Source organism: Thamnophis sirtalis, unplaced genomic scaffold, assembly GCF_051295495.1.
Source record: "Thamnophis sirtalis isolate CommonGarterSnake01/CBP01778 unplaced genomic scaffold, rThaSir2_p1.2 scaffold_4, whole genome shotgun sequence".
Classification (NCBI taxonomy): domain Eukaryota; kingdom Metazoa; phylum Chordata; class Lepidosauria; order Squamata; family Natricidae; genus Thamnophis; species Thamnophis sirtalis.
The window spans coordinates 99,526,106-99,648,001 of record NW_028261384.1 but is presented as its reverse complement, the minus strand read 5'-3'; the positions used below and the strand labels follow the sequence as shown (position 1 = coordinate 99,648,001).

At 40.8% G+C, this 121,896-nt stretch overlaps 3 protein-coding genes across 5 annotated transcripts; 2 read left to right on the top strand and 1 right to left on the bottom strand.

Moving 5' to 3' along the window:
* Positions 1–446: 446 nt before the first annotated feature.
* MRPL45 (mitochondrial ribosomal protein L45) lies at positions 447–14,994 on the top strand. 2 transcript variants are annotated; one of them, XM_087713565.1, is made up of 8 exons: positions 447–507; positions 2,112–2,304; positions 4,379–4,496; positions 8,390–8,488; positions 9,511–9,559; positions 10,908–11,057; positions 11,154–11,327; positions 13,701–14,994. In XM_087713565.1, exons 1-8 carry the CDS (start codon positions 475–477, stop codon positions 13,743–13,745), a joined length of 861 nt encoding a protein of 286 aa, XP_087569691.1. In that variant the 5' UTR covers positions 447–474; the 3' UTR covers positions 13,746–14,994. The 2 variants fall into 2 exon arrangements, with proteins under 2 accessions (XP_087569691.1, XP_087569692.1); XM_087713566.1 differs by having other exon boundaries at positions 462–501.
* Positions 14,995–24,991: 9,997 nt separating this feature from the next.
* GPR179 (G protein-coupled receptor 179) lies at positions 24,992–72,526 on the bottom strand. The gene is made up of 11 exons (XM_087713564.1): positions 71,478–72,526; positions 63,576–63,684; positions 56,667–56,790; positions 49,481–49,692; positions 49,246–49,314; positions 47,711–47,820; positions 46,801–47,039; positions 45,722–45,860; positions 42,060–42,165; positions 38,381–38,527; positions 24,992–30,210 (listed from the first exon to the last, which is right to left on the bottom strand). The coding sequence occupies exons 1-11, from the start codon at positions 72,353–72,355 to the stop codon at positions 25,759–25,761; spliced, it is 6,585 nt and encodes a 2,194-aa protein (XP_087569690.1). The 5' UTR covers positions 72,356–72,526; the 3' UTR covers positions 24,992–25,758.
* A 9,364-nt stretch (positions 72,527–81,890) lies between these two features.
* On the top strand, positions 81,891–104,963 carry SOCS7 (suppressor of cytokine signaling 7). 2 transcript variants are annotated; one of them, XM_087713563.1, is made up of 10 exons: positions 81,891–83,095; positions 87,402–87,466; positions 91,197–91,301; positions 93,624–93,728; positions 93,891–94,021; positions 94,646–94,814; positions 95,275–95,403; positions 98,326–98,461; positions 99,546–99,702; positions 100,614–104,963. In XM_087713563.1, the coding sequence occupies exons 1-9, from the start codon at positions 81,999–82,001 to the stop codon at positions 99,664–99,666; spliced, it is 2,058 nt and encodes a 685-aa protein (XP_087569689.1). In that variant the 5' UTR covers positions 81,891–81,998; the 3' UTR covers positions 99,667–99,702; positions 100,614–104,963. The 2 variants fall into 2 exon arrangements, with proteins under 2 accessions (XP_087569689.1, XP_013913335.2); XM_014057860.2 differs by having other exon boundaries at positions 99,546–104,963.
* Positions 104,964–121,896: the final 16,933 nt, after the last annotated feature.

Below are 121,896 nucleotides of genomic sequence, written 5' to 3'. Positions count from 1 at the left end.
AAAGGACTGAGTATATTGATTCGGTAATCAAGTACCATTAGGCACCGCAAATGCTAAATACAATCTCCACATAAGCAACAATAACATTTTATACAACACTAACTCGTTGTATACACCTTTGTGCAAAAGCATTCAAGCAGAATGACAGCGTTGTTTATTTAGGAAAAGTTACAAAGTGCTTAAAACAAATCTATTATCCATGTCATATTTATATATGTATTATATTTATATTTATGCGGTGTTTTGCTTGCTCGTGCAGGTCTGAGATTAGGAGACAATTTATGCCCTCGTCTTTGCAACGTTAACTGCGCCAAATCATTCTTGTTCAATGACGGAGCATCAGTTAAACGCCAGAGCGCTGCAGACCATCAGATTATCCTAACTGGAATGTTCCACGACAGACTCCGCCCCTTTTGTATTTCGTCACTTTCGAGATTCCTCCTCCATCCCGTCGTGCAAAGCGGCGCTCGCAATATGGCGGCTTCCATGCGACTAAATATAGTTAAGGTGCACTTATGTCCTTACTTTGAATTGGGAGGGGAATTTCGCTAGTAGTGAATTTTAATAGCGGGTCTTTTTCGGACAAATGGAAATGTATCTTTTTCATAATTATTAGAGCGCCTCTTTTTATGTCTGTATTTGTCTTTTTCATTTTACTGTGAGCGCTTTCTAGTATAGTATTGTACAAAATAAATACGACGAAATTGGTTGATTTCTGAGGTCAACAGTAGCCGCTTTATGTTTTATCACTTTCTGATGTCTACTTTTAATTATATAGGTAGAAGCTAATATGTAAGAAGTGAAGCTTTTCATCAATAGCTCCTCTTTCTTTGTAAATGGATAAAACGATCCATTTGTCATTTACGAAAATAGGGGAAATTGAATCATAATATAGGTGTGGTTTTTGACGTTAGTATTTACATTTTTTTTCTAATTTGAAGAGTTGGAGACTAATTGTACAGGAATTTAACTTTTATTGTGTTGGGGGGGGTTACACGAAGGGAGGTTCAGCCAATCTCATTGTACACATGTTGTACTCTGGCAATAAAGGTTTGAATTGAATTGAATTTGAAGTTTTGAAAAAACAATAGTCTGCATATCCAGAGCACTACAAAATGTTAAGTAGTTTTACTTCAATCATTGAAATAAGCCGTTGAATTAATTCTGAGGAAAGGAAAGGAAAATATGATAAAAATATTTATATGGCTGCCATCTCACAAATACTACTCTCATAAAAAATAGTTGACAAAGGTTATAACATAAGCACAATATAAAAATTAGTTTCAAAACTAGCTAAAACATAAAGTTGCTGCTGTAGACATCATATACTGGTAATGTGGGCTCAGTTATCCTGACAGCCAGCCAGAACTTAACATGCTTGCAAAATTTATACTGGGTGAGCACTGCATATGTGTATGTGCAAGAGGAAAAGTGATAGAACATGTAATTTGAATGGAAAATCTCCTAAATTTAAACCCATATCCAGAATTGTGGCTGTTTTGGTCAGTGTAGTGAACTCTAAGCTAATTTCAATAGTTGAGTCATGGAGAAAATCTATGTTGTCACTAAGAGTTGACATCAACTTGATAGCAAATAATCAGTCATTACTTGGGTTTATTCAACATTTTGGTACAGACTATCCAAACTTTTAGACACAGATATGATTTGTTTTAGCAAAGGATACCTATAGATCCAACCAGTTTTTTAGTACTAGTCATATTTTCTTAGCAATCTCTGAAGGCCATTATATGGCAATCTTCTGTTCTTATATACTTTATATTTTGGTTTGAAAGGGATTTTGTATGTCTAGATTGCCTTTTTCATTTTGAAAAGACGGTATGTATGCATTTGATTGTTTTGAAAAAGAAATATCATTTGCAGAAGGTATTTCCTGTTTCCAATTCAAACAAAACATATTTTTTTATTTGAAATACAGGTAAGAAGAACATGTTTTTCCTCTGTAGATTTGAATTTATATGTATGTTTAACATGCCTCCAAATGTGGCTCATATTGCTACAGTAGTTATTTGGATTGGGAAGATGAGAAGTAGATAAATGGCGGTAATTAAAAATTATTTGTATAATATATCTGCTTTTTTTTTAATTGAAAGGGGGTATCATGTTTGCTGAATGTTGCCCGTTGTGCCCCATCTTCTCTTGTGATCCCAGTAAGGACCAAGAAACGACTTAAATTTCCCTCTAGGATCTATGATTCTTTGGAACAACAGCAAAAATACTTAAAAGCTAAAGAAATGGCGATGCCTGAAGATAAGCTATCACAGTATATCACTATTACCTGCACAAGTAAGTAGTTTAGATAATTTATTTGGTAGAAAGAATTGGAGTAGGATTAATCTCTATGAATCCCAAAGTGAAATAGATATCAGTTGGTTGCTTCTCATTTTTTCCAGTCCTGGATATCTTTAAATCCTTTCTCATTGTATATAAAAAATTTATTGTAGGTAACGAATCACATAGCTATTATTTAACTACAGCAACAAGTGATGATATGTAGCAAGTTCTGAGCCATTGTCATTCTCCCTGTAATAGCATGTGATTGGAAATGAGCTGTAGCTATTCAGAAGGGATTGTTCTACCTATTAAAAAAATCCTGATCAGAAGACATAAAGATAGCTATAAAAATACAGAAATAACATTTCTTATCAAAACTGAGGTAATAAATCATAAAGTGGGGGGGAGTATGCTGTCTTGAGAGATTCTCAGTCATCCAGGTCATAGTTGTCTCAAAAGAGTTTTTTTCTTCAAAAGGCAACTGGACAAATTTTTCCTTGAGGAAGAAGAAAATGGTTCACTTCTCATCCAAGAAGCTTCATCAGTTTTGATAGCAGGAGGATGGAAGGATAGGTGCTGACAGTTGAAACTGGATGGTGGGGGAATGGAAGGATAGGTGCTGATAGGATGGTGGGGAGGGATGGAAGGACTGTTATTTCTTTTCAGCCATTTGGTTGTTAGTACTCTCTGAGAGCTGTTGAGGCTAGCATCCCTATTCCTTACCTGGGATCCCTGCTGCTTCCCACTACCTATGCATCTTGGGGTTATGATGGCAATCAGCACTGTTGGGATTGTCATTGCTAAATGATGTAGTCACATGACATTTTACTAAGATTGCATCATTTAGTGACAGTAGTCCCAGTCTCAAATGCTGTCATAACCAAAGGACTACCTATACATATTAATTAGAAGAGAGAGGGTGGAAACATGTAGCACTTTACATGTTTTCTATGAAGGAACCTATGGAGTGATCTTTGCTCCCTAACAAACACTGACTGAAACCAGGCCCGCATCTCTAGCTTACAAGGATACCATGGTCACCAAAATCAAAAGCCACTGAGAGGTCAAGGAGTGCAAGAATAGATGCATTACTCCATGACAGATCATCTGCAAGCACGATAAAGGCTCTTGCAGTACTAAATCTTGGCCCAAAACTTGACTGAAGTGAGTCTTCATAATCTATTTCCTCTAGAGTTCTCATTAACTGTAGACTGGCCACTATCTCTGACCAACCAATTAGTTATTGAATATGGGGTCCCTGCAGAATTAATGAACCTAACACCTTACTAACTTTCAGAAGGGTCCTTGAAGCTTTTAATTATTGATTCAAATTCTTATTATTACTGGTTGCATTTTGTACATGTTATTCTTACTGCTTTTAAAAATCTTCTTTGAAAATTTGTTTTTATTGGAAACTATCAAGAGACTTTAGTGGCCGGTGGAAAAATTAAAACAAAATAATAGATAGTCTTACTTTTTGGCACCATCTTTCTTCTTTCTGTCATTCTGCACAAATACATTTATTCATGAGTTGCGGTGGTGCAGTGGTTAGAGTGCAGTACTTTTTATATTGTAACCACTGTCCACATTGTCAGTAGAAAGTTTTTCCACAATAGTAATCCCGCGTTTCTCCGAAAATAAGACAGGTCTTATTTTCTTTTGATCCCCGAAATAAGCACTTGGCATTATTTTCGGGGAGGGCTTATTTTTGAGGTGCAGGAGGTAACGAGCATGGCTGCTGCTGTGTTGCAATATTTTGGGGGGAGGGCTTATTTTAGTGCATGCCCTTGAAAGCCCAATTGGGCTTATTATCTGGGAAGATCTTATTTTCAGGGAAACAGGGTAGGTAATTGAAGCTGTAAGTCAAGGCCATTCAGCAATACACATTTTTTATAGCAGTAGGATGTTAACAAGATCAAATTCTATGGAAGAAATTTTAAATTCACTAACATGGGGATGGGAGGTGGAAAGTCCAAGCAATAATATTTTACCTCAATTTTTTTAACATTAATGTTTTACATTTGATTGCGGAGCATGTTTTAAAAACAATTGTTTATTATATTTTTTTCTTATTTTGGCAACCCAGGGGGGATCTTTGAACCTTACGTTCCTCCAGAAGGAGATGCCCGTATGTCAATGTTATCTAAGGAAGGTCTGTTGCAAAGGACAGAGAAATTGAGGAATACTGCAAAATCTTACACATCGTATGTATCATTCTGTCTATGGCATCCAGTCTAGCTGTTGCATCTTTTCATTTAATGCTAGTGTACAATTTCCTTTTAGCAACTGCAGTTTGTACCATGGTCTTGATCGTCTTATCTTCCAACCATTTCGGTGGATCTTATAGGATGATTTACTTTCTGTTGTATTTCCTAAAAACCCAGGCAGTAAATATTAACTTACAAGAGTACATTATTACACTGTAATTCTTTTTGGAATATGGTGATCTGAAAAAGCAATTGAAGACTGAATATAAAATCTTATTTACAGAAAATGAGTTTAAATGCTTCTGTCTTTGTAGTTTTATTTCTGCTGTTTTCCCAGCATCTGGTAAAATATTTTCCCAGCGTCTGGTATATTTTTAATGCCGTGTTTCCCCCAAAATAAGGCCCATCCTAAGGCCCAACAAGCCCTAGCCTGATTTTTTGGGGGGGTTGGCCTTTTGGGAAGTCCTACCCTGAAAATAAGCCTGGGGGATGGGCATGGCCAGCATGAGAGATGGCAAGTGCATGGGGGCCGACAGTGTCCAGCAGTCGGTGCGGCCCACTGATCCCTTGCCACAGCACAAATACTGATAAGGCCAAGCATAGAGGCAGAGGCGGGAGGACGAAGACAAGCGATCCAGATGTGCTCAACAGTTGCCTGATTCAAAGGAGGCTTGCGTGGTGGCATCGGCAGCAGGTAGAGACAGAGGTATAGGGGATAGGGGAGGCAGGTGATCCTGATGCCCCTGCACGAGTGCTGTTCGTTGCAGCTGCAGGCAACCCAAGAGACAGTGGGATGGAGTGGGCAGCACGTTGGGATCACCTCTGCCTCCACCTGGCTCTGCTGCGCACTTTTCACCCAGAGAGAGACAAAGCTTCATCTGCTTGCAAAGAGGATGCTTTGAAACGGAGCCCACATTACCTCCTTTGCAAGCAGACGAATCTTTGAGTCTCCATCATTTCTCCATCCGGATGGAAAGTATTTGGTCGCCTATGGGGTGCTTGAGAATAGAGCAAATCGTTCCGGTGAAGAACTCCTGCGAGGCCAGCAGCAGCAAGGGCAGCCGCTTGGTGGCCAGCAAGGCACCCCCTGCAGTCAAGAAGTGTCCTGGCACCAGCTGGGCCAGCAGGCAGGGAGGGTAGAGACCAGGGCATGCCAAGAGCTTGGCCTGTTGCAGCCACGGGCAAACAGAAAGTGGAAAGGAGAGGACGGGGGTCAGTGGTAGCTGCACTCCAACTCGCATCGGCCCTCACATTCACTACCACCTGTACAAAAAAAAAATCACAAAAAATAACCCCTAGTGCTTATTTCCAAGCCCCCCTCCCCCAAAAATAAGACTGGGTCTATTTTCGGGGAAACACAGTATGACATTATTGGGTTCAAACATCAAGATTGGTTAGTTCTCCATGAAGTGACTTAATCACTCTGCAAATTTTTGAAGCTGATGACAGTTTTACACTTTTTCCTGTGAGTATACTCTTGAAAGTTCTTTCATGAATTCATGGTTTCTTTTTTCAGGCTTTGATTTAAACAAAACGGTTTTGTATTTAATAGTGTTTTCCTAAGAATTGTGCAATTTTTTTATTTGCTAATTACTGTATGTTTTGGAGTATAAGACGCACCTTTTTTCCTCAAAAAAGGCTGAAAATCTGGGTGCGCCTTATACATCTTATACAGCATTTTTTTGCCTCCCGAAGTCCCGCCTCTTCACCAAAATGGCTGTGCATACCCTAATGGAGGCTTTCAGACAGCTCCTAGGGGCTGGGGAGGGCAGCAATGAGCAAACAATGGGCCAATGTTTACCCCCCCCTCCAGCAGCACTCTATAAGCTTCCATAAGGCTATGCATGCAATTTTTTTGATGAAAAATGGGCTGTTTTTGCGGAAAATGGGCCGTTTTTGCTCTTCTCCCCCCCAACCCCAGAAGCACTTTGCAAGCCCTCCAAAGGCTATTCATGCCTTTTATTTGAAAGAAAACAGCTTGTTTTTGCAAAAAATGGGCCATTTTGGGAAGGTTTGCAGAGTGCAAAAACTTTTTTTTTTCCCCGAAACCTTTTTAGTTACAGCAATTGATGAGAATTACATTGATCAAGTACTGTGCCAGCAGAAACAAATCTTAGGTACTGCAGGTTGTCAGCGATTTCCTTATCCAGCACATGGATAAATACACCTGGAAACATCTACCTACCTACCTACTCTCTCTCTCTCCCTACCTACCTACTGTATTTCTCTCTATCCCTCTACCTACTTACCTACCTACCTACTCTCCCTCTATCTATCTTTCTATCTATCTATCTATCTATCTATCTATCTATCTATCTACCTACCTACCTACCTACCTACCTACCTATTCTCTCTGTCCCTACCTACCTACTGTATTTTTCTCTCTATCCCTCTATCTACCTACTCTCTCTCTCCCTATCTACCTACTGTATTTCTCTCTCTCTATCCCTCTACCTACCTACCTGCCTACCTACCTACCTATCTACCCTCTCTCCCTTCTTCCCTACCTATTGTATTTCTCTCTCTCTCTATCCCTCTATCTACCTACCTACCAATTCTCTCTCTCCCTACCTTTCTAAAGTATTTCTCTCACGACCTACCTACCTACCTACCTACCTACCTACCTACCTACCTAACTAACTAACTAACTAACTACTCTCTCTCTACCTACTTAGCTACTGTTTTTCTCTCTATCCCTTTATCTACCTACCTACCTACCTACCTACCTACTCTCTCTCTCCCTACCTACCTACTGCATTTCTCTCTCTCTACCTACCTACCTATTCTCTCTCCCTACCTTCCTACTGTATTTCTCTCTCCCCCCCTACCTACCTACTATATTTATCTCTCTCCCCCTCCATCTACCTACCTACCTACCTACCTACCTACCTACCACCTATCTACTCTTTCCCTCTCCCTACCTTCCTACTGTATTTCTCTCTCTCTCTCCCTCTATCTACCTACCTACTCTCTCCCTCCCTCCCTACTGTATTTCTCTCTCTCTCTCTATCCCTCTATCTACCTACCTACTCTCTCTCTCCCTACCTATCTACTGTATTTCTCTCTCTCTCTCTCCACCTACCTACCATTTCTCTCTCTCTCCCTACCTTCCTATTGTATTTCTCTCTCTCATGACCTACCTATCTACTCTCTCTTTCTACCTACCTACCTACCCACCCACCCATCTACCTACCTACCTACTGTATTTATCTCTCTCTGTCTGTCTGTCTACCTACCTACCTACCTACCTACCTACCTACCTACTCTCTCTCTCTTTCCCTACCTATCTACTGTATTTCCCTCTCTATCCCTCTACCTACTTTAAAAAAAAATTGCCTCTTCAAAACCTTGGTGCATTTTATACTCCGAAAAATACAGTAATCTGTTTCCAAATAGAGATATGACTTAGGTAACTTTGGAAATTTAGAATGGAATTGTTTCACTTCAGCTGTATCCTCCAATGCCCAAATACTTGGGATTAACTGTCCTTTAGTTTGCTGCATTAATCTACAGCCAGGATGAGTCCAGCATACTGAACTATAAAAATATATGAATAGCCAACAGCATTTTAGCCTAGATAAGTATGTGGTCCTATAATAAAAGAGATACTGTTGTCTTATTAATAGTAGGCTTGATTGATAACTTCAGAAATTAGTGTTTGGGTTTTTTTCTCATAATTCCCCATCAAGATGTCGACGAGGTATGATTTCATTGGCCATTATTCTTCCATAGATTGATCAGTGTAAAAATTATGATCAATATGAATATGATTGCAGGAACAGTGTTCTCCTGTTTTGCTGATCAGTCCTGTGTCTGATGAGCTTCATCTTATGGATACTTTTTTTCTTAAACTGGTTGTTTACTTTCTCCTTCCACTTTTTTCTTGACAGAATCCGAAAAATAAGGTCGAGTGATCCTGACTTCCGCATCAAAACCTTTGCAGAGAAAGCCCAAGGAATCTATATTGAGGCACACAATAATCTGGCCAAGTAAGACTTCTAGGGATGTGTTTGAGTTGTAGGCACCAGTTTACTCTCTCTTCCCACAAATTGTGCATTAGTTTGATAATAGTTAACATCTATTAGTTCATTTACCTTACTTAGAGGAACTTCAAAAATTATCTCTGGGGATTTTTTTTTAATGTAAAAAGAATTGGCTTGTTGCTTTGTGATGGATAGATTGATAGAAACTGGTTCAAATGCCTGGAATTACCATATGTTTTGGAGTATAAAACGCACCGGAGTATAAGATGTACCATGATTTTGAAGAGGCAAATTAAAAAAAAAAGTTTTTGCACTCTGCAGACCTCCCAAAAATGGCCCTTTTTTTGCAACATTGGTCGTTTTTTTCTTCAAAAATGAGCATGAATAGCCTTTAGGAGGCTTGTAGAGTGCTCCTGGGGGGTGGGAGTCCCCCAAAATGAGCAAAAAACAGTTTTTTGTCAAAAAAGGGCATGCATATCCTTTAGGAGGCTTATAGAGTTCTCCTGGGGAGGCAAAATTGACTAAAAAAGGCCACTTTTTCACTCATTTTTGCCCTCTCCAGCCCCCAGGAGCACTCTGGAAGCCTCCTAAAGGCTAAACACAGCCATTTTGGTGAAGGGGGTGGGGTTTCGGGAGACCAAAAATGCTGTATTCAGTGTATAAGACGCACCCAGTTTTTCAGCCTCTTTTGAAGTGTATTTGTGCATTCTGACACTCTTTTATCAGCTGTTTTGAAATTGTCTATTGTATCTTCCTTTTCCTATACAGTACTTTTGTCTTGATTCACAGAGGGTTTTTTTTTCTTTCCAGCCTTGCATAGTACAGCGTAACTTGAATTTTGTTAACAGTGGTCTTCCTTCAGGATTATTCCTGAATAATAATAGGATTATTCTCTCTACATATTAGAAGTTGTCAAGCATTGTATGTGCATGATGTCCATGCTGATGTGTTTCAAACTGAATAGTATCTTAATTGAGTTGATACTTACAAGCAACATGATCGTGTATTATTTTTCTAAATTCCTACAGTTTTAATGAGGAGAAACTCCACACTCTAGTGACTGAACACTGTTACCCGGTAAGAATCTGTGATGATATCAGCAAGTGATTGCTTAAAAGACTTTTAAGAAGATCTGTCATGACGCTTTTCTGTAGTAGATACTTGCTCTACTGCCCTGTGATATTCCTGTGTTGTTAGTCTGCCACACTAGGCAGAGTTAACCATCATTGGTGGACTCCTTCATTTCAAGCCCCTGATGTGCTTTGCTAGTTTGACATCCTTGTATGCACTTAAAATTAAAGTATGGAGCAAACCTATTTTTTATATTTAAAAAAAAATCTAAAAGGGAATAGGAAGTAATGCACAGTGTTAACATCTGCATGGGCTCTAAAACTCATTACAAGGTTTGGGGAAAACTGCCTAAGGGCTCAGCTTGGCTTATAACAGCCTGACCCCAGAAGGTTGCCTTTAAGTCTCTTTTTTGTTCTGTTTCTAATGTCTGCAGGTATAGTTTAGACTTCATCTTTGGAAACATTATATCAAATTATTGGTTTCACTGATAATGCTGTATGTAAAAAGTTCTGAATGTGAATAAATTAGCCCCATGATGGCAAACCTTTGGCACGCGTGCCAGAGGTGGCCTGCAGAGCCCTCTCTGTGGGTATGTGTGCCGTCGTCAGCTGCTCTTCTGGGTTCCGGTGCTCCGGCATGCACATGCACACATTCCAGTTTTAGCACTTGATACCGAAAAGTTAACCATTACTAAACTGGTCTATTTTGTCTAAACCAGCGGTCCACAACCTTTGCAGCTTGCCAGCTTGACTGGGGAGGGGGAGAGCAGAACCGGGCAGTGTGAGCAGTGGCTCAGTGCATATGCACTCATAGCTCAATTAGTGAGTTGGGCTGCGCATGAGAGTTGATCTGTGTGTGCGAGTTGAGCTAAGCGCATGTGCACCCTGACCTGCTGCTCATGTGGCCCAGTTGTAAATAGGCCATGGACCAGTAATGGGCTGGGGCCGGGGGTTGGGAACCCCTGTTCTAAACAGTACTATGAGTTTCAGTTGCTCACAGCATGACTTTGTATTTTACACCCATTTCTTTTTTCTCACATGGTCTTGTTTATTTGCCCCATTTTTTTCTTCAATTGTTTTTGTGCCTTTCTACTTTCTTTCAGGAGTGGAAAAATATTTTATACCAAATCATTAAATCTTGACCCCAATATTTTGCAGTTTAAAATTTCTGAGTTATTAAAAGATAGGGATTTGGGTGTTCTTTTTGTTTTGGTCACTTCCATTTTTATTCTCTTAATATTTTCCTTAACAAAATTCTTGTAGCTGCTCATAAGTATTTTTAATCCTCGTGCATTAGTATGCTTAATCTGCTTAATTTGAACATGCTGAAATTTTAGACATGTTGTATTTGCTAGGAAATGGTACAAGGAAATGAACATAAGACCATTCGATGGAGATTTCTGGAATCATTGGAGCCCCCTAGAGTGGTCCAGGTGCGATGCCCAACTCTGCTGAACGAGGATCTTTTGTATGGGCAAGTAACAGTTCGAATTCACCTTCGACAGGTATGTAATTCCAATCACTGCTGCTCTGGAGGTATCAGAATGTGTTTTGCATATCACTGCTTAATGTCACAGGGTTGGTTTATTCTTTTTTGACAGATTTTAGCTATCTATGATCAGTTTGGGAGGCTTATGTATGGAAGTGAACAGATACCAAAGGATATTCTGGAATATGCTGTGTTTGAAAAACATTTGCTACACAAAACTGGCCAGTGGAGATTACATGACAAGATTGTTCCATCCTGGGCGCCTCCAAAAGATCCTCTAATCAAGGTATGTGTTTAGGTTATGATATGGCATTTATTTCTAAAGGTATCTTAATTTTTTTGATGCATAAATCAGAGCAATGTTACAGTTTTGGCATCTATCTTTTATCTAATAAAGAATAAAGTATCTTGATTCATATTCTTCTTCTTGTGCCATATCCATCATCTGACGTTGACAATCATGTTAGTGACTCTATTTTTATTAACAGCCACAGAAAAAAGTGCTGCTGAGGTTTGTCCAAACCTGTTCCTTGGATTTTGAAGCCATTATGTTCTGTATGGACCTCATTTGCCTTCAGTCTTTCCCTGGAGGATTAAGTGAAATATGATGTATTTTTCCGGGTGTCGCATCACATGTCCAAAATATTCTAACTTTCGCTTTTTGATTCATATATCCTACTAAATCATAATGTGATTTGTTTGGTTTTATCGTATGAAATGAGCTATTGTCAATTAATTATCCATGGTTTATTGAATAATCAGCAAGTGGCTCAGTTTAAAAACAAGTATGTTCTAAACTCAACACCTACATGCATTATTATAAGCCCATTACAGGACTTCTGTCAATTTCATGCTTTCTTGGGACATAGGATTATAGATCCTCACATTCTCATCTAGCATAATCAGTGGACATTGGCAGGAGCATGAGGAGTGGTAGTTTGGAGGAAACTATTATAGAGTCAGAGGTGTGTGCTTGAGTTCCCACTGTAGCCCTGTCCTGTGCTCATATAATCCTTACATAAGTCATAATCTTAAAACCTTAGTTTCCTGTTTAAATAATGTCAAAAGTAATTCATACAATCTTGACTGAAGAAGCACAGTCATTGGGAATGAACTATTTTATAAATGATAGGATCAGCTTGGATTGCACATCATCATTCAAATTCAAAACCAAACAAATTGCATTATAGCGTGTTTCCCCGAAAATAAGATCTGGTCTTATATGGTTTTTTTATGGTTTTATGGTTTTATTTGTATTTGTAGGCCGCCCTTTTCCCTGAGGGGACTCAGGGCGGCTCACAGAAAACCAAGGGAGGGGGGAATACGACATTGAGATTACAACACATAATAAAATAGCAAACAACATGCATACTACATTCGGGCGGGGTAACAGTCCTTATCTTATATATATTTGGTTGCCAAATTAAACACCAGGGTTTATTTTCATGGAGATCTTGTTTATTTTGTGACTGCAACGGAGCAGGAGGTGAGATGGTGGTGTGAGGCGAGATGGTGGGGGTGGAGGACAAAGTGGTTCACTGGTGCCACAGCCACTAAGTGAGGCGGTAAGGGTGGTGATGAACGAAATGAGGCATTTTGAAACGAGAAGTCCCAATAGTATTCTTGGCTGCCTGGCTCACAGAGCCATGATGCTGGCAGAGTGTGGCGGCAACTAGAGCATCTCACCCGCCGGGGGCTAGCAGGGTGTCTCCTGTTCCATTACCAATTGCATGGGGGATTACTTTGTCAACTGCTTTCCAACTTCGCTGCCCTGAGTCCCTCCCGGAGAAGGGCAGCATACAAATAAAATAAATCTAAATCTAAATCAACTCCTGCCCAGCTCTCCTCATTTCACCAAAGCATCCTTTCACTAACCTCCTTTCGACTTCCGTTCTCCACCGTGTGGCAAGGCAACAAAAGAAGACTGGGACTACCAGTGAAAAAAAAGATCAATCAGACCTTCCAACTTTGTGAAATCTTTTTTTTCCCCCTCAAGAAGTTGGAAGGTCTGATTGATCTTTTTGTTTTTGTTTTGTCCCACAAACGTCGTCAGTATCAGGGTTCTTCAGGCCGGGCAGCCAAGGATACTATTGGGGCATCATCCTCTATCCCCCCACCGCTTCACTTTGTCCTCCATCTCCCCACCACCTTGCTTAGTGGCCATAGCACTAGTGTATCTCTCAGCCTCCTGCTCTGTTGCAGCAGCGAGCAAGGAAAAGAAGCTTCCTCCTCCACCCACCCACACCACCTCATTTCATCATGCTCTACCATCTTGCTTAGTGGCTGTGGCAACTCCCTTGCCTCGTGTTGGCAGCAACCAGACAGAATGGCTGCACAAGCTCCTAAGTAGGGCTTACATTAGGAGTAGGGCTTATATTTGGTCCAGGTGTGAAAATCAGGCTAGGGCTTGCTTTCGAGTTAGGTTGTATTTTCAGAGAAACATGGTATCAATCCAACCAATGTGTTCCAACATTCCCACTTTTTTCCAGAGTTTTGAGGTCTAGTCCTTCTATGTTTTCTTAAGTCGTTTTTTTAAAATAAACAGTTGCTTATGCAATGGGAAGTCAGTGCATTTCCTTTATATTTCATAGTTAATGAACTTTTGACAATTGGGGCATTGATTTTGTGTTTTCTTTTTCCCCAACCTTACACTTTCCAGACTGTTATGATCCCAGGACCAACCGTGACACCTTCGGAAGCTTAAGGAAGAATCATCATAAATCATATTTAATGTGACAAATAATAAGACCAAAAAAACAAAACAGGAAGACAGAATTGGATATGTTGGGCGAGCTTCTTATGTGTTATGCCTCTGGTTAAATTATGAGGTATATATCAAGCTGTATAATCCCTATATTATTCCATTTTTCAGTCTTCCTTGCTAGAATAATTGATGTGTACTTTGCGATATTGGTTGTATATTGTTACTTTTTGATTAATAAAGTAATAGATTTTAAGATACAAAACCTAATCAACTTTTATTTTACAATCCACTGAAATCCACAGGGTCAGGAGCTTTCTCTGATTTCATAGATGTAAGGGTAGTGACAGTTTCTTGAATTAAAAAAAATATGGTACTTATGTAGCTAGTAATCTCACATTCTATATTTTTAAATCATCTATATCCTTTGTAGATGATTTAGAAATTATGGTTTGGAATAAAGTTTTTAAAAGTTTTAAATAGGTTTGAAGATTGCATACTCAGTCCTGTATAAACTGTGGTAGGCAAAAAGTCTTTTTTGCAAATAACATTTATTAAATTTGTGTTTAGCAGGTACCAAAATTCTGTATCACTCAGCAGCTTGATGGGAGACATACAGAATTCAATTCTTAAAAGTGAAAATAAAAAAGAAATAAAGCTCAATCTAATAATTGCTTCTTTTTATAAGAAGAATGTGCAGTAATTTACCATATTTTTCGGAAATAAGATGCACCCCCCCCCAAAAAAAAGAGGTTGAAAATTTGGGTGCATCTTATACATTGAATGTAGCCCCACCCACCCACCCACCGACCCTCACCTTTTGGCTTCTGTCTCCCAGCAATTTACCTCCTTGCAGCAAACAGAGAAAATTTGCTGAGGCGGCAAAAGGCAATCCCTGCATCCTGAAACAGCTGAAATTGAAAGTGAAACAGGCTGTTTGCTGCAAGGAGGGAAATTGCTGGGATGCAGAGGCAGATTTCCCCCCCTTCTAATCAGGCTAAACTGAAACTTGCTGCTTGCTGCAAGGAGGTAAGTCAATGAATAAATGTCTGTATAATGTTCAAATTATTAGACTTATTTTTTAAAGACTGCCTCATTATTGTTCTAGATAACTTAACAAAATGAAGAAGCTTTTTAAAAATAAATGCTTGTTTTGAAGAGCCCCAGTGCTATTGTATCTGTTTTTAAATATCAGAGAATAACATATATTTCCAGAAAGTCACATCAATTTTAACAGCATCTGTACAAGTATAGTCTGAAATGTAACACCATAAACAGGGTATATTGTCTGTGCTCTTTGCTGCAAGTAGGCAAATTGCTGGGAGTCAGAGGCAGATTTTCCTCCCCCCCCCCCTTTCCTCTCCAAAATCTAGGTGCGTCTTATACTTCGGGGCATCTTAGACTCTGAAAAATATGGTAATCTCAAGAGAATGCTTTGGCAGTGTCTTGCCTTTAGTGTGAAACCAAAGATTGGCATAACAGACACTAATAGAAGAACCCACCATCTCCAATTACAGTTACATAATTAAAAAAAACAATAGTGTAATTCCTTATTGGAAATTAACATTCTTATTCAAGAATAAGGGGGAAAATATGGTGCTTTTTACTAGAATCTTATGGGAATCTGCAGAGCAGAGTGAACTTGTTATTTTCTTCCCAGTTGTACTTGAAACTTGGGGGCAGTAAATGAAAGGAAGGGACTACAGGTAGTCCTTGTTTAATAACTGCCTCGTACAATAATCACTTGCAGTTGTAATGTTGATGAAAAAGTAACTTTGTGACTAAATTTCGCATTTATAACCTTTGCACATTTGTAAAGCAAAAGAAAGCTGAAGTAAGAGTCTTCAGAGTCATGTTTTTGCAATGGTTGTTAAGTGAATCACTGCAGCTGTTAAGTGAATTTGGCTTCTCCCTTTTTGCTTGCCAGAAGTCAACTGAGAAGGTCACAAATGATGCTCACAAGATTCTAGTATCCTGCGACTATCGTAAATACATGCTGGCTGCCCAGCATCCAGATTTTAGTAAGTGATTTCCACTTCACTTAACAATGGAGTACAGTATTTTTTGGAGTATAAGACGTATCGGAGTATAAGATGCACCAAGATTTTGAAGAGGCAAATTAAGAAAAAGGTTTTTGTACTCTGTAGACCACTCAAAACTGGCCCATTTTTCGCAAAAACAGACCCATCCCCCCCTCCCAAAAAGGGCATGAATAGCCTTTATGAAGTTTGTAGAGTGTTCCTGGAGGGTGCCCCCCAAACGACCAAAAAACAGCCACTTTTTGTCAAAAAAAAGGGCAAGCATAGCTTTTAGGAGGTTTATAGAGTGCTCCTAGGGGCTGGAGGGGTGGAACTGAGCAAAAAACAGCCCGTTTTTCACTCATTTCTGCCCTCCCCAGCCCTCAGGAGCACTGTAAAAGCCTCCTAAAGGCAAGCACGGCCATTTTGGTGAAGGGGGCGGGGTTTCGGGAGGCAAAAAATACTGTTTTCAGTGTGTGCAGGTGTGTGTGTGTAACTCCAAGTCAATCACACTATCCACTTAGGTAGCAACACTAATCAATTTCACATGCTATTGTGAACATAGAATAGACAAAAGGTGGAAAGCATAGGCAGTTAGCAAGACATCCCCAATAAAGGAGTGGATCTGCAGGTGCTGACCACAGATCACTTCTCAGTTCCTTTGCTTTCTGGCTGATGGTTTGTTCACTTTTGAATGCTGGCGGTGCTTTCACTCTAGTGGTAGCATGAGACAGAGTCTATAACCCACACAAGTGGCTCAGGTAGTGCAGCTCATCCAGGATGGCACATCAATGCGAGCTGTGACAAGAAGGTTTGCTGTGTCTGTCAGCATAGTGTCCAGAGCATGGAGGCGCTACCAGGAGACAGGCCAGTACATCAGGAGACGAGGAAGCCATAGGAGGGCAATAGCTCAGTATCAGGACCGTTACCTCCGCCTTTGTGCAAGGAGGGACAGGAGAAGCACTGCCAGAGCCCTGCAATATGACCTCCAGCGGGCCACAAATGTGCATGTGGCTACTCAAACGGGAAGAAACAGACTCTATGAGAGTGGTATGAGGACCTGACGTCCACAGGTGGGGTTTGTGCTTACAGCCCAACACTGTGCAGGATGTTTGGCATTTGCCAGAGAACACCAAGATTGGCAAATTCGCCACTGGTGCCCTGTGCTCTTCACAGATGAAAGCAGATTCACACTGAGCATATGTGACAGACGTGACAGGGTCTGGAGACGCCGCGGAGAACGTTCTGCTGCTTGCAACATCCTCCAGCATGATCGGTTTGGCAGTGGGTCAGTAATGGTGTGGGGTGGCATTTCTTTAGGGGGTTGCACAGCCGTCCATGTGGCCTGACTGCCATTAGGTACCGAGATGAGATCCTCAGACCCCTTGTGAGACCATATGCTGCTGCAGTTGGCCCTGGGTTTCTCCTAATGCAAGACAATGCTAGGCCTCATGTGGTTGGAGTGTGTCAGCAGTTCCTGCAAGACGAAGGCATTGATGCTATGGATTGGCCCACCCGTTCCCCAAACCTGAATCCAATTGAGCACATCTGGGACATCATGTCTCGCTCTATCCACCAATACCATGTTGCACTACAGAATGTCCAGGAGTTGGGGGATGCTTTAGTCCAGGTGTGGGAGGAGATCCCTCAGGACACCATCTCCCACCTCATCAGGAGCATGCCCAGGCGTTGTAGGGAGGTCATACAGGCATGTGGAGGCCACTCACACACTACTGAACCTCATTTTGACTTGTTTTAAGGACATTACATCAAAGTTGGATCGGCCTGTAGTGTTTTTTTCCACTTTAATTTTGAGTGTAACTTTATATATATATATATATATATATATATATATATATATATATATATATATATATATATATATATATATATATATATATATATATATATATATATATATATATATATATATATATATATATATATACATATACATACACACACACACACATACACATACACATACATACATACATACACACACACACACACACACACACACACACACACACACACACACACACACACACATATATATATATATATATATATATATATATATATATATATATATATAAACTTGATTGAAATCACAGTAGGCAGCATATAGTGCAAACTATTCAGATACAAACAAAAGAGGAAAGAATGTTCTGAGAGGATGATTTGTGATTATTTAAGCCCATAGGCCCCATTTCATGATCATGCCAACAACATGCTTCCCAAAGAAGTATATCAGATATGTTCAAAACATAATCTGAGGGCTACAGTTGTTTTCCCAGAAAAAAATGGAAGTAAAAAACCGAGATATACAAGAGGAGGATCCAATGTCCCGAAGAGACGACGTGCAATCTTAATGCTCTGAGATCACCGCCAGTACTTTTGCCGCTGGGTGGTCCAAACGGACCTAAACCGTCCTGCAGAGAATGGGAAGAATATGTCCTTCTGATCTCAGGAACATCGCAAAGTCCCTGATCGATTCAGGAGAAGTTATTCTAGCTGGCGACAAAAGCACAGCCCCATGGCTGATGAAGTTGGGGCGGCTCCGAAACGGCAGGATACAGAAAGAGAAAGTGTTTTCAGCTGGTGAAGAATTTTTACCGTTTTAAAAGAGACTGCCTATAAAAAACTTAAAGTTAATTTAAATTTGAGAACAGAAGAAATAAGCGGCAGAATTAAGCTTTGAATGGTTTTGGACAGTGGGTTATCTTACTTTTTAAATGCTACTTTCATGGATGGAATTTATGCAAGATTTTAAAATGAATGGATTAAGTTGTCTTTTATCCATTTTTATTATTATTATTTGCAACCTATGGACTAAAATTCTCCTTCATTACTGTGTGTGTTTTTCCCTTTTTCTTCTCTATTTCATTCAAGAATTTTACTTTTTTTAAACTTGGAATAAAAAAGATACAAAAGGCAACAAAGAAAATTGTAACAACAGAGGGAAAGACAACACTGCTACTCGGAGGCTGGAGGTTTGTGTATTGGAAACAAAACACTTTTACTTTCCTTACTGATTATTCTGGCTTGGCACTTCAAGGTGCTCACTGTTTTGTCTATAGCGAGTGATAAGAAAAGCATACAGATGTTCCTTTGAAGTAAGACCTGATTTTGAATTTATGTTTAATCTTGTAAAAATCTTCCAAGCCAGAGCAGCAGTGTGTGTCAACTGGAGATAATGACACAATCTCAACAGCAGAAAGAAACTTTAAGTTTGCAAAAGATATTGTTAGAAATTCAGAAACTATCAAACACATTTGAGAGGACAGAGAAGAAGTTGGAAAATCTAGAGCATCTAACAGTAAAATATGATGAAGTTGGAGATGTTTATCAAGTGGAAAAAGTAGAGGTTAGAGTCCTAAAAATCAAAGAGAAAAATAACCACAAAGAAATTAAATCCGCTGATATCTATGGTGATTGATTTATGTCTGGAAATGGAAAGAGTGGAATACAGAAAGAGGAATTAAATGGAGGGGAATTCTATCCTAGATGGCAAGATACAGAAGAAGAAAAAATAAAAGAATTTATAGATTTAAAAAGAGAAATTTTATTAGCAACTTCATTGAAAACACCACTGACAATTAAAGATAAGCTGATCAAGGAAACAGAAGAAGGGCATCGAAATTACATGAGAGACTTAAGCAATGAGTTGCAAATAGGAGTCCATACAAATTTGATTAAGGAGCTGATTAGAGGACTGATACCATAAATGGCAGAAGACATGAGATTGTTTTGCTACTGGAAAAATACAGGTTGATAGATGAAAGTGTATAATCTAAAACTAGTTAAACAGTGAAATTTAGTGACAATAGATATAGTTAAATAAATAATTGATAATGATACTGTATACATATGTATTGCTATGATAAGTAATATTTGGATATGAATATTGAATGGTACCTATGAAAGGAAGATTAGGAATTTTTTTGTTATATATAAAAGTTAATAAAAAAAGAACTAAGTTAAATTTAGTTAAGTTTTGATTATTAGGGGGAAAATGTTATGATAAAAGATACAGTCAAACAAAGGAGGGATAATGATAAGCATATATAAATGCATGGGTACAACATAAGGAAATTGGATGTAAACTAAACAGTGATTTGGAAAGAAGGATTAGAAATTTTTGTTACTAAATATTATGGATGTTTAGGATGTTAATATGAATTATGGTTGATGACTGTGGAAGAGATGCACGAAAGTCTTTGGTAACCAACTGATAGACTTTCTACAGTATGTAAAGAAGGAGGATTCTTTGTGTTGTGTCTGTTTTAAAAATAAAAAATAAAAAATATACATAAAAAACGAGATATACTTTCTCTTAATATATATCATTACTGTATTTACATTGCTACAGAGGGAGATAACTTTCTTTGATATTTAATATAGTACAGGGACAATATAGTCCTCACATTTGACATACTAGATTAGTAGCACTTCCTAAAAGTACATCAGACAACTCAGAGGAAGCGAGGGTTCAAAAGGGAAATTTGGAATCTCAGATTTATTATAAAGCAGCCAATGCCATGTGTGTTGCCTGTTTGTGGAGGAAGTCTCTGAGCAATGAAACAACATCTCAAAAGCAGTTTCCTCCAATCCTTTAACTCAGTGAGGGTTCTTAATCGTGGATCTGGGTCTGTAACGTTGATAAGGCTGGTCTTCATAGCTTCCTAATCTTTCCTTTATGAATAGTATCCATTGTTTCTTTGGGTTCACATCTTCTAATCAAGAGGAACTTAAGAAGTTAATTCAGAAAATAAAACATATCAATTGAAGTACACTCTTAACTCTTTCATGAATCTGCAACCTTTGGCATCCCTCCTTGTGCTCTACTGTTGAAAGATAGTCCTCTCTGGGCCAATATTTATCACATAAATATAATAGAAATAAGGGCGATATCTTTGAATTGCTTCATAGCTTAGCTTTAAGAACATCTATATAATCTTATTGTTGGACTGCACAATATGACATTGCATGTATCAAAAGGTATACAGGACATTTTTGAAAAACAAATGGCTTTCCCTAGCCTTATTTATTTTAGTGTTAGCTGAACTCTACTTAATTATTGTTTCAATTTACTACTATTTATATTTTTCCCCTCCTTCGGGGAACAGTTATTAGTCTATTTCTTTAGATTATAATGAAGAACTATGTTTTAAAATATTTTATAATGTATATTTCCTGCCTTTAACAAGTTTCTGTTACTATTGTTGCTTTAGTTTGTGCCTTCCAAAAATATCAGATTTCTGAATGCTGCTTGCAACAATGTCAAAGAAAATATTGTGTAATGTATATTTTCTGCCCTTAGCATGAGGGGAGGGGGAAATTGCTTTTGTTTTTCAAAAGTACCAATTTCCAATATTGTTTGCAACAATGCCAAATAAACATTCTCAAGAGTATGCCATCTTGTGGTTGAAAAGCACAGGTGACCAAGTCATTGATTGGATGACATCATTAAAAAGCTTTATAAAAAAATAATGTTTAGGCAGGAGATATCAACTTAAACAAATTTTTCAGAAGGTAGAAATATCAGTGTCTTTAAGCAAATTGCTCACATGAGATCTGGGACAATACAGTATGCATAGGATTTATACACAAGATTTATAATACATTTAAGGCTACTGTAATTTACACCCTGGATTTAATGAATAAATCATAGTTTATTTTAGGATAGGAAACCACAATTTGAAACAATTTCTGATTTGCCTATTACAGGGAGGCCTTAATTTATGACCACAATAGGTACTGGAAAATTTGTCATTAAGCAGTATGATTAAGAAAGATATCACATGACCAAACCCAATTTTCCAACCTTTTTTGCTGTATTGTCAAGCATCACATGACTGTGACTTCTGACTTTCCCAGCCAACTTCCCTATTGACTTTGCTTGTCAGAAGTCAGTTAGAAAGATCACGAATGGCAACCACACGACTATGGGACACTGTGACTTGTCTGTTGTAAATGTGCAACATTTGCAAAATGCCCAAATAACAATCACCTGACCATGAGGATGCCGAAGCAATGGCAAGTGCATGGACCAGTCATAAGTCACTTTTTTCCATGTTGCAATTTTGAATGGTTGCTCAACATATGGTAACAATAGCACTTAAACTTATATACCGCTTCACAGTGCTTTTACAGCCTTCTCTAAGCGATTTACAGAGTCAGCCGATTGCCCCCAACAATTTGGGTCCTCATTTTACCCACTCCAGTAGGATGGAAGGCTGAGTCAACCTTGAGCCTGATAAGATTTGAACTGCCAAATTGCCAGCAGCTGGCAGTCAGCAGAAGTAGCCTGCAGTACTGCATTCTAATCACTGCATCACTGCAGTGGTGATAAGTTGAGGAGTGCCAGTATAAATATATCTTACGGTGTATTCCTAATTGGTTTCATCCCATCCAAGTCTCTAATAAAATCTACAGAGACATAAGGCAAGGATAGCTTTTAAAAAAGAAATTAAAACAAACCAATATCTCCTTTACTATACCTCATTCCTTAGATTTTTAGTTTCTGGCTTTTTCAATAAGATATTTATATATGAATATAGTTGAGAAAGAGCTTTGATAGACAAATTGGGAAACCAAATAAGAATGAGATAATCTAGGGATGGTTTATTGCAGAAAAGAGGTTAGTGGGATTAGCAATGGTAGGGATGTTTGAAACTCATTCAATAAATTATATTAAATCATTTCTCAAATATTAATCATACCAATAATAGATTATTAAAAGCTGTATAATACTTCCAATAGTTCAAAAAGCCTTTCTAGTTGTATAGAAGTTATATGATTTTTATAATAATTCTATAAAACACATTTCTCTTTCCCATGTTATAGCTGGAAAAACTGATGGTTAAAGATGGTTCATGAATTCCCTAGCCATGAAACAATTTAATGTGACAGGACAGGTAGAACCCAAAATATTTGCATGTGTTACATGGCTCTTATTAAAGTCTATAAGTCAGGATGGTGTTATGCAGAGGGACTAGGCCTGTCACTCAGGGGTTCTGTTAAATATTAAGGAATATACACAGAGTTGTAATTTGTTTAACCACAAACTATTACATAAACAGCAATAAATTGAGTTTGCTGATCATATTAAGCCAGCAGCTAAGCTCTTCAAATCACAATGGCTGGATTTGCAGGAAACAAATGACATTTTCCTATGCAAATGCCACAGAAAAAAATAGCTCATGATATAATCCTTATAAAAATGCAACAATTATTATTTATTTATTATTTGTAATACACAGCTGTAGTGAAGCACCGAGTATATTCTGAGTTCATGTAGATAGCATCAATTAAGGCATAGCAGCCTCCCTGTAGTTGGTGACATAGCAATTATACTGTTTTCAGTCTTTGACTTCTTAATTTGAAAGTTACATATTTGAGTTCCTGAAAGTTGTGGTTTGTTTAACCGGTAGACCAGTTTTTTTTCAACGTTAGCAACTTTAAAATGTATGAACTTCAACTACCAGAATTCCACAACCAGCACATCTTAAAGTTTCCAAGGTTGAAAAGCATTGCTATACAGATCAATGTTTCTCAACCTCAGCAACTTGAAATCTACTATAATAGTTATGAGAATAACCTTGAGACACAGGAAGAAGAGCTGGAGTCTAGATAACGATCTGATAAAAAATGAGTCTAAACCAGAAATGTAGTTATAAAAGATTTCAGCTTCCTGGTCTGGACTACCATGCAGGGCTGACACCACCTTTTAAATTGCTGATACTGTGAAGCAGTTGTGTAGACATATACATATACTTGGATCAATGACCTGATTTCAGAATAGGGTAGCTTTCTAAGCAATATTCAGCATGAACTGAATTAGCATGATAAAATATGCTCCTGGATATTTTTTCAGTCCTCAGAATTTCATAGCAGGCATGCCAACCTGGAAAGCATTTTCTCCAGAAGTAAAAATAATAATAGCCTCTATTTGAGCTTGACATCTACTGTCCACCATGCAAGATTTTTGGAAACATTACGAAAATAGTTTCTCAGAATAAAGGTTTTTGTGTGGTTTTTTTTCCATTTTCAATGTTTAGCCCCGGGGCTTCTTCCTGGCCTCCCATGCAAATACTATACAAATGAAACTCTGCTTGGCCCATCAGGTAAGGACCACAGCATGCTTGAAATTGAGATTTCAGCCAACAACAAAAACTCCAGGCTGCTTGAGTTTTCTTTAATTTCTTATATAAATAAACTGGAAGCTTACAGGCTTCAAAGTACCAGCCTCTTCCTTTTTTAAAAAGAAAGTTTACAAGAAAGCGAAATTTTAAATTTTGTTAAAGAGAATGTCTTTCAGTCCCACATAACATCCATATTTTTGAAAAATAATTTGGTTAGTTGCAATGCAGTAGGCATACTCATTTAGCAATGGCAAATAAACTGGAGAGCAATGATAGTTTGTATCACCAGTTCCCCTCCCTCCCCCTCTTCAGCCCTTTTTTCCCATTTCGTTACTGTAACTTCCTGCAATAACAGATACTTTAGGAACAGGCAGCCATCCCCTGGAAGTTTTTTTGCGAATGCGTAGATATCATGTCAATATTCCAGTGTATCTACTGCCTCAATAATGTTGATTTTACTTAAAGTGGAAAACTTGTGGTACATGGGCCATGTTACAATTTATTCTAAATTCGTTAACTTTGCTGTAGGTTTCTTGACTGATTTAAGGTGCTGGTTTTATCTTTTACAGCTTTAACATCTTAGAGGAATAGACTGAATGGGGCTGAGAGATCTGCAATGGAAGCTCTGTTCTCTGTCGTAATATTGAACAAGGTTAAGCATTTCCTAATCGCTATCACTTTTTTTCAGTGATAGTTCCTTGCCGGAGGTGGGCTGCTTGGGGTTCGCAGGGGTTCAGGAGAACCTCTAACTAAGATTCTGTACAGTTCAGAGTACCCCTAAATCCTTCTCCTGGCTGGCCCCGCCCACTTCCCACACTGCCTCTCCAAGGAGTCCCCACATGGCCTGTTTTGGACGTAGGTAAGTGCAGGATTTGCGCGGAGGCTCAGGGAGGGCGAAAAATGGTCCTACCGGAAGTTCAGGAAGGCCAGAAACGGGCCCATTTCTGGCCTCCAGAGCCTGGGAGACTGTTTCTGCCCTCTGGAAGGCTCAAAGAAAACCTCCAGAGTCCGGGTGGGGCAACCCCCCCTCGGGTTGGTGCAGGTAGCCAACTGGGTCACGCCTATCATGGCCACACCTACCTAGCAACTGGGCAGAGAACCCCTTGGTAAAAATTTGGAAGCCCACCCCTGATCCATGCCTTTGGAACTTCCTTCCTATGCAGTTTCCAGATATGACATCATCATTCTTTTTAAAACTCCCTCTTTGTAATTGTATTTCTATATTTTATTAAACTTGTAAACTACCCTGTAAAGCCAGCATATCTTAGAAGGTTAGTGAAAAGTCTTTTAAGTTAATAAGGAACCAATAGGTAATATTTTGTAACAACAAAATAATAATTCTCCTTAATTATGATTATTGCCATTATCCAGTGATGTATGTCATAACTACTGCTATATGCAAACCTCCTTGCCAAATGATCCCCAATTCAACCTTGTTTAAAGCCTATTCTCAGTGGATGCTTTTCACTGTGAATAGAATTGTTACTCAGGTGGTATGGTTTACAAATATTTGATGTGGGTGGTTTGCAGTGGCTGAAAAAATACACAAAGGGATCCGTGTATTACATGTTTGTATTCCAAAACAAAATGCAAGTTTTCACAGATAACTTTCACTACTCTGCAACTAAAGGTGGAATTAGACAACTTTTTGGGGTAAAAACAGTCCTGTCTTACCACAGCTTCATCATCCAAAGTATGCAGTATTATTCCCCTTAACAATATATAGTGAGCATTATTACCGCAACTAGTAGATGTCTTTTTTTTTAAATCTAAAAGGTGGGTTTATTTTAAACCATTTTGCATCCAAGAAAGAGCTTTTTTCAAAGCATCGATCTTACTTTTGCCCGTTCAATTGTAATCCCAAGGACAGATACTTGATATGATTTTGCTAGGATCTTCTGCTTCCTGAGCCTCTGGTTTCTCCTCTGTTTTGCTTTGGGCTACCACAATAGGCACAGAACTGACTTCTTCTGTCTCTCCTAAGCAGGCTTCCGAGCCTTTTTCATTTTTTGCAGAGTAAGTTTTGGTCAGTGTAGAATCTTTCTCTGCTTCCGAAGAGAAGGTGTTGTCTATGAAAATGTCCTCTCTGCTTCCTGATGAAAGGATCTTGTTTGTACCTTCAGACTGTGCCCTTGGAAGACTGTGGCTCAAAGACATGTGCCCAGCCATGTGCGCGCTTTGGGTTATTTCCCCAGTGTTTGCTGGTACCTCTGTTTCTGCTTCCCATGGACAAATCTCTCTCTTACTGAATGACTCTGACTGTTTGGCTTCTTGAAGGGAGGTCTCCATATTTTCTGAACCAACAAATGTCTTTGAAGAAATGCTGGCTACCTCGATGCCTGCAGCATTTAAATCAGACTGTAGAGAATTGCTACTTTCTTCCAGAGTTTCCTGTGTTTCAACAGAGCTTCTTGAATCTGTTTTCACATTCTCTTTGGAAGCTTTCCTTGAGGTCTCCTTCTCCAGTGGAGCTTCAGTAACTTCCCAGGGACATATTTCAGCTTTCATAGTAGCTCCAGCCACCTGCATTTCCCCAAATTCTGTTTTTAGGCTTTTAGTATTGTCAGGTTTGATGGACAGGTCTAAGCTTTTACTGTTGGGTGTTAATGAGAGTGTGTCAATATTTTTCTGGGAAGAAATTGTAGCTTGCTGACTATGTGACTTGAATACTTTAGCTGACATATCTATCCAGGCTTTCTTTAAGCTTGGGCTTGTCAGCATATTGCATTTTGAAACTCCACTGATATCCTGTGTTACTATTGTATTACTGCTAGATGTAGGCTCTGTTTCCATGAGATCAGTCTTGCCACTGGATTCCTCATCCCCAACTTCCCAAGGACATATCTCTGCTCTTTCAGCATTCTCTGATTTCGTTGAACCATCTTTGGCCAATGTTGGGCTTTGGCTGCTTCTTTGTGCCATGCTCTCCCAAGGACAAATAGATTCTTGTGGGCTGCTTACTTCCTCTTGTCTCTTTATCTGCCTTATTAAAGGTTTTGTATCTGTTTTATAATTGAAAATCTGGTCTGACTCCTTTCTAAAGGTACTTTCATCTGGTGGTCCTTCAATCTTAGCATCTGTCTGATGCTCCTGGAAATCCCACGGACAAATCTCTGCCTTCACACCCTCAACACTTCCAGTATTTTTAGAACTAACTTGCAATAGATGTGGATTTTGACTGCTTTTTGTAGTTGGTTCTTCAGTGATCATACTTCCTGAGGGAAAAATAGATCCTTGATTACTTCTTGATATCTTAATTTTTTTAAATGCTGCTTCTCTCCAAGCTTTATTGGAGCTTTGACTTTTAAGTGCATTGCCTTCCTTCTCTTTGCAAAGCATAGCTGAGACTTGCTTTTTTGTTTTAAATGAGCGCATGGCTTCAGTCCATGGAGATATCTTCACCTCTTCTGAGGTTTCCCATGGGCAAACATCTACCTTTACACTTTTAATACTATCAGATTTCTTTAAGCCACTATCGTATGGAGGCAGACTTTGGTCACCAGATCTTGGTGAAAGTTGCTGAAGCTCTCTGCTGTCCCATGGACAGACATCTTCCTGTAAATTGCTCAGATTTGCAGTTGTTTTGGACAAACTCACTGGAGAAGTACTTTTGCAGCCCTCATCTGCTTTGGAAGCATTTTCTTTGGTCATTTCCCAAGGACAGACTTCTGCCTTTAAGTTTTCTGTGCTATCAAAGTTCTTTAAAGGGATTTTGGAAGGTATACTGGGATCAACACTCTCCCATGGGCAGACAGCTTCCTGGAGACTGCTTACCTTTTCTAACATTTTATAAGGACTTGTTTCTTTCTGTAAAATAATCTTAGGACTATCCACACTTTCCCAAGGACATATTTCTGCCAATATGTTTTCTGCACTGCCAGATCTGGGGGAGCTTAGGCCTTTAACATTTGACTCAGATGACAATTGACCAGCATTCAAGATTTCACAAAGATTACTTGTCTCTTGTGAGCTATGTGCCTTTTCTGGAGACTTAGATCCAATGGCTACAGTCTTCTTGGTTGCTCTTTCTGTATCCTGATTGGAAGGCGCCAACATTTCCCAGGGACAGATTTCTGCTTTATTAGCAGTTTCAGTGCCTTCAGCTTCCCAGGGGCAAACTGTTGTCTTTCGGTTTTCCAGGCTTTCTGAACTCCCTGAGGTGAGTTTGGAAAGACTGAGGGTCCTGGATGTAGACTTGATCAATACATCTTCCCCAACTATGTTCTCCCATGGACAAATAGATTCCCTATTCTGATTGTTCTCTTTCACAAATGCTTCTTCTCCAGTTCCTTTTTTCTCATCTCTGGAAACCTCAGTTACATTCCCTTTAAGCCTGCTTTCTGATGTTGAGGGATCATTGTTTTCCCAGGGACTTACTTCAATTTTTAGTTTTGGTTCACTGATTTCCCAGGGACAAATTTCAGCCTTCTTGTCTGTTTTTGAAACCAATGACGACAGGTCGGAAGTTTTATTCTCTCCGTTTTGATCGTCTAGTCCCTCTCTGGGACACATGGATCCCCATTGGTTCTTGGTCTTTTCCAATCTGTCCGGGGAGATCTCCTTAGCACCTTTGGAAACTGTGGCTGGTAGATTACACACTCTATCCTCAATATCTTCCTTCATCTCCCAAGGGCATAACTCAAGGTTTCTATTTAAATTATTTTTATGTGAGCTAGGAGAAGCTTCTTCTTCCTCATCCCAAGGGCAGATAGTGGCTTGTTTGCTGATTTGCTTTGCCCTGCTATATTCAGGACTCCTAGAGGGTACTACTTGTCTTGATGATCTTTCAGCAGGGATTAAAGCTGTTTCTGCCAACTTGGGCTTTCCACTGATGTCTTTCTCATTTTTGGCTTCGCTGCTCTCACTGTTCTTTCTGGAACTTATGCTTCCCTTTAACTTTGAATGGTTGAATGCTTTAATGGCTATACCTAAGCTTTTTATGGAGCTTTTGGGAATGAGGGTTTGTGATTGTTTCTCAGGAGAGCTGTTTTGATTACCTGAATCGCTCACCTCTAGGTCTTTTTTGCTTGGAATGGGCATTTCCATAACCTCCCAAGGGCAAACGTCGGCAGCAAAGGAGGCTAGCCTGGCTAATTCCACTCGAGAAGAAGATGGCACCTTATCTTCTCCTTGCATAGTCTTTTCCATGTCAGGTTTTAATGAAGAACCCTCTTCTGTTTCTGTTAGATATGTGTTTACTAACACTGGAATATTTGGGGGTCCTTGTTCAGGAGGCTGAGAAGGATGTTCCTTCTGATTGTAAGCATCCCACCGAGCTACACATCTTTCAATGTTGTGAATCAAACTTTGTTGCCTGATGGGTGGTTCAGGTGGTACCTTCTTAATGGTGTGGGGTCTTCTCTCAGGCAAATCAGGAATGTTGATACTGATGCTCCTGATGGGAGCGGGTATTACGTCCTTCCTATCTCTGCTTTCTAGTGGTCGTGATGGGTCTGTCTCAGCTTCCCATGGACATATAATGCTTTTGCCTTCCGGAAAATGTCTCTCAATTCCTTTTGCTGTATCCTCTCTCTGCAGCTGTTTCACCTCAATTTCTGAGACTACATTACTGAATTCAGTGTGCCTGGACTTCTCACTTTCTGGCATGGTGTCTTCCATTACTGCACTTATGTCTTTCTCTTGAGCAGGTTTATAGGTATTTTCTAAATTAGCTGTTCTAGTTAACAGTGAGGTGTTTTCTTTTTCACTGCTGGCAACACTAAGGGATTTCTGCAGAGTGTAATACTTGGGATACAGAGATTTCTTATCTGCCAACAAATCATGAGCACTGGCTGATTTGTATACCAGAGTGGCTGAAAAAACAGACTCATTGTCAGATTTCTCTGAGGCTTTCTTGGATAGCTTTTTCCTCATATGTGAATCCAACAAAGGAGTTTCTTTGCAACTATCATCTCTAGTTAGTTCACTGTTTGCCTTAACATCCCTCGGTTGGTCATAGGTACTATGAGATTTCTTCAGTGAAATCCCACCTTGTGCTTGGAAGACCACTTTGTGCTTGGGAGATAAGCCCTCCTTCAATTTCATGCTCAGGTTTCTGGAATCCGAGCATCTTTGCTTATAGGAACCAGAATGACTTTGTCTTCTTCCACTGACAGACCCAATTTTTTCCTTTTTGCTACACTGGCGGGACATAGATTCAGGAAACTCGGTGATACGTCTCATCAAAGTGTGGCCTAAGCCCCTCTTTGAACTTCTCTTCTTCTGAAGGTGAGGGTTGTTGGCCGTCATCTTCTTGGTCTTGTGAAATTGTAGCTGGGTATAAAGCTTTTTCAATTCATCCTACATATTATGTGGAAGGGGAGGAGAAAATACAGTAAAGGGCAGGGGAGCAAGATAGAAGAAAAATAAACAGCTTTTCAGTCAAAAGCATAATAATAATGCATTATGTCCACTGGATGAAATTTCATTTCATTCATTTTTTACTTTCATTTATTAAAATTTATAGGCCGCCCTTTTCCCTGAGGGGACTCAGGGCGGCTTACAATCACAAGGGAAGGGGATGCAGTATCAAAAGACAAAACAAAATGTGAACAAAGAAAAAATAATAAAACACAACTTTCATTCAGCAATCAACACTCGGGCGGGTAACTTGAAATGGCAACCGGAGTGGGTTTACTAAAGTATTTTCTTTTTTAATGGCTTTATCTGTACTCTTAAGATGGCTCTTTATTCCAGGATTAAGCGAAATACTCCTGCCATGAATCCATCTTTCTCCTGTGTGCTGCTTGGGGAATCTAAGCGTGGGTTAACTTTGTCCATTAGCCTTGAGACTGAGTTATGCAAATTGCTGGCCACGCCTCCTCTGACTGGACTGGTTCAGTTTTTTTAACTCAGTCCAGCCTAAAGAGACACAAAATTATTCTCTCTGGGTTACTAGACAAGTTCATCATTATTATTATTCAGCTTGAATTCCCTTCACCAGCTTGAGCTCCTTTCATGGAGCGGTAAATATCTCTACAAATAGGTTTGTTTTCTCTTCGTTTAAAGTGGCAATTGGATTTTAGCGTTCCCGGAGCCTTCGGGGCCAGGAAACCTCTTTATTGGAGGTGAGGGCATGCCATTGTTCATTGTGGGAAGGTTGGTTTGCCGCCTTCGTTTTGTCTTGTCGCAGCTGGGGATTGGTTCGCCACCCATGCTGCCCGCTCTAGCCACTGTCTGTTGCCCCCCTCCTTCCCCCGAGGTTGCCTGGTGATGCGCGGAGCCCGGATGCCCCCATCGCCCTATGGCTGGGCTCCCTGATTACCTCGACCTCGAGAGCCTCTGGAAGCCACAGCTGCAGTCGCTGGCAAGATACAAGGCAGGTGTTTTCCATTCTGGCAGCAGCCTTTGTACCTCACCAATTTGAATCTCCCACCCCTGTGGTTGGTCGTGGGGGCCATTTTGGAGCCCTTTTTGAGCTGACAAACAGTGTGGCTGGGCGTGGCTTCATTTTCCCGCCCGCAGTGATGTAAATAACCAGATTCATTGCTCCACGGACGTCGGTTTGCCACCATTTTTCAGGAGCACGAGTTTGATCTCTCACGGCCTCCTGCTTCAATTGTGATTGGCATTTGGTATTTCAGTGAACGTGAGCTTGAGCCCTTTCAACCTAGCTTACATGGCGGATCGTTCTATTACCGGGGGCAGCGCTGGGGCTTCCACCTCTCCTCAGTTGTCCTCCGATGCCACTGGGGCATCCAGAGTGGGTAGGACCACCACCAGGGCTGCCAGCCACAGATCCCGCACCACCTCTGCGGATCCTGCCAGGGGAGTTTAGGGATCCCTCAACCCCCAGGCCACCTCCCATCCTGCTGCCTGAAGGGCCTTCTACCTCCGGCCTAACTGGAATTCAAGGTTGGTCCCGAGACCTCCCTCTCCCTCAAGATCTCACAACTGTAGGACCTGACTCAAGCCTTCAGGGCTCGTCTGATCCTTCTGAGCTCAACCCAGGCCTGGCCCCCTCCTGTTCAGGGGCCTTAGCCAGATTTACTCCCATGGCTGCTGGCAGCAGACCTGAGGATACTTCAGAATTTGACCTCTCCCCTGGGCTCAGGGACATGATTGCCACTGCCATATCTAGGGGAGTGGATGCAGAATTACAGCGTAGGAATCAACGCTCTAGGAATTTGATTTCTGCCAGAGATTTAGCCACCTCTCAGGCTGATCTCCCTTCTCCCTTGCCTTCCATCTATAGTGAGGGGTATGTTTTAGGGGAGGAAGGTAAGATTTTGGATTTAGAGTTATCAGATAATGAAGGTCTGATTCAGGATAAAGTTCCTTTTTGGGACCTCTTCAGACCAGCCCTATTTAAATTCCTACTTTGTAAAGCCAAGGCCACCTCCAATTTGGGGGGAGCAACCACCCAGACCAGTACCGAGGTGGGCCTTGATCCCATGAAACACTTGTTTGTTGAACAAGTACAAGAACAAGAAGCTATTCCATCACCCAAATTGTTTCTGGACATAATCAAAAAACAATGGTCCCAGCCCACCGCAGTCTCGCCCCCTAGCAATGGTGGTAGAAAGCTTTATGCTTCCACTCCAGAATTGGACACCATTTTGCAGTTTCCTACTGTAGATCCACCGATAGCAGCCTTGGCTTCCCCGGCCCACATTCCATCCGAGATTTCAGAGGGATTGAAGGCTGAGGACCGCAAGGTGGAGCTCGTTATTCGCAAAACACACCAGGCGGCTACCTGGGCATTGTGTGCCGCTACGGCGGCCTTGTTCTTCAATAGAACTTCCTTAGTTTGGTTAAGACAACGACAGGAGAGGATAGGCCCAGAGGACTTGCACCTTCATCAGGATGTGGTCAAACTGGTGGCGGCCTTAGACTCCTCTTCGGATGCCACGCTCAATGCGGCCAAGTCTGCGTCCCAAGCTGTGGCATCCAACATAGCATCTCGTTGCCTGTTATGGCTACGCCATTGGCAGGCGGACGTACGATCCAAATGGCTCCTTGGCTCCACCCCCTTCAAGGGCGGTTCCCTATTCGGAGCAGCGCTGGATCCTATACTGATTGAAACGAGGGACAAGCGAAAGGTACTTCCTTCAACTGCTAGGCGCACGGATTGGAGGCAACAACTGTATCTTTGAAGGCAGCCTTTTTGTATTGGGGAGTCAGGGTACTCCTCCCTCCCGTACACCCCTCTATCGAATAGATCCTTTTCTCAGTCCCAGGACAGGTTTCAGGACAGAGCCAATACTAGGGACAGAGGTAGAAACCAGCACCAACAGCAGGCCCAGGCCTGGCGGCCCTTTCATGGTGCCAACAACCGGTCTTTTCATAGGTACCAATGACTCGCTAGAGGGTGGCACTATTGTCAGGTGCTTAACCACCTTCATCTGCCAATGGGAAACCACAACCTCAGATACCTGGGCTTTTCGGACCGTGAGGTTAGGCCTCACTCTGGAGTTCCTAGACATTCCCCCGAGACGTTTCATCAAATGCCTGGTGCCCAGGTGCCAGGTAAAGCGGTGCCTGATGGACATGGAAATCCAGCATCTCATTTCCATCAGAGCAATAGAACAGGTGCCAAGGGGACAGGAGGGCCTAGGTTTCTATTCCATATTCTTCCTAGTTCCCAAGACCTCGGGAGGATGGTGGGCCATCCTAGACTTGAAACGGCTCAATTTCTACCTAAAGTACCAAAAATTCAAAATGCAGTCACTCAAGAGTATTCTGGCAAGCATTCGCCATGGCAATCTCCTCACCTCCATCAACATCAAGGAGGCATACTTACACATGCCAATACATCCAGCCCATTGAAGGTTTCTGCACTTCCACTTGGCGGAGCATGATTTCCAGTACCATTCAGCCTATCATCGGCCACGCGGACATTCACCAAACTGCTAGCAGCCTTGCTGAGGTCAGTTCCCATAAGAGTCAATTGTTATCTAGATGACATCTTAGTCTTATTGTCTTCCCGGGACCAGGCTTGCCACGACCTACAGCTGACGATCGACACCCTGCAGGATCACAGATTTTTACTGAACTTTCCAAAGAGCCACCTGCATCCAACCACATCTCTTCTGCATCTCAGGACTGTCATCAATTTGGAGACTTGTGTGGTGTCTCTCTCAAGGGAGAGACAGCAGAGCCTGCGGTCCTGGTGAGTTAAGTCCTCAATCAGAGGTCACCTTCCCTCGCGGTATTGTCCCAACTTCTAGGAAAGATGATATTTTGCATAGATGTTGTTCCTTGGGCAAGGTTCCATGTACGATGACTGTAGTGGTATCTCCTCCCATTCCAAAGGACTCACACCAGTCACTCTCAGGCCAGAGTTTGCTTACCAACCAAGGTGTCCCTGTTGCTCCGTTGGTAGATGTCATCTCACATCCTCAAGGGATGCCTCTTCAAGGAACCAGAACAGATTGTAGTTACAATGGATGTGAGGCAATTCGGGTTGGGGGCCCATGTCCTGGATTGAGTGGCGTAAGGTCATTAGAGTGTCCAGGAGCTGAGCAACAGCATAAATTGGCTGGAGTGATGGGCCATCCGCCTAGCCCGCCAAGAATTTCGAGACCTGGTTACATCCAACCATGTACTGATACTCACTGACAACGTGGCCTCCAAGGCGCATGTCAACCACTAAAGGGGCATGAGGTCCAAATCCCTGATGATGGAAGCAGAACGTCTGCACCACTGGGTGGAAAACCATCTGTTGTCAGTCAGAGTGGAACACATATCGGGCACTGCGAATGTCCAAGCAGACTGGTTTAGCAGGGCCATGGTGGATCAGGCGGAGTGGTGCTTGTACCCAGCACTGTTCCGAGAACTGTCCCGCCGCTTCGATCACCTGCAGATGGACCTATTCGCTCAACCCAACAATACACAGCTGCCGTGATTTTACACCAGGTACCAGGGGCAGAAGGCATCAACGCCCTCTGCAGCCCTTGGACGGAGGGCCTCCTTTATGTCTTTCCATGTCTGCCAATTGTACCGCTGGTTATCCAGAAGATTCTGGTGGAACAGGGGGAGGTGATGCTGGTCACACCGATATGGCCACAACGCCCCTGGTATGCAGACCTCGTCCATTTGTTCATCTCACGCCCATGGAGAATTCCGGACGACCAGATATCCCTCTCACAAGGAGCCCTCATCCACCCAAATCCACAGCTATTACAGTTAGCCGTGTGGCACGTGAGTGGGCGACATGAGTCAGCAGCATTTCTCTGATAAGGTCATCTCCACGATCCAGGCAGCTCGCCACCCGTCAACAACCCGCATCTATGAGGCTACCTGGTGCACCTTCTGCAGATGGTGTCGACCAAAAGGTGCGGACCCTACCGGGGCAACCATACTGCCGGTATTGGACTTCCTACAGATGGGCATGTACAAAGGGCTAACACCTAACATCCTCTGCCATCAAATTGCAGCTCTGTCTACCGTGATCAGTGGTGGACAGGGCCACCCCCTATCTCAACACCCGGGGGTGCAGGCCTTCCTAAACGGAGTGGCGAACTTTGGTCCGCCTATTGTTCATCGCTACCCCACCTGGGACCTCTCCCTAGTACTCTGCCCTTGCGGCGGCTCATTCAACCCTATTCGAACCATCTCCCTCAGGTTACTGACTCTTAAGACTATCTCTTCAGTAGCCATCACATCAGCCAGGTGTGTGTCCGAGTTGGCGGCGCTCTCTGTCCGGGATGACCTCTGCATTTTCCATCTGAGCAGGATCGTACTACGTTTGGACCCAACCTTTCTTCCAAAAGTCAACTTGTGATTTCACAGATCACAAGAGATCACTCTCCTGGATTTCTGTCCACAGCCATCTCACCCCCCGAGGATGGCGTTGGCATCATCTCGACATTCGTTGTTCACTTCACTGCTATGTGTGACGCACGGCATCGTTCAGAAGGACGGAGGCCATGTTCATGTTTTTCCAACCTGCCATCATGGGCCAAAAGGCATCATCGCATACCATCAGCTGCTGGTTGAAGACTTGTATTGCCCTCGCCTATGACTGTCAGTCCCGACCTGTTCCCAGCCGCATCACTCACCATTCTACCAGGAGTGCGGCCATGACGGCAGCCTGGGCAATGCAAGCCTCAATGGAAGACATCTGCAGGGCAGCGACCTGGTCATTGCCGTCACTCTTTATCCATCACTACAAGGTGGACGTTTATGCCTCGGCTGAGGCATCCTTTGGATGGTGCGTGCTGTAAAGGGTAGCTTCTTCGGCTACGACACCAGACCAGCCTCGCTCCTGCCCCTGAAGTTAACCCATGCTTGGATTCCCCTTGCAGCGGACATAGAAGGACCGTTCAGGTAAGTCAACGGTTGTTCTATACTGCTGCTTCTACATGACCTTTTTCTAGCTGAAGAGTCATGGTTGAGAAAAAAAAATGATTAGTGGAACAGATGTCTTCTGTAATGGAGCAATTTTGTTCAAGTATCTGATATAATTGTGCATAATTTCTACTGGACCAGGGATGGCAGTCGCCCTTCTACATTGGTCCTCCTTGATCTCCCTTGTGTCTTTGGATATCTTTCTGGTCTGACTTAAAGGGTTGGAAGTGGAGATGCTTTTCTCTGATGGTTCTCCTTCCTTTAATTGGTGTATGTCTATGAGGTGAGACATGCAGCTTCATCTCGGTCCCTATATCAATATATCTTTTACATGAAGTTGCAAAGTAGATCAAAAGTTGGCAGGGGATTAAGTGTCCAGAATGAGAATAATACTCAGTTATGTATGCCTGCCTTGGACTGCTCAAGTCATGCTATACTGAGATTCCTTCTGGGTGCCTGGGTTCCATGAGAGTCTGGCCAATTCAAACCTAGTAAGATTAAGTGATTGTGAATTTTAGTTTCTTTCCCCCAAATCTGTTCAGTTTTCATTTGTTCACTTTGGATGCCCCTAGACCGAGTTGGTACCCTCGGCTTCTGCTCAACAGGCACGTGGCACTTTTGGCAAGAGGGCCTTTGCACAAAGCCAACTTCCAATGGGAATTGTCATTCCTAATCTGGGAGATTCTCTCATGCCTTAATCATTTCCCTTTTGGGTTAATATAATATTATAATGCATTGTACAGGTGGCTGCATTGAAAGGCATTTTGAAACTATAGCTGGTATGACCATATACTATCCCTTTACAGCAGGGGTGAAACACTGCCAGTTTGCCCAAACCGGTTGTAAAAAATGCTTAACAAAGTTTTTAAAAGTTCTGACCATCAGCTGTGCTGTGCCATGGTAAGACCTTTCTTTAAAACTTTTTTTTTTGTATTTGGGGTTCGTTTTTGGTCCCAGAAGGCTTTCCTGAGGCCTGCTAGGCCAAAAACGGGATGTGTGGGGTGCTGCAAAAAAAAGAAAGGAAGGAGGGAGGAAGGAAAGAAACAAAGAAAGAAAGAAAGAAGGAAGGAAGGAAAGAAGAAAAAAGAAAGAAAAGGGAGGGAGGGAAAAAGGAGAGGGAGGAAGAACCACAAACCTGGCACCAGACGTAGTTTCAGAGGATACCTTGAAAGCACACCAATCCAGAGCTGGAAGGCACCTAGAAGTCATCTAGTCCAACCCCTGCTCCAGCAGGACATTGTTAAAGTAAGTTTCTGTCTTTTGAACCCTCCAGTCACATGACTACATAGCCACACCCATCCACTCAAATGACCCTCACCAAGCCACGCCCCCAGAACCGGTAGGAAATTTTTTTAGATTTCACCACTATTTTGTGGGATGCGCTAATTTCTAGTAGTGCAATCTAGGTGCAACGTAAATGGTGGCTATCACCCATAAACCCTACATAGAAAAGGCCAGGATATTTGGGGAATGCCTGTTTCCATGTTTCTATCCATTTCACCAGATCCCGCAGGGTCAGTGTGTATCTTATTCCTTCTTTGTTGTGGTGCTTGCCTTGTGGGACAACCTCTCCACTACACTGACCTTTTGGAAGAATATGTTTTTCTCTTGTTCTCATATGTATGTTCTTGTTTTAGTCATGTTAGCCACCCACATTTGCTTAAATTGGGATGATACATTGATTGTTTGATCAATATATGGATGACAATTTGCAGAATTACAAAATGCAAAACTGAGAAGATGCTTAGCTGGTTTGGGGATGTGACAATGGAGAAGTTGAGTTCTGGCAGTTTGTAGCTCACATCAGCAACAGCATTCAAACTGTATGTGATTCAGAGCAGGAATTAGCCCTGAAAGAAAGGGTTAAATGCTCATTGTCTGTCCCAGGAAAGGAAATGGTTTACATCAGTTTAGCAAGAATTCAACTTTCCCCCTTCCCATTCCTCATCACCTCTATTCCCACCTATAACCAAACCCTCTAGGAGAAACAAGAAGCTCAATCTTATTGGACCTTCCCACCCTTTTGCAACTAGCATTTATTTGGGGCAGTGAAGGATGCCCTCCTTTTTTGGGGGGGATGTTGATTTTCTTCAGGAGAAAGACTACAAAAGGGAACTCTTACTCTGCACTGTTTCTGGCATAGCTAGCGTCAAAAGAAGGTCCTGAGTGTTCCACCCACCCGAATGTCATCGGGGTCAAGGCTGTGCTCACTCCATGCCGAGGTGATGCTGCTGTTCAAGAAGGATCCTGAATGCCTAATATCCAATTCGTCCTCATACATCTCAGCAGCAATTTCTTCTCTTAAGGGTGAGCCTGCATACAGGAACTGTTTGGAAGAATAGGAAACAGCAAATGTTGAGTTTCTTCAGGGAAAGATAACGCAAAATGTTAATTTGAGATCTCTGATCTGTCTATAATGCACAGTGATTTAAAGTTGAAGCCAATTTCTGTTACTTCATGTTTGATGCAACACTGTAATGAAAAGTCACAAAACATGATCTACAAGTCACAATGGCTGATTTCATACACCAAGCTCAAGAAACTATATTATGGATCAGCATATTTGTGTGAATCCTGTCTATAAGAGTCTGAAACTCTTCAAGCATTGGGCTTTTTGTCCCTGTTGATTGGGAATAAAATTGTTGAATTCCAGCAGGTTGAGGTAATTTGAGGTATGCGTTTGTTCAGTTTCTTATCTTTTTAAAATCCTTGGTACTCATTTTGGCTGGAAATACATAATTTGTTATGTCTATATATTGCATTTCCAGATTTAAATGGTAGTTTTATGCTGAATGACTTACTGAATACAAATAGCCCTTGAGCTATGGCCACAATTGAGCCCATTTCTGTTGCTAAGCGGGACAGTCGTTAAGTGAACTTTGCCCCATTTTTTGACCTTTCTTGACACAAGTGAATGACTGCAGGTGTGTTAAATTAGTAACAGGTTATTAAATGATTCTGGCTTCCCCATTGACTTTGCTTGTCAGAAGTTCACAAAAGTTGATCATGTAACCCCAGGATGCTGCAACAGTCATAAATATGAGTCAGTAGCCAAACTTCTAAATTTTGATCACAGGACCATGGGGGTGCTGCATTGGTTATAAGTGAGTCATAACTCACTTTTTTCAGTGCCATCGAAAATTTGAATGGTTACTAATTGAACTGTTGTAAGTCAAGGACTACCTGTAATAACAAAAGCCTACCTCAAATTATTTCTGGCCAAGTTATATGCTCTTAACAGGATGGATATGTTCCAGGTTTCTTTCTAGAAGCAATGTTTTCAGATGTGACTTGGGAGACATATGCCTTCTCTAGGTTTAGGTTAGGTTTATTGGATTTATATGTCGCCCTTCTCCCAAGGACTCAGGGCGGTGTACAACATAAAAGAATATTACACATATTACAAAAATTAAAAGGGACATTAAATAAAGTATCCAAAAAAACCAATTGATATTTATAATAAAATTTAAAAAAATAAATTAAAATTAACAACCAAATTAATCCTATATTTTATTCTATTCAGGCCAGGCCAGCTTGCTGGAAAAGCCAACTTTTTAGGCTGCATCGGAAGGACTGGAGGTTGGGGATTATGCAAAGCTCCGGGGGCAGCTGATTCCAGAGGGAAGACGCTCCCACAGAGAAAGCTCTCCCCTGGGGGTCACTAGCCGACACTGTCTGGCTGATGGCACCCTGAGGAGGCCAACTCTGTGGGATCGCACTGGACAGTGGGAGGCTACTGGTGGCAGTAGGTGGTCTCGCAGGTACCCTGGGCCTAAGCCATGGAGCGCTTTAAAGGTCCTAATTAGTACCTTGAATCACACCCGGAAGATAACCGGCAACCAGTGCAGGCCGCCTAAAAGGGGTGCAACATGGGAGCATCTAGGTATCCCCATGATAACCCGCACGGCCGCATTCTGGACCAGCTGAAGCCTCTGGGTGCTCTTCAAGGGCAGCCCCATGTAGAGAGCATTGCAGTAGTCCAGGCGAGAAAGGATGAGGGTATGAGTGACTGTGCACAGAGCATCCCGATCCAGAAAGGGGCGCAACTGACGTATCAGGCGAACCTGATAAAAGGCCCCCCTGGTCAAGGCTGTCAGGTATTCTTCTAAACTAAGCCGCGTATCCAGGAGGACTCCCAGATTGCGGGTCCTCTCTGAGTGGGATAAAGTTTTTCCCCTTTTCATCAAAGATGAAACAAGATGCACAAATTGGGGTGACAGAAACCACAGCCTCTCAGTCTTGGAGGGATTGAGCTTGAGCCTGTTCCTCCCCATCCAGATCCGCACAACCTCCAGGCATCGGGACATTATGTCGAGGGCATCATTTGGGTCGTTTGGGGTAGAGATGAAAAGTTGGGTATCATCAGCATATTGATGATACCGTACCCCCAAACCATGGATGATCTTGCCCAGCAGTTTCATATATATGTTGAACAGGAGGGGTGAGAGAACTGACTCCTGGGGCACCCCGCAAGTGACGCACCTCGGGGTCGATCTCTGTCCTCCAGTCAATACGAACTGCGACCGATCCGACAGGTAGGAGAACCACCGCAAAACGGTACCCCCTCCCTCCCAACCCCCTGAGTCGTCGCAGTAGAATACCATGGTCGATGGTATCGAAAGCCGCCGAGAGGTCTAATAGGACCAGGACAGAGGAGCAGCCCCTGTCCCGGGCCCGCCAGAGATCATCAACCAATGCGACCAATGCCATCTCTGTGCTGTACCCAGGCCTGAAACCCGACTGAAACGGATCCAGGTAGGCAGCTTCATCCAGGTACTGGGGAAGTTGACGTACTATTACACTCTTGACAACCTTCGCTACAAAGCGAAGGTTGGAGACTGGACAATAGTTGGCTAGGTCCAGGGAAGGCTTCTTAAGGAGGGGCCTCACCACCGCCTCCTTCAAAGAACCCCTCTCTCAATGAAGCATTGATAATCGCCTGGAACTAACCAAGAGGGACATGGGTCCAGCACACAAGTGGCAGCACTGAGTCTCCCTATAATCCTGTCCATGCCCTCCGGGATCACAGGGTCAAACTCATCCCAGATAGTCTCCACAAGATTCATCCCTGTCGACTCACCCGAATCTACCCAGTCAGAGTCCAAGCCTGTCCGAATCTCTGTACTTGGGAATGATTTCCCCCAGAAATCCAATTAGTCCCAATCTTATTGGTCTGTAGAGTGTCTTTAAAACCTTGGCTTTCTCCCAGAATTGCCAGGATGATAGATGAGATGACAGTTCTCGGAAGTAATTCAGACAAGAAGCATTGACCTTGCAGACTAACACTCTGCAAGCTTACACGGCTTAACACTGCTTTTATTGTAAAGTTATAGTATTAGAATTTTGAAAGTCTAAAATACAGGTAATTCTTGACTTACGACCACATTTGAGCTCAATATTTCTGTTGTTAAGCAAGACATTGTTAAGTGAGTTTTGCCCCATTTTCCCAAGATCAATTCCATAAATATTATTTGAGCTCATCTTAAAGAGATAGAGCATGCATCAGTGATCCCTTGATTGTATGCTATAGGTATGTTGAATTTTGCTCTGTTTTTGTTGATATTATTGGAGGGAGATTAGTTCACACTAGATTGGGAGGTCAAAGAAATCTTCTAAATAAATAATAATGCCCATTCTCCTGTCACATACATGTAAAACTTTGGTCAGCAAATATATCATACATTTTTAAAATTTTTAGATTTTTGTTCCTGAAAACTACATTCTCTAATACAAGGAGAAATAGAAAACAGAAAATGAACAGAACAGTGTTATGACATCTTAAACATGATTTCTGATTCAATTTTTGGGGAAGAAAGAATAGAACCTCTTTGCTTACTTTTTGTAAAGATTCACCCTACCTTTGGGATGAAAATAAGTGCAAGTGTCATTGTGGTAGTGACATGAGTATGGATGAAAAACAGTAGTAGCGTCCAGTCAGGATGCAGGGAAGGAACCATTAAAAATCTGAAGAGAGAAATAAAGAAGATGGCATGGTAAAATGCATTGGAGATAGAAAATGGTTAGAAGAATTAGGAAAAAAGTAAAATCAGGCTTAATTCTTGGGCTTGTTTTGAAACAATTTAATGTTTAGTCTTCAGAGGTAAGGCACGAACAACAAAAAGCAGCTCTGGGACTTAGGTCAAGATGTTCCTTTATGTTCCTCCACTGAATATAGGAATCTAGCCAAATTTTGCCTGCTTTCCCCTGGGAAACTCTGATATAGACCTAAGTGTTTGACTTCATAGGCTTCCTCCCACCTATAAAGTCCAGACTGGCATATCTCTCGATTTCCACTGGGGCCTCCTTTCTTTCAAGTTTTAATTGTACCACATTAGATAAGCGCTTCACATGCAGGATTGTTGCAATCTTTACAATGCCTCCCCCTCGCTTGGTAGATGCGCTAAAAGCTTACCCAATTTGGCAACCGGCATTTTAAAAAAAGGTTTCTCTATTTTTTGTCCTTTTTCAAAATCAGCTTGGCCAAATTAAAAACTGAAGGAACTGGAAAAAGTTGGGGGAGGGTAAGAGGTTAATAGTGTGCCTACTGAAAAGAAAGTTTTATAGAAAACATTCTGAATAAATGGTCATGTTATAAATTAGGAAACTGGGAAATGTCTCTGACCTGTTATTTTCCAAATAATTGATATTCTCTCTCCCTCTCCCCCCCTCTCTTATTTATATCTATCTATCTATCTATCTATCTATCTATCTATCTATCTATCTATCTATCTATCTATCTATCTATCTATCTATCTATCTATCTATCTATCTATCTATTAGGGGTGGGTTCCTGCCAGTTCTAACCTCTTTTATTGAAGAGGTTCCACAAATCTACAGTGCTGTTTAGAACCGGTTCCAGCTCCCTCCCCCTGCCTATCTGCACATCATCAAGATGAAGAGCGAGAGGACGAATTCTGGAGTTGAAGTCCATAAGTCTTAAAGCTGTCAAGTTTGAATACCCCTGGTTTTTTTTAAAAGGTTAGGGATGCAAGAGTCTTGTAACTTAACAGCTTTAAGACTTGCGTGCTTCAAATGCCAGAGTTTCTAAGCCAACCTTTTGATTGCTAAGCAAGAGCGTTGTTAAGTGAGTTTCACCACATTTTACAAGTTGGCCATGCCCACCCAGTCACACGGCCAACAAACCACTCTGCAGGCCACACCTACAGAAGAGGTTCTAAAAATTTATACATACATACATACATACATACATACATACATACATACATACGCAGGTCTTTGGTTATTCGGGTTTTCTCCCGCGTAAAATTGGAAGTGTCTTGGTGACATTTCTGATTGGTTGGGGGTTTGTGTTTCATGTAAGGATAGGAGGGGTTTAAAGTGGCTAATGTTGCAGTTGCGGTCTGGCTTCTAGTTCTTGGTTGTGCCTCATCAGCCCGCCCTTATTGACAAACGAGTCCCTAACATGAGGACTGACACCAGACCCACACTCACAAGAGCCACACAGGATGTCACCACCAAACATCCACGAAGAAAGCAGACAAAACCCCACACTGATGATGAGGCATATATGTATGTAGGTCTTTGGTTATTCGGGTTTTCTCCCGCGTAAAATTGGAAGTGTCTTGGCGATGTTTCGATGAAGTCTCATTCGTCATCTTCAGGCTTGTTTGCTCAGCTTGGTGCTTCCAGGAGCAATGTGAGATCTCGCCTGTTTCTTCCTTTTAACTGCCAGTGGGGGTTTGAGCTGATTGGGTGGGAGCTTGGCTGTGTTCTGATTGGGTGGAGGTGTGTTCTGATTGGTTGGGGGTTTGTGTTTCATGTAAGGATAGGAGGGTTTTAAAGTGGCTAATGTTGCAGTTGCGGTTTGGCTTCTGGTCCTTGGTCGTGCCTCATCATCAGTGTGGGTTTTTGTCTGCTTTCTTCGTGGATGTTTGGTGGTGACATCCTGTGTGACTTTTGTGAGTGTGGGCTATGTGCTACTCCGCTTTTGAATAATTGACAATAACAGAAAAGGAATAACAGAATAACATTGTTGGAAAGGACCTTGGAGATATTATAGTCCACCCCTACCCCTGGTCAGGCAGGAAACCCTATATACCATTTTAGAGAGTTGTCCAATCTCTTCTTTAAAATCTCCAGTGTTGAAGCATCTACAACTTCTGGAGGCAAATCATCCCAGTGATTAATTGTTCTAACTATTATGATTAATAGTTGGCTCTCTCTTTGATTAGTTTCCATTCATTCCTTCTTGTTCTGCCTTCAGTTGCTTTGGAAAATAGGCTGACATCCTCTTCTTTGTGGCAGCCTCTTAGATATGCAATACTGTGACCATGTCTCACCTAGTCCTTCTTTTCACTAAATGAGAAATACCCAATTCCTTCATATCAGAGGTGGGTTGCTCCCAGTTCGGCCTGGATCGGGCTAACCGGTAGTAGCGGCAGTGGGAGGCTCCACCCAACTGCTCAGACGCTTCTGCACATTTGCAGAAGTTTCTGCGCATGCACAGAAGTGTTGTGTGCACGCAAACAGGTAGGAAAAAAAATATAAATCCATCACTGCTTCATATGTTTTAGTCTCCAATCTCCTAATCATCCCTAATCAATATTTGTAACCTATACTTAGCTAAAGTTCTGAGTAAGAATCCTGGCATTCAAGGCAAATTCTACTTTTCATTTCTTCTTGCAAAGCATTAAAACAAGTTGCTTTTAATGCTACCAAATTCTGTTTCAGACCTTGTATCATTAGGGCAGCAATAGTAAAAGTAGATAATTATTTTCATTATAACTAGAAACGAACAAAATGTGTATACAAAATGTGTGTGTCTATGTGTATACTGCAGAGCTACTGAATTATTAACTCACTTTGCAAAGATGTAAAACACATAAAATAAAGTATAACTTATGCATACACATTTTATTTTATACCTAATTTTTAATTAAGTTTTTACCTCTTTGCAAATCTAGTTTAATAATTCAGTAGTTTAATCTTAAATATTTCTAGCATCCTTTTGGTTGTATTTTATTGCTCCATTTTGTTCTTTCCTTTATGCATTTCCATGTGAGCTTTGTAACAGTAAATTATTGTGGTAAGTGCTCAGATAAACATGCTATGTTCTTATCCAACAGCAGATGTTGTTGTCACTTTTTTTGGATATCAAAGAAGTTTTTCATGTGGTTTTCCACAGCAACTTCTGCTTTGTTTATAATATATTTTTCAAAGGGCTATCTATATTTCTTTCTACTTGTATTAACGTTTATCTCATATTATATTATTAAAAGTGCTGTTTACATACCTTTAGAGTGCCTTCATTTGCAATAATAAAAAATGCAACGCCTTACAATGTAAACAGATACTTTTATCACTCTGTTTACTGATGGAGCTTGCAGTAGTTCTCGGCTAGAGACATCTGTTTATACTTTGGTAGACACAACTTATCAAGGACTTTTGTGGGCAGTGTTTACTCTTACAGCTCCTGGGAGTCAGGTAACGCCAGCATCTCAAAATATTGCCTTAAGCCGGTCCTTTGAAAAAGCCTTTGAAAAAGCTCTTTTTCTCTTACCTCATAACATGAAAAGCGGTAGAAGTTATCAGCTCATTGTGAACAGCAATGCACATGTAGCGAGGTTCATGGAAAGCAGAAGGGATTGTTCGAGAAGTATAGCAGAGAAAACTTCCCCAAAACAAGAATAGCATTTCAGCTAGACAGCAAGAGATACAAAGATAAGCAGAGATGTGGCATTATTCTTCCCATATTTTCTGTATTCTTATCCCATGCCTCTAGATGATGTATTAGGTGGGTGGATTGATGCATGGATGCATGCATGGATGAATAAAGAAAGAAAGAGAGAGAGAAAGAAGAAAGGAAGATAGATGGATGGATGAATGGATGGATGGATGGATGGATGGATGGATGGATGGATGGATGGATGGATGATCATATTCAAAATCTGGTAGGAAAACATTTCCCATCATTCCATTGATTGACTCATTTCTGACCTGAAATGGTTGGAGGTTGACAAAATTCTAAGAAGGAACACTCGATTGCATATCCAGAGGTACAATACTCCCATTTAACTCATCATATGGTATTTCATATACTAGAATTGAAGTGCTATGTCACTGAAGCATGAACAAATTATTCTTCTGCTAGTGCCTGCAGTCGCATAACTATTCATAATCATCTCAGTGGCAACTCAAAGCTGAAGATATATATTGCTATTTATTGCTGCAGTAAATAATAGAAGCAAAACATTGAAAACAAAACAGGCATTATGGAGGATGGAAGGAAAAGAGAGGAAATAAATAAATAGGAGAAATGTGGAAAGATGGAAGAAAATAATTATTCAAAGTTGAGAGGATATTTAGGAAAGAATAATGACATCAATGTTAATGATAACTTTTGACACTGTGTTTATGCTGAGAAACAGAAGTAAATACCGAATCAATGGGTGATGACTTTAGGAAAGTAAAAGGCTAAGGCTAACATGAAGAAAATAAAAATATGCAATAGAGGCTGTACAAAGCAAAAACCAGGATTAATTATTATTTATATAGAATAAACAGATGGCAGCTGCAACCATGTGATCAAAACTTTATCTTTCTCCTTTCCTGTCACATGGTAAAGTATGAGATCCTCACCCACAGCCATCATGTAATCCCATCGATCTTGATCACAGATGTAAAACTGGAGGCCCCTAGGAGTCTGTGAACGGACTACCAGTGGTATATTTTTCTCAATATTCTCCAGCATCCCAACTGTCCATGCAGCCAAAAACCAAAGGACCAACAGGAGAATCAATGCCAGTTTCTTTAGCACTCGCCCACTGGTCATATAAGGGACACGCTGAGCCGCGTGAGACAGAAAGATCTTTAATACCCTGTGGGACAAAAAAAATAAAAGTGACCTAATCTAAAGAAAAACCATCCTCATTGTTTCTTTGCAAAATGAGAATTATGTATAGTGTTCAAGTACATGAAGGAATTGGGGGACCCATGCATTTAAACATGTCTAAATAGTTTCTGCAATTAATTGCTACTAGTTGCTAGTTTAGTTACTAAAAGCTTGCTTTAATTGTTAGCAGTTAATAAAGTATTTTTATTTTCCTTGTTTCACCAATAAATAATAGATTGACATTAAAAGCTTAAAGGCTGTATTAAACTAACATTTAATCATGTTGGACTTCATTCAGAAGGTTTGCAAGAAAAAAAAATGGATCCTGGTTGGGATTTATATACATTTGTAGTTAAATTAATCATTTCCTCTTCAGAGGAAATTACAGTTCCCAGGAGGCCCTGGAAAAGATGGTTAAAAAAAGAGTCAAATGGTATCAAATCAGGGTAAGCGCATAATATAATTTATCTGAGAAGTTTTTCTGGCACTTCTCTAACCAATGTGGAGCCAGTGTACTGGATTAAATGGATCACTGGATTTAGAGGGATTGAACAAAAGAGGGATTCAGCTGCCAGTATTCATTCCAATCACAGACTTAAGAAAATAAGTCCAAGGTTCAATCCCTTTTTTTCACCCAACTTCATGGAAAAGTCTCACCTATACAGTTTAAGAGTGATTGTTCCATAAACAATGGCAAAACCCAGCATGCGCACCCATCGCAGGACAATGCAGCGGAAGATACTTGGCTTGAAGTACAAGATAAAGACCTGCAGGAGAAGGAAAGGCAAAGATAGTGATGGGTAGGACCTTTCTTTTCTCAGAAGGGCATTGAATTGGGGAAAGAAAGGGAAGGAAAACTTAAATGTAGTCTTGGGTCTGAATCAAACTGCCTTTGCACAATATGCTAGGTTAATTGACCATGGTTGATTAAATAAATTCAGTTCTTTGTGTTTGCACTGAACTATAAACTAAAGCAAAATATGAATCAAGCCTCACAAATTAGCTTTCTGTCCTTGAGCTGTTGATTAATCAGATGTCTCAGGGTTATCACACAAAGCAGATTATTCTAATTAGCCTCTTCCCCCCCTAAATGTAACATTTATGAACATTAATATTTGTATTTTTAATAGTTTATAGTCATCAGCCTGTATTTGCATATTTCATGGTCCTACACCACTTTTTTTTGGGGGGGGGTGATTCAAGTCATTGTTTCCTCCTGGACTAGTCCCTTCACTTTTCCTTGCAAGGTTTTTCCGAAGGGGTTGCCATTATTTGCATCCTAGGGCTAAGAATGTTTGTTGGTACAAGTTCACTCAGTAGGCTTTATGTCTAAGGCAGAACTAGAACTCATGATCTCCCAAATTTCAAGTTCCCTGCCTTAGCAATTACACCCAACTGGCACTCAACCCTGCATCTCTATGCTAAAAAGATAGTTTGAGAAGTGAAGTAGTATCCCCAAACTTTTTTCAGACTGCTCCAAAATGCTGCCTAATGTTATGGGGCTTTCCTTTGCCTCTCATCAAATCTTGCTCTACTCTCAGAGGCTGCCATTTCAAGCACGCATTTTTGCCTCAGCTGGCCCAACATACAATTCATATCTTCCTTTGGACAGCAGTATGTTGACAGTGCAACCTTTTCCATTCTCCTTCCCGTGAGCCAAGACACTGAAAACTAGTTTTATTTCCCAATAGTAAACCAGGAGTGGGCTGCTAGGGGTTCACAATCTTCTAACTAAGATTCTGTGCAGTTCAGAGAACCCCAAAATCCTGGCTGCCGCCCTGCCCCCACGCAGCTTGTTTTGGATGCAGGTAGGTGCAAGGTACCCGCAGAGGCTTGGGGAGGGCGAAAAACGGGCCTACCGGAAGTTTGGGAAAGCCGGAAATGTTTCTGGTGTCCAGAGGATCTTTGGAGCCTGGGGAGGCCATTTTCACCCTCCCAGAGACTCAAGGAAAGCCTCTGGAGCCTAGGCCGAGCAACCCCCTCCATGGTTCAGAAGACCGACTAGGACACACCCACCATGGCCACATCCACCCAGCAACCGGGCAGAGAACCCCTTGCTAAAATTTTTGAAGCCCACCCCTGAGTAACCCACACTGAGATGGTAAACCAAGCCATATTCTTTTTTCTTGATGGCCCATTACTATCCATGTACCTCATAACTAAACCCCTTTGGGTCCAATTCAGATACTCACAGGAAAATAGAGCAGGAGTGAGCCAAAGAGTATTGTCTCCAGAAGAATAACCCCTGAGGCCCGAATCCTCTGGGAAAAGAGAAATGAATGTGAAATGATGGTGCTTTGAAAGCAAGGTTGGTGGTTGTAAAGTAGTGCAAATTTTCAACTACTGCAAAAAGTAATGGCAAGTAAGAGAGCAGGACAACCATTTTATAAACCCAGTTTGTGTTCTACTGCTCACCGTGGCCCGTACCTTGCTCTTCCTATAATGGTAAGAAATTAACATGTTGAAGAAAACTGTCAGCATACAGAAGGCCTGGAAAGCAAGAACAATAGCCCGTAGAGACCAGTCTTCCTGGATCAGACATGGTTTGCCATCAATACAGGGGGTGCATCCTTCCTGACAGGGATGGCATTGCAGCAAATTCCCAGAATTCACTGCTCCATACTGGGAAGCACTTTGTCCTTAGGGTGGGAAAAAGAGTAGAAAAACAATATGTTAAAATAGTTTATAACTATTACTGATCACCATCCTAAATGGTCCTCTATATTCATATTTAAGGAGAAGGCATAACATTTGAAAAGTTTTGAGTAGACATCTACATTTAGATATAATGGTGTCCAGTTCAAAACATACGTATACAAAAACTTAATGCGCCCTTAAATATATTTTTTATTTTTTTTACATTCTAAGTTTAAAAGAAAAAACACACTTCCTTGTCCTGGTTTTAGAGAAATGTATGGAATTTTGGAAATCTTTTAGCAAAACAAATTAAGATAAACTCTCATTAATCTCTACCATCCATATGCAGGATATGGAGTATACTACCATATTCCTATTGTATATTCCTATTGTATATTCCTATTCCTATCTGGAGAGAACCATATCATACACTGTTTAGTTTTTAAAGCAAGTAGAGGCAATCTATACTATTCATATTGTCCCCCAGTAATTCCGACATTGCCCAAATCCAATGGCAAAGTGGCTAAATCCCATTCATATATTTTGGGCCTGAAGTTTTGTCTTTTAAGGATTTCCCACGCTCATCCCAAAACCTGTCCCTGAAAGTGCAAAAAAATGGACCAAATACTCAGTTTATACTCTTTGTAGTGACATTCGGCAACACTGGATAATCTTTTGTAGACCTTGATCCCTCAAACATGATCAATGTTCAAGTCAGGAATATGTTAGAAATAAACTGAACAAAGAAAACTGCATGACAGTTCTAATTCAGCACCTAGAATCTGGCCAAATGTGCAAGTTTTCATTCACACAATTCTTAAATATCCCAAATTGGAAAATAATTATAGTTGGCAACACCTCCTCTGTTGGACGACAGGTAATCCTCAGTTTATGAACACAATTGGGCCCAAAGGTTCTGTTGCTACGTGAGATGGTTGTCAAGTGAGTTTTGTCCCATTTGCAACCTTTCTGGCACAGTTGTTAAGTGGATCATTGCAGTTATTAAATTAGTAACACAGTTGTAAAATGATTCTGCTTTCCCTACTCCCTTTGCATGTCGGAAAGTCACAAAAAGTGTCACATAACCCTGAGATGCTGTAACTGTCATAAATATATGCCAATTGCCAAGAGTCTGAATTTTGATTACATGACTGTGGAAAATGTCATAAGCCAAAATTGGTCATAAGCCAATTTCCCCGCTCCATCAGTTTACATGGCCTACCACTAACTTTGAATGATCATTAAACAATGGTTGTAAGTTGAGAATCTGTATGCCACATTGAACTTGAGTAGATAAAATTGCTATTTCATTTAAATTTGGAAAGAAATATTACTCTGGTTGTATGAATGTATTAGCAGAAGAAGCAGAAAGTCTGTAGTATGCTCACTTGGGACTGTACCAGAGACACATTTTTCCCACTTTAAATTAACTGGCAGTCTTTTCTGTATTGTCAGCAGGGACGTGAAGTCAGGGGAGGCAGGGAAGGCAGAGCCTCACCATTGTCATCATGAAAAGAAAAAAAATGTAAAAGAAAAAAGGCTGAGCTAGTTGCTGCCAGAGTCACAGTGAATGATTCTGCTTAGTGCTTAACTGTTTAAAAAAGCCTCTAAAAAGTGCCCTCTACAGGAGGAGGCAGGAGAATGACATGCCTCATCTAGTCTGACTGTATGATCACTCGAGCAGAGTTAAGCAAGAGTTAAAAGCCGAAAAATTCCTGATGTAGATGAGGCACATCGTTCTCCTGCCTCCTCCTGTAGAGGGCGTTTTTAGAGGCTTTTTTAAACAGTTAAGCAGAGTCATCCATGGCGACTCTGGCAGCAACTAGCCTAGCCTTACCTCAGCTCTTGCCTTTTTCCTTTTACATTTTTTTTCTTTTCATGATGGCAGGCAAGAGCAGAGTTGAAATCCTCTCTGAAACAGCTGGAAAAAGTACGTGTTAATTCAAACTTAATCCTCCTGGTGCAACTTTGTCTCTCTCTGTGTGTGTTTGTTTGTTTGAGAGTTTGTTTGAGTGAAGAGAGGAAAGGGGGTAGGAGAGGCAGGGAGGGCAGCCCGCCTTATCTGGCTGGAGGGGCATCGCCTCCGGCTTCAGTCCAGCCTGCGGTGCTTTCTTTCCTTCGCCTGCCTGTGCCCGTGGCAGCCCGCCAGCACAGGCGAGCAAAAGAGACTTTCTTTCACCCGCCTGTGTCCACGGCAGCCCGCCAGCTCAGGTGGGCGAAAATCACGTTCTTTCACCCGCCTGTGTCCGAGGCAGCCCGCCAGCTCAGGCAGGCAAAAGAGACTTTCTTTCGCCCTCCTGTGTCCACGGCAGCCCGCCAGCTCAGGAGACTTTTTTTTGCCCGCCTGTGCTTGCAGCAGAGCTCAGACGGGCTGTCATGAGCACAGGCGGGCAAAAGAAAGTGCTTTAGTCAGTGGGGTGTCAGGGGGAGAGGACTGCCTCACCAGCCATAAAACACCGCACATCACTGATTGTCAGATGTACTGGTCTTTTGAAAGATTGCTGAACATATATTTAATAACAGATTGGACGTACACTATATTGCCAAAAGTATTCGCTCACCTGCCTTTACTCGCATATGAATTTACTGTAAGTGACATCCCATTCCTAATCCAGAGGGTTCAATATGATGTCGGTCCACCCTTTGCAGCTGTAACAGCTTCAACTCTTCTGGGAAGGCTGTCCACAAGGTTCAGGAGTGTGTTTATGGGAATTGTTGACAATTCTTCCAGAAGCGCATTTGTGAGGTCACGCACTGATGTTGGACGAGAAAGCCTGGCTCTTAGTCTCCACTCTAATTCATCCCAAAGGTGGTCTATCGGGTTGAGGTCAGGACTCTGTGCAGGCCAGTCAAATTCATCCACACCAGACTCTGTCATTCATGTCTTTATGGACCTTGCTTTGTGCACTGGTGCACAGTCATGTTGGAAGAGGAAGGGGCCAGCTCCAAACTGTTCCCACAAAGTTGGGAGCATGGAATTGTCCAAAATGTCTTGGTATGCTGAAGCATTCAGAGTTCCTTTCACTGGAACTAAGGGGCCAAGCCCAACTAATCCCCCCTCCACCAAACTTTACACTTGGCACAATGCAATCAGACAAGTACCGTTCTCCTAGCAACCGCCAAACTCAGACCCGTCCATCCGATTGCCAGATGGAGAAGCATGATTCATCACTCCAGAGAACGTGTCTCCACTGCTCTAGAGTCCAGTGGCAGCGTGCTTTACACCACTGTATCCGACGCTTTGCATTGCACTTGGTGATGTATGGCTTGGATGCAGTTGCTCGGCCATGGAAACCCATTCCATGAAGTTCTCCGCGCACTGTTCTTGAGTTAATCTGAAGGCCACATGAAGTTTGGAGGTCTGTAGCGATTGACTCTGCAGAAGGTTGGCGGCCTTTTCACACTATGCGTCTCAGCATCCGCTGACCCCACTCCATCAGTTTACATGGCCTACCACTTCGTGGCTGAGTTGCTGTCGTTCCCAAACACTTCCACATTCTTTTAATACAGCTGATAGTTGACTGTCAAATATTTAGGAGCAAGGAAATTTCATGACTGGATTTGTTGCACAGGTGGCATCCTATCAGAGTTCCACGCTCGAATTCACTGAGCTCCTGAGAGCGACCCATTCTTTCACAAATGTTTGTCAAAACAGTCTGCATACCTAGGTACTTGATTTTATACACCTGTGGCCATGGAAGTGATTGGAACACCTGATTCTGATTATTTGGATGGGTGAGCGAATACTTTTGGCAATATAGTGTATCTTCCAATGACCATTGAAGATAAAATAGGAAATTAAGCAATGGTGGGATTCAAGTAATTTAACAACTGGTTCTTCAGTTGGGTAGGCGTAGCTGGGTGGGAGTGTAATGTGACTAAGTGGGTGTAGCCAACTTGACATCACTCATGGCAAGTTGGGGCGGTACAGGTGGACCAAAGCGACAGTCGCCGGAGCCTTAGTGGGCAAGTGAAGCACTGACTGGCCCCTCCCCTTGCCCCCCCTGACATAGTGTGACATTTCTGGCATAAACGTTTCCATATAGTGATTAGATCTTACAACAATTTCATTTTATATCCATTACGCATGCAGTCAGTCAAATTACCTGTCTGTTGATCCTTTCTTTTATATAATTACTAATCATACAAATACATATTCAATTTCTACCTATCACACATTCTTGATACCATATTTTCCAATTCTTAACTTGTCTGTGTTTTTCTGCCCTGGCCTTTTCCCCTCATTTCTAACCATCAGTACCATTTGTCCCAGATTTCGTGATATTTTGTCTCACCTTTGTCTTTGCTCTCTAGAGTCAGTCTGTCTATTTCTGTGCATGTCAATATCTTATTTATTATTTCTTGTTCAGAGAGAGTCTCTTTATTTTCCCATTTTTGTGCAAAAAGCAGTCTTGCCACCATTAAAATATGCAGCATTAAATATAGTCCACCTTTGCCATATTTTTCTTTTGTGGTTCCTAGTAGAAATAATTTTGGCCTCAATTCCATCCTTTGATTTAGCATCTCTTCCAAATACTTTTTTATCTGGTGCCAAAAAGCCCTGGCTTTCATGCACTCCCACCATATATGGTAGAAGGTCCCTAGTGCGGCATTACATTTCCAACATCATGGCGATAGGTTTTTGTTAATTTTAGCTAATCTTATGGGTGGGATGTGCTACCTGTAGAACATCTTGTGTAAGTTTTCCTTATACGAGGTGGCTAAAATTAACTTTCTGTTTCTTTTCCATAAGTCTTGCCAATTGTCCAAATCTATGCTGTAACCAAAGTTCCTATTCCATGCTAACATGGTGTCCTTTACCTGCTCTTCTACCATTGTATAATCCAATAGATATTGATAGTTTTTTAATCATTTTCTCCCTTTCACCTAGTAAAATTTTGTCTAATTCTATGGGTTCTTTCTTAATACCCCATTCTTTTTTGTCTTTTACGTATCGAGATTGGACTTGTAAGTAAGCCCACCATTCCAGTTCTATTCCTTCCTCATATAATTCTCTTCTAGATTTTAGTTCACCTTTTTTGTTTAGTATCGCCGTATAAATCATTACTTTCCCTAAATTAATAAAATTCGGATGCATGAACGTCGATAACCAGTTTGGTGTTTTCATGTAGTTTTGTTGTTTAAGCCTTAACCACACATCAAGTAGAGCTCATCTTATATGGGGCCTCTGGAAGTACTGGTGAGCTTTATGTTTTTTATCCCATAGGAAAGCATATCACCCCATTTGCATACCATGTCTTTCCAACGCTTCTATTTTTAAGTCCTGTCCAATTTTTTACTCATGTTAGTGCTGCCACTTGATAGTATCTTTCCCAGGTGGGCAGCCTGAATCCTCCTCTTTCATTGCAATCCTGTAAGAGTTTCAATTTAATTCTGGGCTGCCTCATCTCTTGCGGGGTCTCTTGCTGCCAGAAGACTGCAGCAGGAAATGGCAGGCAGCTACTTCCATCCTTTGTTGGTGCCTCGCACAGGGAGATGTACAATCTGCTCTTAGGACTTGGAGCTGTAAGCTACATTCAGGAGGCACTGCGGCAGAGAGAAACGGCTTACAGCTCTGAGCCCGAAGAGCAGGTGACACATCTTGGAAGCACTATGGCGCCTCATCCCTTGCTGGGTCTTGCAGGTACTTCTTCTGGCCCTTGTTGGTGCTGCATGCACCTCAGTTGCTTGGGGAGATGCCAGGTTGGGTCATAAGGCAGGTCATGAGGTAGCAGCCATAGGAGCAGTAGCTGTGGCAGCAGCAGTCATGGCAGACCAGTGTCTCTCTAAGCAACCGAAGCACCAACAAAGGCAATAGAAGGCGGAGGTAGGAAATGGAAGCCAAGAGAAGCAGTAGGAGGTGCAAGCCGATAGAAGCGGTAGAGGGGGAGGCCGAGAGAAATGGGAGGCTTTGGAAACGAGCACCGTTCTCAGCCCCACTTCCCCAAGGAGGCACCCACCACACTTACCTCTGCCTCAAGGCTTCTGCTGCTACAGCAGGAAGGAGCAGGCCAAGGCAGCTGGGCGAGTCTAGTCTAGGCGAATGAAGAGGAGCAATAGAAAGCAGAGAGCTGGACTGCGGGCTCTACATGGTAGGCCACAGCGATGGCAGGCAAGTGGGTGGGCTGCAGGGCTTCGTGGTTGAGGCAAATAACCAAGCAAGGGAGCCAGAGAGCAGCAGCAGCTATGCTGTGCGCGGGGCTCTAGGCACTGGCCAAGACGGGCGGGATGAGATAAGGAGCGCCTGGGAGGAGCAGGGCAGGTTGGGGTAGGTCGAACCAGTGATGGGATCAACCAGTTCACTGAACTGCGCAAAAAGTTAACACCTTATTCTTCTGAACTACTGTAAACCAGGTGAATCTTATCTCTGAAAATAAGGTAATTATAGGAAATTGACTGAGAAACAGTGAAAAAAGGCCCATAGAATTGCTAATTACAATATGAAGTATATAATCTCAGAGTAATCTATATATTAAAATGTCAACATTTAGACATATTAGAAAGTCATTAGCTTAGCTGCTAAGGACAATAGTGATTTTGGAGCAGCTAACTTGTATTTTTAAGTTCTAATCAAACAGGGATTTCAGAATAAATACCCATTTTCATGACATTTGGGATTTGGGAAACTACTATATCTGTTTTTTTTCATTATTTTTGTTTACCTCAAGATATTTTCCAAAATATCTCCCATAAACAATAAACCAATCCCTTTCCCCTTAAAGTTCTTTCCAAATTCATCTTTTCCAGGAAAATTCCTAAGTATATGTAATTGGTACAACTACATATTTATTTTTATTTACTAGGACCGCATTTCCTCTCTATATTCTGCCATTTCTACAGAATTGTTCACATTGTGGTCACCTTCGGTAGACAATATTTTATTTTTCCAAAATGCTATATATTTAGGCCTATACAACCTATAACAGTATCTCAAATTCTTATATTACTACAAAAAGCTGTACTTGTCTCTATTTACCAGTCCAGCCTTTACTGATTGAAGAAAGGTGGGAAGCGGCAGTTCTCTGTCCTCCATAGTAACCTGGTTTGCAAAGACAACTATATTTTCCAAGGATAAATCCATGGTTTTCCTGTGGGATACACTGAAAAGAGAAATGCACACTTGTAAAATCACTTTCTCCCCTCCAGACTCTCCAAAAGTAAATTTATTAGAGACAAGCTCTATAAATGCTCATAGTTTGAATGGTTATGTTCTCCTGGCTGATATTCTTCCAATCTTGTTCCTTGTTCATTTATAATCTCAGAATCCCTCCCCCTGCCAAAAAAAATTTTCTGGCATCATAAGGGGAAGTTTTTGAAGCTGTGTTCTGCATAATCTTTGGTTTCTGGAAAATTTGATTGGATTTCATGAGAGATTAGGGATAAATGTTTCCTTCCTTCCTTCCTTCCTTCCTTCCTTCCTTCCTTCCTTCCTTCCTTCCTCCCTCCCTCCCTCCCTCCCTCCCTCCCTCCCTCCTCCCTCCTTCCTTCTTTAGGCACTGCTTAAAAAACTTTAACTCTACTGCAATCAAGGTATTCTTAGAATTTTTAATTGACAGTTTTAGTAGCCTATTTACCAAAAGTTTGAAAACTTTTGTCATAATATGCTGTGAGAAGTTATACAAATTATGATTCAGTAATAGTATTGCACATAGCAAAGTCTGCCTTTGAATGGAGAGACTCCAAGGAAATATATTTACAGCTTTCTCAAGGACCTGGCTGCTCTCTGAAAACCTTATTAAAAAACCTACAACTTAAATATTTTAAACAAGTAATGTGAAGTCAAAAGTCATTGGAAAAGACTCACAATAACAAAAAAGGTTGGCAGAGGACAAAGTGTCTAAATATTATCAGTGATAACTTTAAGCACGAGCTTAAAAGAATGTGAAGAGGTAGCTCTGACAGAGAGCCTTGGCGAAATAATGCACATTGGCGCATTGAGTCATTATGGTGAAGAGTATCAGCAAGAGGTGAAGAATCAGATACTGAACCAAAATTATTCTTTTCAGGGAAAGTGACTGAGGAATGTCCTGTTTGACTTTGAGTAAGATTTCGGCCCTGATAATAACCAATGTAGAAGGAAATCATTCTCATATGTCTTATTTCCACAACATGTTCAAGCTAGTCAGTCAATAATCCAGTCAAATTTCCTTATGGGTTCCAGCACCACATTATCACATTAACTGTGTCAAGAGTCATCAATCTGGGACTACAGAATTTCCAATACTTTCTTTAGAAAGCCTTAATGACTGGAGCACATGCACCAGAAGAGTGTTAGCAAGACTTCATTAGCTGTGGTGGCGCAGTGATTAGAATGCGGATTTGCAGGCTAACTCTGCCCATAGGCAGGAGTTTGATCCTGAGTGATTCAAGGTTGACTCAGCCTTCCACCCTTCGAGATCAGTAAAATGAGAACCCAGATTGTTGGGGACAATGTGCTCACATTTGTAAACTGTCCAGAGAGTACTGTAAAGCACTATGGAGTGGTATATACATGCTATGGCTACATCACCTTTCTTATTGCAAACATGGTTGAATTTTACAGCCAATGAATTGGGGAAGTACGTGACTTTGAATTCCTGAACTGCTCCAGACTTAATGCCACAAATCTCCATGCGCTATTGGCCTTGGAGATCCCAAAGCCACCTTCTAGTAATTAAGGCAAGAATGTTGCTCTGTAACAGGGAAGCCAATATTGGAACATAAATCTAAATGATCCCTAAAGCTCAACTTCAGCCAGAGGATACCACATCCACTTAATTGCAGCACATGGCCTCTGAAGGCTTTTAAGTCTTCTCAGATAACAATGGCTATCCCACCTGCCCCCACTTTTTGTAGGCTCATTATTGATGCTACATTTAAAACTCAGGTGGGCACACCCCTGAGAATGAAATACCCTCCTTTGGCATCAATTCTCAATTATACCACTAGGCTGTCCATTTTATCCAGAATTAGATTATATATAAGGATTGCTTTGTTACAGACCAACCTGGCATTAAGTAACAGCATCCAGAGACTGGGGCACAGAGGATCTGACAACATGGCATTGTAAGTGAATACTGGTGACTTAAGGTAAAATTGGTTTCAGGCATCAAGTTTATCTTCTGTGATGTGAACCAACTCATGTTTCCCACCAAATCTTTCCCTGCCCATCAGAAACTAGGTGCCATTCCCTTTTCTCTCCCCTGTCACCCACTGCTGCCCCTAGCCCAGAATCTAACCTGCCAACCAGTCAGCCAGAGAGATACACAATCAACCAACTACTTTCTTGCCAGAGCACATTCCAATTATCAGCCCCAATAGCTTCTACTAGTCCACTGAGAATTTAAAAATTGTATCTTCTTTGCTGCCAGACCAAGATGACAATGTCCACCCCAAAACATCATTCAGCTTAAAGGTTCATCCCCACACAATGAGTAGACTGCATTCTCCTTCTTGGCACTTTTCATGGTGTCCATTCTATCCTTGTGTTCAACACCAACTCCTGCCTGGAACACATTTCAACCTCTAGATTTCTTTCAACATTCTACATAGATGTTCCAACAAACCTCACACCAACAACAGCATGCCCATTGTAACAAACCCTAACCAGCATGTCCACTGGTAACAATCAGATTTTCTGGTTGTCACCCCAGTGATCCCACTGTTTGCATAACAAATTTATTTCATCATTGATACAGAAAAGTGTGTTATGCTCTTGTGGCCAAAGACTGCATCACTCTTGGTACCAAGTTGTCTTCTTGTCTATATTGCAAATATTCTTAGCAAAAATAGAACTCCATCCTGTAAAGATACTCTCCTTTTTCAAAAACTATCAGAGCGTGTCAAAGAGTTGGCCTCAGTTAGAAGGATTCTTCAATTTAAATCCAATATAGTGGCAAAGAAATATCAGTGAGGAGAGTAGTAAAGAATCTTGATCCTGACTGCCAACTTGTTAGCATTTGGTCAGCGGATATTACAATGCATTAATGATTAATGATTTCTTTGCATTTGATGCTGTGGGAAAGTATATTGTACTACTGAGATGTGCACGCACAGACTTACCTGCACAAACTGTACACTTTTTATGTGCTAGTTCATGAAAAATAGTATACTTCTTTCTCTTTTTTGGGGTGACAGTTTTTGTTTTGTTTTTCATTTTAGTGATAGTAAGTAGCCATTTTGTACATCAATATTTCAGTGGGAGTGGAAACAGAGTTTAATCAAGAGATTCTCAATTTAAAATAGAATACACACACACACACATTCCCATAGTATCCTCAATATATATATATATATATATATATATTCATCACACCAGCCTACCTTTATAACACACATGAGTTTTGAGAGGAATCTAGAATTAGTTGATGATTTTGTGTCTACAATTGAGGTATTTTGCTCTGCACAATAAAAATAAATTCTGAGACTGTTAGAATCAAAACAGTAAGGTAACCCTCGTGACTTCTGAAATGCCTTCTTATGTCTTTTCTCTGTGGCATGTTTAAAAGATCAAGATGGAGATTCTATCCCTTCCCCTGTACTTTATTTGATCTCATCTTATTGGATTAAATTAGGAGCAAGTGCCTTGAGTTTTGTGTAAAGCACTCTTCATTTACTTCATTTCTCCAGCTGGCTCAACACGATTCCCCCCTCCTTCTCTGGACATCCATGGCTGAATATTTAAGCATTACGCTAACCAAATGTTGGATGACCAAATCCCCTTTTCCTAAAACCTAAATGGATCACTAATGCTGCTGAGTATACTAATCCCTTGAGAAGCAACTACAGCCAAAAGGAAAGCTAACATTACTACTGAATACATACTGAATACTTAAAGGACCAGAAAACATATTAAGCCACAGTCCATATTGAGTCAAGAGTTTTCTTTTTTCCAATTATTTTACAGGAAGAAAATTATATGCAATGCATACTGATAGTTTAATGTAATCAGAACTCTACTATTTTTCTCTTCTTCAGCAGACAAATTGGACGAAGTAAATAATCACAGAATAATAGATTCACAGGGCTAGAAACGACCTTGGAGGTCTTCTAGTCCAACCCCCAAGGCAGAAGTCCTTATACTGTCCAATCTTTTCTTAAAAAATCTTTTCAGTGATAGAGCGCTGTGTTGAGATTCTATGTTGAATCTCCCTTGGACAAACTTCCACCAATTTCTCTCTATAGAGATCTATTCTTTACATAAAGACAACTCCTCTCCCTCTTTTATTGTTTCATTTTATACATTTTTATAAATTTGAACAATTTATATCCTTTTAGCAGTATGTTCTAATCATGGATTCCAACCCACCACATTTCAGTAGTAGCTACAATATCATACTTGTATTCACGTACTAGGATCTCAAGTTCTCCCTGTTTGTTCCCCCTCACATATTGAGCAGTAGTTTATAAGCATCTGAGCCCTTAATGACCAAACCTGTGTTTGATTCCTGAATCTCCTATTATATGCCTTGGTGTCTCTTCCTTCTCACTACCTCCTTCCTCATTTTCTGATTTGTTGTCTTGGGATGCATGTTTTGGATTTGGTCCTAAAAATTGGTCTCATTCTCCCTCCAGTTTTAGATTAAAGAACTATGGCTGAACTGAGCCAGCTGTTTTCCAAATATTCATAATAGAATTCCCTATGCCACCAGACTTGAAATTTTGGGCTTGGACAATCTGGAACTATACCGCCTACAGTCTGACATAAGTATAGTACACAAAATTGTCAGCTGCAACGTCTTACCTGTAAATGACTTCTTCAGCTTCAACCTCAATAATACAAGGGCAAACAATTGATACAAACTCAAGGTAAACTACTCCAAACTCGATTGCAGAAAATATGACTTTGGCAACAAAGTGGTCAATGCCTGGAATGCTCTACCTGACTCCATTGTAACATCCTCAAACCCCCACAGCTTCAACCTTAAACTGTCTACCACGGATCTTACCTTATTCCTAAGAGGTCTGTAAATGGGGCGTACATAAACGCACCAGCGTGCCTACCGTCCCTGTCCTAATTTCCCAATTTATTTGTATTCATTTCTTTCGTTCATGTCTATGTTTATATTTATACCTGCTATCTTGTGCATGTTTGACAAACTAATAAATACAAATACATTCTTTCCAGTGTTTGGGAGGTGCAGAAGCCCTTCTTGTAGGTAAAATAAACCATGGTGCAGAAATCCAAAATTCTCTTGATGGCAGCATTTACTGAACCAGCAAGGAGTTATACTTCTCTAAATATAACACTTTTATAGAGGTAAAATTAGGGTTAATTTGACAAGAAACATTCCTTAGGTAAGACAGTGTTGTGCAACTTCAGCAATTTTTAAGATGTGTGGACTTCTGGCTCCCAGAATTCCCCACCCAGCATAAGTGGATTTCATAAGACTCACGTTAAAGTTACTAAGATGGACTGGACTAAGACACTGTTCTGCTTTTTTTAATGAATTCAGTTAATTCTCTCCTGTCTACTGTGAAGAAAGCACCTTCTTGATGGCTATTCTACATATTTGCTCATTACATTCATATAGTTTAAATTATTAAGAGTCAGATTAACCTTAATGAGTGAATTTCTTAAAGCAACTACAATTTTTTTCAAACTCCCTTCGAAACTTGAGAAGTGGCATGGTTACTTAATAAATAGCAGCCAGCTGTGTAGTGTTTCAAATATTATAGGATGTAAACTAAGAGGATAGGAACAGTCATAGTCTCTGTAAGATGGGTTTGTTTTTAGTGAGTTGAAGGAAAGCGCAAAAATCATTCTTCCTTCTTGAAAGCACCACATAAGCCCATGGAAAAATAATGAAATCTCCACAGTGGAGGAATGGATTATGAAAATGTCATAGTTCTTACAAATGGCAAAATTGACCTGTATAGTCAGAGGGGAAAAAATACAACAAAAAGTTTTCTGAAAGTCTGGAAACCTTATGCAGTATGGATTTTTTGTTGAAAGAAGAAAGAAATGACATGGTGATTTGTGGCTTGAAGATTTAGGAAGATGTAGATTAAGTAAGAGGCTGAAAGGATTTGTGTAGTATCTAAGAGGGAGGAAGGATTATAAATTTATAACTATCTGTTGAAAAAAAGATTGCAAAAAAGATTGCAAATCATAACTTTTCTTTACATTTTTCATTCTGTTTTTTTGTTTCTTGCACCGTTTTCTTTGTTGTATATATATATATAGTATACATGAATAGATAGAGGCAAAAAGATATAAATATTCCTCAAGTTAAGATGTTTCAACATTAAATTGGACTCTCCATTGTAGCCTAAAAGCTACTTACAACCCTGTATTACAGTGTAAAACCCCATCAATCATAGGAATGTATTTTGATTGCTCAACAACCACCCCATATTTATGGAAGTTTGCAACATCCCACAGTCACATGATGACCTGCTTTATGATCATCACGACTTATGACTGTAATTGCTAGGCTCAATTACCATCACATGTCGATAACTACCTGTAAAACAACAACAGCAACAGCAACAGCAACAGCAACAGCAACAATACACTATATAAGCCCAGCAGTTAAGTGATGGTCTTGTGTACATGTGGAATTCAAAGTCCTTTTTCTTAATTATTTTTAAAGTATACATAACTCTATTACAACACAATTCTAAATAAGAACATTAGACGGGATGGGGAACATCTGTCCTCCAGATACTGCTAAAATGAAACTGGGCATCCCTCAATCTTATGGCCATTGCCTGGGGCAACTGGAATGGGTAGTTCAGTAACATCTGGAAGACACACTTTTTCCATCACCATATGTATATATATATATATATATATATATGGAAAAATGGTTCCAGAGGATTGGCACAATAATAGGGAAGACCCTCCAGTTCACAGTCTGACATGATAGTATAGCTGGGAGCAGAGCCCCAAAGCTCTCCTTACCTGGGTGCTGTTGAGATCACACTGATGTGTGTTTGCAAACCATCCTCCGTTAGTGGCACACTGGTTTATATCAACATTTTGGATTTTAACATCCAGCCTCATGACCCCTCTGGAACAGATAAGGTGATGGTTTTAGCATGTATCGGGAAAGAAGAAATTCAACAATTCTAATACTTGATTATATGGAACCATATAATCACTGCAGATGACATTGCCATTGGCTGAAATGTATTAAGAATTGCTCTGATGAACAATCCATGTGTATAAGCAAAATAATATCCTATCTGAGGAGGTAGCAGAAATATGAGAAGACAAAGAGAAGGGATTGAAACATTTACTGAATGGGGAAGCATGGAATTGACCCTAAATATATTCAGTACATCTTTAATACCCTGCTGCTTTAAATTAGAAAAGTGAAGTTAACACACAGAATTTGGAATGGTGCTTCACTAGCCCTTGGATTATGTAATTTGGGATTTGCATCAATTATTCCCATGATCATCAAGTAAGCATGCTCCAACTCTTTAGAGGAAAAAACCACTATGACACGGAAAAAGTTGACAATATTAGCAACTTGGCTTCCTTCCTTGCTCTCTCCCTATCTTTATATTCTTTCTTTGCATCATATCAGGGTACAGCAGCTTTAGTGATACACAAGAATAAGACCTGCAAAGCAGAAAGTAAAAGCACAAAAGTACAAGATACTCTTAGTTAAAGAGCAACTAGCCACAGAAAGTAGAATGGCACTACAATATAGTAAGTGCATTCTTTCACACTGGCCTATTGCATCATGCAAAGATGTTTAATGGGTTCGTATGTTGTGAAGTTATAATGTGTTTTTCTAACAGATTAACCCTGCAATTTGTATATCCTGAATGATGATTTAATAAGCTGTTGTGAGCCTTGACAATTGTTTTATATTCAATCAAATTGGTTCTGTTATTTGTATGAACTTGTATGATCTCAAAAAGCAGCAACTCATCAAAGGCCAATTTGTATATTAAATGATCTATGGCAAGTCTATGATTGGGATCACATTTCATATCAAGCAATGATTTAACTATGGATTGTTCATAAATCATAATTGGCTGGGTTCATATAACAATAGTAATAATGTATATACTTACATACTACCCACAGTGATTTCTTCACTCTGGGAAGTTTACAGTGTCAGCATAGTGCTCCCAACAATCTGGGCCCTCATTTTACTAACCTCAGAAGGATGGAAGGCTAAGTCAACCTTGAGCCCTATCAGGATCAAACTCCAAGCTGTGGGAAGTTTGCCTTCAATACTGTATTCTAGCCACTGTGCCACCATATACTACATTAAGCCATGAATTATTACTTAAAAACTACAATGATTGCTTCAATACAATATACTGAGCCCTACATTAAGGTTGACAGACTGTAGTGGATAGTAGAGGAGATGTCCACGCCATTATCCCTATTATTTGTGGTGCTACAGAGACCAGGCTCCCTCCTCTCCTTTTTAACATGTACATATAACTGCTGGGTGAAGTCATCTGTTAGTATGAAGTGAGATTTCATCAGTAGGTTGATGATACCTATTTATGTATCTCTAACAGGTGGTGTCTGAGTGATGCTGTAGAATCCTGGCTTGGTGTCTAGAGGCTTACGGAAGTCTGGAAGGGGAACCAGAGACTTCAGTTCAATCCTAGTATGATCAAGTGGTTTTGGCTTTTAAGACCTCCTGATTCTGGGGACTTTCCATCTGTTGTTTTGGATGGGATTGCACTGCTCCCAACAGACCATGTACACAATTTGGGGTTCTTCTGGGATCACAAATACTGGTTGAAGGGCAGGTGACAGCCTATCAATTGTGCCTTTCCTGCACTGGATGGCACTGCTCAAAGTCACTCGTGCCCTACTCACCTCTTGTTTGAATTACTGCTACATGCTCTACACAAGGGCTGCCCTTGAAGAGGATTTGGAAGTTTTAGCTGGGGTAAAATGTGGTGGTGTGGGCAATCATAAGCATCTGTTATTCAGCACAAGAGATATTTTTTTCCATGAACTGCACTGGTTACTAGAAAGCTTCCGGGTACAACAAAGGGTGCTGGTAATTACTTTAAAGCTGTTCATGATCTGAAATTAACTTATTTCTGGAAACCTCTCTCTGTCAGGGTTCCAAGTAATACTCCAAAGAAAGAACACTCCAAGGTTTGACTTTCCTCAAAGTTCCATTTTATTAGAGATGTCATATTGGCACCTCTGGGAAAACCTGAATCTGAAAGTTTCCAGGTTTTCCCTGCCCAAAAGAAAGTTTAAGTCCCTGCCCAGCACGCATAAGTCCATCACATGATCCAATCCGGCACCATCAGAAATTGGAGATACCTCCCAGTCACCTCATCGCAGCTGCAGGGCAAGATGGTCTTGACTTTCTGAGAAGGAATGTTATTTTGACTATATATCACCCACACTCTGTATAAGTAGAAAATGTGGCAGGCCTGAAGTCCCAGAAATGTAGAAAATGTGGCAGGCCTGAGGTCCCAAAGGTAAAAGATGGCTTCCAGGTCTGACACGCTCCCCAGTTGGATTTACCTTTCCTACTAGATTTAGCAGAAGAGACGTGCTCTGAATCCCATCTCTGGTGGGACTCAGGAAAGAGCCTTTTCTGTCATACAACTATGAGACATGATTCTCTCCAAAAGGTCAGATTTGCCCTGTTCCTGCTGGCTTTTCACCCATCTTTGAAGATCTGGTTTTTTCATTAAGCCTGGGTCCTGATGTTATGGGTATGTCTGTTTCTTAGTTCTTATAACCTGCATCCGGATGTTTGTTAGGCTACTTTATTTTATTTGTAGTTTTATTTAATTGTTTACATTATTTTTTTAACTGTTACCCTCCCAAAGTCATCAACAAAGATGGCCATAATTTAATAAACATGTAAGTTAAAACTTAGCAAATCACATTGACCCTACATAGCACCCTGGCTATAAAAATATGTTTACTTGTGCTACCAAAATTATAGTTCATTCAATATGGGAGGGGGGAAATCATATGTTGTAATGAATTTCAATCTAACTATAGAGGCTCAATTTATTCAAATTATGCTAACATGCATTGCAGAGGGTCCTTGGATTATGATCACTCATTCAGCAACTATTTAAATTTACAACAGCATTGAATAAGTTCTGGCCATTGTGGCATCCCCACGGTCAAGTGATTGTGATCAAGATGCTTAGCATGCAGTTCACAAACATGATGTCACAGCAAGCCACAGTTAAATGATTGCAATTGTCAACTTCCCCCTGCTGGCTTCCCACAAGCAAAGTCAGTGGGGAAGCTGGCAGGAATTCAAAAGTCAGAGTCATGTAAAAAGTCCTTACTAAGAAAAGCAGTCATGTGACTTCATCCTTTATGACTGCGTCACTTAGTGACAACAATTTCAGATTGAATTATTATGGTACACCAAGACCTACCTGCATTTAATTTGTAATTCAATATGAAATACAAATTCTCCCCTTTGAATCATAAAATGAGCAAACAGATTTTAGCCCACAGCATGTTGTATAGATCAGTCCATGACATATGTCTCTGGTTTGCTGTGTTATGTAAACCTATGTAATTGCATTAGAGTAACTGTATAAATCGTAGTTGTTATCAATAGGTAAATGTATAAAAATGCAGCCAATATGTTTTTCTGAAGACAATTCATAATGACTCCATTATTAGTAGCATTATTGTTGCTTTGTTACATCCTGTCTTTCCAAATACAAATCCTATCAAAACTGCTTAGGATTGCATCAATTATCTTAAACTAAAAATACACTTTAAAATAAAGTAACAATTTTTTGAAAAGCAGGAATCCTTCTCATAGGAGAAATGATAGAAATAAAATCCAGAATACCATTTCTTGAGATGTTTGCCCTCCTTATTCTCTCTCCTCATTTTGTTGCTATAAAATCAATCCTGAATAAAGAATCTTAAAAAAAAATCATTTCCCAAATAGTCTCCCCACCATCTGCAGCTTCACTGGACTCTTAAATTCATGGGATAAGTGAGAGAAGAAATTGTTTTTTAGCATTTGCCTATTTTTGGCATGGGATGGTCAGGGCTGGTATCATTTGTAGATATTTTTTCAACCCTTTCCTAATTTGTAAATTACATACATGACCACCAGAATGCAGTAGGTCTAACATATTAACTCATGCTTGTTTTAAATCTAGGATTAACCTGCTGATCATCCCATAGATCAGTGGTCTCCAACCTTGGCAACTTTAAGACCTGTGGACTTCAACTCCCAGAGTTCCTCCATTTGACCACTGCCATAGATGACCAAATTAATCATCCCACTAGCACCTTATTTCCTGTCATTGCAGTTATGCACTTCCCAATTTATTTATTGAACAAACAACACGGTCTGTAAAGGATCAGCATGAGCAGGATGGCAGAGAGTTAATACACTTTCTCCTGACCCTGTTTCTCAAAACAAGACCTGATTACATACATTTCATTGAAAATAATAGCTCAGCTTCTCTGTTTTCCTGGAAGAATAATATCTGCTTAACCATCTATTATCCTTGAATGTGGCATGCCGTAGTATGATTAGATTAACTAGTCTAAAGGAGTCACAGCTACAAATCACGATTATGGGACTCATGGATCTGAAAAACATGATAAGGCAACCTGCAACATGAATTAATATGTCACATTTAAGTAGTCAGTATTTCAGAGATAGGTGATAGATAGATAGATAGATAGATAGATAGATAGATAGATAGATAGATAGATAGATAGATAGATAGATAGATAGACAGACAGACAGACAGACAGACAGACAGACAGACAGACAGACAGACAGCTAGATGATGATAGGTAGAATGAAGTATACACATACGAACAACAAGCTTTCCCCCCAAAAAATTCTATGGTACTTTTAATAAGCTTATCTGTTTTGAATTATTTGATAAGAAGGAGCATATACAGATTTTTAATATCTTGGGGGTTGCAAAAATTCACATGAATGTTAGAAAACAGCAAAGTATCATACATGTTGAATGTCTCTGGCGTTGTCTATTGATTATATGGATTTTACAGCCCAAATCTTGTAGAATTGTACAGATACGATTACATTGTCCTAATCCAGCCACTATGATTCAGAATGTTTTCTGGATCTACAAAATAAAGTTAATTGAATAAACTGCAGTTCACCATGACAATGTGATCTGAATGTATAATAGTGGCCAAAATTGTGGAAACCTTTTAGGAAAAGTGTACAGTATTTTTGAGGTTTGATGGCTAATAACACCACTTTCTTTTGTTGTAGTAGTACCATAAAATTACACATCAATGGCAAGATAATTTAATCAAGAATGTAAAGCAATAATGTTTATGAAGGGTTTGATATTAGAATAGCAGTAATAAAGAAGGAAAGTGAAACACATAGAAAAAACAAAATATACAAAAATTATCACCATACAAAAACGTTATATACAAAAATTATCACTCTGTCAGTTAATATTTAGTTGGGTAACCTTTAGCATGAATTAGGGCCTTACAATGTCTTCCCATAGAGTGAACCAAGTCTTTTAGTTCTGCAGCTGTTAGAATGTGAAACCAAGATTGAATGATTGCTTCTATTAACTGGGTTTTATTGCTGGTCTATCTGGCTATAAATTTTCATAGAATAATTGAACAAACTTTGTTGCATTACATTCTCAATTAAAACATCTTTCCATTGATATATAATTTTATGGTACTGATTTTAAAAAAATAGTGTTATTAGCCATCGAACCATAAAAATACTGCATACTTCTCCCAAAAGGTTTCCACAATTTTGGCCACTACCATAGAATATTTTTCATGCAAATGTAGTTTCTCCTTCAGAATAACCATAGGCCACTTCAGTGGAATCAACACCTGTTTTCCCCACAGTATCTGAAAAGCAGCTACTTTGGGATATTAGGAGAAATTAATAAATGGATGTAATTCAAGCCATTTGCAATTATTTAAAGTGTCCAGCTGAAAACTATCTTTTAATAGATATTTACAGAAGACATTAGCAGTTATCTTTGCTGAACTACTGGCAGCTGTTTGTTAGTTGTTAGTGCAAGATTGGTGCCAGAATTAAACTATAGCTAACCCTTAAGATTGTGATTGTAGACTTGAGCGGATCAGTTGCAAAGTAGGGACATTCATGCTGTTCTACAGGCTGTGAGATTATATCAGATGGGCCATGGTAGCATTCTGTAATGAAAATCAACCCTTCAAAATAAGATCTGCTTAGACTTCTAAATAACCTTTCTGGACTGTTTCCAGCAGATTGGCAGAATCAGAAGAAATTTAGTTCTTATTTATGTGAAAGATATAACACATATTTTTAACCTAAAGTAGCTTTGGAATATCCCCTTTAATTCTGAATCAATTTCTTAATCTGTACAAAACTCTTCTTAAAAGGTAGCACATGCTGTAGACAATAGGGTGTGTTTCCTCAGCACATCATCTTTACTATCCCTTGACAGCCCCTTATAATCCCAAACTGAATTGGTGGTTTTTAAGATATTTACTATTGAGATTGTGGACTTGGGACATTTTAAGTTTGACCTCCCCCATATATAATCAAAAAGAATTGCTTTTGGTGAATCAAGCTATGCTAGACATCACTTAAGTTTATTGTGTGAACTTACCTTAGTTCAAATCCAGTCAAGTAGTTGTTTGGTAAACTATGGGATTAAATTAACCGTGTGCAAATAGGTTTATCTACAGATTTATGAATTTAAGGAGATCAGGTTTGTAAAGAATAATAAAGTAATAACAAAGTAGACTTGTGAAAAAGAATTTTTCTTATTACTCCTAAAATCTCTTCTAGGTAAGCAGTAAAGAAAGTGATATAAATACTGAAAATGTTTTCCCCTTTGTTAATTGCAAATTATCAATAGAATATAAGTAAATAGAAATGTATGTATAATAGTACCTTGTGTGTGGGTAGGAAATGATATAAGTAGCCTCTGAAATCTTTTCTGATGTATACTACAACCCATTCCATTTCTCTTCCATTCAGTCTTCTTCTAGATAGGACTTCTGTTTTTTTTCAGTTACGTTCTACGGTCTTATTAAGACCCCAGCTTGTAAAATACTTAATAGCATACTTATTTAATATCAAAATTTAATATCAGTATAATTTTTGATATTCTTTAAAATAAAGAATACATGCTAAAACTGAATAGATATTTTCTCTTCCTTCCAGGCCAGCCTCGTAATCAGAGTGTGATGGATAGATTGAGATTCCAGACATTAAGATAGCATTTGTTAGGAATTTATCTCAGAATATTGATAAATTAAAAGTTGCCTTTGAATGTACACTCAATGTTTTCTTATTATATTTAAGTACAACTCGTTACTGCAACTGGGTATTAAGGCATCATAGCTCAACTTCTCCCTTAGAAAAATTGAAAATAACCTTTCTATTTTAGAGATTATCCTAAACTATTCCAGCCAAAGGGCAAGCAATCGTTATTTAACCATGTAAACAAAGTACTTTATACATGCTTAGATAAATATATGTTAATGTTATTATTGCTATTCTTACTTTTAATAGTAGGTTCTGAGATAGAGTTTAATTTTTTTAAACTTTGCAATATATTTGTAAGCAGCTGTTTGCAAATCCTGATGAGCTTCTCAATAGAATATGCGTTTGAGCAATAAATAGTGATGAATGTATTTAGTTTCTATGCATGATGATAATAGCAAATTTCAGTCTACTGAGAAAGGTATTGGATAACTTTTTATCTCCACATTCTCCATCTAGCTTCTTCTCTCCCCAGTTCCCTAACAACTGTTTATATTATTCTAATTTGAGAAGAACCAGTGGTGGATCTCCTGTATCCTATGTGGTTTGGATCAAAATCTCACCCCTTATCACTATCCTCTTCCACTCACTTGAATTCTGGATTGAGGTCGGGTTTGAGGCCATAGAACGAAGAGGAGAGTGTAACCATCCAGGTGGGCAAGAATTTTCCATCTTCACATTCCAGGAAAGGTGGGGACCATTTGATATAGCCCTGATCCATCACATAACTATCCCCTTGGCTCCATTTGGGGGTGTCTAGCGTCTTAAGGTCATTGCTGAGAATTCTCTTATAAAGCGGTGGAGTCCGTTGTAACCTAAAGAAATTGTACCACTCATTTTCCCAAGTTAGATTCCTTAGATTCTCTGAAAAGGCAGAAAGATCTTGAAGTAAGATCTCATTATTCCCCTTCGTGGCTTGAAGTATCAACTGGGGCTTGGAAGACAAAGGATGAGCATCAAAAGTCAATATGGCTCGGTAAACTTGAGAATCCCCTTCTATAACACTTCTCACCAAGGCATGGTACCATTCTACATCCTCTTTCACACTGGATTCCCGAATGTCATTAGTCTGAAAGACCATATTGAGGAAATTGGTGGCATGGGTCAAGGTGTCAGTAGCACTGCGTAGATAGGAATGTAAGGCTGGTGGAGGGCGAGAGTCCTTCACTAAAGCCCTCATTTCAAATCTCTGGGTACAGTTGGCTTGTGAGAGACTCAGGGCATCTCCAGAGTACAGGAAGGTCATTGCTGGCTCCGATCCCTCAGGTTCAGCCTTATTCAAATTAAGGGTAGGCACCCAAGTGAAAGCTGAGACCAAAAAAGATGAAGATGAAGGCATCCACTCCTTCGTTTTTGGTGTCCTGGCTTTGAGTGGAGCTGATTGCTGTTGTTGTTGTAAGATTTCAGCTGCCTGTAAGAGTTTGAGATAGAAGCACCAAAGAAGAAGTCCAAGACGACAAGTCTCCATGGTTTAGCAAAAGGTGTAGAAAATACCTGTGTCATCCAGCTGAAATCATTTCAACCATGGAAAAGCCCTCTTGAGAACTCCTGATGTGTTTGATGGAAATGTCGAGATGATCAGAAAGTAGAGGAATAAAGCCATGAGAAGCGAAGAAGGAGCCAGTCAATCTGTAAAATGAATGTCCCCAGAGAACAGTGTCACATTTGCTGAATATCCTGCCTCCTTTTATAATTTGCAGGAGTTTCTCATTGTCTCCCACCCTCTTATTTTTTGCTGTCCCTTATATCTTCCCTCCCTGACTGGTGATGGAGCAGACGTCACCACAATATGAGCAGCTGCTGGCACTTCCCCCCTCTCCTTTCCCTCCCTGACTACTATTATATGCATAGGATTTTAAATCTCTGCAGATCCACATACACATCCACATACACAAACATGCTAAGAGCTCAGTCAACAGCCTTATTTGCTAATGCTTGAAATGGAAACATCCTGTTTCAGGCCAGAAAGAGGGAAAGGGAGGGAGGGAGAGAAAGATGGGAAGATAATAGAATCTGTCTCTCAGTCTATCTCTATCTCACTTTACTTCCATTAGGGAATCTGGATCTGACAGTAATACAAGCAACCAAATCCTGCATGGAGTACCATGGCAACAGGAAATTTGTCTTCCCACCTCACTCTTCTCTTCCCTTTCTCTCCTTCCCCTCCTTTATTTTTCCTCCCTTCCATTCATCAGCTTGACTAACACCACGATATTCATTTATAAGGTCACCTACTGCCTACTGATGTTCCTATAATGCTGCTAAATTTAATTAACTGTTTACGGACAAGGAGTGTGGAAAAGAACAGGAGGAAGAGAAGGGGAACAAGGACTATTGTTAACTACATACTGAAATAATTCAAGAATGTAGACAGAAAATGAAGAGTGAAAAGAGCAATTCCAAGGAGTGCGATACAAACAGTTTAAGACCAGTCTATATCAGAATTCAGTCCTACAGAGACTTCCCAGTACCACAGCTTAGTTTTGGATCAATTCACTTTGGGAGTCATCAAAAGCAATAGACAGACAGATAATAGAAATATAGATATAGAGAGCGATAAAAATGACCACCGCTGTATATATACATAGTTAATTTTCCATAGTATATAATTATACTGTACTTTTGTTCAATCTTGAATTACTGTTTTGTTTTACTGTTTTTCATATGAATATAAGAATGTAATTGAGAGCTATATTTATTGGCATGTTGCAATTGCTATAATTGATGAGTTATTTATTTTATTTTATTCAATAATTTATTTAATAATTGAAAAAAATAAAATAATAGTAATTCACAACATAGCTGTTGGATTACAATTCAAGCATCTTGTTTTGGTAAATTAACCTCTATCAAAACACAAATACCATTGCTGGCTCTACTTTGGGGGCTGTTGTCATATATAATAGTTGGGTGCCAATGAGGGAAGACAACTTTTATCAGACCAATAGCAGTCTGCAGTTTTGAACTTTAAAAAAAATCTAAGTTGTTCTAAATGGCTTAGATCCTGCCCATCTGAGGGACTGCTTCTTCCGTTATGAATTATGCAGCAACTGAGATCTGCCTGAGAAGTCCTTTTGAAGATGCTGCTCTGTATCAGAAAGTCACTTCTGGCAGGTAAGGGAGACCTTCTCATTCTTCATTCGGTGTGATGTACTTCTCAAGGCACCGGTGATCTTATTCTCTCAGCATTTTGAAGAATTGTAAAGACTACATTCCTTTCACTAGGCTTTTAAGGTTAATCCACTTATTTACTTATTTTTACAAATTTGGTATTTTTTCTACTCTTCATTTTAATTAATAATGATTGCCTTGAGGCCTTGCTTAAATGGAAAGATAGGTTGTAAATCAAATAAACAAATGAGCAAACACTGCCTACATCATAAGAGTAGGATTAAGGGCAAAGAATTTGGCAGCGCTGAGTGGCAACAGAGAAACACAAAGCAAATGGCTCAGATATGGAACAGTCAAGAAATACCCCAGAGACTAGCAATTAGTAGAGCAGCTGTGAAGGCCTTGGAAAAGATAATTCAGAAGCTGTGATATGTCTAAACATACAAAGAATAGTGCAACAAATGGAATTCCATGTTATACTCTATGGAAGTGAAAAGTGGACTTTGAAAAAACAGGATAGAAAGAATGTTGATAGGTCTCGACTCCAAAGGACACCCTGGACAGTCATGAAAACTAACAATGGATTACTGAACAAATCTCCCCATGTTTTTAATTTGAAACACAAATGAGCAGGCTGAAATTAGCCTACTTTGGACAGATTATGCAAAGATCTAGTTCTCTGAAGAAGCGCTGGGAAAGGTGGAAGGAAAGACTAGAAGAAAATGACCACCAGCAGGGTGGATCGACTTAGTTATATCAGCAATGAGTAAACCACTGGAAGATCTAAAGGGCCAGATCGGGGACAGATTGTAATGGGAAAAAATCTATCTGTGTGATCACTAAAATCCACACTAACTTGATGGCACATAATCAATGAATGGATGAATGAATGAATAAAAGGCTGTAACAAAGAGAATAAATTTTAAATCTCATTGAGCGTGACAAGGGCATGTGTCTTGATCCAGAATGCTCTTTCGAATTCCCCACATTGCTGCTAGGTTTATTTATTTTATAGGCTGTGATTACATAACATGGTGAATTGTAAAGCTCTGTTAATGACTACAAATGTCACCAGGTTACTTCCCATCATGCATAGCTCTTTAAATAAGATCTGCTGTTACTGTGTTGTGTACACCTAAAATGAATACTATTTTGGAGAACTACAAACTTAGACATCGTATTATATAACAGACCTTAGAGGCAAATGCTTCCAGACTTCCAAGATAGACATATACCTGCTAATTTAAATATGTTATTCTTCTAGATCAACTCAAAGGATTGCAGTTGGATAGCACAGTGTTATGCTGGCTCACTTCCCTTTCCTGAGATTAATTCCAGTCAGTGGTGATTGGGAAGGAGAGATTCCACCCTCAATCCATCTTATGCCTCAGGGTTTGGTGCTCTTCTCTCTCCTATTTAACATCTGAAATTGTGAGTGGGCTCATTGGTCAAATGGGGTTAAGTATCATCAGTATACTGATAATATCCAATTGTACTACTCTTCCCCGGTAAATGCTGTGGAAGTCCTTTCCCAGTGCTTGGAGGCTGTGAGAGTTTGAATGGGGAATAAAAGGCTTCAACATGACTCTGGAGAAACTTAGTGGCTTTATCTTTGGGGGCCCTTTAGAATCTTGCTTTCTGCCCAAGGAGTAGGTGATAATCATGGCTAGGAAGATCTTTGCACAATTTTGAACTATGCAACTGGTGCACCTCTTCCTGGATCCAGGGCCCTACTCAAGGCCACTCACGCCCTGGTCGCCTCCTGCTTAGACTATTACAATGTGCTTTACATGGGGCTATCCGTGAGGAGTATGTGAAAACTTCAATTATGTGTCTCTCAGATGGAATACACATTACATTTTTCCTATGCGAACTGCATATTTGTTTCTGGGTACAATTCAAGGTACTGGTGTTGACTTTTAAAGTCCACATGGCATGCAATTGAGTTATTTGAGGAACTGCCTCTTCCCAATTTCATCTGCCCTCCCCACCAGATCCAATAGAATGGGCTTTAGGGAATTTCATTTGGAGCATCCTAGGTGGCAGGTCTTTTCTGTCAGATTGCTTGCACTATGAAATCTTCTCTCTTCAGGGATGAAGTGGGTGGACCTCATGATCACTCCTGAGCTTTCAAAGGTCTCTCAAGAGTTGGTTATGCCAGCAGGCCTGGGAACTCCAAGGAGTACATTAATTAGTAAGGAGTCTCCCTTACTGTTAATATTCATCTGCCTATCAGTTTCTTTTTTGTTTTTAATGTCTTTAATACTGTTTAACAATTACAGTATAATGGCTTTAGATAATGATTTTTTTTTATATTTCTATATTTCTATTTTTATTGGATTGTTGTAGGCTGCTCAGGCTGCTTTCTGTTAGATGAGCAGCCATATAATTCTGATAACTAAATAAATATTGAACTTTCAGCTTCGCTGTAGTTCAGCTATAGTTCTAACTTGTAGTAAAAATGGCTAATAGAAAAAAGAGGTAGGGGCAAGAGGCATCATCTCTAAGGCAATTGAAAGTTTCGCTTTTTCTGTTTAACCGTCAATATTTCTCCTAAAGCTTATCTCCAGATTTATCCAAACATTCTGATCTAGGAAAATGAATTGCATTTAGTGAAATCCATCCCATTAACCTGAGACAGCTGCAGAACTAGTGGGCTAGGATTATTGCCTTCTCATCTGCAGTTACATTTCTACGGTATTAAACAAAGATTAATCATAATTATGCTAGGTATTACACTGTTTACCAAAAGCTACTGGCTTCTGGCTTCCATTTGCAAAACAAAAACTTGTACACACATCTCATCATATTACTCCTGTTTTCAGCGCACATAAGAACTGTCACAACCTACCACTTGATATGTGCTTTGGATGAGAATTACATTAGCAAATTCCATTGCTTCTTGTTAAAAGCGTATTACAGCTCAACCAAGTGCCGAATTCCAGTCAAAAGGGAAGTGTTATGATAGAAATATTAAAATGCTTAGGTTTGTGTTTGAATGAATGTGTTAGAAAGAAAAATGTATAATAACAACTTATACATTAGTAAGTTCACACGATCTATTATGCATTACTGGAGTAATCCTTATAACAGCTTGACAGAGTACAAAATTGTATTTTTTTTCTGCGGATTATTTTTGGTTGGGTTGATTTTCCAGGTTGCATACTTTTAAAGATGGGATCGAAGCCAATCAGAGTCAGATCTTCCTGAGAATTTTAAATGATAGGTTGCAAATGATTCTGACATTTTTCCAAGTGATACATTGGCTTTAGTCTGTCTTGCTATAAAATATATATTTATTAATATGTAAAGTTCCGTTCTGATAAAACTTTATAGAAATTTTATTAAAGGTTATAATTGCAACTGGGCAATTATGAACAATACAAACTAAAAGTGGCTTCCCAATTTCATCACATGTATAATCAATTTTAATAACTTACCACCTTCTCTTAAAATGCAACAAATGGTCTCTTCCCACATCCCATCTCTTCTCTATAAACGAATACATTGAAGTAGTCCTTGATGTACGACGACAGCTGAGCCCAAAATTTCAGTTGATAAGCAAGACGGTTGTTAAGTGAGGTTTTGACCCATTTAATGATTTCTTCTTCTTCTCGCGGTTGTTAAGTGAACCATTGCAATTATTAAGTTAGTAACATGGTTAAGTGGGTTCCCCATTGACTTTGCTTGTCAATTGGCATGGACTTATGATGATCGAAGTGTTCAAGAGTCATGTGATCACCTTTTGCAACCTTCTGATCGGCAAAGTCAATGGAGAAGCCAGATTTACTTAACAGTCATGTTACTAACTCAACAGCTGCAATGATTCACTTAACAACTGTGACAAGAAATATCCTAAAATAGGACAAAACTCATTTAACCATCTTCTGGTTTTCGGTGAATGATAAGTGAAAGCCAGCCTCTCTCAGAAAACAATGTCAGTTACTTGGTCTAGTCAGACAAAATGTTCCAGCTATGACATTATATGTCCAGTTAGTAAATCTTATAATTACATAATATTGAATTTCTTCCTAAAGAGATTTAGTTGAAAAGTGCTGCCCCTATAGTTATTTATATAATGTTGTTGCACTGTTATATAAAAAGGATTACTGCTAATCCTTGGTTAACAACAGCAATTGGGACTGAAATTGCTGTCGCTAAGCAACAGGGTCACAATCTCCCATGACCATTTGTAATTGCTGTTCCTGCAGCCTTAGTTGTTGTCATTAAGTGAGGATTGCAAGAATTGTTCAGCAAAGACCTCATAGCTTCCAAGGCCATGGTTTCCGAATTCCTGATAACTTCCTCATTAATTTTGAATTGGACAATTATGTGACTGCAGGATGCTGTGGTGGCTGGAACCCCAAAGATCAATCATAGATACCACTGGCTCAGCATTGTTGCAAGTTCAAAAGATAACTAAATGAGTAATCCTTAAACGAGAACCAGCTGTATGTGGAGGAGACTTTTTGGAAAACAAAAAATTAATTCTATCTCATCATAGGATTAATTCACCAGGGGGTTTCAGAGGCACTGTTACATCATACAAAAAAACTAATAGTTACTGGTACACCCTCATACAGCTATCAGCTGGGTCCTATTTTCTATCCCATCCCTATAAATGAATTATCTATTTGGGAAACATTCCAATTCCAATTAGCCCTTGCAAAAACACTTGTATAAAAGTCATTACTCTTGTCTATTTCTACTTCAACCATATAAAAGACTAAGCTTTATTCTAATAGGGGAAAGGGATTATTTTTCTCAGGATGCCAGGATTAATCTGTCAAACTATTTTGCACAATGGCCACTGACCATTTGACTTTAGCATTTATTTCATGAAACTTGGTTCCTAAAATGCATGTCAAAATGTAGGTTTTGAGGTCAACGATCACTAGTAAAGGAGCAACAGTTACATCTTGAATTATTTTCGGAAAATATGGAAAGGATAGTGAAATAATGACAGAATCTCCAGCAGATGGCCATTCAGCCCATTTAAAAACCTTGAAGGAGTCCACAACCTTCCCAACAATCTGTTCCGTTATGAAAATATCTTCTGGGACTTCCTGCTAATATTTAGTTGAAATTCTTTTTATTTTCATTTTATCCCATTGGTTCAGTTCCTATCTTCTGGATTAACACAAAATAAAATATTTTCAAGTGTTACATCTTATTTTAATTTTAAGTCATTTTAAAGCATTTAATCACAAGCTGGCCAACTATGTATTTTTGTCTACTGTATTATCTGAACAGATCCTATGGTGCAATGTATCATGTGAATCCACAAAATTAGACTTAATGCAATAAAACATCATTAAGTTTATTTTGACATAGACTGTTTTCTTTCCTCCAAGCTATTTTTTCCCATCCTCTGGAACTTCTCACTATATTGCAGTTGTTGGAAATTATGAGTATACGTGATCCTCCAAGTATTTTGATCTCATTACTTTTAGGTTGGTTTATGCTTTATGCTAAGCCATACAATGATTCATTTGGTTTTAGCTTAGACTGTTGTGGTGAACTGTGGTTTATCATGGTTTAGTACAATACATAAACCAAATCATGATCTTTATTTGTAAAACTCAGAATTGATTTGAACTTGGAATAATGGTATTAAAGCAGTATAGATAAATCAGGTTCAGAGTAATATACTCTCAAAAACAAATTCCAGAAACTGGATATGGCATTGTGCTTCTACAAACTGAACCTTCCAAACTTTAAAAAAAAATATAGGGTCATGCATAGCATGTTGGAAATCTAATCAATTAGGTAGGTTTAATGCCTTATCTAATTAATACAGATGGGGATGTTGGCAGTATATACTAGATCAGGGGTGTCAAACTCACATCATCACATGACATATTGGGACTTACCCCCTCTTCGCTAAACCAGGTATGGGTGTGGCCAGCATGTGACGCATCCGGCCCGTGGGCCAGGAGTTTGACAGCCCTGTACTAGATGAACCCTCCTAGATACATTTGCCTCTTAAAAAAATAGGAGCAAGCTAGGAATGCAAAATATCTTTAAGCCATGGCCTATTCTTTAAGAGAATGCCATATAGACTAGATATTTCTGTTTCTACTTTTCTACTGATGTTGTACATATTAAAGGATTATATATTGTCATTCAGGTGAGACTTGTGTGGGTTGGATGAGAAAAATTGTATTTGCTGGTGGACATGTTCTTTCCAGTTCTTAGTGGTCAATGGATTTTCCTTAGGAACAGTAGGGCAGAAGGAAATCATTAAACTTTTCTCTCTATCTATCATGGCCATTATTCTAAGTGAAAATATATACCTGCTATTTTGTTACTGTTAAAAGTGTGTTTAGCTGAATTAGATTTAAATTAGAATTAGAAACAATCTTCATTTATAGTCCATAAGAAAATGTTTGAAGTTACTGAATTTTACTGTACCATATGTTATTGGGTTTTAAAATATATAGTAGGAGCTAAATGAATGTGCTAAAGACTATTTTTCTCTGAAGTTCAGGTACTTCCTATACACGGTGACTTTCTGAGGTTTAGGTCTGAATTTAAAAAGGCTTTTTGTGTGCTATGAATTTAGATGCATAATTTCTTGGTCGGAATGGATGATATGTGAAGTTATCACTATGTTATTAAAATAATAGATTGCACAACTCCATCATGACTCTGAGAACTGTCCTGGGTGATCCAAGATCTAAGGAAGGGTCTACAACAACTCGCCACAGCCAACTTCTTGCCGCCAGCTCACCATGGCGAACTTGCCGCAGGACAAGAATTATACTAATATCAAAGAAATGGTGGAATAGAATCATTAACGGATGCCAAAGGAGGGACAAAATGAAATGTGAATGACAAAAATTAAAATAATGTTTTAATTATTGTATAGAATTAAATTGTTGAGTTGGCCATGGCTAGTTGACCCTGGCAAGTTGCCCATGGCAAGTTGTCCAATTCTGCCCTGGAAGGTTGCAGATCATACTCTTCTCATTGTGTCTTAATGTATATTTTAAGCCACATCTATGCATTAGGCAGGAAAGGGAACTCCTAAAAATAATTACATGACCACTTGATATTTTCTCTCTCTTAATTGCATTGGGACAGGAACAATAATATATAATCAGAAGATATATTTTTAATTATTTATAATCCACCTTTATTAATTTTTTAAAATCAATAATTCAAGAGGATGAATGTATCTAATACAATACTTCTTACTGCTTCTATTTTCCCACAACAACCATCCTATCAGGTGAGCCAATATTTATTTCAATCTTTATTACATTGATCAGAATATCAGCCTCTGGCCCTGTAAAAGATGTTCCAAAAGTGTCCTTTATTTCAAGAACATGTTAACACCATACATTAAAACCAGCCAAGACAGCACAACTCCTCAACTGTGGGATAGCTATTGGAGAGCTATTAAGTCCTTGCTTTAGTGTACCTTCCAAAAAGGGTATTCCAGCCAAATGTAATATTCCCGCTCATTCTTCTTCATAAATGGAATAGTTAGGCTTGCTTTTCATTCGTACCCCTCCAGTTTCTAAAAGCAACTTTTAAGCAGGGAAAAAACCGAAACCCTGATAACACATTGCCTTCTGAAAGGCCAACCATGTGTAAGCATCCAAAGTTTGGAACGGATTTGTTAAAAAAGAACGGCAGGAAGGTTCTTCGCAGGTGCGAGTAGAGCGGGAAGATTCAGGCAGATGCTACCTGAAAGCGATAGGGGGCGTGGCTGAGCCCCTTTCGCTGAAAAAGAACAGCTGGGAAGGAGACGGGCTTTTAGGGGGAAAGGCTGTGGGAGGAGTGCGCGCAGTGCAGAGAGGGTTGGCCGCCTTGGAGCTCGCATCATCGGCGCATCAGCGGAAAGGGAAGTCGGAGGGCGTGCACACCCCCTGCTCGGGCGGGCCCCTAAGCAAGCAAGGTGGAAGGGAAAGCTTTGAGCGCTGGATAGCCGATCTGGACCAGTCGGCCTCCCAGTCCAGGTTGCTGGCTGAAGACGCCTAGTCTTTTGCTCCATGCAATGCACCGCCTCCCTTAGCGCGATGCAACGGGCCGGAGGAGGAGCGGCCGCAGCAGCAGCAGCAGCCGCCGCCGAGCCTGGAGGAGGCAGTGGGAGAGGAGGTGACAACGGCGGCGAGGCGGTTGCAGCAGCAGCGGCCTCTTATCGGGTGCTGAGTCGCTTGCTGGGGTACGGCGGACCAGAGTCAGCTGCAGCTGGCTTGGGGCTGGGCAGAGGTGTTGGAGAGACTGCCGCTATTGCAACTCGGGATCGCGGCAGGGCGGGCGGGTTGCGGGGCTCGCAGCTTCTGGTCTTCCGCCCGGGAGAAACTGGGGAGCCCTCGGCGGGGTCCCCAGCCGGCTGTCTGCCTCCGGCGCCGCCGCCACTGCCTCAGCCACCCCCGCCGGAGCTCCTGTGCGCTAGGCATCGGTGTGCTCTCCTAGATGCTCCGAAGGGCGAGCCGGGAGGGGGACGATGCTGGAGCGGAACGCCGGATGGCTTCATTTTCCCTCCGGGAGCCGGCCTGGAGTTACAGCTGGCGGCTCTGGGACTTCACCAAGCACCTCCGACGGTGCTGGGAGGGCTGGGCAAGCCTCCGGGCGATTGCTCCTGCATGAGCCTCTTGCCTCAGCCGGCGATGGCCCCGCCGCCCACTCTGTCCTTGTTGCCCCCGGGGGAGGAGACCAGCGACGCCCTGCTGGTGCTGGAAGCTCTGGGCCCTGACGAGGAGGACGAGGAAGAGACGGCTGCAGGGCAGGCCGAGCCCTCCAGCACGGAGAGCAGCCGCGTTCAGTTGCCCGCTGCAGCCGTCCCGGTGCTAGCTGCTGCTGCTGCTGCTCCTCCTCCTTCGGCAGGCCCGGCACCTGCCGTTGCTACCCCCCGTCCCAGCTCTTCGGCCCCCTCCAGGAAAGGTTCCTTGAAGGTTCGCCTCAGCCGCCTTTTCCGTACCAAGAGCTGCAGTGGGCCATCCTGCAACGCCGGGGCAGCCGCTGGAGCTCGTCGGATCGGAGATAGGGAACTTCTACAAGCCGCTGCTGCCCCAGCCCCCTCGGGCACAGCAGGAAGCCTCCCCGATGTGTCTCAACCTGGCTACCGGGAGCAGGACTCGAGCAGGTGAGGAAGCGCTGGACCGCTAGAATATGGCTAAAGGAAGGAGTTGAACACCCTGATGTTCCGCTGCATCAATATGATATGGGACAGAATGAAAGAGGGCATTAGGGTGGGCATAATGGGTATGGAAACTGTTGCCTTGCAAGCATTCTCCAGCACTCTTCCCTTTGGCTTCAGTTGTGGAATTGTCAAATACTTGGAGAAGTGTTTGATGCTTAAAAAAAAAACCCAATTCAATCTTTGAACTTTGAGGCTTCCAGATCTTTTGGTCTGTAGTCCCAGCTAGCATGGCAAGTCCTCAGTAGTGCAGATATTGAAGGGAAAGTATCTCAAGGCTTCTATATTTTTTACACCATTGACTGTTTTTTGTTAGAGTTTGAAATGGAAAAGATCCAATTGTATTAGTGATGTATTGTCAAGCTGTTGGAAGGAATTCACTGACCATATTCTACCATCACTTCTCACTGCTTTGCCTTGCCCCATATTCAGTCTTTGGTATCTCAAGTTAAAAAAGATTCAGATTGCCCATAGAGGATTTATTTGGGATCTTGGAGTATTGCTATTAATCAGCATAAATGGCTTTTACAATTTTGTTGCCCAGTTGTAAAGAAAAGTAGTAAAACATTATAAATCTGACTTCCTTACATTAAATAAAATAGAAAAATGGATAGTTATGACTTTGCATCTGAATGCCAATTTCATTCTTGGTGAAGAATGTTCAATCCTGTTCAGTTCTTGGAAGACTTGCCTGGACCAAGTCCTTACAGTTTTCTTGCCAAGTTTTCATTCATTTCCTTTATTTGTATGCCGCCCTTTTCCCTGGGGGGACTCAGGGCGGCTCACAATTCATAAAGGGAGGGGGGGGAGTGATTTGCCATTGCCTCCTTGGTAGAGCTGAGAGAAAGTGGTTGCCCAAAGTCATCCACTCTGTGCCTAAGGCAGGACTAGAACTCTCCCTGTTTCTAGCCTGATGCCTTAACCTTTACACCAAATTGGTTCTTTGATTACATGTTCTTAATCCTTAGAAAATGGTCAGATCCACCTTTCCCAACTGTTTACAGATGTTGTCCTTGAAGAACCTAATATTAAAAAAGAATAGGAACCAAGGTTGTTTTACCACCTCTGCCTGTGGGATTGTGAGTGCAGTAAAATTGTAGTACTGGGGACTGACTGACTAGAGGACTTTTTTTTCTTGCAAATTGCAGTATGTGTACATTACAAATCAGGGTGGTAAAAAGATAATGAAACATATGTCATAATGTCACAGTGCAAATCAGCCTTTACACTGAGGGGGGGATATACATAAGTCAGGTGGTTTATAACATGCATTTTTTGTCATTTGTTACCTCCTGCAGATGTCTCTGAAGTGAATGAAGTTGGCTGAGACAATTTCTAGTAATTTTTGAAAGTATTTGTGATTCTGGGCTTGCTTTTAAAAAAAGCATTCATTCAGAAAAAGTGTTTTGCTCATTAAGTCTATGTCTGGTGCCTTCCACAGCTCTGAAATGTCAATAGATTAAGACAACCTATTACTATTTCTACAGGATTTCATATGGATTTTTTTTTCATAGGTTGGCTTTGCCTAGTGACATAGTATTGGTTAGTTTAATCTCACCACTTTACAGGTTCACATACCACTTTAAACTATAAACTAGCCACAAACTGAATTGCTCAGCATGCTTGGGGGAAAGGTGATGGGATAGTTTGTGGTTCAATAGGAAAAGATATTGAATTTTGAAAGGTGCTGACTAAATTTCCTGTCTCTAAATTAAGATACATACATAGAGTGACAGTATTCACTTGGATTAGTTGGGTTTTTTTCAACAAAGTTTTCCATTTTGATTTTTATGCTCCTACATACGTTGGACTGCCATTTTCTTCATTCTCTTCCGTTTTGGCACTTACAGTTTTGCATTTTTGGAGGGACCCAGGTTAGCAGAGACTTCAATATGCTTAAATAAAATGTTTTTGCTTTGTTTAGCCCTGATTTGATCTGATTTGTAATCACGCTGATTCGAAATAGGGTTCAACCTGCATCTCCCACGTTAATGCTAAATACTTTGACCCAACATTTGTCATAAACAAATGTTCAGGTGCAAGAATTTGGTTATAGTGACTGGTTAATGCACATTCAGGCCGGTCCCTTATAATTCAGTGTTAAATATATATGATCAGGCACCTCACAATAAGCCTACAGTGGAGTCCTTCTTGAAGAATTATTTCCAGTTATGGCAGAAGAGATTGGGGAACAGAGGATTTGGGTAGCTCCCTTCTGCTCCAGTCAGCACTGCCAGTGTTTGGAGGTGACAACAATTATAAGCCAGAACCTCTTAAAAGAATCGCTTCTCTGTATTGAGGGAAATGACTAAGTGGGGCTGCTGAGCTCCTGAGTTCACTTTGAAAGGACCATATGTCCATTCCTGTGACCTGAGATCTCTTTCAATTCTTGGTTTGAAGAATTGTAACAGGGGCTGATCCTGGTATAATCTAGGACATATAAATAACATGGATAGGTTAAAAAAAAATCCTGGTAAATTAAAAAAAAAAGCTGCAAAAAAAGCTATTTTCTTAATTGTACGAGGGGTGAAATCAACTAATTTGGCTACTGGTTCGCAAATGTATTCGCTTTGCTCACACGTGCCACCTCTGCACATGCATAGGATCCTCCGTGCATGTGCAGAGCGTCAACAACAGGACGTGATGATGTCCGGGCGGGTGGGTGGAAGCTCCCGCTGCCTCCGCTACCGGTTCGCCCAAACCGGATAGAACTGGCTGAATTGCACCACTGAATTGTACTCACTCGTGTTTCAGTGCCCTCATACAATGATCATATTTATGAACATGCTAAACTATCTGATTACTACATCTAGAACTTTGCCTAGGTTGCGGGTCAAACTAAGATAATTTATTTCCTAGCTCATTTCATTCTGGGGTGTTATCTGGATCGGTAATTAGGCCTCCCTTCTCCTTTCTGGACATAGAGGAAGGAAATAAAGCAGCTATTAAAGTAATCTGCTATGGCCTCGTGTCTTTTTCTTCTATTTCCTTTTTCTGATTTCTCTCTCTTTCTCTCTCCCTCCTCCCTTTCTCCCTCCCACCGTGTGTGTGTGTGTGTGTGTGTGTGTGTGTGTGTGTAATATGATGAGCAGAGGCAAACTGACTTTGGGTGTTGTGTCTTTTTGACATAGATGCCATTTCCTCTTTTTTCTTAGATAGCAAAATATCTTGGGCTAACAGTTTTGACTCAGAAGGCTTAGTGTTAATAGAAGTTTAAGCACTGGCTAAATAAAGAATTAATTTATTATGAAATCATCTATTAATAAAGCCATGCTTCTATCTGAAATTGGACTTCCAGATTAGCTAAACTGAAAGTCATGGAATGATTTATGTTCACCCATGACACTTTTTGGCTGTGTGTGCACATATTCACTCAAGTCGTATAAAAGTCTAGCAAAAATATTTAGTGTTTGTACTAAATTTTAAGTTTATCTTGTTTCCCCCCCCCCCTGTAATTATTTAGTGGGGGTTAGTTCGTACCTTAGTATATTTTGGACTTGCAAGCCAAAAAAATGAATTAATTCTTAAAATGTGTTATCTGAAATACTATATTGGTAGCTACTGTGTGAAGAAGCATCCCTTAATAATTAAAATTACTAAGGCAAAAGACGTGTCCCCTCCCCACCTTGCCAAAATCTTTGTTTTCTATGGAAATGGACTGGATGTATATATTAGGAAAATGCATTTATTTTTTCTTTCTAGTTGTGGTGCTATATCTCAGATGACGTGAAGAATGGGCAATATTATTTGGCCTTAGGTTTAATTATCTTAAAAAGTTTAATAGACATGATGTTGTTTAAGCATAGCTGCCATCCTCCTTCATAGATGTGAGTTGAAATTCAGCAGTGTGATGTTATTCATTTGTGATTTAACCTTGGCTTTTTTGACATTTGAGGGAACTTAAAAATATATAGAGAAAGAAAAAGTAAAGCCATTTCTCAGTACATATGCTCAGTCCCCCCTCTGCATTACAGAGGGTTTTTTAAAGTTGCTGTATAGGTTTTTCACTTTTTAATTGTCTTTCCCCTCTTTCGTGATAATAGAAAAATGGAACATAAATTGAAATAATAAATGGGCAGCCTGGTGTCCAAATAATTGCTCCTTTGGAACTAATTTCCTTCACTCTTTTTATAGGTATGGGGAAATAAAGTGAAGAATTTATGGTGTAATTGATCTTATTGTGGATGCAGGTAAAAAGAGAGGTAAATGCAGTCATATCTTTATTTATAGACTTTTATCTCTATTTTTGTAGAAAACAAAGACTGATGCGAACACAAAGTGCCTTTTCTCCAGTTGCTTTTGGTCCCCTCTTCACAGGTAAGTGTTGAACCTGGTGCTTCTCTTTCTCTTCTACTGTTATTGAAGGAAGCCCTATAGCCATGATGACGAACCTATGGCACATGTGCCACAGGTGACACACGGAGCCGTATCTGCTGGCACGTGAGCCGTTAGCTCCAGCACACATGCGCACACCAGCCAGCTGATTTTTGGGCTATCAGGGGGGCGGGTAGGCCGTTTTTGCCCTCCCCAGGCTTCAGGAAAGTCTCTGGAGTCTGAGGAGGGCAAAAAGTAGCCCCAACGGGCCAACCCGAAGTTCGTTTATGGGGGCGCATTTGCATTATCGGTGCCGGCATGCATGCGCAGTAGATTTTAAAAGCATATTTTCCTTCTTGATAGATGACATAGTTGGAATACAGAAAGCATACTATAATTTCAGATCCTAGGACATGATGGTCACACAGTTTTGCATAAACAGCACACATTAATCTTCCCAAGAAAACAGTTTTTAAAAAATGGATCAAATCTCACTGGATTTTGTTGTTTTCATTCTGAAATATCTCAAGAATTCGATGCATTTAGCTGAAAGGTCATAAGATGTTGATATAACTGGACAATATTAAGACCTGGCTTTGAGATTTGGAAGCTATCTGCCTTCTGTCTGTTAGACATTTAGCTATGGCTGTTCTTGAGTCTTTCTTTCCTTCAGCTTTTGCATATGTCTGAGGCAGTGATGTGTGGTGAGGTTTATGGCTGGCGAGGCAGTCCTCTCCCCCGACACCCCACTGACTAAAGCACTTTCTTTTGCCCGCCTGTGCTCACGGCAGCCCGTCTGAGCTGGCGGGCTGCTGCAGACACAGGCAGGTGAAAGAAAGTGACTTTCGCCCATCTGAGCTGGCAGGCTGCCACGGACACAGGCAGTCGAAAGAAAGCAAGCGCCGCAGGCTGGACTGAAGCCGGAGGTGATGCCCCTCCGGCTGGGTAAGGCGGGCTGCCCTCCCTGCCTCTCCTACCCCCTTTCCTCTCTTCACTCAAACTCTCAAACAAACAAACAAACAAACACACACACAGACAAAGTTGCACCAGGAGGATTAAGTTTGAATTCCTCCTCCTCCCTCCGACTCACACGTACCTTTTCCAGCTGTTTCAGAGAGAATTTCAACCCTGCTCTTGTCTGCCATCATGAAAAGAAAAAAAAGGAAAAAGGCAAGAGCTGAAGTCAGGCTGGGCTAGTTGTTACCAGAATCACCATGGATGACTCTGCTTAACTGTTTAAAAAGCCTCTAAAAAACGCCCTCTACAGGAGGAGGCAGGAGAACGACGTGACTCATCTACGTCAGGAATTTTTCAGCTTTTACCAAAATGGCCGTGCATACCCTTATGGAGGCTTTCAGAAAGCTCATAGGGGCTGGGGAGGGCAGAAATGAGCAAAAACGGGTCGTTTCCCCCCCCCCCCAACCCACAGCAGCACTCTATAAGCCTGTATAAGGTTATGCATACATTTTTTTGACAAAAAACGGCCCTGTTTTTGCGAAAAATGGGCCGCTTTTTGCTCGCTTTTGACCCCACCCAGGAGCACTCTGCTAGCCCTCCGAAGACTATTCATGCCTTTTATTTGAAAAAGAACGGGCCCGTTTTCGTGAAAAACGGGCCGTTTTGGGGAGGTTTGCAGAGTGCAAAAACTTTTCCATTTCGGAAAGCTTTTTAGTTAGAGTGATTGATGAGAATTACATTGATCAAGTGCTGTGCCAGCAGAAACAAAGCCTTAGGTGTTGCAGATAGTCAGCAATTTCCTTCTCCAGCACATGGATAAATACACCTGGATACATCTACCTACCCACCTACTCTCTCTCGCTCCCTACCTACCTACTGTATTTCTCTCCCCCTCTACCTACCTACCTACCTACCTACCTACCTACCTACCTACCTACCTACTCTCTCTCTCTCTACCTATCTACTTATTCATCTCTCTCTCTCTTTCTTTCTATCCCTCTACCTACCAAGCTACCTACTCTCTCTCTTTCTCTCTCCCTACCTATCTACTGTATTTCTCTCTCTCTTTCTCTCTCTCTATCCCTCTACCGACCAACCTACCTATTCTCTCTCTTTCTCTCTCCCTACCTATCTACTGTATTTCTCTCTCTTTCTCTCTTTCTGTTCCTCGAGCTACAGCCTACCTACTCTCTTTCTCTCTCCCTACCTATCTACTGTATTTCTCTCTCTCTTTCCCTATTTCTCCCTCCCTCCCTTTATCTACCTACCTACCTACCTACTCTCTTTCTCTCCCTATCTACGTACTGTATTTCTCTCTCTTTCTCTCCCTCCCTCTCTATTCTTCTATCTACCTACCTACTTTTTTTTTTTAAAAAAAAGCCTCTTCAAAACCTTGGTGTGTCTTATAACTCCGGTGCATCTTATAACTCCGGTGCGTCTTATACTCTGAAAAATACTGTAGTTTTTAAGTGATTTTTGCCCCATTTTATGTCATTTGTTAAGTGAATTTGACTTTTGAGTGTCAGAAGGTCACAAAAGGTGATCGCATGACCCTGGGACATTGCAACCATCATAAATATGAAACAGTTGCCAAGGGTCTAAATTTTGATCACATGACCGTGGAGATGTTGCATTGGTTGTAAGTGTGAAAAATGGTTATAACTCACTTTTTTTTGGTACTGTTGTAACTTCCAATGATGACTAAATGAACTATTCTAAGTCGAGGATTACCTGTATTTCCCCAGCCCAACTCACAAAGGCATTTTCTTAGATTGCCTTTGCTCTTTGTGGTTATAAACAAAAATTTGCTCGTCAAATCTGTGTTCTTTGCTCTTTAAAGTTTTTGAAGACAAGCTGTGGATATTCACAAACATGTATGAAATACAACACTCTTCTGGGCCTTCAGATACAGATTGAATACTATTTCATAGTGCAACATTTGGCCCAGATATTCCCTTAGCAAAAATTGTTTCAGCAAGTTTGAAAGTCAGCGAAATCCTTAAGTTTAATTATTCATAAGCAAGGGAAGTGACCCTACTTATATAATGGCTTTTGGCTCTAAAAACGGCCCACAAGATAGCTTCATGAGACAAAGAATACGAAAAGATAACGATCTTTTAAGAGTTCAGCTGAGTTAAAATCTTTTGTTTTCAGTTAAATTCCTTAAAAATGAAATGACACATGTGACTGTCCAAAATCAAAGTAGCTTATTTTCCTTTGGAAGGGAATTTCATAGTCATTCTCTGTTTTATATTCCTTCTAAGCAATAATTTTGTTTGATATGGAAAGGTTTGTGAAACGATGATCAACTTCTTATATCATCTGAAATACATAGTCCAGAAAGCAATCTGTTCACCACTTGTTTAACTGGTGATAGTTTTGGAACACTTTTCAAGAGTAGCCCATGTGTCTGCATTGTAGCAAATTTAATTAGGAATCAACCATGACATGCCTGGAGTCAGAGATTGCTCTGATATTAGACGTATGCTTCTGACATGAGCAATAGTCCTCAAATGTGCTAGGTGAAGTTACATTTTCGTTAGGCTCTAAACTCTAAAAGAGGTGGGATTCACTTACCTTCCCTACACATTTGGTTCGCAAATGTGAGCGCACACGCCTTGTCTGCGCATGCGCACCACCTATGTATGCACAGTACTCGTGCATTATGGATGGGTGGAGTCTCCTGAAGCCGCTGTTACCAGTTCACCTGAACCGGAGAGAACTGGCTGAATACCACATTTTCTTTCTTTCTTTCTCTCCTCCCCCCTCTCTCTAGGTGAGACAGTATCGCTGGTAGATGTTGATATCTCTCAGCGTGGCCTGACGTCCCCACATCCTCCAACACCTCCTCCTCCTCCACGGCGAAGCCTCAGCCTTCTGGGTAACTACTTGTTTCTTTATCTGTTTTCTTTCCAAACTGTATTTCCACTAGCATCTTTCAGCCGAAGAAGACGATGGCCATTTTCTTCAGTCTTGAAATAATACTTTTGAATACAGGTAGCCTTTGTTTAGTGACCACAGTTGGGAATGACGGTTCAGTTACGGTCACTACCATATTTTTCATCTTATAACGCACCTTTTTTTCCTCAAAAAGAGGTTGAAAATCTGGGTGCATCTTATACATTGAATACAGCATTTTTTGCCTCCTGAAGCCCCCCCTCCTTCACAAAAATGGCCATGCATAACCTTATGAAGGCTTTCAGAGAGCTCTTGGGGACTGGGGAGGGCAGAAATGAGCAAACAATGGACCATTTTTTGCCCCCCCAACCCCCAGCATAAGCTCCATAAGGATATGCATGCAATTTTTTTTGACAAAAAATGGGCCCATTTTTGCAAAAAACAGGCTGTTTTTTGCTCATTCCCCCCCCCCAGCACTCTGCAAGGCCCCCTCAAGGCTATTCATGTCTTTTATTTGAAAAAAAAACCAGGCCTGTTTTTGCGAAAAATGGGCCGTTTTGGGGAGGTTTGCAGAGTACAAAAACTTTTTGTTTTCCTTTTGGAAAGCTCTTTAGTTAGAGTGATTGATGAGAATTACATTGATCAAGTGCTGTCCCAGCAGAAACAAGTCTTAGGTGCTGCAGTTGTGAGCGATTTCCTTCTCCAGCACATGGATAAATACACCTGGAAACATCTACCTACCTACCTACTCTCTCTCTCTCCCTACCTATCTACTATCTGTCTGTCTGTCTGTCTGTCTGTCTTTCTTTCTTCTTTCTTTCTTTCTTTCTTTCTTTCTTTCTTTCTTTCTTTCTTTCTTTCTTTCTCTCTCTCTCTCTCTCTTCCTCCTTCTCTCCCTCTATCTACCTTCCTAGCTACCTACTCTCTCTTTCCCTACCTACCTATTGTATTTCTCTCTCTCTCCCTCTACCTACCTACCTTTTTTTTTTATTTGCCTCTTCAAAACCTTGGTGCGTCTTATACTCTGGTGCGTCTTATACTCCGAAAAATACGACATGTAAACTGCAACCATGCTTATGATCTTTCTTTTGCTTTACAAACTTGAAAAAGTTGTAAATGGAAGTTGTAAAGTTACTTTTTCATTACTGTCATAACTTCATATGGGGCTATATGAGGCAGTCACTAAACAAGGACTACCCTTAAGAGGATTTCCTTGGAATTCTTTATGCCATCTCCTTTTTTTTTTAAAAAAAGGAATTATTTCAAAACAGTAACTTGTATATATTCTCAGCTGTGTAACTATTCTGTTTTCTTTTTTCCTAGTCTCAAATCCATATTCAGAACTAAATTCCTCAGCTCCATAAATCATGTGAATTTGCATATTTTCCGTAATTCTGTTTCTGCTAGCCATGGGAAATGTGGCACGAAGGACTCTTTTTGTTTCTTTTTCTGAATGTTTAGCTCAGTACTCCCTTTGGTTTCTCAGATTCCCTCTAACATTTGCTCTGTCTTTTTTGTTAATCCAATGTGGACAGTAAGAAGATCTACTCATTTATGTCTTATAGTGGTTAGTGCTGCAGTAAAGTTATGTAAAGTGAATTATTTGTAATCTTGTGCTTCTGTCTTTAACAACCTTCATCTCTGAGCATTTGAAGCCACCCAGGGAACATTATTTACTTATATTGGAATAGAAAATATTTTATAACTAGAAGCATCAATAAAATTTTGTTTGCCCAGAGTTATGGAAGCAGTAGGACTGGAATTATTCATTTTTAAAAAAATATTAAGCTGGTAGGCTATGTTATGTTATCTTATGTTATATTATATTAATACAAATACAATGCATAATCTAATATCCAGAATAATTTTTTATTCTGCATATGTTGATAGATGTAAGTAGAAGCAGCACTGACAATACATCTTTTTGAATGGTGGCATTTAATCGCAGAGGTAGTATTCAGCCAGTTCCGCTACCGGTTCGCCTGAATCGGTAGCAGAAATCAGAGGTGGGCCCTGGCTCTATGTAGTTTTATTTAGTGATGTTTTTTGAGCAGAGTGCATGCACGGATGGGGCGCATGTGAGCACATTTTGTGAACCGTTAGGGAAGGTAAGTGAAAACCACCCCTGGGAACTAGGAATTATTACATACTTCTGTCTATGCATACAATTTTACTGATATTGAAGCCAGCAAAGATGAATGTTCAGATGCTCAGAGAAAGAGAGCCTATTATAAACTTGCCTTTTGCTCTGTTGCTTTTCATATCTCCTGGACTGCTTAACCGCTTTGTTTTTTGTTTTTCCTAGACGATATCAGTGGGACACTGCCTACATCTGTCTTAGTGAATCCAATGGGATCTTCATCACTCCAGTCTTTTCCTCTGCCTCCACCGCCTCCACCACATGCCACTGGTCAGTTTAGCTTTGCTCTTCAATTCTTCCTGAATTTCTGAGTTGCTGGGCTTTTAAACTGAATTGTTGAATTTGGGGATTCAAGACAGCATCCACGGAACAGAATACACAAAATAATTCCATGAAATGTCAAAATAAATGCATTTTCTTTCCCTTTTCCAGAGGCATTTCCTCGGATACTGCCAATCAGAGCATCCGAAGCAGTACACAGTCAATCTGCACAGCACCTTCAATGCCCCCTTTATCGGCCTGATTCAAGCAGTTTTGCAGCTAGCTTACGAGAGTTGGAAAAAGTAAAGCTTTTATTTATTTATTCAGTTAAAAGTGCTTAAGCTGCTCCCCCCCCCCCCCCGATGATACTTGATCTCTTTGAACACAAAGAGGTAAAGCCAAGAGGATTGACAACTGAATGGATTTGCAGTATATGCCCTACTGGTATGCAAGATGAAAACTGGTTCGAATGGATAAAGCCTTGTGGATAGCCTTGTGGTTTTGCTGTTTATTTATTTTTTTTGTTTAGTACAGTGTCAGTTTGCATATTCAATGTAGATGAACAGGAGAGCACCCCCGGAAATGTTGGATCAATAAATCTTGCTTTATTAGAAAGATCTCCTCTGAAAAAAGAATGAGCTGTGTTTCAACATGTCAAAGATGATTATTAGGTTGTTTTTTTATTGTCATCTGGAAGGAAATGGACAATGTTAATCTTCTAAAGTCAGGGATTGCCAGTTGCCTTGTTTGCTTGAAATTCTGGCAGGTCAACAACAGGTTTTAGATTGAATAATTAGACTATATTTTAGCATTCTGAGCATCTAAAATTGATTCTTTTAAAAAATATGCTCCCATGTTTGATTTTTTTTTAAAGTGTTGGAATAAGATTATCAGATAAATTACTGAATCATATTTTGTTAAATCAGTGTGGATGGTACTGGGGCCCCATGAACTGGGAAGATGCCGAGATGAAGTTAAAAGGGAAGCCGGATGGATCGTTCCTGGTTCGCGACAGCTCTGATCCTCGCTACATTCTGAGCCTCAGCTTTCGATCACAGGGTATTACCCATCACACTAGAATGGAGCATTACCGAGGTGAGTGGAGCACTGGGCACCAAATTAAGGTGACTTCCTACTTATTTTGAAAGATTTTGCCTAGATTCATTTAATGAATTGTTGCGGAATGTGATTTTCCAAACCTGGATCTTTCAATGCTGGTATTGTGTCTGGTGGTTATCTTTTAACCAGTGGTTAGGGTGCAGTACTGTAGGCCACTTCAGCTGACTGTTATCTGCAGTTCAGCGGTTCTAATCTCACCGGCTCAAGGTTGACTCAGCCTTCCATCCTTCCGAGGTGGGTGAAATGAGGACCCAGACAGTGGGGGCGATATGCTGACTCTGTAAACCGCTTGGAGAGGGCTGAAAGCCCTATGAAGCGGTATATAAGTCTAACTGCTATTGCTATTGCTATTTTATTTAAGTAACCTTGTGCAAAGCCAGTCTCTACAAACCCATATACTACCTCATACCATAATGCACCTTTCTTCTTGGCTCAGGAACCTTTAGTCTGTGGTGCCATCCGAAGTTCGAGGACCGTTGCCAGTCTGTGGTGGAGTTCATTAAACGTGCTATCATGCATTCCAAAAATGGAAAATTCCTTTATTTCCTGCGATCGAGAGTGCCAGGCAAGTGTGTGTGTGTCTGTCTGTCTGTCTGTGTCTGTCTGTCTGTCTGTCTGTCTTTGTATGTATTGGAGCTGACTCAGGCAGCTCTTAGATAATCTTTTGTGGCATTTATTAATCAAGATATAGAATGGCCAGCAATTATTTTTAGTTTTGTTGGAAAAGAACATACCCCCCCAAACCAGGGGTGAGTTACTGCCAGTATTGCTGCTGGTTCGGTGCGTGCACAATCTTGCTCACACATTCTGTGCGCATGCACAGTTGCCGAAAAATAGATCTGCACATTCCCCTTAAAAAGGGGAAAAAACACATGATGCCCAACCAGAGAACCAGTTTGGAGGTGTGGCAGGCCTGGGTCGCACTACCAGTTTGGCTGAATCGGACTGAACCGGTAGGAACCCACTCTGTCCCAAACAGTAAAAGTTATTCTGAAATATCCATCAGTAATTGGTCAGCGTGCACTGGTTTCCAGGAGAAATTATTCCAGGCAACAATTAAGTAGATGGAATCGAATTGTAAACTAAAAGTGCTTCAGAGTGCTTGGTATCTATCATTCCCGTACATTCCCATTGGACATTTTCAGCTGGTCTGCTGGTTAAAATAATTTGGGAATTGTACAGTAATTCTTCTTCACTTGCTTCAAAGGCTGAAATATAAGCCAAGGTTGAAGCACTTTTGTCCCTTCAATTGTTGGCTTACAGCTTTCATTCTCCTTGGCAATTTGCTACATTGCACTTGAGTGGAAATCCCTCCCACAAGCAGCAGTGAATTAATCTACAACTTTTGACACAGAAGTTATGCATGATTCATTGACCCAAAAGTTGTTCTTCTAATTCATCTATAAAAATTGGCATCATACACAGCTCAGATTATTCAGTTAGAGAAAGATGCACCAAGTAAGCAAGTTTCACATCTGTAAAGAACTTGAATGTACAAGGGGAAATGAGCAAGAGTCAAATTCACTGAGTCACAATATTTTTTTACACTTAAGTCCTTGACTCAAAACAGTTCATTTAGTGACATTGGAAGTCACAATGGCACTGAAAAAGGTGACTTTTTCACACTTATGTTGCAGTATCCCCATGATCACGTGATTTATATTCAGATGCTTGAGAACTGGTTCATATTTATTATGATGGTTGCAGTGTCCTGAGGTCATGTGACCATCTTTTGCAACCTTCTGACCAGCAAAATCAATCGGAAAGACAAATGCACTAAACAACCTACTTCAGTGAAGGCGAACCTTTTTGGCATCCAGAAGAGTAGCTGCCCAGGGCGTATGTACGCCCCAGAAAATGAAACTTCCGGTTTCCAGTGCGATATGCACGCTGGCCAGCTGGTCTTCCTGTTACTGGCGCGCATGTGCATGCGACGATCAGCTGGCCGGCATGCATGCTCATGCTGGAAAATGGAAGACCAGCTCTTCCAGTTTCTGGCACTGCTGCACCCACAAAGGCCAGCTGATCATTGCGCACACAAGCGCACCAGAAATCCAAAAGAAGAACAGGCGACGCTGTACATGCCAGGTGACATGGCTCCGTGTGCCACTTCAGGCACGCGTACCATACATTTGCCATCATGGACCTAGTTACTAATTTGACAACTGGAGTGATTCACTTAACAAATGTGGCAAGAAAGATTGCAAAAAATGTGACAAAACTCACTTAACAAACTTCTCACTTAGCAACATACATTCTGTTCTCCATTGTGGTTGTAAGTCAAGGTCTATCTATACTTGAAAACCATAATGCTAATGCTAATAATAACAACAACATGTCAGTAGCAACAGCAAATGCCACTTATGTAATGAGAAAGATGGAACAGTGGGTTGCCTTATTTATCAGTGGCTGCAGCAAAATCCCACAAATTGATTATCTTCAATGTCATGAACCAAGTTGTCAAAACCATACATTGGAAGCTATTCCAGAAGTTTGCATTCAAATACAGCAAAAATGACTGGGAACATCAAATTGACAAAGTTCTTGAAAATGAACAGGTCAAGATCTTGTGGGACTTTCAAATCCAAACAGACAGACATCTGGCCCACATTACGCCTGACATCACTATTGTGGAAAAGAAAAAAAGTCTGATTCATTGATATTGCAATACCAGGTGATGCACAAATTGAAGAGAAACAGCTAGAAAAAAATACCACAATCTGTAAATTGAAGTTGAGCGATTGTGGAAGAAGAAATAATACCAATAGTAATAGGAGCAGTTGGAGCACTATCCAAAGGGGTTGCCTAGATACATGGAAATTTTGAACTTATTACACCTGAATATTTTGCCTTTGCAACAACAACAACAAAAAAACCCAACACCCTACTTTACTCGGCCTATATACTTATATGTTATCTTAATAGCTCTTATGTCCTTGGTTAGAACTTGAACTGTTAAGTTTTTACCAGTCTCAGACTGTGAATCGAATTGAATATTAAATCAATGATGATGATGATGATGATGATGATGATGATGATGAAGAAGAAGAAGAAGAAGAAGAAGAAGAAGAAGAAGAAGAAGAAGAAGAAGAAGCTCTCAATGCTAAGAGTCACTTGTTAAGATGGGAGGCATACAAATTGAATAAACTCAAGCCCTAATTATAGTAACTCATATTTAAATCTTACTTCTCTCTCCCATCCAAATAGCATAATGGACTTTTTCTCAGTGGGAGAAGCACCTTTGCCTTGCTATAGTTATGGAATTTACTGGTCTTAAGCCTTTTACTTCTGGCCTTGTTTATTCTAGCCCTCAATAAGTAATGGCCCAACATAAGGCTGTATGGAGTCAGGTCTCCACCATTGGGCAGTACAGTGATTAATTTAGAGAGCAGCTGTTTTCCCTTATCCTGAGAAAACTATTTCTCAATTGTTGCTGTTTTCTTCTAACCTCTATGTCCTGCTTTTTTTCTTTCTTTCTAATTTGCAGGTCTCCCTCCAACTCCTGTCCAACTTCTCTATCCAGTCTCTAGGTTCAGCAATGTCAAGTCGCTACAGCACCTCTGCCGGTTCCGGATAAGGCAACTGGTCCGCATCGATCACATTGCAGAACTCCCACTTCCCAAGTAGGTTTCCCCCCCCTTTTTTTTTTTGCTTTGTGCTCCTTTCAGATCTCATTGGGTAAACAACCGGATTAGCTGCTTTATCCAACACACGGTAAAATTAGTAGTGCCAGTCAGTTTGCCACCACATTAAAAAAATACAATAGTTGCTTCTTTGTTTTAATGGAGAGGTTCTGGGGTGGCGTATACATAAAACAGTGGTGGGATTCAAATAATTTAACAACCGGTTCTCTGCCCTAATGACTATCTGGGTAGGTGGGGCTCGGTGGTCATGTGACTGGGTGGGCATGGCCAACTCAAGGTCACTCAGGTCGATGGGCGCTTCGCCTTAGCTGTTACAATGTAATAAGGGTTAACTGGAGAGGCAGTTTCTGTAAGCAGAGCAATAAAGACTAGGCTAGAAAAAACACTAGAATGTTTCCTTCCTGCCTTACTTACAGGATTATCCCTGTAAAGTGGAAAAAGCAAAAGGAGATTTATTCCAACAATCAGTTCTCTGAACTACTTAGAAAGTTACCAACCCGTTCTCCTGAATAGGCCTAACTGGCTGAATCCCACCACTGACATAAAACAGAAGTCTTCAAAAATCCTGTTCAAAATTCCTGTTGGAACAGGCTGTTTTGACCTTGCTGTTTGAAAGTTGTTTCACTCTGAAACATTGTTAGAAATTTCACACCAGGGTTGAAACACCTTCAGAAAGGTTATGACCACCAATGAAACAGGAGAAAGAAAAACGATAAGTTTCTCAAGGAAAGGGAACCAGGAATTAAAGAGGTCTGGCATCTGTATATGTTGCAAGCTCCAAAACCTTCAGGATTTAAAACCCTTTCCTTTAAAATCTCCTTATACTTTTGCAAACTCTCATGTTAAAATGTAGAATGCAGTTGTTCTTGGCCATTTTCATACACTCAAACATCTCTGCACAAATCTGTAGACGTTGAGGAATGTTACAAACTCAATTTTTCTGGACCCCCCCTAATTAAAAGAGAGAAAAAGAGATTCATCTGCCTATTTATTTGGAATGTCCGTTCTGTTTTCTTGGACCTCCAAAATTTACTGGAATCTCCTTCCCGCTTCCCCCGACCAGGCCTCTGATCGCATACATTCGCAAGTTCTACTACTATGACCCTCAAGAGGAAGTGTACCTCTCACTGAAGGAGGCCCAGCTGTTTTCCAAACAGAAACAAGAAGCAGATTCCTCTACGTAGGGAGAGTCCTTATCTATCATGCTGCTGTCACTGATGGTAATATAGTGTTGTAAATTAGAAGATTCCTGTTTTCTCTCTCTTTCTCTCTCTCTCTCTCTGAATCTTAAAGAGTTTTAGTTTGATTGTCCTTTCATATCCTGTACTGGAAGCTTTGCATATACTCTACATTAAAACAATATATAGTTTCAGATGTGTAGTTAAACACAGTTGTATTCCTAGGTAGTCCTGGACTTAACAACTGACTTAATAATTGAGACCAGAATTTCCCTTGCTAAACAAGGGAGATGTTAAGAGAGTCATGCTGCTTTTACAACCTTTCTTAAGCAAATCACTGCAGTGAATTCACTGTGAATTCAGCTTCCCACTGACTTTGTTTGTTGGAAGCCAGCTGGGAAGTTCGCAAATAGCGATCATACGACTCCAGATGCTTCAGTCCTTGTAGTAAATACATGGTAATTGCCAAGGACTTAAATTTTGATCACGTGACTGTGGGGATGCAGCAATTGTTATAAGTGTGAGGACTGGTGGCAAATTACTTTTTTGAATGCTACTGTAATTTCGAACAGACATTAAATGAATGGTTGTTGTTTGAGGACAACCTATATTTGCTCATTTTCCATAACAGAAGCCTACTCATCTGCTTATCAAAAGTTTTTCTTGAATCAGTATAATGCAAGCTTCCCTTGGTAACTTTGGATATGTTGAAAGGCTTACAATAATAAGAGCTAGAATGTGCATTTTGAATTTTAAAGCAAAGTGAATATTAGAATTCAAAACGAGTCCGCAAGTACCTGTTATAAGTACAGACCACATCTAACATTGTAATTCAATCTTGGATATGCAAAAAGAAAGAAATGATACATTTTTGTCCTTAACTATGTCTAAATTTATGGAGGGGGGGAGGTTTTACCTTCCACCCATCTTTCTATTTCCCATCTCCAAATTAGGAAATGGGTCACCAGTATCCTGTAGCTGGGGAAGTTGCACTGGAAAAGACTCCTGGTGTTTCCTTTCTGGCTGTCTTGGGCCTCCGGAAAAGAGTCCCAGGCTTGAACAGAAGCACAACTGTGCACAGAAACGGGCACCATGACCCCAACTGGTTCCAAAAAGAAGTTGGAATCCACTGAAGCTGGACTGTAGGCTCCTGAAAGGATGAAGAATGTTATTTTTCTTGTCAAATTTCTATTTTTGGGGTGTTTAATTTTATTTCCATGTTTTCCAACATGGGAAATTGTGAGCCAGTTTAACGTTTTGTTTACCTTTTGGCATTCGGGGATGTGGAGGGTCAGATTGCCACCATCTCCAAGATTTTATGAGCAAAACCTGCTCCCGGTTCCAGTGTCTTTAAGAATGCTGCTTTTATAAGAAGGGCCTGAACTCAAGATGCATTGAGTTCAAGCTGCATAAAATAGTTGCTTTGGGAGGGTGGAGCTTTTCTTTACCGTAGGTATGTCAGCTGAAGCTGGATGCCTGTCTGTCATGGGATTGCATTGTGGGTCCTGCACTAAGTTGGATTTCGCATATACTCCCTGTTCCATTCCACTTTTGGAATTCTGGGAAGCCAGAATTCGGGTGGTTTTGGACAGGGAGGCAAAGAAGAGTAAGTCGAAATACAACTTCTTGCTCAACTTTGAAAAAAGTTGGATAGCATTTTGGGTTGAGGGGAAGGGGGATGGGAAGGTACCAGAATATAAGTTTGATTAAGCAATGGAAAATTAGCCAGATTGGGGAAAATTGCTTTTGACTTCTGTTTGAATGCAAATGGGACACGGGTAGCAATGTGGATGGTTTCCACTACAGAGGCCATCAGCCTTTGAAAATGGACAGATCTCTCCCACTTATTTTATTTTGCCTTTCTTTCCACTATATTAACACTGGAATTCATCAACACTGTTGTAGCTGTTGTGAAAACATTGGTATATCCCCTTTAGGCAGAAATGATTAGCTGAAGTCAGTCCCGGTGTTACATGGGGCGTCAACCTCTTGCCCTTCTCAAGAATGGAAAGCCAAGATGGCAAGATAGCAAGAGGCTTAGATGAGCCAGAAAATAAGTTATCAAATAAAAAAGGAAGGTTTTTAATCAAATAAAAAAGGAAGGCCTCTGAAATCTTCTTAATGTGAGGCAGTAAATTTTGAAGCACCTTAATCCTATATCTTACTTTGAGGTTGAGATGAAAAGTCAGGAGTAGAAATTCATGATCCTCACTTTTTCTCTAAGCCCAGAAAAATCACTTTTTGGAAGAAAGAATTGCCCCAGCAAAATTCAAACCATCTCTCCATTATTGAGAAGTATTTGCAACATCCACAAAATACATTGCCCTCTTTATATGTGATAAGTCTCTTGCATATGGTAGTTTAAGGTATTTGGTGTAAATTTCTTGCTGACATTTTTGAAACCTGTGGTAACTTAATAATTTATTATAATTTATTTATTGTTGTTAGGTTGAAAAGCTTGTTTCATATTCTTGAACTCATTTGTCTTGGATTCAGCCTCTATTCCCTGAAATTTGAAGTTTTTGCATCTTGCTTAGGGCAGATGATAGAGTTTTGTAGCCATCAAATCTTTAGAATCTTTATATGCAGAAAGTTCAAAGTCGACAGCTAGTAAGTTGTTATTTAGAACTAAGTCTTGGAAAAAAAAGAGCATGATTGTATCTATTAATCAGATTTTAGGGGAAGCTACAGCTCTCTTCCTCCCATCGGAACATTTGTGCTTCAAGACAGATTCCAGAATTTGTTTCTGATGATCATTTGTGCTGCACTTCTTTATCCCTTCAGTTGTTCTTTTCCTGATTTTGTTCTGAACCTTTTCTTAATTGTTGCTAAGTTTACTGACTTACATCCACTGAGTTGCATCTTATACCCAAAGAAGCTTTGTTACTTATTGCCCAATTTTTAAGATTATGAAATAGGTCGATCGAAGAGGCCGTGATCCATTGGAGTGCTTTCCAGAATATTCATTGCCTCACAATAGGGCCCCACAGCAGCCATGATACTTCTGCTACAGGTGAACCTATGAAGCTTTTGGATATGTCTTAAAGTAATAGAACAAGCTGCATTCTTGAAGATCCTTCTGGTACACTGGAAGAAAATGTATTCATCTTGTTCCTTCCACCTCCATTTTGGAACACATGGCTATACAGGTAGTCCTTGATTTATAACACTTGACCATTTTTTCACCTTTATGACCTTTGTAGCATCCTCAGGACCGTGTGTTCAAAATTCATATGCTTGGCAATTGACTCATACGTACGACAGTTGCCGTGTCCCAAGGCCATGTGATTTACTTTTAGCAACCTTTTGCCAAGCAAAATCAATGGGGAAGCCAGATTAACTTAATATCCGTGTTAACTAACTTATCAACCACGATGGTTCACTTAAAAACAGTGGCAAAAAAAGGTCATTAAATGAGGCAAAACTCATTTAACAAATGTCTCACCAAAATAAATTTTGGCCTCCATTGTGATCGTAAGTCAAGGACTACCTGTAGTGATTTTGGGACTGTATCAAATTAGCATCAAATAAAAGCATACTTGAAAAGACTTTTTACTTGAAGTTAAAAAATTCCAGGTAGTATGGAGTCTTAAACCGGGAAGATGGCCTCTCATTTTCCCAAAAGCCTCTTCCTGGGTGAACAGTTTCAAATGAAATGATACACTGCAAATGTAACAATATACTGAAAATTTCTGTGAATTCTCATGCCTTAGAATATATGACTGCAAGGGAGTGTGTAAAGGAACTGGATTTTAGTTGTGGGAAAATAAGCAAAAGAGAGTTAAGATATTGCTGCTACCCGCGTAAAACTTTCTGATTCTTCGGATAACAGATGAGCTATTCCCATAGTGACAGCTTAATTGTAAACGAAGTTTCCCTCTTGCTTAAAATGACATAGATACTGATGTGTGGTGGATGAACTTGGAGATTTATTTTTCTTCATGTTTGGTTCAGGTAAGAGCTGGATCAAAAGTCCCAAAGTCCTAAAATCTGCATTTGCTTTGATGGTGGGGAAATGTTTCTTAAAATCTGGCAGACACGCACAAACCACATACCCGTGATGGGCGCTCACTTTCTGTTGCTGACTATCTGCCATTTTGTTGAACTGAACTTCTCTGAGATTATGTTATGACTACTGAGTAGCAAAGGCCAACCATGTGTAAATAACTCCTAGAAGGCCATTTTGGCCTTCTTTGGCCATTGTTACATCCATGTTAAGTCTGGTGTAATGTTTTTCTGTGGAAAAAAAACCTTCTTTGTCTCTTTTTTTAAAAATACCTCCCCTATGAAAGCTATTTAAATTTCATTCTGTTTGAAAGGTGTGAATGACTGGATGAATGTTAACACCAAGAAAATTAAATCCTGCACTGTAGTCTTTTGGGTTATCTGCCTTTGAATATTTGCTTGGGCATTTTCTGATGTTACACATGATACTACAACAGTACAATGGTCATACAAAAGATGGAGGGACTACTAACCAAGAATGAATTGGTGACATTTGAAATCATACCTAGTTTTATGAATATTTTTTTCTTAAATATATTATTTTTAAGTGGGACTTAAGGTTTTCTCAACAGATTATTTCCTTTCCTGTCCTTTCCTTTTTTTCTTCCTTTTCAAATCATGGCACAAATAATATTCCTTCCCTGAAAAGTGATAAAAATAAATTAATTCAAGTTGCCTTCATTCTTTAAATTTTACATTACCAAAGGAGTTCTTAAAAAGGGGTTCATGGATCTCTGCATCATGCAGAGTGAAAATAAATTGTGACACTGTTTGCCCTGGGTGAGAGGTGTAGTCTTTTGTATGAATAAGAATGCACAATGCAGATGTAGTTAAATACCCAGCTTGAAATATTTCTGTTCTTCAAAAGTGCTTCTTGATTTTTGTCCCTTTAAAATAGCCTTGTCAGATCTCTTTCTGTTTTGTTTCCTGGATGGGAAGGTGAAAGAATGATGAACGGCCTGCTGAACAGTACACTGGTTCATACATTGCACTAAGCCATGTTTCGTTTAACTATATACTTCGATGAACAAGCCATAACTGGCTCCATTCATGCATTATATCAAGCCATAAACCAGGGTTGACAAATATTATTGGCTCCCCCCCCCCCCAAGATGCTAAGCTGAAATGGAAAGAATCCACATTATGGGGGTGTTAGTATTAGGGGTGATCCCTGTTTATAAATCTGTGATGGTTTCAACCATAAATAATAGTCCAGCTCCCAACTGCCCCCCATATTATGTTTCTGGCCAATGAAATGATTTTCTTTCGTTATTGAAATGAAGTAAGGGCCTACTTGTGGAAATGTATTTTTTTTTTGCAGACTTCAAACTGAAACTGCTTTATTTAGCTTCATATTTGCAATGAATGTACTCCATTGTTATTCACCTGTTTATAGAAACAGGTGTTACAGTTTATTAAATGATTGGAATATACAAAGACACAGGTTTATCAGTCCTCTTAACTGGTAACTATTGATTACTAATTCCATTTGGAAGTGATTCAGGACCTAAATCAGCCTCCCCTGATTAGATCAGCTTGAGGAGTTCATTCCATTTCAAATTATTCTATTTGGGGATGATAGTAATCTTCTAAGAGGCACCAGATTACAGAGGGCTGATCTAATAAATAAATGGAGTAGAAATGTTGCAGATTCACTAATAAAGTTCTATGTCATTTGTTCTATTTGAAGACAATAAACAAATAGTCTCTGGGCTCTATGGATATTAGAGTACATTATAGTTAATAAGGTTGTATGACACTCATACAAAAGCATGTCATGCAATAATGTCAATTACAGGGACCAATCCTTATAGCTTTCCTATGACCTAAAATAAAAGTGCTCATAAAACTGCCAACACAAATCAGTGAACTGATTTAAAACACAAAACTTAATGCGTATGCCTCAGCAGCAACATACAAAAAGCTGGTGGTATATGCATTCTGAAGTTTAGTATGACTCTAAATCTTGCTTATAACTCCCAACAAAGTTCATTTCACAAAGTACAATTTCATTGCATTGTAAGATGTTTCCTGATTCTGTTTTGATCCAATTTGCTTTTTTGTATGCATGTGTTTAATTTATTAAAATATTGCTGTAATTTATTTTCAGAATTGCATAACATAAATGGAATCCAGACTTGCAAGACAATTTTAAAAACTTGGGTCTGGGGAAAAGAAAAAAAAAGATGCTTTATAAAAACAAATGCACTTTGCTGTGTTCTAAGACATGTTTAAGAAAGGGGGAGGCTGTTTTGTGGACTGGGTTCCGATTGATCTTGTCTGTATATATTGTATCAATAGGCACATTTTTGTTCCTTATTTGGAAGCATTGTAACTGCTGCAGAGTCCTGTCTGGAAAATGGATGTATTGAACTACTTTGCCTCAATTTCCCCCCTCCTTTTGGGGTAAATTTTGTCAACCATGGGATAGAATTTTGCCCTGTTTGTATCTCATTCTATTGTGGGTTGATTTTTCCCCCCCTGTTCCTTTTGGCCTATGGGTGTCTGTTTCACAAGGTTGGTGGGAAGTGGATTTTGAAATAAAACACTTAAATTATTCCATATGTGCTCTGTCTTGTTTTTGCAGTAGAGATTTCTGGCAGCTCAATTGATATTTGATTACAATACATGGCAGCCTGATACGTTGGGTGCAATAGAGAACCTCTTGGCTATCTGGACATTGCTGGGCTACAATTCCCAGCATTCTCTTTCATTATCTATGGCTTTCCTACCAGTGAGAGCTTCACCTAACACAGAGAGAGGGGCCAGGTCTCCTACTTCCTACTTTGAAAGCAATTTTGATATACTGTAATTGCTGTGCCTGTCAAACTTCAGGTAAAGCATACACCCTCCATATGGGTGTATGGAGGGTCGAAGAGGTACATTGGGTTTCTATTTTTGGGGGGTATTATTGACAAGAGGAATGGCTGTGTTTATTGTTTAATGTTATATGGCCCTGGTTCTGCACAGTATATATGTGACTGTACAAAAATGAAAATGGAAAATAAAAACACATTTATACGGAAAAAAAACTTCAGGTAAAGCACATGGAGTAGAAATTTACCTAACTCTCATGTGCTTTCATCTCTTCATATTGTGGCAGTAGTAATGTGAGCAGGTAATGGTTGTGTGCCATATTTTCTCAAAGACGTCTGAAGTTTTTGGGCATCTGGAAAAATTTCTACCAGCTTGCTGTGACAGCCAGCTAAGAAATTCTCTTAGATTCCAGGCACTGAGAACATTCATGGATCCCAGTTTTTTTCCAGAGACTTACACCTCTGGAATTTTCAGATAAACCTTGCTTAATGCCTGCCCTGTTTAGCAACAGTTCAAAGTTATAATGGTACTGAGAATGTAATTGGACAATCCTCATGTTTACAATGGTTCACCATCTCTATAGTCGTGTGATCAACATTTAGCACTTCGCGACTGGCAGGTGTTTATGATGGTTATAGTTGCCCATGTCATGATTGCCATTTGTGTACTTCACAGCAAGCTTCCGATGAGCAAAGTCAACAGAGAAGGCAGTAGTAAAACCACAAGTTTCTGTCATGTAATGACTTCCTTAATGACCAGTGGCGACTTGCTTAACAACCAAATGGGAAATGCTCTCATAAGTGCTGTGATCACATGTTTTATTTAGAAACTATCTCTTAGTGACCCCCCAATTAAGACTAGTAGCTCTAACCCTATCTAAACATAAGGGTAAAGGTTCCTCTTGCACATATGTTTCTGACTCTAGTGGGCAATGCTCATCTCCGTTTCAAAGCCGAAGAGCCAGTGCTGTCCGAAAACGTCTCTGTGATCATGTGGCCAGCATGAGTAAACACCAAAGGCACACAGAACACTGTTACCTTCTACTAAAGGTGGTTCCTATTTTTCTACTTGCATTTTTATGTGCTTTTTTGAATTGCTAGGTTGGCAGAAGCTGGGACAAGTAACAGGAGCTCACTCTGTTACACAGCAGTAGGGATTCGAACCGCCGAACTGCCAACCTTTCTGATTGACAATCTCAGCATCTTAGCCACTGAACCACCACATCTACTATTAGCATATCCCTTAAAGTGCTAAAACCAAATGTTGACATTAACATCAAACATGACGGAATCAGAGATTTTTTTTTAATGGACAAAATATACAAATAATCTATACATCTAGAATCTATGAAATTGTTAAAAACTCAAGCAAATTCAATAAACAGCATATCTGTATATGCTAAATAGGTGAGTGCAATGAATTACATTCTCCAATCACCAATGCGCATTTATTTTTCTTTTAAGTATAGTTATTTCTATTATACAATATTCTGTCTTTTAAATTAACATTTTGATACTATAAAAAAGAAGCCTGGATTTCCCTATCAAGCATCTTCCAATTCCCACCCTCCACCTAGAAATTCAAAATTTCATAAACCAATTCATTTGAAAAATGAAGTTTTGATTAGTTCTAAAAATGGTTCAAAAATATAAAAACATAATACCAAAGATGCATCATGAAAACAGTTTTAAAGGTTTAAAACATACATTTTTGGAGCTTCCAAGTAGTAAAATAAGATGAACATGAGGAATAATCATTTAGACCATGGATGTCTAGCCTTGAACAAGTTTTAAGACTTTTGAACTTAAATTCTCTCTCTGATGGCTGGGAAATTCTGGGAGTTGGTTCACAAGTCTTAAAACTTGTCAAGCTTAAACCCTTCCCCAGGCTTAGACTCATCACCGTTTCCCCTCCACACTGTTTATCCATGTATTTTTTCACCCATAGTCTGACTTCTTTTGGATTCTACTTCCACCAAGTCAACTTTACATAAGAAGGAATTGCCAGGATTCCAGTCTACTTTGAAAGACAAAGGTACCACCTTCAATCTCTGGATGGACTAGAAAAGCTTCCTGGAGTCCAGAAAATCAGTGCTTACCATCTCAGCAGTACTTAGCCAGAAGTTCAATCAATAAAAGCTGATTTTAGCATTTTTAAGGAAGAACAATGACCCGTCATAAATTGTAAAGAGTGGCTGTACTAGCAGAAAAGCAATAGAATAACACCTCTTTCATTGAGGGAGATAAATCTATTGCGAATAACTTTTCTCTGTTTTCCCTCTGATACTTGGATTTTAACAATTTTCTAGGTTTTTCTGGAAAATAATATACAATTATATTGCTGTAGAACAAAGCAAAACTTGTATAAAACTTGTATATGCTATATACAATACAAAACCTAATACTGAGATACATACATACAATTTTGGCAAGTGTTTTTATTGGTTTTCGTTTTGCCCATCCAAAAACAAAATTACTATAAGATAATTTTTGGGAAAGCCAAAGACTAACAATAAAGGAAGCAACTTCAAAAAGTGAATCTTGCTGAATTACTTATTCTTCTAGTGTTCTAATAACAAGCCTAGTTTTCTTGCCAGGATAGCATTGTATGATTTAAACAACCTATCTATAATCAATCCCTTATTTGTGCTACATTTCTTCATCTTGCAACTGGGTATCACACTTTTTGAGTTGGTTTGCTGCTTTTCTCCAAGATCTGTTTCATTCAGTGCACAGCTGAATCTGTTTCCTCCAGTCCACAGCTGCTCTTTTCAGGCATTTTGTAGGGCTCAGTAATTTCTCCACTCCTTTTTAACATTTATATGAAGCCCTGGGTGAGATCATCTGCCACCATGGGATGAGGTGCCATCGATACCCTGATCATACTTCAATTTACATTTAAGTTCTGGATGATTGAGTTATGCTTTGATTGCCCCTTTGTGGAGCCTGGAGCCTGTGGGGGTCTGGATGGGAGACAACAGACTGAATCCTGGTAAGACCTAGTGGCTTCGAGTGCATGGTGCTCCTTGTTCTGAGACTGTATCATCTTTAATTCTAGATGGGGTTGCACTACATCAGACAGACCCAGTGCCCAACGTGGGGTTTTACTGGCCTTGCGACTCCTGCTCGATAAGCATGAGGCAGGTGGTGGCTAGGAGAGTCTCTGAGCAACATCATGTTCGGTGTCACTTGTGGCCTTTCCTAGACTGGGAGCCCCTGCACCAACTCACTCAAGCCCTGATGATCTCATGCTTGGACCATTGTAACACATTTTACATGGGGCATTCTGGCAGCTTCCACTGGTACAGAATGCAGTTATGTGGGCAGTTCTTGGGGCCCCTAAGGTGATCTGTGTTACACCACTGTTCTGTGAGCTGACCTGGTTGCCAGTTTGTTACTGGGTGAATTCAAGGTGTTGACTGCCATGTTTAAAGCCTTCCATGCAGAGGTGGGTTCCTATCAATTCGGACCAGTTCGGCAGAACAGGTAGTAACTCAGCTGGACAGATGACCATGCCGGTTCTATCCTGAGTGCTGCCATCTTTATTTTCTGTTCTGCACATGCGCAGAACAATCTTCTCTAATCTTTTTAATGGTGTGTGCATACACATACCTTTTAAAGTGCAAATGCGCACGCGCATGGAGCACATGCAGGGTTTGCTGTGGACCTTGTTAGTCAAGGAATTCCTGCTGGTGAAGGAAGAAGAGCCTTTTCTACCATGGTCTACATCCTCTAGTCTAGAACATTGTGCTCCTTGAAGAGGGATCAAAATCTACTCTTTTGGCCCTCTGGAATGGATTGAATACCTGCCAACTGGCCTGGCACCCCAATTGAGGTGGAGGTGGCATCTTGAAAGTGTTTAATGGATTAGACAGACCTTTGCTCCCTTCATCTCCATCTTGGTCAATTAGAATTTTATTGAATTTTAAATTTATGGTCTTCATTTTGCATGCTTTATGTTTCATGTTTTATATAGTATTTTATAGAACGATTGTAAGCTTGTTGGCAAAGGTGGGCAACATTGAAGTTTAACAAACAAACTGGCTAAACCAGTGTTTGTCATGTTAACACAGGAACCAGGTAACACAGTATATTTGCTTTATATCTGTCATCATTCTTTGTCTTCAAATTAAATCTCTCTCTTATCATTTGAAAAAAACAACTAGTTGAACTTCTGCATTTTTAAGCTTTTTTGAAAAAATGGGACAAAGTTATTCCTCCATTTGGCAAATTTGGTATGGGGAAGCAAAGGAACACAAAACAGAATTTCTACAATGTTTTTATATAAAATGAACACATTATTCAGTTACGTGACAGCCTATGCAGATTTGGTTTTCTTATTGAATAGCTTCAACTAATTCCATTAACTTGGACTTCAATTTTTAAAAATCCTGAGTGTAAATAAGCTGGACAAAATGTGGGAGATATTCAGTCACTCTGTAAACATGGAAGAATTTTTCTTCAAATTACAGAAAGTCTGTGTAAAGGGATCAGTGAAGTGATGCTTTCTACAACAGTTAAGAAACCTAAGGCTGAACTGAACACATTACTATTGTATTATTATGCCATCTTGTGTCCATGTTTTAATACTGCAGAGGTTTCAGTTGACTTGCCAGCGCCCTGTTACACTATTAGTATAATAAATGTTAATGGCATGTTTTTAAAGAAAATCAAATATTTCCATATGAATTTCTTTATTACCAAGGAAGGTCAGCTAGGTGGATGAGAATATCCACCTCTAGCATTTCCCCAATCTGAATTTTAAAATACGTGTTAGTTGTCAATATTCTATTATACTTATGTTGGAACAATCCCTTGAATTCCTTAAAGGGTACAATAGTTGTGGAATATTGAGAAACATTTCAATTGGGTAGGTAATAAATCTGTCTTTAGGTTTTGGGAGGCCGGGGTGAGAAGCTCAGAAAAATATGTAGGTTCTAAGATTAGAGTTAGCTTTTAGGTTTGAAATTTAGGCCTAGTTAGAAAGTTGATAGGCAGCCTGGAGCATTGGAGAGGAGATTAAGGAACTGAGTTGCATGTAGAGAAACATTTATTTTTTGTGACACTTGCTGTTGCCTCAGTGTGATTGTATCACTAATGGAACAACAAGGCTACGTTTTAGACACCAATGATAATCTAGTAATCAATATTTTTGCTATTGGCTTCTAGCAGAAATGGAAGAGAAGGTGAGGAAACTTGCTTTCTTTCCTAACTAAGGCTTTGTTAGTTACACACACAAAACCCCAGATTTATTATTTTCATTTATTGCTACATTTGTCCCACTCTAAATGTTGCTACTATCCATTGTACAATTTTCTGAGTGCTTGATTTATATATTAGTAGTATAAAACATGGATTATTAGGTTGGTCATGTGACTGAAAATCTGTTTTTTTCAAAATAGGGTTCAATATACTGTATGTATGGGTGTGTATGTGTCGATTCATACATGTTTCTGACTGTGGTTGCTTTGCATATGATCAGTTATCTAAATACTATTATTTTCTATCTGTGGGAATACTAAATTTATTATTTCTTTCTTCCCACATCATATGGGGGACTAATTTTATAATAATACTCTGTGCATTGCATTGCTTTTTGAATCAATCATACCTATTTTCTTCTACAGCTATTTCCTCTACAACATACCTTTTCTCTGCTTGTGACATCTTCTAGTTTCTTCTAGGGAACTGGCATATTTTTTTAACAGTGAGTTAATCAATATTCCTGTAATGTCAAGTTTAGACTCATCATACATACAGCCTCATTTCTTCAAACTGTATCCTGTAAGTATTTCATTGAAAGGAACTTTATTAAATCGAAGTGTGATGTAGTAAGAATTTGATGTAGTGATTAAGACTAGAAAACTTAAAACAAATCAGGAGTTAAATTACAAGGAATTGAATTAAACTAGTAGCTGTACTTACAAATTCAAACAAGATACAAAAAGGACGTGGAACAGTACAGATTTCAAAACGAACAACAAGAATGGGACAAAATAGTAACAGGAACAGAAGAAAAAATGATTACAAAAACATACAATTGTCTCTTAAAATTCATAATGGAGGAGGAAACCGTGAAAGAAAAATGATAATTTGGGCTAAAATTTTTGGGTATAATATTAAATTGGAGCACTTGGAAAAAGTATTGGGGGGGGAATTATAAATTGACAATGTTAGCATCCTATAAGGAAAACATTTATAAAATGTTTTATAGGTGGCATTTACCCCTGGGAGATTGGCCAAAATGCTCTCAAATAGATCTCCAAACTGTTGGAAATGTAACCACCAACAGGGGACTTCCTATCATATGTAGTGGACATATCCAAAAGCCAAATAATTCTGGACCAAAATTCAAAAATGATTAGAAGAAATAATAGAACAAAATATTGACATGAACCCTGAGCTGTTTCTTCTAGGAATAATAAAAAAATATTAGTAAGGATATCCAATATTTTATGCTGCATATAATCATTGCTGCCAGAATTTCATATGCCTATGGTTGGAAACTAAAAACCATTTCATCAAATGCAGAAATCATAAAAAAAGGTGTTAGAATGCTCAGAAATGGACAAACGAGGGGTGGGTTCCTGCCAGTTCTAATCTCTTCTATAGAAGAGGTTCCACAAATCTACAGTGCCATTTAGAACCGATTCCAGCTCCCTCCCCCTGCCTATCTGCACATCATCAAGATGAAGAGTGACAGGAGGAATTCTGGGAGTTGAAGTCCACAAGTCTTAAAGCTGTCAAGTTTGAATACCCCTGGCGTTTTTTTTCTAAAGGGTTAGGGGTGCAAGGGCTGCTTCAGTGCGCATGTCCTTGGAAGACGGCTGCCGAGCTTTTCGCTCCAGCTCGGTTTCTCCGAAAAATAGCTTAAAAGGAAGAAATATCTGCCCAGGAGCCCGGCTGAGGATAAAAAATACTCCCAGAACATCCGTGCCAGCAGCGCAGGGGGGAGACTTGTCTCCCCGGAGCTGCTAGGAGCTGCTAGGCACAGAAAAACGCTGACATTGATGCTGACGCTGTTGCTGGCGGGGAAGCCCCGATTCACTGACGCTGCTGATGGGGAATCCTGCTGCCGTTCGGAGATGCTACAGCCAGACGTTGGGAGCTGGGGAGCTAGGTCTATGTGGAGCTGTGTGTGTGTATGCCGACTGCCAGAGATTAAGAGCCGGGTGGTCTGTCCACTCACCGGGAAATGCTGAAGCCGACATCTGAGCTGCTGAGATCGTGGCTAGCGCCCCCTCGCTGTTGCTGTTGCTGTAAACTGCACTGTTTGTATGTCAGGGCTGTTTGAGGTATGCTGGAAAAAACTGAGCTCTGAGGACATGGAAGACACTAGGAGCCCCGGGAGTTGACTTATTGAGTACTATTGAGTACTATTGTGTATTATTGAACACCATCTAAGGGGTAGGCAGTGCTAAGGGGTAGGCAGTGCTAAGGGGGAAGTGCTCCCCCCTCTCAGGAAGAACTAAGGGGTGTCTGGGGCGTGCTTGGGGTGGCGTTGCTCATGGAGCTGCCGTGCTCAGGGACGCTGAAGATACCAAGGCCAGCACTGTGGTGGTTAGCGTGGCTCAGCTGACCAGGAGACCTCGCTGAAGTTGCTATTTGCTTATGACTCTGAGACCAGCTGGGAGTCCCACGGGACTGTGAATGGCGCCTGAACGAACATTATAGCCTGGCTGCCGGGAGGGAGTCTTTTTGATCATTTGTAACCATCATTTGCAACCATCGAGGCCACCTGGGAACGCTGCGGGAATACTGTAGCCTAACCAAGTGAGCTGTTGAGAACTTGTGGGCCACTACCATCTCGCGAACCTGTTGGGCCGCCTGTGGTGGGAGGCGGATGGTGACCTCCCGACCACCGGGGCCGAAGACACCTGTTTGGAGCCTGGAAGATCAGGCTGAGACCGTCTGGCTGCCGTGGAAGCAGCTATCGGCGACTGTTTGGGGGGACCCGACCCCCCTAGGTTGTCTGACGCCTCCTCTGCTGCTGTGCTGTTGTGGGGTCAGGCTAGGGACAGGGTAGGGTTAGTTAGAATTTAGAGTGGGGTTAGTGTTAAGTTATAGTTAGGTTAAGGTTAGGGTAAGGTGAGGGTGGGGGTGGGGTTGCTAGCCTGATGGCCTGATGGTAGTTGTTCAAACTGGCTGGGTCCAGTGATGGTTTCTTCAGGAGGGGTCTCACCACCGCTACCTTCAATGCCGGTGGGAAGAAACCCTCCCAAAGAGAGGCATTCACCACCGCCTGGATCCAGCCCCGCGTCACCTCCTTGCTGTTTGCAACCAGCCAGGAGGGGCACGGATCCAGTACACATGTGAAAGCACTCACCACTCCCATGGCCTTGTCCACTTCATCAGGAGCAACAGGTTGAAAATCAGTCCACAGGTGTCGTTCAAGACCTTCCCCCGGTACCTCGGCTGGCTCTGCGCAATTGGAGTCCAGGTCCATCCGAAGCCGAGCAACTTTGTCCACGAGGAACTGGACATATTCCTCTGCTCTACCTTGTAAGGGGTTCTCCGCAACCCTCGTATTTAAAAGGGAGCGGGTCACCCTAAACAAGGCAGCAGGGCGGGACTCAGCGGACGCTATCAGAGCGGCAATGTGGTTGTTCTTGGCTGTCCATATTGCCGATAGATATGCTACGATGCAGGCTTTTAAGAGTGCTCGGTCTGACTCGGATTTACTGGCCCTCCAGTGGCACTCTAGGCGTCTCTTTTGGCGCTTCATCTCCCGGAGGTCCTCGGTAAACCAAGGAGCCCTCCTGGATCCACTGCCGCGGATCGGCCGTAAAGTCGCAATTCAGTGGAGAGCCTCAGACGCTACCGAGTTCCAAGTAGCGACTAAGGTCTCCGCCGAACTGCGGGCGAGAGTATCAGGCATAACGCCAAGCGCCATCTGGAAACCCTGGGGATCCATAAGACGTCTGGGGTGGAACCACCTAATCGGTTCCTCCTCCCTACAGTGGGGGATTGGTCTCCGAAAGTCGAGCCTCAATAGGAAGTGGTCCGACCATGACAGGGGCATGATCTCACTACCCCTCAGACACAACTCCACTGTTCCGAGAGAAATACGAGGTCGAGTGTGCGACCCACTGAGTGAGTCGGACCCTGGATTACTTGGGTCAAGCCCATGGCTGTCATGGAAGCCATGAACTCCTGTGCTCCATCAGAGTGTTCGCCGAGCGAAGGCAAATTGAAGTCCCCCAGTACCATAAGTCTGGGGAACTCAACCGCCACCTCGGCTATTGACTCGAGGAGCAAGGGGAGGGCTGTTGCCATGCTGTTGGGAGGCAGGTACGTTAACAACAAGCCCACTTGACTCGCAAGGTCCATCTTCACCAGCAAGGACTCACACTCGACAAGCTCCGGAACAGGGATCCTACGAGGAGCTAAGGACTGTCGGATAACAATGGCCACTCCCCCTCCCCTTCTTTGGGGTTGCGGTTGATGAAGCACCTGAAAACCATCTGGGCACATTTCTGTGAGGGGGACGCCTCCCTCCGTGCCCAGCCAGGTTTCAGTAATACATGCCAGGTCTGCCCCCTCGTCTGTAATTAGGTCCCGGACAAGGGGAGCCTTGTGAACCACAGACCTGGCATTTAGCATCAGCAACCTGAGACCAGGGTCCTGACTGCTCACGCCATCTGGCCTTGGAGTGGAACTCACAGGGCCGGAAGGAGGGATACCTCTGATATAGGGAACCCTCCTTCCCCGGTAATGGCTAGCCCTGAAGTTCCCACCATATCTGCCCCTCCCCATTATGACCCCAATGTTCCAGCCCATTCCCGCATCTGTGGTCCCTCCACCCTCTCCCCCAGCCGCCGGATTCATCGGCAGGCCCTTCGACACACACATCCAAGGGCTGGAACCAAGCCCGGGTCCCCCTAGCACTTCTGCCAAAGCACTCAGTGCAGGAGGGTCCGCCTAAACTCCCAGCCCACCTAACATACCCATGCATACAACCAATCAATCCCCACAATACAAGTTAAAATAGAACAACAATATTATAATAAAAGTGGGAACATTCAGTCAGTCACAGTCACGCCATACCCTCCCCACACGTTTAAAATATACAAGTTTAGTATATAAAAATTATTAGTAAAAATTACAAGTGTATAAAAAAAATTATGAGTCTGCGCAGTCCGGGTAATTGCATAGTCCAAGGAGGCCAGAAAAAATAATGTCCAAGCCTCCCAAAGCTGAATGTCCGAAAGTCCAGAATGATAGCAAGGGCATAAAAGTAATAAGCCAACAATAGTCCAGAGTAAGGCCAGGAAGTCTGAGAGACAGCAGGCTGCAACAGCGAAAGCTGTAGGGGCCAGCCGCAGGAGATGGCGGCCAGCAACACCCCCTCCCATCGGGGACAAAGAAACACCTGGGAGCCGATTATCTAGACTCCTTTCAGTCGGGCTTCAGGCCTGGCTACAGCACGGAAACTGCTTTGGTCGTGCTGATCGATGATCTCTGGCGGGCCAGGGATAGGGGTCACCCCTCTATCCTTGTGCTCCTTGACCTCTCAGCGGCCTTCGATACCATCGACCATGGTATCCTTCTGCGACGGTTGCGAGAGGTGGGAGTGGGAGGCACCGTTCTTTGGTGGTTCTCCTCCTACCTCTCGGACAGGTCGCAGTCGGTGTTAGTTGGAGAGGAGAGGTCGACCCCTAGGCCCCTGAAATATGGGGTTCCTCAGGGTTCGGTCCTGTCCCCCCTGCTGTTTAATATCTACATGAAGCCACTGGGTGAGATCATTCGACGGCATGGGATAAAACACCATCAATATGCGGACGATACACAGCTGTATCTGTCCGCCCCGTGCCAACTCAGTGAAGCGGTTGACATGATGTGCCAGTGCCTGGAGGCTGTTAGGGTCTGGATGGGGGTTAACAAGCTTGTACTCAATCCAGACAAGACCGAGTGGCTATTGTGTTTCCCTCCCAAAAATTTGGTAAATATCCCATCACTCAGGCTGGGGGGTGAAAATCTACGCCCCTCAGACAGGGCTCGCAACTTGGGGGTCCTCCTGGATCCACAGCTGACCTTAGAACACCATTTGTTGGCTGTGACCAGGGGGGAATTTGCCCAGGTTCGCCTGGTGCACCAGTTGCGTCCCTACCTGGACTGGGAGGCTCTCGCAAGAGTCACTCACGCCCTCGTGACCTCAAGACTGGACTTCTGCAATGCGCTCTACATGGGGCAGCCCTTGAAGAGTATTCGGAGATTTCAACTCGTCCAGAATGCAGCAGTGCAAGCGATTGTGGGTGCACCTTGGTACACCCACGTTACACCTATCCTCTGCGAGCTGCACTGGTTACCGATCAGTCTCCAGATACGCTTCAAGGTGCTAGTCGTAACTTATAAAGCCCTTCATGGTATTGGATCTGGGTACTTGAGAGACCGCCTGCTGCCAATTACCTCCCACAGACCCATTAGATCTCACAGGGTTGGCCTCCTCCGGGTTCCATCTACTAGCCAATGCCATCTGGCTACTACCCGGGGGAGGGCCTTCTCTGTGGCAGCTCCGGCCCTCTGGAATGAACTCCCCGCAGGGATTCGGACCCTCACCTCTCTCCAGGCCTTCTGAAAAGCCGTCAAAACCTGGCTTTGCCGGCAGGCCTGGGGGTGATGGGTTCCCTCCCCTCTCGACTTGTATGGTTGTGCGACTCTTGCTTATTTTAATTGTCTGTATTTCATTTTATGTTCCCCTTTTTCCCTTTTGAATTGTTCGCCGCCCTGAGTCCTCCTGGAGAAGGGCGGCATATAAATAATAAAATTCAATTCAATTCAATTCAAGGGTCTTGTAAATTGACAGCTCTAAGACTTGCATGCTTCAAATGCCAGTTTCTGAGCCAACATTTTGGTTGCTAAGCAAGAGTGTTGTTAAGTGAGTTTCACCACATTTTACAAGTTGGCCACGCCCACCCAGTCACATGGCTGTCAAGCCACTCCCACCGGTCACATGGCTGCCAAGCCACTCCCACCCAGTCACATGGCCAGCAAACCACTCCCACAAAGCAGGGCACATGTATAGAAGAGGTTTTAAAATTTTTTGAAACCCACCACTGGATGGAACGAAGAGATAGAGAGGAAAAAGAGTACTACAAAATATGGAACAGGTGGTATAACTGGCTTGAAAAGAGATGTAAAATCAATGCATAAGGAACACATAGCAAACACAATGAAAAGAGATGGCATATACTTAGAAAGCAATAGAGATGGAAATATTGTATATTGATGTATATATTGTAAAAATGAGAAAGTAAACAAAGAAGAATAAGTATAAAATAATAGAATGGAAAATGGAAAACCCAAAATCAGAAAAAAGAAATACCGATAACAGAAAGCTGTAAAAGTGTAATTGTGATTTAAATGTTTGGAAAATGTCAAATAAAAAAAATTATATAAAAGACTAGAAACCAGACTATGAGGCAGTGGTGAGTTCCAGATCCCGGTGCAACCAGTACGGTGCAATGGGGCTGGTGTCTACCACATGCATGTGTGCAGCATGCGCACAGCGCGCACATGCATACTTACCGCTCGCAACACTCCAGCTGCTTGGCAGAGCCAAGGTGGCGCAGTGGTTAAAAGCAGCACTGCAGGCTACTGCTAGATCAGCAGGTCAGCGGTTCAAATCTCACCGGCTCAGGGTTGACTCAGCCTTCCATCCTTCCGAGGTGGGTAAAATGAGGACCCAGATTGTTGGGGGCAATATGCTGACTCTCTGTAAACCGCTTAGAGAGACCTGAAAGGCCTATGAAGCGGTATATAAGTCTACTGCTATTGCTATTGCTATTGCACAGGTGCTGTATGTCCCGTGTGCGTAAGCCCCGATCAGCTCAAATACAGGTAAGGAGGGTAGGTGGGCCCTCCGGAGCACCGTACCGGAATGGTATCTGGTGCTCCCAGCAGGCACCGGTACGTTTGTACCAGGATGCACCAGTTGTATCCCATCACTGCTATAAGGTCTAATCCCACTTTAGACATGAGGCCAGCTCGGTGATCTTAGGCCAGTCTCTCTCTGTCAACCCTAGAAATACTAAAAAGTAGGCAATGGCAAACCTGAAATTTAGCCAAGAAAATTGCAGGGATTTGTCCAGGTACTCAACCAGGAGTCAAGATTGATTCAGCACAAAAAATCCCGATACTTTATTAGCTTTGTTTTTAGAGGAAATCCAAAGTGCCCATAGAATCACAAAATAAGCCACAAATTAATAATTGCTGCAGCCTTTTCTTCATGCATGTTCACAACCAAGTTCCTCCCTAATTTGTATTTTTTTCCACATTCTTGGCAAGTACTGTATTTTGGCTGGTTGATAATTGAACTGAACCAAATAAAGGATTCCCTTTTTATATTGGATAGCTCTGTTTTGAAAATCTAAATGGTATGTAACTGATAAAAGAAACTATAAAGAGGATTAGGAAAACTTTCCTTTAATTTTTTTTTCATCTGAAAGAGTTTAGTGCTCTTGTTTGCATTGTCTTCGAGCAAACCAAATTATCCAGGTAGCAGCAATAAGAGTAAAACTGCCCCATTTGTCTCTGAACTGAATTTTAACCTTTAAAAAGATTGGCAGGTTAAAAACTAAAAGAAAGACAGATTAAAGCTAACAGAATTGATCTCTATTTACTTAGTGTTTGACCTGTGGAACCAGCTGCTAGTTACTCAACAATACAGAGAACCTCTGCACCAATAGGAAAGAATAAATAGGGAATGATTTAAAGCACTTCTTGGCCTTTCTCCTTGCAAAGGAAATAGTCCTGTCCTATTCCAAAATATAGTGTTATTTTGTTCTGATTGTTGTTGCATTTGCAAAATGAAAACACTAAGTGATGATAGCTAATCCTCTCTCTGGCTGGGTTTGAACATTGTATTAAACTATGGTTGGTTGAATTAATGAGAATGCATTATTTTTTATTATCGTCTGCCATGCATATTTGAATTAATGAAATGAAAGTATGGATCATTGAGCCTTTCCCCATTTGCAAGTACTGTAGTCGTGGAATGAAAATGTCCCAGCAACCTCTCCTTTTGTGCCATTCTCATGATGTTGCCTTTCTTCTTCCTCAGTCTGTCCCTAAGATGCACTTTCGTTCCAGTTAAGCTGATTTATTGCTAATGGCTATGCACAAGAATCTAGTCTGATGCTCAGCACTAAACTGGTTTTAGATAATAGCTAGTGGAATTCAAGGGACTCTGGATGGCTTGTGGGAACATAAAGGCTCTAGCAGAGGTGGTATTCAGCCAGTTCTGACAGGTTCTGGAGAACCGGTAGTGGAAATTTTTAGTAGTTCGGAGAACCGGCAAATAGGCTGGCCTGCCTCCGCTGCCTCTCAGCTGATCTTCTTTTGTTGCCCTGATCAGAAGAACAGAACTGGAAAGCAGGTTAGTGGAGTGAGGAGGGAATGGGGATTTTGCAGTATCCTTCCCCTGGCACAGCCACCAAGCATGCCCACCAAACCAAGCCACTCCTACCAAACCAAGCCACATCCACCAAGACATGGCCACAGAACTTGTAGTAAAAAATTTTGAATCTCACCATTGGGCTCCAGACTAATTTCTTTCTTTACTCCGTGCCCAGGCTCTGTCTCTTCTTCTACAAACATACTGTTAGTTGTTTTGATGTTAAAGTATAGATTTCCCCTAGGAAGGGGAGAGGGGAAATCCCAATTGCCTTGGTGTAAGGTGCTTCCTCAAAAACATTTGGTTAGTGTCACAGTCCTGTGAGCTCTACTCTTAGACTATTTTAAACATAGTCCATTCCCCCCTGTCCCTGGGCACTAACGTCATTTAGTGGGACATTTCACTGGGCAATGGAAGAGCCTGAATCTTTCTTATCAGACTTTCTCTTTTTATTGCTCTCTGAGCTAATTCTCACTCTGCTGGAATAGCAATAAATGCATGGATAAAAAAAGACTCTCCTGTCAGCAAATAGACTCACTTTGAATTCACTACGCAAAACTTTGCTACAAGGAGCAAATTTTAACAGCCTGGCCTGGCCATCTGTCAAAACTTACCTCTTGTCCACTCCTCCTAGCTCACTTTAAAGAGAGTGGGTGTGGTTTTTTTTTTTTACCCCTGCTGGCTGGTGGCACTGGGTTCAAAGGGAAGGAAACAAAGCTGGGAAAATCCACTGATTTCTACCCTTAATGTGCATTGTATACAAAAATAAGGAAAGCACAGATAGCTGGCATCATTCTGTGGATAGATGGTAGAGATCCTGCAGATGACATCATATTATGCAGGCTGCAAGACAGGTAAATAACAACTTTGCTGCTCCCAGAGATTTCTTAAGAATTCTGGAGATTATCATCAGCTACTAACGGGGGAAAAGATATTTATGAGTGCTTCATTTAAAACATTTCTAACAGGCAGTGTGTGATGCAGACAAATCCAATCAAGTGAACGTGTATTTTGCCTTTT

What these genes read in the sequence shown, in the direction of transcription:
- MRPL45 (XM_087713565.1), top strand. Translation starts at nt 475, where the DNA reads ATGGCGGCTTCCATGCGACTAAATATAGTTAAG. An exon ending in ACTGCAAAATCTTACACATC is followed by an intron (nt 4,497 to 8,389) that starts GTATGTATCATT and finishes TTTTCTTGACAG; the next exon opens with AATCCGAAAAATAAGGTCGA. An exon ending in GCACACAATAATCTGGCCAA is followed by an intron (nt 8,489 to 9,510) that starts GTAAGACTTCTA and finishes AAATTCCTACAG; the next exon opens with TTTTAATGAGGAGAAACTCC.
- GPR179 (XM_087713564.1), bottom strand. Translation starts at nt 72,355, where the DNA reads ATGGAGACTTGTCGTCTTGGACTTCTTCTTTGGTGCTTCTATCTCAAA. An exon ending in CACTCCTGCTCTATTTTCCT is followed by an intron (nt 47,821 to 49,245) that starts GTGAGTATCTGA and finishes CTTCTCCTGCAG; the next exon opens with GTCTTTATCTTGTACTTCAA. An exon ending in ACCGCTTTTCATGTTATGAG is followed by an intron (nt 42,166 to 45,721) that starts GTAAGAGAAAAA and finishes TTCTCTCTTCAG; the next exon opens with ATTTTTAATGGTTCCTTCCC.
- SOCS7 (XM_087713563.1), top strand. Translation starts at nt 81,999, where the DNA reads ATGCAATGCACCGCCTCCCTTAGCGCGATGCAACGGGCCGGAGGAGGA. An exon ending in CGGGAGCAGGACTCGAGCAG is followed by an intron (nt 83,096 to 87,401) that starts GTGAGGAAGCGC and finishes CTATTTTTGTAG; the next exon opens with AAAACAAAGACTGATGCGAA. An exon ending in CCTGCGATCGAGAGTGCCAG is followed by an intron (nt 95,404 to 98,325) that starts GCAAGTGTGTGT and finishes TCTAATTTGCAG; the next exon opens with GTCTCCCTCCAACTCCTGTC.